Source organism: Miscanthus floridulus, chromosome 10, assembly GCF_019320115.1.
Source record: "Miscanthus floridulus cultivar M001 chromosome 10, ASM1932011v1, whole genome shotgun sequence".
Classification (NCBI taxonomy): domain Eukaryota; kingdom Viridiplantae; phylum Streptophyta; class Magnoliopsida; order Poales; family Poaceae; genus Miscanthus; species Miscanthus floridulus.
In genome coordinates this window covers 14971206-15109672 of record NC_089589.1, presented here as the reverse complement: position 1 = coordinate 15109672, position 138467 = coordinate 14971206, and the positions used below count along the sequence as shown (strand labels likewise).

At 43.9% G+C, this 138467-nt stretch overlaps 6 protein-coding genes, 2 long non-coding RNA genes and 1 pseudogene across 11 annotated transcripts; 6 read left to right on the top strand and 3 right to left on the bottom strand.

Annotated features, from left to right (window-relative positions):
• Positions 1-2737: 2737 nt before the first annotated feature.
• On the bottom strand, positions 2738-4301 carry LOC136488899 (uncharacterized; annotated as a pseudogene).
• A 30223-nt stretch (positions 4302-34524) lies between these two features.
• LOC136487723 (uncharacterized) lies at positions 34525-36869 on the top strand. Of its 2 annotated transcripts, none has more exons than XR_010767334.1 (4): positions 34525-35199; positions 35312-35434; positions 35578-35665; positions 36314-36869. It is a non-coding gene; the product is annotated as an uncharacterized lncRNA (long non-coding RNA). The 2 variants fall into 2 exon arrangements; XR_010767333.1 differs by having other exon boundaries at positions 34527-35199; positions 35581-35665; positions 36314-36866.
• Positions 36870-40308: 3439 nt separating this feature from the next.
• Positions 40309-42356, bottom strand: LOC136487724 (uncharacterized). Its single transcript, XR_010767335.1, has 3 exons — positions 41945-42356; positions 41722-41772; positions 40309-40524 (listed from the first exon to the last, which is right to left on the bottom strand). It is a non-coding gene; the product is annotated as an uncharacterized lncRNA (long non-coding RNA).
• A 20463-nt stretch (positions 42357-62819) lies between these two features.
• LOC136484869 (uncharacterized) lies at positions 62820-64726 on the top strand. 2 transcript variants are annotated; one of them, XM_066481835.1, is made up of 5 exons: positions 62820-63020; positions 63166-63277; positions 63381-63493; positions 64239-64361; positions 64467-64726. In XM_066481835.1, exons 1-5 carry the CDS (start codon positions 62820-62822, stop codon positions 64644-64646), a joined length of 729 nt encoding a protein of 242 aa, XP_066337932.1. In that variant the 3' UTR covers positions 64647-64726. The 2 variants fall into 2 exon arrangements, with proteins under 2 accessions (XP_066337932.1, XP_066337933.1); XM_066481836.1 differs by lacking the exon at positions 64467-64726 and having other exon boundaries at positions 62834-63020; positions 64243-64367.
• A 15967-nt stretch (positions 64727-80693) lies between these two features.
• LOC136487722 (uncharacterized) lies at positions 80694-85140 on the top strand. 2 transcript variants are annotated; one of them, XM_066484824.1, is made up of 14 exons: positions 80694-80948; positions 81094-81205; positions 81309-81421; positions 82208-82330; positions 82436-82611; positions 83164-83239; positions 83321-83407; positions 83522-83602; positions 83707-83739; positions 83903-83956; positions 84135-84176; positions 84361-84439; positions 84547-84656; positions 84732-85140. In XM_066484824.1, exons 1-14 carry the CDS (start codon positions 80748-80750, stop codon positions 84861-84863), a joined length of 1419 nt encoding a protein of 472 aa, XP_066340921.1. In that variant the 5' UTR covers positions 80694-80747; the 3' UTR covers positions 84864-85140. The 2 variants fall into 2 exon arrangements, with proteins under 2 accessions (XP_066340921.1, XP_066340922.1); XM_066484825.1 differs by having other exon boundaries at positions 84547-84617; positions 84732-85138.
• A 16501-nt stretch (positions 85141-101641) lies between these two features.
• On the top strand, positions 101642-112637 carry LOC136488055 (vesicle-associated protein 3-1-like). The gene is made up of 4 exons (XM_066485105.1): positions 101642-101766; positions 101880-102003; positions 112264-112507; positions 112555-112637. Exons 1-4 carry the CDS (start codon positions 101642-101644, stop codon positions 112635-112637), a joined length of 576 nt encoding a protein of 191 aa, XP_066341202.1.
• Positions 112638-118367: 5730 nt separating this feature from the next.
• Positions 118368-121469, top strand: LOC136487721 (G-type lectin S-receptor-like serine/threonine-protein kinase SD2-5). Its single transcript, XM_066484822.1, has 2 exons — positions 118368-118487; positions 118758-121469. Exon 2 carries the CDS (start codon positions 118917-118919, stop codon positions 121305-121307), a length of 2391 nt encoding a protein of 796 aa, XP_066340919.1. The 5' UTR covers positions 118368-118487; positions 118758-118916; the 3' UTR covers positions 121308-121469.
• A 1513-nt stretch (positions 121470-122982) lies between these two features.
• On the bottom strand, positions 122983-124926 carry LOC136487720 (BAHD acyltransferase DCR-like). The gene is made up of 3 exons (XM_066484821.1): positions 124341-124926; positions 123977-124219; positions 122983-123882 (listed from the first exon to the last, which is right to left on the bottom strand). Exons 1-3 carry the CDS (start codon positions 124806-124808, stop codon positions 123190-123192), a joined length of 1404 nt encoding a protein of 467 aa, XP_066340918.1. The 5' UTR covers positions 124809-124926; the 3' UTR covers positions 122983-123189.
• Positions 124927-127950: 3024 nt separating this feature from the next.
• Positions 127951-129688, top strand: LOC136487719 (UDP-glycosyltransferase 73C5-like). Its single transcript, XM_066484820.1, has one exon. The coding sequence runs from the start codon at positions 128028-128030 to the stop codon at positions 129531-129533; it is 1506 nt and encodes a 501-aa protein (XP_066340917.1). The 5' UTR covers positions 127951-128027; the 3' UTR covers positions 129534-129688.
• Positions 129689-138467: the final 8779 nt, after the last annotated feature.

Below are 138467 nucleotides of genomic sequence, written 5' to 3'. Positions count from 1 at the left end.
TTTCTAATTTCTAATTCCTAATTTCTAATTGCTAATTTCAAATTTCTAATTGCTTTTCAAATTTCTAATTTCTAATTTCGTTTCTAATTAATTAGAACAACAAAATTTTAGAATTACCTAGGACGGCGCGAGCGTGGCGCACCGGGGGACGGCCGGGCCGTGGGCGTGGCGCGCCGGGGCCGAGAAGGCGCCGCCGGTGGGGGGCGCCGCCGGGTGGAGCCGCGAATGGGCCGTGGCGCGCCGGGGCCGGGAGGGCGACACCGGGGGCGGGGGCTGCGCCGCTGGGTGGAGCCGACCGCGGGGCCGGGCGGGTTCACTCCACCGGGGCCGGGGAGGGCGCCCCGGGGGATAGAGCGGGGGCGGGGATGTCGGCGGGGCGCCGGTGGGACGGGGGTTGGGTGGGTCACCGGTCGTGTGTGTGTGGCGTGTGTGCATTGTGTGCGTGTGTGTGTGGCGTGCGGGGGGTCGCGACAGGTTAACTGTTAGGGGGTATGCTGAGTTGCACGCGATCTGGCACTCAGCATACCCCCTTTTTTATTTATTTTTATTTTTCAAAGGTCGACTCACCTGGCAGTGGGCTAGCACCCAGACTTTGCCGAGTGTTTTGTAGAAGACACTCGGCAAAGAGCTACTTAGCGAGTGTTATATAGAAACACTCGGCAAATTACGCTAATATTTCATGTATACCTTTAATAGTTGGTTTTAGTAACTTTTTTCCTGTATATTTTGAAAGAAACTTGTCAATTCACTCAAAAATGCATATTTGTTTTTTTCTACTAATATTATTTCATTATTTCATGCAGTTATAGCTCAAAATTAATTTATATCAACTAAAATTATATAATTGCAATTAATAAATAAAAAATGTCAAACGGATCCGAAAAATTGTCAAAATTGACAAGAACCAATCTATGTTGTGTATTGCCTTACAAAAATTTTTGAACTCAAACCCCAATTCACATGTCACTTGGACTCTAAATCTTACCGGATCCTTCTACGAATCTTCTGCGGAGATGCTTCCGTTTGTAAGCATCATACATCACATATTGTGCGAAACATTCTCAATTTTTTTACACAACCTCCACATATGATATCATGACATCTTGATAATCTCGCTGATTTTAAGACTTCGTTGGTTTTTGTAGAATTTAAAAATCATTCGAACACTCGTCCGTGGTCATGTTTCCTGATCAAAATATTCAAATTTCTTTTATTTCCTGCATGAGACATCAATCTGGACTCAATGACATGAATATGATTTTCCACTCATTTTATTCTATTATTTCAATCACTTGCAGTTCAAATTTCACTTAAATCAATAAATTACTCAAAATGAAATTAATTCACTAAATATAGCAAATAGACCAAGAAATAGACCAACTTTTAACATGCAGTACCAAATGTCGTATGTGGGGAGTAGAAAAATTGTGGGAGGGCCGAGGAGGAAAAAATAGTTTTGGATTTGCCGAGTGTCTCCATAAACACTCGGCAAACCCATATACTTCGCCGAGTGCTGGCAGAAAACACTCGGCAAACACGTACTTCGCCGAGTGTCTTTAACGGACACTCGGTGAAGTAGTAATGGCCGGCACGCCGTCCGTTAGGATGGCGCACGCGCGGGTCACGTGTTGGTTATTGCCGAGTGTCCCATAGCGGCCGAGTATTGACACTCAGCAAATATTAAATATGTCGGGTATCTGATGGTTGCCGAGTGTTGACACTCGGCAAATCGTAATATGCCGAGTGTAATAGTATGCCGAGTGTCTCGGAGGAAACACTCGGCAAAGCTGCCATTTGCCGAGTGCCCAATATAATGCACTCGGCAAACATAAAGTACTCGGCATTTTCACTGTTTCCCGTAGTTCTTGCCGTTCGCAGTAGCTTTACATGCATGCGTAGCATTGCATTTTGTGTGTTGACCGGAAGTTCCCAAGCCGTCTTTACCGCGTCAAAAAAACCTGGAATGTTAACCCAATGTGCCTCAAACGGAACCCCCAGCAGAAGTCGAAAGAAATATCACCTTGCAGGAACAAGGGGCAGTGATCCGATCCTAAGGATGCCATGGCCTGAAGGTCTGTTCTTGGGAATATCTCTAACCATTCCGCGGAAGCCAGGAAGTGATCGATCTTTGTCATCGTCGGGTCCTGTTGTTCATTACACCATGTAAAGCGTCGCCCATGTAGAGCCAGCGGCGCCAGTTGCAAGTTGTCAATTGTGTTCTTGAACCTATTAAGCATCCGAAAATTTACAAGCTGATTATTTTTATCCTCAACCCTGTAGATCATATTAAAGTCCCCAAGGACTAACCACCGAGCCTCCATTTGTTGTTTGATACCAGTAATTTCTTGCAGGAAGGCAATCTTATCTGAGTCCATAAACTCGTGTTTATGCACCACGACAGGTTCTCTTCAAGCATGGTTATTTTGGCAAAGGTGGGCAAATTAAATATATATTCATGGGTTTCTTTATATTGTTTTAAACAATTGCAAAGGTGAACAATTATTTAGAAAATAGAACAGATCCAATTGCCCCTATTAACAATCATGATTAGAATTTGCCAAGTTTATGGCCAAATGTTTATAATTTTTGTGAGAATTTTTTGGATTTAACTATTTTTTTCTAGTGGGTTTTGTGACTTGTGAGTATGAACGGGGAGGCTCCATTAGCATCTTATAATTTGGAATGAAGGTGGTATCATATCATATCCTATTGACAATGCATCTCGTTAAAGCAAAAGTTCAACCAAACATATAAAAAATTTGACAAATTTAGCACTAAAAAATCTGTTGACAAATAAATACAAACATCTTTAAATTTTGACATCAATGGAGAGAGATCGCACGGGCATGCTACTGAGGAGCTACCGAGGCAAGAAGCGCCGCGCGATCCATCTCATAACCATACAGTCTTCTGCAGCACGTATGATTGCTAACGCCATCGGCCAGCTTCTCCAGTGATCTCGTCGCAACGTTCAACGCGAAGACGGCACTTGTGCTGCTCGTCTCCTCCACAGTGAAGATGAGCGTGCCACTCTTCTCACCGAACCACCACGGCTTCATGGGGGTTGTCCTCGTCGCTTTGATCTGGGGTAAGTCGATGGAGATGTCCTCGTCACTTCGATCAACGGAGGTGGTGGTGCTCTTGTAGCCGACGGCGTCCTCAAGCAGTGAGGTTGAGAAGCGAATTATGGGCACCCCTCGGCCTCCGATAATCCCTATGTCCACAAAATTCAATCTCCCATCCGTCGACACGCCCAGCACGTACTCGTCCGGCTTCCAGTTCGTTAACCTGTATCTGTATGGCACCGAGCACACGTCCATGATCGCCGCCGCCGCTGCCGCCGTGCTGCCGAGCCGCACGCCGAACGCGGCACGATTCATGGGCCAGTAGGCCACGCCGTGGAGCACGACGGCCGGGCCTAGCTGACGGAGCACGTGGCCGCTGATCTTGGCACCGGGCTTCTTGCATTCGGGACCCCAGCTGCCGGTGTCCGAGGAGAAGGACCGTAGCGCTGTGAAGCCTCGGCGACCGTAGACAAGGAGTAGGCGGAAGAAACTCGGCGAGCAGAGCGGCACGTCGAGGTCATCGCCGGTGAGTATCGCGCATGCGTAGTCGTCCCCGGGGAATTCCTTGCCGGAGAGGGTTGGGGACCATGGCCACGTCCCCTGTCATGGGGTTCCACACGCAAAGGGTGAGGCCGTCGGCGCGCGCCTCGCGCCGGAGCTGGAGGACGACGCGGCCGTTGCGGGACGCGACAGGGCGGGCGTCGTCGAACGAGGCGCCTCCTTCGCCCAGGAGGTGCGCGCCTCTGCCGGCGAACGGGCCCAGGAGCCGCGAGGCGAATGCCGTCGGGACGAAGCGCAGCTGCGCCGCTGTTCCCCCACTAGCGCAGCGGCGGCGGACGTCGTCGTTCTCCTGGTGCTGGAGGAAGACGCCAATCGCGAGGTGGGGAAGGAATTGACCGGGCGGTGGCAGGGCACGGGAGATGGGGGCGGCGCGCGTGGCCACTACGCGGCCCCAGCGGCGGCACGTCGCGGCACAGCGCGCGGCGTCGGTGAAGCCCGAGACGCGGGAGAAGATCCCAAAGAGCACGTCGTCGGGCAGAGTGGTTGGAGATGGAGGCGCGCCGCCAATGACGTCGTCGGATTCTTCGCGTACGTTTCCTCCGACGAGGCGGGGGCGGGGGCGGCGGCGGTACGACAGCCAACCGTCGTGGTACGGACTTCCGGTGGGATCTGCGTGGCGGGCTCGGCGCACGGGCGGCATCACGCCGGGCACCGGAGAGATGGACAGATCAACGAATACTGTGCCGGCCGGCTAGAAAACGTATGCTCGACTCTTCGATTTATACACCATCGCAGGATTTTCGGATCGGATCTGACTCCTAGCCATAACGGATAGGGATTTGCATGCAAACTCGCTGGGTTGTTGTAAAAAACCGTCTCGGACACGAGTCACACGACACGGTCAAGCAAGTGCTATTATACAAAAAAAAATCTAAAAAATTTCCTAGTATTTGGTAGAGACAGACTCTAACTATCACCATTAATAATAATCATTGGGTCTATTTTGTTTCATAAAAAATTATTCACTTCTATCATTATTATGAACAATACATAAAACAACCCCCTAGTTTTGGATCTAAATTACCACTACCTACCATTATACAATATAATTCAAAATAAACCCATCAATTTGACGCCGACATCATTGACACCGCCACAACCAGCTCCAAATATCTAGAGTTAGGTTTTCACGGGAAGAACAGGGACAATACTAAAGTTATAGGGTGGGGAGGCTACATTGATGTTGACGGTCACTAACACCCATTTTAACCATCAATATTTCATCCAAAAGTTAAGTAAAGTGAGGTAGATCATCATCACATGTGTTGATTTTGCTTTATAATTCACCTAGTTCCACTTGTACTTGGAGATTTATTTGTATGCAGGAAATTTGGCAAAAATGGTGCAAAATATACACATGGGAGGCAAGTGGACGTGGTAGGGGGCCAAGGGCCCACATGGCCACGTCGACCGATGCCATGTGGCATCGCCCGGCCCCCCATGTGGCCCTACCACGTCACTGATCCGTGGGAGAGCCTCAACAAGGCCTCTCCAGCGTTATCCAATGTCGGTTTGCTTCAAGGGCCAAGATGGAGCTGCCTTGGATCCATGGATCCACCGTCATACACTTGAGGAGCTCCACCGACTTAACCACTGATTTCCTGAGCAAATCTTCGCATGTGTTGTCCAAGTAACCGTCTTTGGCAGCTAATCAAGGCCCTACGATGCAAAGGCAGTGGAATCCAACGTCGCCCGACACCCCCCGACGTCGTCCGACACTCAAGTCACCTCCACCGACTTACTTGATGTCCTATAAATACCCCCACTACCTCTAGACACTATAAAGGGGCAGTGGTGCTCAGTGGAGAAGTGCCCTATCCAATTCCAAGCATTCCAAGCTTCTCCAAGCTCTCTAGTTTAGAGTAGCTATAGAGTAGTAGCTTAGGAGTGAAAGTAGAACTAGAGCGGAGCTTCTTCGGAGTCCAAAAGAGTCTTTTGGGTCTAGTATAGCTCCTTTATAATTCTTTTATTTAGCATTTACTTTATTCAGTACTTTATTTTCAGTACTTTATTTAGTATTATTGCTTTTCTTTGTTCAAGTACTTGTTCATTATTGTTCATCATTAGTGAGCTTATGTGCTTGCTCTTATCATAGTATCATAGGTTACCATTTGTTTAGTAGTCATTCATTAGTATCGGTTCCACTGTCTGGTTAGGGTGCTTTGATTCCATTTCATCGGAGTTCAGATCAAAGTAGTAAATTTATAGATTAAGCGAGGTGCTTAGGCTATAAATTACCTGTGGATATGGCTAGGCCTCCGGATAGTTGGCAAGTGGTGACAGCCTTGTCCATCCTCTGTATTCCACCATGTTAGGTCTAGTTATTAAATCGTAGGGCTTGTGGCAGACCTTGTCTATTTAACCCTCCTATTTGTAGGCGGATTGTGCCCTGAAGTACTAAGAAATTCCTCCTATTCAATTAGTTTACCTTTGTTACTTAAGATATTGCTCGCTCTCCCATCTAGCTATCCTACCTCTAGTTTAGCTTGTTTATTAGTTCACCCATCCATTTACAACATTACCATCCACCTATTTAGGCTAAGGACACACCTTTCCTTTAGCATTCCTTACGATCATCTATAAATTAGCCTCCCACCTTCCTTTGGGAAAAAAAATAAATTTGACACTCGGTACTCACAGAGTGAAGTGCTACACGATAGTTCTATGTGCTTGCGGAATTCCTCCACTTGACGTTAAGAAGTATCAACAATTGACGCATCCAAGGAGGTAAACAATGTCGTAGGGTGTCATCGATGATCGCATAACCAGGTCGTGCATGGCGCGGCTTTCGCCTAAGCTGCCCCAACCCTTGAAATAAGGATGTTGCCTCATGGTTCTAACATTTCCTCAATGTGGCTCTCAAATCGATAAATAGTGTGAATAGGTACCGATGTAACGACATCTCGTCTACACCACGTCACCTCTCACACTAAATCTGCCCGATGAGCGAGTCACCGCCCCCATATGCGTTCGAAATCCTGAAATCCTTTGGGACGGAATCTTCGGTTGTTCTTACTTCTAAACTCAGTGTAGCGTTAATGATGAAACTTGATGATGAGATGAATTATGATGACGATCACTTAACCATACTCTCAATGTTACTTGAAACTTATTATATATTGTTATAAAATAAATTATGCATCATGAGCATATCATTTCTTAATAAACGCCATGCTTTTATGCAAATGTACAAATGCCTATTAATCCTTTTTCATCCACCATATATATATGTTGGAATTTAGTTCTGCGAGTACACAATGTACTCACGGTTGAAAGGGACCGTGAAGCCTTTGGGGGGTGAATTAGGCAACTTAAAACTCCAACTCTAAACTATGGCCTCTTTTTCTATCCTTAGCAAATCCGTTGTAAAAAGATAAACTATCTAAATAAGCAACTACGGTTTTGCTAGTGTGTTGCTATCTCTACAGCAAAAGGAGTTATGTAAATAATGTAAATGCGGAAGCTAAGGAGTAAGGTAGAGATATGCAAACTTCCATCGACGACTCCGGTATTTTTACCAAGGTATCGAGAAGCGCGCAAGCTTTCTCCTAGTCCTCGTTGTAGCCCCTCGCAAGAAATCCCTCGCAAGGGCCAAGCCTCCGGTCGGGTAAGTCCATGGATAGCCCCGGGCCTTCCCCACGCGTAAGTGGATCTTTGGTGTGCCTTTCGGCAAGCCTCTCCTGGATTGCTCCCCGCTGTCTTCACTATCAAGCTTCTGGCTGAACTGCCGTGGGCCTTATTCCCTTCGGTATACGGTGGCGGCCACACCACAAACGCGATTGGTGTGATCTCATAAGACTACAAGCCCCTCCGATGTACAATAATGGTGCGTGCAAGCACCGAGTGGTAAGAGGTGTGCAAACCTCACTAGACACTAGGCCTAAACCTAGAGGAAGCGCATAAGCGGTGGTCTAATCAACCTAAGCACTTCACAAAGCACATACGCTAATCACCTAATGAATCACTAAGCACTATGCGAGTGGAGATCACTAAAATAGTATATCAACACCCTTGGTATGTTTTCTCAACTCTTCACATCTCAAATGGCCGGTTGGGGGTCTATTTATAAGCCTCACCGAGAAAGTAGCCGTTAGGGGGCGAAACCCAGCTTTTTGCTTCTGATCGGACGTTGCTGTCGTCCTGACCGGACGTGTCCGGTCGTCCTGACCGTTGGAGAGCACGCGTTGATCGGACGCACTGCTGAGTCTGGTCACTGTTGATCGGATGCGTTCGGTCACGCTGTCACCGCTCTGGAACCTCTCTGGACTCGATCGGACGCTGTAGTTCCTGTGTCCGGTCGATTATCCACCAGCTCCGGTCGATGTTGAATGTGTTGCCGAGATGATGAACAGTGCCATCATCGTGTCCGGTCACTTTTAGTCCTCAGTGTCCGGTCACTGCTGCTGACGCCTGCTGTTGCCGAGCATCTTGATCGGACGCGTCCGGTCGCTATAAGGGCCGCGTTCGGTCACCTCTGTGAAGCTCATTTCTTCGCGATCTTGCGTCCAGCTTGGTTCCTATCTTCGTGCTTGGATTATGCTTGATATCTTGGGTCTTCTCTTGAGCTTCTAGGGTCTTGCTTATGGTGTTGATTGTTGGATCATCATGTCACCTTTGTCCAAGTCACGTCTTGCACCCTATTGAACTACAAAACAATTACTTGCAAATTCATTAGTCCAATTTGGTTGTGTTCATCATCAAACACCAAAATCCAAAGTAAATGGGCCTAGAATCCATTTTTCTTACAATCTTCCCCTTTTTGGTGATTGATAACAACACGTCCAAAACAAGCAAATAATAAAAAATTTGGAATTTAAAAACTATTTACTTGCTAGGATGCAATGCAAAGGGCAAGGTTATATGATGCTAAAAGATACCACATGTAAGCTAAATATACCACATGTAAGCTAATGCATACCACATGTAAACATCTTTGAAAACTTATCATGCCCTTGCAAATGTCCCCATATGGCATTATGGATTTAAGCCTCCCCCTAACTCCATAATCCACTATTCTCCCTTTCTCGGACCATTATCACTTGTAAATTAATATGATCGGGATTGCTTTTGATCCTACAAATTCTCCCCCTTTGGAATCAAAGACCGAAAAGGAAGACATTAGTAGCTCAAGGGAGGGTCAAACTTTGTGATCCTTTGTATGTGGAGTGGAATAGGTCACAAAATTTGACTCTCACATTACATAGACTAAGCTCCCCCTAAATATATGCATACATATGATGGAGAATGTAGTTTATGCATAATTGGCAAATTAATGCTTAAGGGAGTTTAATCTATATAATGCATGGAGAAAGCATATAAATACCAAAGTCAAATCAACATGACGATATTGGTTTAGAAATACCACATGTGGAAACCAATTTGATTTATACCACTGGCAATAGGTGGTGAATATTTGAAGTATGATGCTTAACTCCGGGGACTCCATTTTCCTTGCAATGAGACTACTACACACATGACAAACTTGAAAAGGTGTTAGTCTCAAAGCATCCAACTTGTAGAGTAACCTCCCCCTAAATTTGTGCACACAAGTATGGAATACTTGTAGGAGACATGCACATTGATTTTAGAATAAAAAATACCACTTGAAAGATGACATCACATGAATGTGAGAATCATTTTCGAAGGTGATATTCGGGAGAAATTATCTACAATTTGGACTTTGTCACATATTAGATGAACAATTATAAAACAAGCTATGTGCCGTGCTCCTAAACAATTTAAACCATATAGGTTTGCTCCAAGGGTTAAGAGTGAAACCGAGCAAGCCTACCATAAAATATACCTAGTGTATGCAAGACAAAAGATTAAACATGTAAATGCAAACCTAGGCATGAAAAGGAACTAGATGCTAGTTGAAATTGCAAGAAATTAAATCTAGTTACCTAACATGGGAAGGGGAATTTGGGTCCATAGTATTCACTAAACCACTTGGCAATTTCCTTGTCCATAATGATGCACCCCATGAAATGCACCCATACTTTGCCAAGTCTCCAAATTCCCCAAAGTCCATCGGACTTCTCACTTCCCTTTCAGGATCCAAACCTTCTTGGTGCTCTTCTTGTTGGAAATAAACTCCTTTGGCACCCAAATGCGTTTGGCCCCATTGTTGGCTTGCTTGTTCACCTTGATGGCCACCACCTTGTCATTTTCTTCTTCTTCAACAGATAAGGTGTGGAGGCCTTTTTGTCCACCTTGTTGGTGTAGGTGTTGGAGAGCTTGCTTTTTAGACATGTCAATGATTGAACCTTTCTTTTTAGGTGCCTTAGTGGGGGTTGTACCGACAGCTTCAAGACTAGCAACTTTATTAGTTAGCTCATCACAATGTTTGCACATGGTTTCCATTTTAGCGAGCAAACTTTTATAATCATCTTGTGAGCACGGTGGTGCTCCCGGCGTTCCGGTGAGACAGCGGCGAGAGGCGGGTCTCCATCATGCCATCCGCTAGGTCTAGGCTTACTCATCCTAATGCGCGTGAAAGAGACAGAAGGAGATGGGTCAGCTCGGTGATGGCGTGCTCGATTGTCACGGTGGCAATGGCGGCCACAGCGGGAGCGGCGATGCGTTCCCGCACGACCACGCAGTAGCGTCAAGCCAAGCTCCTACCTAAGCATAAGAACCACAAGGCGACTACATATTGTAGAAAAGGAGGGCAGGAGGTGTGATGGAGAGATGCGGCCACGGTGAGCCGAGCGCGTGGTGGCGCTCTGACGAGCTCAAGGCGACGGCGATGCGAAATGTGTCCTTACCAAGGCTCGGCAAGATGGGCTAGCAGGTCGGGGTGGAAGAGGTGACGATGGTGGAGCTGTAGGCTAGCAGGATTAGGCGGTGGTGCAGCAATGATGGCACGCGAGCAGGTGAAGCATGGTGGCGGCAATGGCGGCGCGGTTACCTCGGTGCGGCGTGGAGAAGAGAGCAGAGGGCGAGAGATGAAATGGAAGTAGCAGCAACACATCGCATGGTTCATCTACTTTGGCACGGCATCGCGGGGCCAACGGTGGCGTACGGGCACCACGCGGCAGGCATGCACTACGCGTGGTCGGCCATGACCGGCCAGTTTGAATCCGGTCAGTTGATTCAGTCCTCACCATGGCTCGACTGACAGCGCTAGTTTGAAATCAAATAACTCCAAATCTGTGGCAATTTAGCGAAAACTGTAAGAATCAAAGTTGTAGTGCTACATGAGTACTCCAACTTTGCTTAAATAAGTTTGGTCTAGATTGGCCTAGTTAATGAACTACAGAGCATCAAACACTAGTACATTGAAACTGTAAACCACTTAAAGACAGAAAAATTATCAAGTGCTAGAACAGTATTTTATTGCTACTTGTGAGCTATTTTTGAGCATGCTATGCACCTAATTAGGTCATGACCCAAAAATAAAAGGTGTTACCCTTGTCAAGTACTACAACTTTGCTTAAGGGTGCATTGCAATTGAAACACTCTATGCTATAGTTCAACTTAGGTCAGACATACAATGTGAAAATGAAAACTTACACTATAAGCATGACTTAGAGGCCAAATTGTTCCAAGTCATGAATACCAAAGTTGTTCCATATGACATTCTAAACATGTTTAAGGTACCCCTAAGGTCCCACAAGCATTTTATACATTGGTCACATGTAAACCCTAGCATATGTGAGGCATTTAGTGACAACACATGCAATATAAGCAATCATAGAGACAAAATTGGAGATGCTCATGCTCATGAATGATCAATGTGCTTGTGCTCATGCAATGCCAATGCTAAATGCATGCTTAACACCTAGGGTGTTACAGATTCGAGTTCAGCTATCTGGAATTCTTCCTCTAATGGCTTCTCTTATACTTCTTCAGGGATGTTCTCTAAGATTTTTGTAAGAATGCTTCTCCCCCAATTGGCGGAGACATGCAAGAACAAACCTCCTGAGGATGTATTAAGAAGTGTCGAGGTTTTCCTATTAAGACCCATATAAAAGTGTTGAAGAAAAATGGGGTCTTGAATGGCAAGGTTAGGGCCAGCATTAATAAGAGTATTAAAGCGTTCCCATGCCATGCCTAGAGATTATTTTTTCTTTTGTCTAAAAGATAGAACCTCTAAACAAAGTCTGACTACCCTAGAGAAGAGAAAGAATTGCAAGCAAAAGCTAGAGCATATGGCTTCCCAATCTCCTTGTCTACTTCCTATGGTGAGGTTGTACCAACGTTTAGCTTTTCCCATCAAAGAGAAGGGAAAAAGCTTCCATCGTAAGGTTTCGTCTGACATGCCCGCTATTCGTAGGCATGCACAGGTTTGCTCAAACTCATTTAGGTGGGAATAGGGGTTTTCATCACCTTCGCCTGAAAAAGGGTTGATCCAGAACCATGTTGATTAAACGTGGGCATAGCTCATAGCCAGGGGTTAGGATGGGCTCCAAAGATTCTACTGGATGTAGGCTTGCGCTCGTGGGAGCACCATATTGGTAAATAGGGGTGGATTCTAGATCCATGGTAAAAAGAAAAGAGAAGAAAAGATAAAAGAATAATGATACAAGGATAAGCTAGACTCAAAATTAACTCAGCAACCGTTCCTCGGCAATAGCGCCAGAAATGCTTGTTGGTATATATTAAGCACACGGAATAATCCGCAAGCGCACAGATATTATACCGTTGTAGCACTTCACTGAGAATGACCTAGTTTTATATCAAACCTAAAGGAACAGGAGTGAGAATAACTAAGTCTTAACTTAACCCAACTTCACAATCAAGGTTAGACAATAGGACTATAGAGGAGATTGCTAAGGTCTTCTAGTTCTAACTTTAGTAAGCTTTGTCTTCTATTGTTTAATTCTAGGGATATTACTAGTGAAAACACAGGCAGAGTATATTTCCTATAGTAACAAAGTCCTGCTAGGCCTACTAACGGGAGGTGGACTATAGAGGATTCAACGAGGCTATAAGAGTCACCGTCATGAGCTACCACCGAATCAAAAAATAGGGTACATCCATGAGTAACCGAGTCTAAGCACCACGCTTACACTATGAATACTACTATAATCCAGGAGCTACAAGGATTAAAATACTCAAAAGAGAGTCACAAACCTGAAGAACAATATGAACAAGATACTTACATGAATTAGAAGTCGATTACCAGAGAAATCTTAGAAGCAAGCTCATGAAGAACTTGATTCCGCCAGGGTACAAGCCATAGAGAGAGCACCGACAGGTCAGGACTCCTCCAAACTCTTCCCTCTCACTCTATCTCACTATCTCTAATACAAGACTTGATCCTATAGAGGACTAATCTTCTCTTGATTGCTAGCTCTAGATCCTATGGACATATGAATTAGGGTTTTTGGCTTCTCAGCTCTCAAGATCAAATGAGACATGCCCTGAGGGGGGTGCAGGCTGGTATATATAGGCCAAAGCATCAATCCTGGACCCTTCGATCAAACCAACTTGAATAAACGGTGGAGATACAATCCTTATGGCGGTGGAGAACCGACATAGCAAAGAGGATAATAGGTGGGGCCCACAGGGGTCGGGAGGCCTCTAGGTGGGGCCAGCCAGCCCCACCTGGTAGTGGCTCATGCCCTCCTCGGTGGAGAGCCTCCTGGAGTCTTCTAGAGTCTTTCCACGTCGGTTACGCATCGGAATTCCATGATTTCCTCTGATGAATAGGTCCTCCTTGGCGATTTTCTGATTAAATCCTGCTGGAAACACAGGTTCACCAAAACTCATGGACTTTGTCAGTTTAAACCCCTAAGTCTATGTTGGTGATCCATTTTAGCTATTTCTGCAAGTTATATTGATGGTTTATGATGTATGTTATCTACCGTCAACAGCCATCGACTATAGAGTCGATATCCAGCAATAAAGCAATAAAAGTAAATGTTATCGGCTAAAACAGAAGATATTTGATATAAAGCATTAAAATCGATAAGTTTGATGAATAGAACATAACATGAGAACAATTATCTATTTTAGCATAATCAGATTTGTAAACCGTTTAGATCTAGTTCATTATCGTTATCAAATAGTTCAGAGATGATGCAGTGTTGATAAAGACAATAAAATAAAGCTATCTGACTTACAAATCTAATCATATTGAAACAGACTCTTGCAAACATGTTATGAAGTGAAAGCACAAGCTATCAGCTATTCAGTCGATATGGTAGAAATAGGATAAGACGTTGAAGTGCAAGCTATCGGCTATTTAACCAATGCGTTGTAGATTGCGTATAACATGCATTCAGTCAATCTATTTAATACAAATAGACCTACTAAACTAGCCAGATCCAATCTACTATCACTACCAAACAGTTCAAAGATGATGCAGCGCAGGTAAGAATAGGAAATCAAAACTGACAAGCCAGTAGATTCATCCATAATTCAACAGAATCATGAAAACATGTTATAAGGTAGGCATAGGCAATCGGCTAGATAGCCGATGTGGACATGGTGAACAAACAAAGTCATATTATTTTTATAAACAAACCCATCGATCGATAAGATCTAATTTACGATTACTATCTAACAGGTCAAACGATGCAGCGAAGATAGTGACCGATAAACCAAACGTTACTAACCAATTGATCTATCTATAGCAAGATAAGACCTTGTACTACATTCAACACATTCGATCATGATTAAGATTAATCAGTCGATATAGCAGGATCTAACGTCAAAGATAGGATTCGATCGTGATACAATGAAGAAGATAGATCAATATAATGGAAACCAATGAATCTTTGATCTTGATCGGGTAAATTGGTGATATTGTCAAATCTAGTAAAGTACTAAACTCAATAAGATCGATAAGTAGTGATTATACTAAAAATAGCAAGAGATCAAATGATGCAGCCTTACTAATCTTAATATAATCGATAACTAACTTATACCAAGATGTGCAAGAGATCAAACAATCTAGCCTTACAAATAATGATACAAGTCGTGACAGTACTCACAAGTAATCTGGTGATCGAAAACCGATGCAGCCCTGCTCACCGAAGAACTCGTCGAGATCTACCTTACTCTTACTCCTAAGAGGTGGCTGAAAGCCGAAAAAGTAATTGAACTAGTTGTGTGATTGATTGAGATATCCATTACAATAGCTGGGGCTTCCTATTTATACTTGAGGCCTTAACACGAGTCCTAGTCGAATAAGACTTGTTACAAACTTGGAATAAAAGAAAACATCCTAATTTAAGATAACTTGGACTCCAACCTTTCCTTTCTGTGAAGTCCGACACATCTTTGCCTTGGCCATTACCATCCTTTCCATCGGTAGAGTCTGGATCTCGCTTGGTGATGACATCATAGACAAATAGCTGATTCCAACTTTGATCTGGTTTAGCCGATCCCGTGGACATCACGGCCTTCATAAAATCCCTAAAATCTTGGGTTCCCACGCCTTCATTCCAAAATCTGGTGTAAACAACCACCGTTGATGAGGACCTTGGTAAGTTGAATTCCTGCCATCGTCGGATCGAGAACCAGTGGACAACGCCCAACATTGGAGAATCTTGTCCACTGATCTTCCTTGTAAACTTAATTGGGACCTCGAACCACGACAAGTATCTTATGGTTGTGGGTTCAGCGGCCATGTCCTTACGAAGAGTAAGTTTAGTCATCCTCTTGGATGCTGAGGCGGCTACTCCTCTGAAGATAAGGTTGACAATGTTGATGGATAGCTAGAACTCATTTCCTCCATTGTCTCGTTTGTCCTAGTCTTTATCATCATCCGCCTTGTCTTTATTCTTCGCCTTGTTAAACATCGAGGTAAAGCAGTCACTCTTGAGTTTCTGACACTCTGCGGCTGAATGCTTGTGATTCAGGTGGAATGGGCACTACTCTTGCAGCAAGTCCTCAATGGATCTAGGCTTGCCATGCTTCTTTGACTTGTTCATGGTCGCGACAGTGTTGTCTAGCCCTCTCTTCTTGCCTGATAGGTTGCCCCGGTTGTCTTTCTAGTCGCCAACTTTGTTATCTCGGCGAGTCCGATTGCCGGGCTCCTGTCACGATCTCGTGTAGCGTCTATCAAGTTTTTTACTAAGTCTCAAAACTTGGGTATTGTCTTCAGCTTATGCTTCACGAAGCCCATTTATGTGTACTTGTCCCTGAGACCTTTGCTAGAGTAGTCGATCATGTCTCTAATAGAGATGTTGACCAGAGTAGAGCAAACCTTGTTGAAGCACTTGTAGTAGTCACACATGCTTCTACCATCTTGTTGCTTGAAGTTCTAGAGATCATGGTGATTGCTTGGGCATGAGTCCATACGCTTTCAAAGTTATCCATGAACTTCTTGGAGAGTGTCTGCCAATCATTGATGGAATCCCTCAGAAGATGCTCGAGCCAGGTCAGTGGAGTAATGTCTAGCGCCATCGAGAAGTAGCGCGGTCTAACGTCATTGTTCCCCCTGCCAGGCTGATGGCAGATCACTAGCACCAGAGCCGCTAGGTCAAATCCCTCTTGCCATCATACTTGTTGATGTTGACTGGCTTGAACTTCTGTGGGAACTCAATGGTGCTCGAAAAGCAGGGGAAGCCATCAATTGATTCGATGCTCCTATGGGCAGACTCTACGTGTCTTTCGTATAGTCACTCGCAAAGATCGCGAAAGTTGATGACTTGCCGCAGATCACCATGGTGATGGTCGACCCGAGGGTGTCTTCTATCTTCCCTATTTTGATTTTCTTAAGGTTGGCCTCTGCCTCCCATGTTGTCGTTGTTGCCTCCTCCCGTCGTAGTGCTTGTGCCACGTACAAGATGTTGCCTTGGGGTACGGTGTTGTAGACTCGGTGCCCGCTGACTTCCTGAAAGTTGGACTCGAGGTTGCGCACAATGGAGGTCGTCCTTGCTTCACGACGACGGTGCTCCTATTCCTGCTCCTTCTCAAGTTGTTGTTGTTTGGTGTCATCGCGCTCCCGTGCCTCATGGTGATGCTAGGCATGGAACCATCGTTGAGAGAGTTGCTTGTTCTTCTTTCACCGACGCTCCTTGTCGACCTCCGGTTCTCCAGCGAAGCTAGCCGCATCAGAGAAGATGTCCTCTTGCTCTTTGCCATTAGGATTGACGTCTAGGATGTAGAAGACCTCCCGGCTATGATCATAGCTGACCATGTTGTTGGTGTAGAGCTCGGTGGTCATGGTGCTGGAGCAGAGCTCAATAGTCATTGTTTCCTTAATGGCAGAGATTGTGACCCTAACTTGGTATGGTAGTGATCCGATCATGCTAACTACATGGGGAGTATTAGAAGGATTCTCGAGTAGCCGAATGCCTGGCCAATGCACAATCTTCCCTTTTGACGTGGCGGTGAGGACCAGGCCAAGTTGGGCTCCTATTAGAGGAACTTCGTCTTCCTAGCCAATGCATAATATTCTCTTCTGACATGACCGTGATTGCCCTATGGCTAAGAAGCTGACTTAGAGAACCTGGTCATGTCCTAGTTAGACTTGAACACCTTGTGTTTCCGTGTCCGAGTGGGACTAGAAATTGAAAACCACCAAAATTCTCAACAAGATCATCCAGTGCGTCTTATCAAAGAGCTAGAGAAGCCTAATCTGCGGAAGTCTCCATGAGGCGACCTTGAAGCGTACCAGAGCCATCCGTCATGAAGGTTAAGGAACTGAAGACGAAAGTTGATCATGCCGGGAACATGGTGTTGATCGTGAGGTCCATCGAGCTCTCGAACATGTTTCCACCGAAAACCCCTACCTGCTATGCCAGTTGTCAGTGTCTGGTGATCGGCAACATGTTATGCGGTTACCTGGAAGGAGGATTAGTGGGCTTCGGCGTAAGCTAAAGTCGATGATGAACGCAAAGATAGTGATTTATAATGGTTCAGGCCGCTGAATATGGTAATACCCTACATCCAGTTTGGTGTGTTGGCTTGCATTGGATTGTTGTATATGATGATGTTACAAGGGGTTGCCCCTGCCTGATCTTTATATAGTCTAGAGGATAGGCGCACAAGTCTAGTCCTAGTCTGTTACAACAAAAGAATTCTTATGATCCAACTAGGTGGGTCCTTCTTGTCTTGGGAGGCATGCCACCTTGTATCGTGCCTTCTAGGCAGACCATGGTCTGGCCCATCTCCTTGATGGGTAGTCGGTCTTATGGGGAACCCTTAGGATCTTGGTCCAACACCTGTTGAGGTAGATTAGGCCCCCAGCGGCCAAGATAGGCCGAGAAGAGCAGCATAGGGGGACGTCGAAGCTCGCTTGCATGTGGCTAGAGGAGTTACGCCTGGCAAATGCAACCCTAGAGGAGAACCAGACGCTGGGTAGTACCAATATGTCCGCGTAGTTGACGAAGACACTGATGTGGCCACCGTTCCAACCGTGCATAGCTCATAGGCTGTAAGAGGGTGAGGGTGAGGTGGACACAGCTATTGGCCACGACGGATGCCCACTGGCAGTTATGAAGGGGACGTTGTGAGCCCAACTGCCTGGCCCGCACCTTGCCACAGCCAACGTGCCCCTCTCCAATGGCATGGTGTCCCCAGATGGCACCACGGTGATGGTGAACCTATGGCCAACCCAGACACATTCATGGCTAAGCAGTTCATACCCTCAAACGACATCACTGACATGGATGTCCATGGCGTCAACTTCATCCTAACCCCGTTCGATGCCGAGCGCCATGTTTGGCCTATCAAGAACCTTGGAGTTGCGGGGTTGAAACCGTGGCAAGCATTGTTTTTCGTCGGGTGTCACTGAGTGTGTGTCTCCAGTGGCTCGGGTGGACTCAAGAACACAGAGAGGACGCAACAGTTTATCCTAGTTCGGGCTATCAGGGCCCTACGATCAGCAGATGATCCTTGTATTCAAGAGCACCCAAAATCAGGGGGGGTTATAGCAGAGTGTAAGAGATAGATTTGGCAGGGGATTGCTCGGTGCTGATCCTAAGCTTGTTGGCGGTGAGGTCTCCTCCTCGTTGGAGAGGAGGAAGACGATGGAAGTGGGGAGGAGCCCTCGGTCCTCCTCTCTAGGTGGCCCTGCTCTCAGTGCAGAGCTCGAGCTGTTCGATGAGGACTCGAATGATCTGTCTAGGATCATCTGGATTCGTCCTCCCCCTCTCTAGGATCCGACCTCCCCTTATATATCGAGGTAGGTTGGGTACATGGCAGTTTAGGTGAGTTAGCCTATGGTCTATGTGCATCAGAGTCCAGGAGGGTCTTGCAGCGGCGTGGATGGACCTTGGCTTTGTTGTGGAGCTAAAGAAGCTCTAGGCGTCATCTGGCTGCTCTATTCTAACACGCTGAGTGTCAGGCTCAGTTGGCATGGACCGGCCTCCACCAAGTGCGCCTTCTAGAGGCTTCTTGGTGGTGAAGGCATCTAGATTGAGGGGCTGTCAAGTGGGCTTGGAAGCCCCGAGCCCCTAAAGCCAGCGGAGGGGATTTGTCCCCTAGTGTCACACCCCGTGCGTGACCCTATCGGAGGAGTGGTTGATAGTGTCATGCCTACTGGGCAACATTAGGAAGCCCCCAAGCCTTGGACACTTGGGGCGCTTGTCTCTAGCCCGGTCCTAGGCTCGCGCCGAAGGCCGAGGGGCCAAGGATCGAGTTCAGACTCCTATCGATCAGGAGCTTGAGGCTTAGGCAAGCCCCTGAGCCCCGAGCAGAGGCAGAGGGTGTGCTCAGGCTTGTCCCAATCCTTAGCCTGAAGGTGCGTGTGAGCGCATCTGAGGGGTGTAGCCCTCGAGCGCCTGGGTGATCCTGGAGGGATCGGTCGATGGGTCCCTCAATAGGGAACCTTTGATCCCGAGGCTTAACATACCCCTATATTTGGATCTCGTCAGGAGCCCTCGAGCCCTTCATGGCCTCACTACTTGAGTTGGTGATGGCGACAAAGGGCTAAGCTCGATTAGTCGATGACCGAGCCAGCCATGGCGGGGATGGCTTCCGCTGACGAGAGTCTGGTGCCCTTCGTGGGGCTTACCAAGCATGGTGGGAATGCTTGGCTATTGGGGCTGGCGACGGTGATGACCCACGCTGCGTAACTCTAGGGCCTGAGCGAGGGCCCAGTGAACTCATCTAGGAGTTGCGGGCTTTGGGCCTAGAGGCGCCCTACTTAGACCTAGGCCTACTGCGGGTCGGGTGATCGAGAGCGTCTAGGCTTTGGTTCGGGGCCACCTGATCAACTGGCGTGCCACGCCCTTCTAGGGCCTTGGTAGCAGGCCCTGGTCGCTCGAACCAACTTTAGTAGCATAGGTCAGGGTACGTAGCGTGCACTGAGCATGGCTGGGGACCTTGTTGGGCCCGCTACTCAGTGGATCCTGATCAAACTCTAGGGAGTTGTTTGGTTTTGGGGGTGAGCCATCCAGGCGCCCGTCGGTCAGGAGCCTATTGACGGTAGTTAACAAACAGTATAAACCATCAATATAACTTGTATAAGGGTATGAACATAATCACCAACATAGGTTTAGAGGTTTAAACTAACAAATTTCACAAGTTTTGTTGAATCTGTGTTTTCTGCAAGGTTTATTCAGAAAACCATCAAGGTGGACCTATATGTCAGAATTAATCGTGCTCATTCATGGCGTAAACAACACCAGAAGGATCTAGAAGACACTAGAGGACACCACACCATGGCGGAGGGCGAGAGGCCACCACCTGCAGACTAGCTAGCCTGTGGGGCCACTAGTTAGCCTCCACCTTGTTACGTCGGTTCTCCACCGCCTCTTAGGTTGCATCTATGCCATCCATTCAAGTCAGTTTGATCCGAGGGCTCATGATTGACTCTCTGGCCTATATATACCAGTCCCTACCAACCCCCTAAGGCATAAGTTATTTGAGAAGATAGAAACCCTAATCATCCTCAGAGCTCCACCATATTCTAGGGCATAGCTAGCTAGGCTAGGTCTAGAGGGAGGCAAGCTTCGCGTGGATTCTTGATCTTATCAAGAGCGTGGCTTGTTATAGCCTTTGTACCCCTCTCTTTTGTATCTCTGATTACTTTTATATGTTTGCTATATGTGTTATGACATTGTTCCTCACATTAATCATGTTCCTATTTATCATGATCATCGTCTAATTTGATTATATGCTTAGTATAGTCAGATTAGCATCATGTTTAAGCATAAGTTCATATAGCGCTCGCTCAAAAGTACAAGGGGTGAGTGGTCGACATTGTGTAAGTGTGGTGCTTATACGTTGTTTACCTGCGGATGCACCTTATATTTTGGGCCATGTGATAGATCGTGGATGTGACACTCCCATTGAGTCCTTTGTAGTCCACTCCCCGAATATAGGACAAGTAGGATCTAGTTACGAAGGAAGACAAGCTCTTGACCTACCCCTGTTGTGAGTAGAAGTTGGTTATGGTTTATCTCTCCATCTTCCATATAAGTTATCAATATATTCCAACTACCCATCCTTCCCTATGGTAAAAATATAAATAGCAATACCTAGAATACTCTCAGATGAAGTGCTATAATGGTATATTATCTGTGCACTTGCAGATCCCTTCATTCATACATTTATTCTTTCCAGTCACAAGTAAATACCAATAAGCATTTTTGGCATTGTTGCTAGAGATTAAATTCAAAATCTTGTTCTTAGTAGTGACGTTAAGAAATGCCAACAAGCATTTCTGGTGCCATCGCCGGGGAAGGTAGCTAGGCAAGAAGGAAATATTGATAAACTTATACTTATTGATGTGATCAAGATAACCTTTGACCTCTAGTCAAACAGGCCTACCCTTGTCTTGCCTACTTTTATATCTTATGCAGTGTAATGTATGACCGGTTTTGACCTTTCGACGAACTACATTGAAGATCCAGAAGCTTTAATCAGGAGAACTAGAGCCAAACTCAAGAAAGTCTCAGCTTTAGAATCGGAAGACAACCAGATAAGGAGGAGCTTAACACTAGATTTTGAAGCCATGGCTGACAAGACCCTCCGTGAGTTCTCTACTCCAACTACGGCCAACATCCATACTGGACCGGCAATCGACGTTGGAGACAATGGCTTTGAACTTAAGCCAGCTCTCATCAACATGGTGCAAGCTAGCCAGTTTTGTGGAAAGGCGCATGAAGATGCGAGTGCTCATCTCCAACACTTCTAGGAGATCTACAGCACTTTCACCATCAAAGGAGTGACCAAAGATGCCATACTACTCTGCCTCTTCCCATTCTCACTTTTGGGAAAGGCGAAGCAATGGTTCTACGCCAACAAAGATAGAAACACAACATGGGACAACTGCTCCACTACCTTCCTATCAAAGTTCTTTCCCATGGGCAAGACCAACGCTCTGCGTGGGAGAATTTCAAGTTTTTAGCAGCAACATGATGAATCTGTCCCTAAGGCATGGGAACGCTTCCAAGAGAACATGGATGCTATTGCTGGAGGAGCTGTCTTATCACTCACCATCCCAAGTGCAACAGCTCTCGTAGAGAAGATGGCCTCCAAACAAGGCTGGAATGAAGAATGTCTTCAAACCCGCAAGAGAGGTGGAGGAATGCATCAATTCAAGGAGGTAGACATGATGTCCGCCAAGATGGACTGCTCATGAAGAAGCTCAAAGACCGAGCCACTGAGAAGTAAGAAGTTATGCGCATTCATGATTCCCGCATGACATGTGAAGAGTGTGGAAACACTAGGCATTCAGGGAACAACTGCCCTGAAATTCATGAGGATGTGAACTTCATCAACAACAACTATTTTTGTCCTCAATAGAATCAAGGATGGAATCAACAACAAAGGCCAAACTACCAAGGTAATTACCAATGTAACTATCAAGGTAATAATTTTAATATTTTCAATAATCAACCACCCTTGAGAGAATTAATTTCTAGCCAAGCTAAAATAATGGAGGGCTTATCTAAGAAACTAGCTTCCAATGATAGAGTCTTAGAAAACATATACAATAGAATGGATAGCTTCTCATCTACTATTAAGAACCAACATAACTTTAATAAAATGATAGAATCACAAATAGCTCAGTTGGCGGCTGTTGTTTCTTCGACCGATAAAGGTAAGATTTCAAGGCAATCGGAAGATCTTGAAACTGCAAATCTTGTCGATATTCACAATGAAGCATACTACTACACGGAGCCATCGATGGGAAGGTGGATAGATTATTCCTTGCCTGAAAAGAAGGGTCATACATGAAGACCGGTCATCCCCATCGCCATTGGACCTCACATTTTCTAAGAAGTTGTCTGTGACTTCGGAGCAAGCGTCAACATCAAGCCAAAGGTAATTCATGATAAAATTAATGAAGATACTTTGTTGTACACAAACATGCATTTGCAGCTTGTAGATCAGTCACTCTGCTACCCCAAGGGAATTTTAGAAGATGCCATTGTTCGAGTGGGACAATCATATATTTCCATAGACTTTGTGGTTTTGGAAACAGGTGGAGATGTAAGAGCACCCATTATCTTGGGTCGACCTTTCCTGAGCACCGCAAAAGCCATCATCTATGCAGACAGTGCCAAGATTTGCTTCATGATCAAGGATAGAAAGGAGAAGTTTACTTTCAAGAATCATATCTTGTAATCTTCTGGTCATCCACAGATAGCGTACCTGCCTGAAGAGACAATAGTGAACAAGAAGAAAAACAATCGAAGAAGGAGGAAGAACAAGGCTAGGCAGCCACAAGAAGAGTCAGTCAACATGATCAACACACTTCGATCGGAGTACGATCACCTCCTCGCTTCACCATACCTTACCAAAAAGGATGATCCAGGTGTACCGATGATCGAGTGTACCATTGGACAAAGAATTTTCCACAACACCTTCTGCGATATTGGATCGGGTGTTAATATAATGTCCAAGGTAACGTATGAGTATTTATTTGATGATGAACCTTTGTTCCCTACATACATGCAATTGCAGATGGCGGACCAATCAAACCGATTTCCAGAGGGAATAGTTAAAGATGTCATAGTAAGAATACATGATCACTATGCCCCTGCCGACTTCATGGTTCTAGACATGAGAGAATAAGAAGATGATACACCATCATCCTTGAAAGGTTGTTCCTTAACACCACAAACGTGATCATCCATGTTAGATTTGGACAAGTCCATTTCCAATTCCCTAGAGAAAAGGTACGCTGCTATTTTAATAGTTATACCACTTATGAACAGCCAATGAAGACCCGCTTTAGGAGGAAACGCCAATCATCCCAGCACCGAAAGAATCAATTCCTAAAGAATGAATGGGAGGAAGATGAAGAAGTTGTGAAAGATGAACCTACTCTGCCAAAGTCAAGTCCATAGACCAAGCAGGTGTGCAAAGAAAAGGTGACATCATCAGAGTCACCATCACAAGAGGTGCAACTATCAAAGTCTCCATCTCTGAGACCAACAGATGCACCTAAGAAATGAACAAGACTAGAGAAGTCCTGTCCAGAGGACTTAAAAATCTGAACCCTCGCCAGGAGGTAAAATTGGTAGTTATCCGTATTTACTTTTTCGCATTGCATAAATTATTTCACTTTATCATATTTACTTTTCTGCATTAACATTGCACTTAGAAAAGAAAATAAAAATTGTATCATTGCATTATAAAAATCCTAAGCCCCATGTGAATATTTTTTACGGTGTGTTAAAACCCGCAAGAACATTCACCATGGTGGCATAAAAAAATATCATACATACATCTAGTTATATTGCATTCTGCATAAAAAATATATATACTAGATGAACATCCTACTAAAATTATGCCAAATCAAAAATATTTCTAAACCTCAAGAATGACTAATTTCCGAACGGCTAACCGCTGACCCCTTATCCTAATCCGTTCCACGACCTTTGGTGTTCTTGTTGACATTTTGCTGGATGATACACAAGATCAAGAGCAAGTTTACCCAATTGTATCCATCTCACTTCACTTGATGAATGAGAAGGACATCCGTTGGCAAAATCTACTCTGAGAAAGACCATGACAACATCCAGCTCGGGGGAAGAGCATCCCCCATGTATCTAGTTAAGTATTTCTCTCCTTTTGTTATTCTTAAGTTTGCTTTACATTTGCTAAAAAAAGATACATAACTAAAAGCAAAATAAAAATTTATCTTAGCAAGTTATATATATTAGTAATATGGTGTGATCTTAAAAATAAGAAAACAAAATAAACAATGTGTCTAGATTTCTTTAAATTTGATTTTTAAGAGCTGAATAAATAAAAGGACTCTGAAGATAATCTCTTGGAGTGGAAATGATAAATAGTTGCTTTGTTGTAATTCTTTTCAAGTACCTAGTTTTCAGCCTTGAATTCTCTCGAGTTTTGGATAAGACTGTTTTGATATAAGGATTTACTCTGAACTTGAAACTCATGGGTAGCATATGCTTGATCTAAGTCTAGGTAATTGACGGATATGATATGAGAAGGTCTGAGCTGCTGTTTATCTTGTTCCAAGTGATACTTAAGTTCTGGAGATTTATCTTTTGAAAAACATAAAAATGTTACATGATGAGCTCCTGTATGACAAAGCTTGAACTCCTACCAGAGTCATACATGTTATTTAGATTAGGAAAACTTCTGCTCATATATGTTGCTTGTTTTGCATTGAGTTTAGTCAAGCTTTGTTGACCCTTATGAGAGGTTTGTCATGCTCTTAAAATCAAGATCACGTACACACCACCCATATATGCACTATTCCTACACTGGGGATAGGCGCAAAAACATGTCATTCCATTTAAATTAACCCAAAAATATTTTACTCCTACACTGGGAGTGAACAAAAAAATTATGCTTGATAGGTTTCTACTTCAAATAAATGCTCCAATTTCTTGTTGCTATCTCTCAAAAGGTTTTGTTGCAGAAAAAAAGCACGGGCTATGCAAAAGTTATTCATAAAAAAGAAGAAAAAAAAGAGTTGAGAAAAAATAGACAAGTGTCCGAGATATTGAAAACAATGGGTACTCAGATGCCCGTCTAAAAAAAGAGAAAAAAAAGATGAATAAGATAGCATATGTTCTCTTGCAAAGTTGTTTCTAAATTTCAAAAGAGAGATATGTTTTCAAGGAGCATAGTAAAATTAGGTTAGTCACCATATATATCCACCATACATTCACACACATGCACATCTTGATTTGATTGTATGACTCAACTCTCTTTGGATCCGAGGTTTGACTTTACAATATATGTATTGCAAGTATGTTATTTCATGCTATTTCCACTCCTATAAGCTCCAATAAGCCTTAGTTGTAGGAAGAGAAAGGCATAACATCATTACTACCTTGGTGAGGATCTACAAATACTACATATATCAAGAGACTTGAGAGTGTCATACAATGGAAGCTCTGAGTTTTATTTTGAAAATCTATAAAAACTCTGAAATAATGGTTGAGCAAAGAACTTAAGACATAGTACTTGACTTGATCATTCTGTCGTTCAATTGCTCAAGATCCAAGTGAAAGCTAAGAAGCCCCATGGTTGAAGGTAATACAGGTAAGTTTAAAAGTCAGATCAGTTTGTTCTAATCCAGAGAAAATTCTTGTTTGAACGCATATGTACTTTTCAGGAGTGAAAACATCGCAGCAACTCCTAATCCATTTGCTAAATTTAGAATTGCTCAGGGACGAGCAATGGTTAAGCTTGGAGGAGTATGTTGACGGTAGTTAACAAACATTATAAACCATCAATATAACATGTATAAGGGTATGGAAATAATCACCAACATAGGTTTAGGGGTTTTAAACTAACAAATTCCACAAGTTTTGGTCAATCTGTGTTTTTTACAGGGTTTATTCAGAAAACCGTCTAGGTGGACCTATATGTCAGAATTAATCATGCTTATTCACGGCGTAAACAACACTAGAAGGATCTAGAAGACACCAGAGGACACCACACCGCGACAGAGGGCGAGAGGCAGCCATGTGGGGCTGGTTGACCCCACCTGTAGATCGGTCGGCCTGTGGGGCCACCTGTCAGCCTCTACCTTGCTATGTTGGTTCTCCACCGCCTCTTAGGTTGCATCTACGCTATCCATTTAAGTCGGTTTGATCCGAGGGCTCAGGATTGACTCTCCGGCCTATATATACGAGCCCCTGCCACCCCCCTAAGGCATAAGTCATTTGAGAGGACAAAAACCCTAATCATCCTCAGAGCTCCACCATATTCTAGGGCATAGCTAGCTAGGCTAGGTCTAGAGGGAGGCAAGCTTCCCTTGGATTCCTGACCTTATCAAGAGCGTGGCTTGGTATAGCCTTTGTACCCCCTCTCTTTTGTATCTCTCATTACTTTTATATGTTTGCTACAATTGTTATGACATTATTTCTCACATTAATCATGTTTCTAGTTATCATGATCATCATCTACTTTGATTATATGCTTAGTATAGTTAGATTAGCATCATGTTTAAGCATAAGTTCATATAGAGCTCGCTCCAACGTACAAGGGGTGAGTGGTCAACATTGTGTAAGCGTGGTGCTTATACGTTGTTTACCTGTAGATGCACCCTATATTTCGGGCCATGTGGTAGATCGCAGATGTGACTCCCATTGAGTCCTTTGTAGTCCACTCCCCATATATAGGACAAGTAGGATATAGTTACAAAGGAAGACAAGCTCTGCTCTTGATCTTCCTTAGTAATATCCCTTATGTGTAGATATGAAGTTGACCTTAACTATGATTACTAAGTGTAATTGCACTAATCAACATATGCTTTGACTTGTAATTAAGAATGACTTAGGAATTATTCCTCTAATATTCTACTTAGCCATGCTAATGCCATAGAAAGGAGTACTCTGAGTGATCAACGATTAGTTATTATTTACCATTCATATACATTTTTCTCTTGACTTACCCCTGTTGTGAGTAGAAGTTGGTTATGGTTTATCTCTCCATCTTGCATATAAGTTATCAATATATTCCAACTGACCGTCCTTCCCTATGGTAAAAATATAAATAACGATACATGGAATACTCCCGGATGAAGTGCTACAATGGTATATTATCTGTGCACTTGCAGATCCCTTCATTCATACATTTATTCTTTCAAGTCACAAGTAAATACCAATAAGCATTTATGGCATCGTTGCTAGAGATTAAATTCAAAACCTTGTTCTTAGTAGTGACGTTAAGAAATGCCAACAGAGCCTAGGATCTCCATTTGGGGAGTTTGTGCAGCCCCTGAGGTTGTTGTGGGGCCTTCTTGCTAGTGGGTGAGGCGGTTTCTAGACGCGCCCCTTCCTCTAACGTCCCACGCAAGCGGTTGATGTCACCTGGGCTCCCGCTCTGGTTGGAGGAGTTATGGCATGCACTCCCATGACGTCCCACGTCGTCTAGGAGATGGGACGTTGGGCCACATGGTGTGGATCTGGCAGAGGAGAGGCCATGCCACTTGCATTAGTGTGCACGGATTCGGGCCATTGACGAAGCTCGATGACCCTGAGGGGAATCGGGTCCCCTCGAGTCCTGTGAGAAGGCATGCGTGGAGTGGGCGACAGATCTGCTCCTAACTTGCAATTATTCCTGCGAGCTCGGGTTATACAAAGCACCAAAGGGAGGGGAAAGTGGACACACCTCTCATTCAGGCCTTCCTAACTCGCGCCTTCTTTCTTCACGCGATTGAGCCTCTTCGCTCCTTCTTCGCTTGTTCAGAGCGGCGGAGTGGGATTCTTCGAAGGCCAAGGGCAAGATGCTCGAGGTGGCCCAGGCATGGCTGATCCTCCCTTCCACCACTGGGGATGGATGGGATCTGTTGGATCTAGAGGCGATGGAGCCCACACCAGGTGAGTCACAGGTCATCTCCGTCATCCCCTTCCACCTCGCCGGGCTCAAGTCTCGGTGCATCCCTTCGTGCAGATATTCCTCTGCTACTTTGGGCTATGGCTTCATGACCTAACACCACATGTGGTCGCTCACCTTGCGGTGTTCGTGACCCTCTACGAGTGCTACCTGGGGATCCAGCCCCATTTAGATCTGTGGCGGAGGATCTTCCTGCTGTCCTTGAACAAGGATGGCGGTGGATCTATGCAGTGGATTGGCGCTGCCGCCATCCAGTTGTGCAACAATTTGAAGTCGTGGTACCTAGAGCTCTTGTTCCCCACCTCGAAGAAGGGGTGCCATTGGAAGTGGTTTTACCTTTTCGACCCCATCAGGTCCTTCTGTCCTACTCCCCCGACCGTCTAGGGCCGATGGCGCCATTGTCGTGGATCGGGTCACCACCCTAAAGGACGTCAGCCTAACCGGCCGGATAGTGCTTCGCATGTTCTTGCTGTGCCGCATCCTCCCGCTGAAGGCGAGGCCAGACCCGATTTGGGAGTACATTAGGTCGGGGGACCAGTCCGTGTTGGCCGAGACCACCTCTCGGAGGAGTCTTTGACCGGGCTGGCGTGAATGGTACTCGGGTCCACGTCGGGGGAGCCACTAGTCGACGACGGGCACCCCCCATTTTGGTGTTCGAGCTGTGCCTGGATGATCTCCCGTTCAAGGGGCCATCTCCGCCCCTCCCAGCCCCGGAGGCTGAGATGAGGATGAGGGATGTCACGGCTCTTCCCCACTTCCGGGCGCTACATCCCCATGCCCGTCTCAGGGAGAGACATCTTTTGCCCTGGCTGCTGGGAAGCGGCCCCACCCGAGCTCCTCTGGGATGAGCGCTCCTCTATAGAAGAGGCACTCTGCTTTGAAGCTCATCCCCAACAGTAGGTAAGAATCCTTGCTTGCTTAGTCGTCGTCGTTATGCACCCATGTTCTCACTAGGCCGACATGTTGTTGCCTAGATGCAAGGAACGCCCTCCGACGGGAACCCTCGGGCGAGGGCAGCGGTGTCACCCCAGCCGCTTTGCATTGAAGGCGAGTCACCATCCGCAGCTGATGCCCCACCTAGGCGGGGGTGCCGCCCCTGTCCCCTTCGGGGATGCAGCCACGGGCTGCGACGTTGTTTAGGGCGAATCGGCCGCCGGGGCCTTTGAGCACCCAGAGGGGCGCGACGTTGCCAAGCTGGGTTCCCTTCTAAGGGGGGCCTTCAATCAGCCGGAGCCGCCTTGAGCGGAGGTTGATCTCTCCGGCTACCTCCCACCGGTGCGGCGTGAGGAGGACGACTTCTCATCCACGGCTGCGCCTCCCTTCCCAGCACTGCGAGCCCCCGAGCTCCGAGCAGAGGCAGAGGGTGTGCTCGAGCTTGGCCCAATCCTTAGCTGGAAGGTGCGCGCGAGCGCGCCTGAGAGGTTGTAGCCCCCGAGCCCCCGGTCGATCCTAGAGGGATCGGTCGGGAGGTCTCTCGGTAGAAAACCTTTGATCCCGATGCTTAACATAACCGTATGTTAGGATCTTGTCACTTGGCCTCACCACCGATGGCTTCTGGTCTCCCACCTCGTGCACACCTTCGAGTGGGCCCTACCTGACAGCGCGCCGCCCGGGCGGGGGGGTCGTCAGATCCGGACCCAGAGGACATGGACCCAGCTCGTCGCCGGTCATCTTGCTCGCCGTCGGCCATCCTTCTCAGCCGGAAATCCAGAACTCGACAGGAGGAGGAAGAGGGGAGGCGAGGAGAGGAGAGAGGGGACAAAAGTTGTTGTGGGGGCCCTTGTTGTGCACCGCCGCCACCGCTAGACGGAGAGTCGGCGGCGACGGCTGAAGAGCAGGCGCGGTGGGCGGTTTCTGCGGCGGAGGCTGAGTTGCCCCCCGAGCCGCCTGTACGGATGACGCGGGGGGAGGGATCAATTTCATCAACAGTAGTAGTTTGTGGTCAATATCTGCAAGGAGATGTGTGCTAATGGGCACTCTCATGGAGATATTAACTCCGGGTCGTTGACCTCATCATTGATGACCATGGTGAGGAAACCGGGCGTCCAACTTGATGGGTCAAGGGTTGAAGGTTCCAAATCTGCAGTCTATGCTATACCTGATGATTCAACCACATATGTTCTTTTCTCGATTAAGATGTGTTTCCGTCTAATTACAGAACGTTGGATCTTACGACATGTCTAAAGTGTTGGGGCTGAGCCTTTTTTTCTTGATCACTGCAAAAGGTTTGCGCATCTTTGTATTAAGATAGAGGAAAAGCTTGATACAACACGCCTTAATGGCACCCTAGATGGTCAGAAGAGATGTACAAGGACGCTCCGACCCTCCCTAAGCTATGTTGTTACATTGGATACTGATCAACCCGAATTACGACACCGGCCGGAGGCTTTGCCTAGGCTGCCGAGCAGCGACGGCGCTACTTGCGTGGACCCACATCATCTTCCGATGGGAACAACTCGCATAGCGCCTGCATATTACCATTGGAGCTGATGGCTGGATTCGGTACTAAGTAGTGCACTATTGCCTCATGTTCGACTAAACTCTATTGATTTGTTCATTGGATGTATATATTTTTATTGAGACTGTCTACTACACAACCATGTGTTTTACGTAGTTTCAACACATGAATTTTTTTTCCACCATAGAATTAAGATCCAACAGCCTCCACCCTTCTTCTACCTCCAGCCTCCAGCCTTCACAGATCACTAAATAACAGATCACAGATCATAATTTTTTTCTATGGAAGGACAAATCACATATCCGTCGCCGCCACCTGCCACTGCCATGACCGGCGTGGGCGCGGGGAGGCCGGTGAGAAAGAGAGAGGGAGAGAGATAAAAAAAAATCCATGTTTTTTTTTGACTAAAACACATATGTGTTGTATAGCATTTCTGTTTTTATTTCATATATGTTTTCATGTGTATAAATGGGAGAGACTGCTACTTCTGAGTTCACAGCTTTAATATAATTACCGGTTGCTTTAAAAATATTATTATTGAAAAAATAATTAGATGACGCCCAACCGACTCGGTGAGAGCGGTTACGTTTTGGGCGCCTAATATAAGGTTCACTTTTATGAAGGGACCTCCCCCTGAAATACTTGCAATAGCTGTTTGTCGTCTTCTTCGCCTGAACCCTCTCGTTCTTGCTTTCGGTCGGATCGCATGGACTACCTCGAGGCGCTCACGACGGTGGACTTCGGTGTCCCCTGCACTGCGAGGACATTCTGCTCGATTTGTCGCCGCGCTGTCTGCCAGACTTGCTGCCCCGCCCATGCAGCTTCCCAGCACGGCGCCGTGGGTGGAGCCCCGCAGACTATTGATGTGAGTACGCCATTAACAGTCTTTCTTGAAAAACTATCCTTGTCTGCACTTGCGATTAACAGTCTTTCTTGGAAACCGATCCCTGTCTGTACTTGCGCTGATAGTTTTTTGCGTAGGTGGTGCTTCTTGATGGGCGTTTCCCAGCGCTGACTGCCCTCAGCGTGCGGGTAGGCGGATTGGGCTACAATTGGACTAGGATTCAGCGGGTACAGTATCAGGGCACGAGTTACGTGATGCTTGGTAGAGAGCAACCGCATTGGAATCGCGGTTTGACGAGGGGACGCTGCAATGTGTGCGATGATCGTATTTCGATTACCATGGAGCATTGCAGCCCCACCTGCAAGGTAAGATTGTTCCGCAGTTCTGATTGCTCTGCCATACTGCCGCAGTTCTTGATTGCTCTGTTATACTACCTGTTCTTGATCCTCTGTACTGGAATGCCAAGATCGTGCCGCGTTTTTCTTGATTCTTCAGCAATACCACTTCTGATCCCTCTGCCATACCAGTTCCTTTGGATTCTGTACCGTTCCCCAGTTCCCCAGTTCCTTTTGATTGCCTGCAGGTCGCTGCAGTTCACCAGGGACAGAGTAGGGATATCATTCAGAGTCTTGTCAGCTGCGATTTCAGCCGGACCCATTTCCTCGACAGGTTCTGCACTAGCTGCAGCCGCGCCTTCTCTTCTGATTACTGCCCCGATCATGCCCACCACCACCCAGGAGAGCATTTCCACGTGTTCAACATAGTCAGAGAGGACGGCTGGGTTTTGATTCCCGAGGACCAGCTGCCAGCTGTTCTGGTTTCAGGCGTTAAGGTTGGTAACCTCAATTAATTGCCAGAACAAAATCAATGTGCCTCTTTGCTTTCCTATATTGCCGTCGATCGTCATTGTAATTTGTAAGTTGCGGTGTTCCCTTCAATGCTTATGCTACAGATTCCTTTTTCAAAAAATAGCGGAGGCTGCTGATCATATAGTAGGACTGATAATGCTGTTTACCATGCAATTTTACCCAAATTCAGTCCAAAGAAATTTAAATTTTAATGAAATTTGACCAATTTTTGTGAAAACTCAAAGATATCGCATAACTTGTCAAATTTGACTAAACGAACAGGCCCATTCTTGATTGTTTTCAGGCATTCAGGTTCGCAGTTCAGACAATTGACTGTTTTCACTGTTTTCACTTTTCAGAGAGTGTTATCAGAAGATGGGGTTCTGACTGTGCCAGTTCGCCCCAGGTTATTCCCCAACCCACGAGGAGGCCCTCGTCTGTGTACCCGCTGCGAGGAAGGAGTAGAAGACGACGATCGGTTTTGCAGTTTACGTTGTAAGACGTAGTTCATTGAGTTCAGAGAAAAGATTAGTTTACAGTTTAGTGGTTCAGACTAATGCATAAGATAGTTCAGAGAAACAACTAATTGTAAAGATAGTTTACAGTGTCAAGGTCTCAAGGACATGGAGAAGACATCTTTGGATGGGAAATGGATTAGATTTGCAGGCCTTGCTGATGCCTGGGGGATGTAGTTCTGATGCTTTGATAGTCTTTTCTGTTTTTTCTGCTCTTCGGCTGTATCAAGCTTTGGTGCTCTATCTGTACAGGTGCTGGGTGTTAAACTTGTAAGATGCTTAACTGTTGATCTCTGCACCCGCTGCGAGGATTCTTTGTAAGACATATAGTTCAGAGAAAGGACTAGTTTACAGTTCAGTGGTTCAGACACATGCGTAAGATAGTTCAGAGAAAGAAGTAATTGTAAAGGTAGTTTACAGTTCAGTGGTTCTGACAAATGCAGATTCTGAAAATTTTACAGTTCAGTGGTTTGATTGCTTTCCTGAGAAATTTACCATTTTCAGAATTTGTTTGTACTCTTGCAAGAATTTTCTCAGAATTGGTTCTGAATTTTTTTTTCTGAAAAAAATTGTTATGTCTGAAAAATTTCAGAACTGGTTCTCAGAATTGGTTCTCAGACATAACAAATTTTTTCAGACATAAGCACATTGCAATTAAGGTTAGAAAAGCAAATGCAAGAGTAGTAATTGGTTCTCTGAAATTTCTCCAAAAAAAATCAGACATAACAAATTTTCCAGAAAAGCAATTCTGAGAAGCAATTTTCAGAATTGGTTCTCTGAAATTTGTCAGAATTTGTTTGTACTCTTGCATGTTAATTCTGAATATTGTTTTCAGACCACTGAACTGAGAAATTTCTCAGAATTCGTTTGATTGCTTTCCTATATTCTTGCATGTTCCTTAGTAGTTTATACCCTTGAAATTCGGCTGTTTCAGACAAATGCCTTACTCGCCTCCTCGGTCGGAGCCGACGAAGGCACTAGGAACCTCCCCCGCCCCGTCCTCCGCCATCTTCGGCTCCTCCTAGTCAGCTCTGCCTCCTCCGGAAGCAGAGGCGCGGGAGCGGGAAGCCTCTCCGTCATCTTGGCGAATGGCGACCCTCTCCAAGACGCCGGTGTGCTCCCCACCGTCGCCAGCGGCCAGCGGGAGCATCCGCGCTGGACGTTCCTAGCGGCGGCGGCGGCCCCCAGGTCATCCGCACCGAGCTTCCCATCCTCGTCGCCATGATTGGGACGCGGCGTGGCGAGCGCGACCTCGACCCGCCGCCGCCGCGTTGAGGAGATAGCGACCTGGATCCCGGGGCCCGAGCCCGCGGGGGAGGCGGCTCCGTCCTCCGCCATCTGCGGCTCCTCATCGTCGATCCGAGGCGCTGACCGGGCGACAGCTCCACTGGTGGCGCTGCTGCTTTTTAGAATCTTGGTTCTTCGCTCTTGAACGGTGGCTTTCTTGGCAGGAGAAGTGGGGAGGAGGGGACAGGGGAGTGTGTGTGTGTGTGTGTGTGTGTGTGTGAAGTGAAAGAATAATAATGAGTAATGAGCCAGCGTTCTTGTCACTGAAGTTTCCAGCAGATAAGGTTGCTATGGCGCCGCCGACCAATCGAGCGTTAATGCTTTGTGGTCCGTCCGATTGCGGGTAGGTTCGGGCGTCTACCCGTAAAGCCACGGACCTTTAGAGCCGCGCGGCGCAACCGCGCTCGACCTGGCCGTCCTCCGCCGCCCCCGCACCTCCCTCATCCCGGCGCGGCCCTGTGGGCTAGCAGCCCCAGCGCGGGCGGGGTGCGGGCGCGTCGTTCCCGGTGACCCCGGTACAGGCGCGGCGACCCCGGACTCTCCGGTCTCGGACATCGCGGCGCGGGCGGGGGCCCCAGCGGCCCCTGCGACCCCGGCGCGGCCGGCAGTGCGCGCGTGGCAGCTCCGGCCAGCGCAGGCACGGCGGCTGCGGCCACCCCGGCGCGGGCGTGAACCTCGAGCGCTGTAGCCCCGGCGGCCCCCTCCCACGGCGACCCCGGCGCGGCTTCCCCGTCGGTGGAGCGCTCGGCCCTCGCAATGAAGGTCTCGGCCGTCCAGCGTCGCTAGGCTCCACTCCAGCCGTCGTTCATCGCTCTCCCCAGCCTCGGTCTCCCGGTCCCCCTCGTCCCTCGAAGGATCATACCGAGGTTCAATCCAAGCTGACGAACAGAACGTCTCCCCACACGCAGCAGCCCCTCATGGTGTCTTCTTCTTCAATTTGGTAAGGGCTCGTCCTCACCTTGTGTTTTTCCTCTCTTGCTCATGTGGTGCTCGTCCTCAATGATGCATGCTGAAGCTTGAGTCAACCATTTATAAGACTGATGTTTTGTCAGGTGGGATGGCTACAATCAATGTGCGAAGAGATGGCTTGGACCATGCACAGCATCAAAAACCAATTCTATCTGCACCTGCACCTGCACCTTGACAAAACTGTTTCCCAGCTATAGCATTTCCTGGTTCGATTCGTCTCTTCTATTTTCGCTTAAACCTCTTCAATACAATAAAGGCCAATTGATGTGGATGTTTAAAGCAGATATTAGTTCATCCTTGATACAATAAGTCTTTTAATTGACGTATCTTTTTTTAATATAAATTATAGCAGATCGGATGTGGACGCCAGCCGGTGATGAACTGGACATCGACGACAACTATAGCGCACAGGACATATTCGACAAAATTCCCATGAGGTAAACAGCACATCCTTTTGTCTCCATGTGTATACCATGAATCAATGCTTGTTGGGGCTGTCTTTGTGATCTTGTTTGCAGTACTGGTTCTAGCCAGTCCTCTTTGTACTCACTGTGTGATAGCTACTAATGTGTGTGAAATGTCTTTGATACCTGCTATTTATGATTTAGGAACTAGTAATAGGTTGGTCACTGTCCTGGACTAGCTTGGTCACAATTTCTTAGGTGTGCAAAGAGAATACCATGTTTCCGTTCTTAAGTAGCTATTTGCTTTTCTATTCAGTTCAAGCAGCACTTAAATACTGATTGAATTCAGGCACAAGGTGTTTGATATGTCTGTCATGACTAAGTAACAACAAATGGAGGTGTTCTTGACGCAACCCCTTGAAATCTAAATACCTTCTTGATAAATACATTCTCAGACTGCAATGGTTGTGCTGCTGAAGGCTTCCCCATGTGATGCTGAAGGTTTCCCCATGTGCTAGTGCCACTTTTTATTCAACTGTTTTCCCTCTTAATGATCACATCACCTTGCTGGTGATCCAGGAGCAATATTGCATAGACCAGAGGAAGCAATGCATTCTGAGTAATGATTGTCAATAGGATCTTGATCAGTGAGGATTTTTTTTGTCTTATTTTGCTTGACAGATGGAAGTAACTTGCTGGACTCACCTCTTGCTTGAGGTCCAACTTCACATGATTGTCGATTTTGTACTGCAATAAGTCATGCTCAAAGCACAGAGTTAAGATAAAAAAAAACCCTGAATGCCACAAGCCCACAGCTGTGGCTGCTCGTGATTTTCCGTGGAAGGGCTACTAGCCAACAAAATCCACACGGAGACAGCCCATACTCAGAGCCGGCCGTTGCATGGTCGCCTGTGAAAGCTTTTCTCCCCTGCTCTGATCAGGCAGTGTCGTTGCTGACCGTCAGGGAAGCAGTGTTGAAGCGGCCATCCAAGCCTCTCCGTGCATCAAAGAGGTGAATAGTACAACATAGATAATTCAGTGTGTATGTACTTATTCATACAAGAAATTGTAAAATCCATAGAAAAAATAATGATGCATCCCTAAATTCTGAAACTGATTGTATAGATTTTCTATCTATTGGTATCAGGATTATGCCTAACACATTTGGTATTCTGGCTTATTTCCTAGCAATTACTTACGGTTCTGAGATATATAAATTCCTCTTTACATAGCAGTCCTGCTCACATACTAGCTAACATGTTTCAGATTACACTTAATAAAGAGCTTACCCGTAATTAGATCAGCTCCTATAAATTCAGGGATTGCCAGCATGCTGTAAATGTATCTATAAATTTGTGTTAGAACTGAAATTAGAAATACATAGTTGTATTCATTTATGTAAAAAAAATTTTAAAGCTACAATTTGAACTGTAGTTAGCTGAATTTTGTTGTGATCAATTGAATGCATGATATTCACCATCCTAGGTATTGATTATATAAGTCGAATGCACTTTTTAAAATATCTTATCCTCACATGGATGCCTCACTAATATGTGATTTTCAATTCTAAGCTTTCTTAGAAAATAGTCATTTAGTATTTGACTAATCATCGAATTTTTATAATATTTCTAGGATCGTATTTTGCTACTTGTTGAGCCCAGAGCTTCTTTTAACAACTGAAAACTAAGACATGTAACGCATAAGGATTATTACCTGAAAAATAATGCTTTCTCAAGTAATAATCCTACTTTTACTCGTTGATACCTTTTTTAGTTGAATGGGTTACAACTTACAAGACATCCCTATGGGTTAAAACAACTTTGAAAGGCTATTGGTTTCCATAACATTCCTGATATTCTATGCTTAGCCCGATCAAGTTTTGGAACCTGCTAAGCTATCTGTCCTTATCAAATAGGTTAATGTACCATATGCGTAAAGCCGTCATTACTTGGAAGTAGTACTCGGTGGTTTTCAGTAGAAGTGGATTCTGAAACTTTGAAAGGCTGGCAGCCTGCATTGATTTCTTCAGAAGATTCTCATGATGACCACGAACCAACATCAATGGAACAAACACTGTTTTTCTCCCACAATAAATCAGCATAAGCATCAGCATAAACCAAATTTCAGCGAACAGGGCCGAAACGTGCAATTTCTGGCAGGATTATCAGGGATGACAGATTAAAATTATATCTATGAAAAAGTGATCTATTTTATATATCTATATGTAATATGTTAACAAACATATCTATATCTAACCGTCATATACGTAATACGTTCCAAGTTTCAAACTTTGCATTGACCACTCTTAACACGCATTGAGAACTGCATATCCATCACAAGGTTCAACCTAAATAAGCAGTGCACAATACGCTTGCATGTTCCATCAGAAGGTGGCCAAACACTGGCCCAAATTCTATATAAGGCGTGTTCCATCAGAAGGTGGCCAAACACTGGCCCAAATTCTATATAAGGCGCGGCAAAGCCACGCTGTTTTCTAGTCCATCATGATTCGTGCTCGGTGCGGTTCAGACTCGGGGCCTCAGGGGATTGAGTAGGGTGCACATATAATTAAGCAATTACAAAAAATACTCCGAATTAACTACTCCATTCGTCTTAAATTAAATTAAATCAAAATATTTTAAATTTGATAGAATTTTGTAACCCAATATTCACACTAAACTAGTTTAATATTTGTAGCACCAAATATATTTCCATAATGTACTTATTCAATGTTTTAGATGTTGCTACTTGAGGCTTTCTTTGGATCCTCTTCTCTAAATTTTAGAGCTATAAATACTTAGCTCAGTTTTAAGCTCTACTCCCTCAGTCCCATAATATAAGTAGTTATGGGATCCGTGCAGGTCAAACTTTTTCAACTTTGACTAGGTTTGTAGAAAACACGTGCAATATTTATATCTTCAAATAAATTTATTATGAAAGTATATTCAACGATCTATCTAATGATACCAATTATGTATTATAAGTATTAATATTCTTTTATATATAATTAGTCAAAGTTTAAAAAACAAGTTGACTTCTCTGGAAGCGAGAATGACTTCTATTTTAGGACAGAGAGAGTAAATTTCTAATGTGAGGAGGAATAAAGTTTAGAGCTAACTTTAGGCCACATGTTTGAAACTTTAACTCTAAAATTTAAAGGTCTAAAGTTTATATGGGCAGATCTAAAGAGGCCCTTACTATTCCTATAAAGTTAGTTAAACTTGAGAAAGTTCAGCTTTATGATGATTCTAGGAACTAATTTATTTGAGACGGAGGGGAATAGAGTTTAGTACAGTCAGTTGAAAAACTAGTCTAGCTTAACCAAATTTAGCGAGACAATAAGGTTTTTTAGCCAACTACTCAGAATTTTTTCTATTTTTAATCCTTTTAAAAAGAAATTTTAAAACTACTCCCAGGCGAGCTTGCGTGGCTAGCCTGCCACTATGGTGGTCAATTGCCCGCTGACGTGCCCACGTGGCACCCCTGCCACGCCAACACGTCGGGAGCAGCAGGGGTGGCATACAGGAACGGGTGTGGCCTCCCTTTTCCTCTCCCTGCTCCTTTTTTCTTCCTCAAGCTGCACCACCATTTCCCTTCCTTCACCGAAACGAACAGGTTACTCGCTTTCCCCTACACAAATCAAGGCTCAGTTTAGATTGGAAAAATTTGGCAAAATGAGCACTGTAGCGTTTTCGTTGTTATTTGATAATTAGTGTCCAATCATAGTCTAATTAGGCTTAAAAGATTCGTCTTGTGGATTTCGTCTAAACTGTGTAATTAGTTTTATTTTTTATTTATATTTAATGCTTCATGCATGCGTTTTCGTATTCGATGTGACGAGGAATCTTGAAAAATTTAGCGTTTTGGGAGGGAACTAAACAGGGCCCAAAGGAACACGGAGGGGAGACCTCTCCAGCCTAGTTGTACTTTCACACTTCGAAATCTTTGCATATCTATGTTGGATAGGTTCCTAGGGTTTCATGGTATAAGGCTACACCAATTCCTAAATCTCTAGGTCCCTAATCAACTAAGGTATTTGATGCTGTCACATGTCACAGGCACAAATTAGAAAACATTTTATTCATTTGTGGAAACGTTTATTTTTTCTAAGAAATGTACGATGCAATTTATATGGACAAGACTAGAAATTTTATTCCTTAGTTGCAATGTAGATTAGTGTTGGCAGGCAGCTTAGTAGGTTTGATTTGTTAGTACCCTCTGTTTTGAAAGAGGAATGACATGTGGCGTATAGCAAAGTGGCAAAAGAGGGGCACTACAGCATGGCTGTTTGTACAAGGCATTTAAAAATGCCTTTAAAAGTGGCCAAAATGCCTTCAAAAACCTTTTTAGGCATACATGAAAATGTCAGCTATAAACTAGACTCAAAAGGTCTTTTGAGGTATTTTTTTCAAAACGTCTTTCAATATTAACATATAAAGGCATTTTCTAGGTGCCTATAATATTTTTTAAAGGCATTCTGTACAAGCCTTCAAACATTGATGGAGGCGTTATTAAAAATGACTCCAAAACCAAGGTAAATCAGCACAATCCATTCGAGAATGAACCAATGTGAGCACACATTAACTATCCATCCAAATATTAAAATCGTTCATAGAGACATAAGTTTCTATCTCCAAATATCCATAAAATAGAAAAGTAAACATGATCCTCAGTACTGTTGTTTAAGTTCTCATTCATGAATGATGAATTCTTAGTCCTATTGTTTATTTAGGTTCTCATTTATAAATGACAAGTTTCCTGCTCACTTTTAATTTAAAAGATAAAAAGCATGACATCCTCACATCAAAACTATATACATATGCAAGTATAAATCCAAGTGAATAGATATCCTCATTGCCAGCCTTCTTATTGTCTTCACCTGGCGATTGCTCCTGTTTGCAACCAAATGAACATATCCCAATAAGTATCAGTGCTTGGTACAAGAGAGCTTTAGAAGTATAACTGAGAGAAAAGATCTTCAGGTAAAAAGCACAATTGCATGTATTATGTAATATAAGAATAACAAAAATCTCAGGGAACACTACTAGTTGAATAGCACTTCCATCATAATGAGTTGCAGCATCCAAAAAGGGAATGATCAGATCTTCTCTGAACGAATATGTTGGGAATCAAAATACTTATCTGAAGGAACTGAATACTACATAGGGGAAAAGGAAACCAAAACTGTACTTGTGCATTCAGGAACAACAGAGTACGCAGAAACATTTATTTTGTTTCACACGATTTATTAAACAGAAAACATCTTGGGACCATGTAAACCTTCTGGGACACGAATATCCACTGTTTCCAGCAGGAGAATGCAGTTTCCTAGTAAGTACTAATTAATTAATTCTTGCAGGACTATACATCTAGAAAAAACTGACTATACATCTAGAAAAAGCATTGCAAGCAAGGTCGATGACTGAATGAGCAAGATAGATCTGAAGAGTGCTGACATGAAAATTTTCAAAGGTAGGGGTAACTGAACAAGTGAAAGGATATGAATGAACAAGCTGTATGGATGGAACTACAAGCAGCATATATCAAAGAAATGCCAGGCACAGAGGAGACAGCAACCAAAACAAATCATTCATCAGGTTAAGCTTTATCTTGTCACATTAGCCACTAAAATATACTACAAATTTATATGCCTTCCAGAAAAATATACATTTGGTTATTTGAGATTTAGGGACTGCAGCAAAGGGCCAAAGATATGCCCTCCAGAAAGGCATAGTATCAGGTCTCACTCAAAAAAAATCTTATGAGAACCATAGTTGAATGAAAGTATCTGTGTTACTTGATCACTGCTATACTGCTATATTGCGGATGTCTACATCTTAGGTAGTAACACTAAGAAACAGAGAAAATATTCATAACTGCATGGCTGAGTTGACAACAAATATAGCAGTACTAAACTAATGTCTACAATCTGCTTATAGGATAACTCAGCTGTATGATTACAGAGGCAGGAATGGAGTTTATATTTAGTTAAGACATCTTAAAACAAGGTAGCATAGGATATTGTATAATTGGAAAATAGGCCTGCTGCCAAAATAACAAATAGAAGACCTTTGGATCAAGAGAAAGACCTTTGGATCAAGAGTCATGCCAGTTCTTGTAGTGGAACATGTAGCCACATTCTGTATACAAAATAATATTGTTGGTGAGGCTTTCTATACAAAAATTCAGAACTGGATTGTAACCTATTTACTGTGCAAAATTTGTTTATTAGAGAATAATGCCTAATGCAAAATAAAATAATCTGAGAAGTTTGTGCATCCCAGAACCTAAACTGAGGATCATTCCTCTTACAGAATGTGGAGGACCTCGTCGTCGGCGAGCTCGCGAACCCAACAATCTCTCCGCCCCGCCTCCTCGCAGCCGCGCCGTCCCCACGGCGACGCCGGACGCAGCCGCGTCGCTGAACCCTATCGCAACAGGTGAAGGGGGAGGATAACGGGGCGAAGCTTTTTTTTTGTGACAGATACGGGGAGGATACGGGAAGAATACGGGAGGGATACGGGGAGGGCTGCGTCGTCCTTCAATTCACGAGCTGGGCCTGGGCCGAGAGGGATGCAGGGGTCTCCAGCATTTGTTTCCTCGAAATAATTAAAAAAAAAACTGAATATACGTGGCTGTATGCGCACGTACAGCATTACGTAATGGACTAGTAGGAGTCCTCATTTTCAAACAGAGCTATATGCACGTACAGCAAAGGCGTTCGTACGAAAACGCCTCAAAAGGTTGCCAGTAATTAAGGCATTTTAGATAAAAACGCCTCTAAAGATCGTAGTTATTTAAGGCATTTTTTAGTTTTCTCCATCCTTGTCTAATTGTAACTATAGCAAGCCGGCCCATGTGTTTGAATCGAGGCATTCGGGTACTGTTGCTTGGGCCTTCTACACATGTGATGATTGCCGTGTAAATAATCGTTTGTAAATAGTTCATTGTGTTTTCCTTGATATTCGCTATAAATTTTCTTGCTATGATGGTGGCATATTAACCTTTTTAGGGCTAGGAGAGGTGCTACTTTTTTTGGTGGATTGACGGGCCTGGCAAGTTTTTGGAACACCCTGCAGAAGAAGAGAAGAGCGACACATGCCTTGGAAATATTCCCTAGATGGTCGTCGTTGAAAAAGCTTAGCATTTAGTTAATCATCCCTTTGTCTGTTTTGGCTTTTTGAGGGCTAAAAGAACTGCAAGAGACAGGAACTGTAATAAAAAATACTTGCAGGGATCGAAATAATTTTTTTTTAAAAAGATTGAGAAATGGACTCATAATATATCACCTCATCTAAAATGTTTTGATTCCGCAAAACTTAAACAGCCTGTTCAACTAATCCATGTCGGGCTAAAGACTCGGGTGCTGGGCTTGCGGGGCCTCTTGTGCCTTGGCGCCGGCACTTCAGTGGAGCCTGTTATCGGCCCAGGCACAAGCCATGCTGACAGCACGTCAGTGACAAAGCGAGTGGGGCGGCGTAGATCAGGATTTGTCATTTTTTTCAACTAGGTTCTTACCTATGCGTTGCTACGGGACAGCTAAATTTTTATACTAAAAACACACGGATCGCACTATAGGATGGAGAGGCGTTGTCCGGGGCAGGGGTGTTGTCGGCGCGCTGTCTGGGAGCGGCGACCGAGGGGGCGTTGGTGCAAGGTGGGGGCGGCGGCGGCGGCACGGCCAGCTGCGGGTGGGCACGGGGGACGGCGGCGTGGCCAGCTGCGGGCGGGCGCGGGCGGTGGTGGCGCGCCCACCTGCCATGACCGGTTGTATCTGCAGAGGGAGGAGACGATCGCACGGGGGAGGGCAGGAAGGTGAGGCGAAGTTTTTGTCGTACAAAAACGGTGTCTCTTCTTTAGTCTTTTTAGTTATGAGGGATATTATTTTTTGTGTCGCAAATGGATGAGTAGGCCACACCCTACAACTGTTGGGCCGAAACTGCAAACACTGTTCATTGAGAAGGATGGTACCAGGAGCAACACACATGTGCTCCATGCCTCCATCTCTTACCTAGCGCACGCATGCAATGCACAATGCAGATTTTCAGTAAAGCCAGTTTATTTATGTTATCCATTATAGTAGTATGCCCGTGCTAACGCTACGGCAACATTCGAGTTTGTAAATTAAAACCATAGAAAGATATCATAAACTGGTACTCACTCAAATTACATTCCAATATTTTTCTTTATGAATAATTACATTGCAACTCCATTAATTGCCATACAACTACATAAAAATTTGGAATTTGCTGCAAATCCTAACCTGAGTAGTGGAAATAACCTCCACCGCAACACCAACACATGTATCATTAGCACATTGCATACTTATTAATAAATTAATAATGTAGTAAAGCAAGTTATAAGATCTAGTAGACATGCACGTGCGACACACACGTGTCTTTCAAAATTAATTTCTTAGAACAAAACATTACAATGTCATCTCTTGGATGTGTTATGAATTTTTTCGTTGAGGATAAACCTCGACCTACACCTAACCTTTTGTGTCTTGTCTATTAGGAACACCCAAAACTTGTCTTTAAGGTGGAATTTCAGCATACTTGGATGATCTTGACTCTGGCAGGGTCTCCAATCTCCATCTTAGTCTCTGGTGGGCCGAGTGAGGTCTCCAATCTCCATCTTAGTCTCTGGTGGGTGATCGAGCATCTCGTGTTTCAACATTATTTCAAAGATCACAGAAACAAGCTGCACTCACCCCTACTGAATTCAGTGGTTGCTTCAATCTCTCACTCTTCTGGATAAGTTCCTTCTTCTCCTCTTTTCAAAACTATGAACAATGAAAATGAAAGTACATTGATCAGGTCATAAAGTACAAGACAATGCCAAACAGATTTAAAAATGATCAGTTGTCTCGTTAAACTAAATATCAAGATCACCTTGAAAAAGTTGAAAAAACATTACAAAAAAACATAGCTTACTAGGGTTAGAGCATGTTGCAGCAGATAATTATTATTTGCAGCTCATTATGGTTGAATATATAAAAAAAGGAAAAGTAGTGCCGTGTTGGATTATTAATTAAATAGTAAAATGCAAACAAAAATTATTTTTTTTATAAAATCAACAAGCAGTTAGGATTGAATGGCTTCCTTAGTATATGTTCGTTGAACTAACAACATGTAAATACTTTAGTGCATTTTGCATACTGATAACTGGTTTAAAATATTTGATTACAGGCACTCTATGTTACCATCTATTTGGAGGATTCAGAATGATTTCTCAACTGAAAGTGTGTACACAGACAGCGAGCTACCTTGCCCGTCGTCATGGAAGCATGGGTGCTGCAGAAGTACAGAGTCTGGAACCAAGCATCAGGATGAAGCAGTTGTGCTGGGGCTTGGGCTTGGGGTGTGGGGCTTCTACCTTCCAGGATGCCTCCTCTCTGGCAACATAGGGGTTTCTACTTTTAGTGGCAGAATAGCAATGGCTCTTTTATGAGCATATGGGCAGCGATGGGTGAGTTTTAGCACAAATCTTATGATACACATGCAAGTACAGAGTACGGTTGATATTGATAATAAGGAGTTAAGGAGCTAGCTGCTTTTCATCACATAGTAAAGGCAATAGGATTTTTCATTAGTATTCAATTCTAAAGAATGAACTGTAGGCAAGCAACTGACCCAAAATTCTAAATCACATACCTCCAAGATGTAGATAGGACTGGAGCTCCTCTTTGCAGTGGAATACCATCAAACACCTACGTTGCATCCAAAAGCAAAACATGATTAATTTAAGCATGACCGCCTGCAATTGCTCCCTGCTCATATTTGGTGAAATGCTAGATCCAATGCAGATCCAGAGAGGGAGGTAGAGAGTGGACTCACAGCCATAGAGATTGTGGAGGACAGAGATGTTGGGGAAGGCCATCGTGGAACCAGCCTCTGCCATCGCAGCCATGATCCAGCTTCCACCACCGCAACCATGGATCCGGGGTGGGGCGGCGCACACGATAGAGTGGGGGTGGGGGGCTGAAAGGTCCTAGTATGGTTAGAGGGGGGTGAATAGCCTATTTAAAAATCTACAAATCAACTAGAGCAATTTGATTAGTATGACAAAAGGCGAAATGCAAACTTGCTCTAGCTCTACAAGGGTTGCAAGCCACCTATCCAACAATTCTAGTTGCAATGATTACTAGACACACAACTTGCTATGATACTACTCACTAAGAGCTCTCAATCTTGCTACACTAAAGAGCTCCACTAGATGAACTTAAATAACAAATCAAGCTCTCAATTCTAGTTACACTAAAAGAGCTTGCCACAACTAGTTTGCAAGAATATAAAAGAGTGAGTAAGATGATTATACCGACGTGTAGAGGGATGAACCAATCACAAGATGAAGATTAAGCCAATCACCGGGAGAATGCAAATGACAAGAGACAACCGATTTTTCTCCCGAGGTTCACGTGCTTGCCAACACGCTAGTCCCCGTTGTGTCGACCAACACTTGGTGGTTCGGCGGCTAAGAGGTGTTTCACAAACCTCGTCCACACGATTGGACACCGCAAGAACCTACCCACAAGTGAGGTAACTTAATGACACGAGCAATTTACTAGAGTAACCTTTTGGCACTCCGCCGAGGAAGGTACAACTCCCCTCACAATCACCGGAGGCGACCACGAACAATCACCAACTCGTGCCGATCCTCCACCGCTGCACCGAGCCGTCTAGGTGGTGGCAACCACCAAGAGTAACAAGCGAAATCCATAGCGCAACACGAATACCTAGTGCCTCTAGATGCAATCACTCAAGAAATGCACTTGGATTCTCTTCCAATCTCACAAAGATGATGAATCAATGATGAAGATGAGTGGGAGGGCTTTGGCTAAGCTCACAAGGTTTCTATGTCAATGAAAATGTGCAAGAGAGTGAGCTTGAGCCGGCCATGGGGCTTAAATAGAAGCCCCCACGAAATAGAGTCGTTGGGCTCCTCACTGCACTGAACATGGGCCGACCGGACGCTCCGGTCATATTGACCGGGCGCTGGACCTCAGTGTCTGGTCGTGCGATGTGCGCCATGTGTCATCGGCTTCAAACACCGATCGCCCAATTTCAATGGTCAAGTAATGACCGGACGCGTCAGTTAGAAAGTGACCGGATGCTGGATCTCAGCGTCCGGTCATTTCCAATAAGGTTCCAAACACGACATTTCACGACTGGACGCGTCCGGTCATGCCTGACCGGACTCACACAACGTCCGGTCACACAACGTCTCCTCTGTGCGTCTCACGTCAGTGTACGTCAGCACTGACTGGACGCACCCTGCCAGCGTCCGGTCACTAAGTGACCCAGCGTCCGGTCATAAGACCAAAACGCGCACCCTCTGCTGCCACTGACCGGACGCACCGGTCCAACCGAGGCCAGCGTTCGGTCACTTACAGTGACCTCCAACTTTTCTATCTAGGGCGCCGGTGGCACCGTCGGACTATCCGCACTCTACGGGTGGACACTCCGCCGGTGAAGTATCTTACCCTTGCTCAAATGCGCCAACCACCAAGTGTATCACCTTGTGCACATGTGTTAGCATATTTTCACAAATGTTTTCAAGGGTGTTAGCACTCCACTAGATCCTAAATGCATATGCAATGAGTTAGAGCATCTAGTGGCACTTTGATAACCGTATTTCAATACGAGTTTCACCCCTCTTAATAGTATGGCTATCTAACCTAAATGTGATCACACTCGCTAAGTGTCTTGATCACCAAAACAAAATAGCTCCTACTATTTATACCTTTGCCTTGAGCCTTTTGTTTTTCTCTTTCTTCTTTTCCAAGTTCAAGCATTTGATCATCACCATGCCATCATCATCGTCATGATCTTCTCCATTGCTTCATCACTTGGAGTAGTGCTACCTATCTCATAATCACTTTGATAAACTAGGTTAGCACTCAGGGTTTCATCAATTAACCAAAACCAAACTAGAGCTTTCAATCTCCCCCTTTTGGTAATTGATGACAACCCTTTTACAAAGATATAAATAGAGATTTAATTGAATTCACGTTGCTTGTCCAAGCATATCTACCATGTGTAAAAGAATATGGACAAGTTTCATGAACTCTAAATGGTAGTAATTGCTCCCCCTACATATGCGCTAAGAGTTTGGATTGTAGCTTGCACATATGCTTAGATAGAAAATATAGGAGTCAATTTCTACCAAATGATGCTAAGGTATAAGAGATGGACCTTTGAAGCGTGATACCAATCGGAGTGCACCAATATACCATCCTTAGCACTATTAGTAACTAGATATACACAAAAAAACTAGAATACCCCATGAGATCATCATTAAAAGTAAGGGTCTAGTTTTCATAATGTGAGCATGAGTCTAGTTACTTAGCCTATGCATGCTAGTTTTTCATTTTATCACTCAAACCTATAGCTAGCATACACCACACAAGCATGGATATTGAAATTTAAAACTTGTGCTATGCAAGCAAATATATGAAATGCTCATCAAAATGCAACATACACATTTATAAGCTTGCTTCCCCTACTTGTGTGCTCAAAATTTTAATTGTTCCCTTTCCTTTATCATATCTCTCCCCCTATGTCAAATACTCCCCTATCACTCATATCTTTGTTTCTCTCCCCTTTTGTCAACAATTAGCACAAAAGGTGAGCTCAAATTATAGATAGGTTGGGGTGAAATCATGTGAAATGGGGATCATTTTCCCAATTTGGTTCAATCTAGATCACTTGCAAAAGATATTTAACTCGGTTTGATCCAAGGACAAGCTTCTTCACACCTCAAATAAGGGTTATCTTGTACCATGTTGAGTTAAACACTTATAGCACATTTTATAGACCAAACACTAGGTTTACAAGCCCACAAACATATCATATGCTACCACTAGATCATTTCAAACATACAAGCATCAAATTCATTTGATTTTCATGAATGAGCCTATTCAAATGTGAAATATGTCTAGATGCACTAATCATGTCCTTAGCAAGGATGTATGCCATGCCAATCAACTTTTACCTTGGATTGCTCGAAGGAGAGGCATGTCATATAATGGGGGTACGTCAACACATATTGGAGAAGTCAAGTATGTTCAATTCATTCCTTAGCTTGCAAAACCTCTTCTCATCAAGTGGTATGGTGAAGATATCGGCAAGTTGATCTTCGGTGCCCACACTCTCAATGCAAATGTCCCCTTTTTGTTGGTGATCTCTTATGAAATGATGGCGGACATCAATATGCTTTGTTCTTGAGTGTTGAACCAGGTTGTTGGTAAGCTTTACGGCACTCTCATTGTCACATAGCAATGGCACTTGCTTGAACTTGATTCCAAAGTCACTTAAAGTAGCCTTCATCCAAAGTAATTGAGCACAACAACTATCGGCCGAAATGTACTCCGCTTCGGCAGTTGAAAGTGCTACACTATTTTGCTTCTTTGATGACCAAGACACAAGTGATCTTCCCAATAGTTGACATGTGCCCGATATGCTCTTTCTCTCAACTTTGCATCCCGCATAATCGGAGTCCGAATATCCAATCAACTCAAATCTTGCTCCTTTGGGATACCACAATCCAACATTTTGTGTATGCTTTAAGTACCTCAATATTCTCTTTGTTGCCTTCAAATGACTTTCTCTTGGTGAGGCTTGAAATCTAGCACACATGCATACACTAAACATCACATCCGGCCTTGATGCGGTCACATAGAGTAGACTTCCAATCATAGACCGATATATCTTTTGATCCACCATGTTGCCACTAGCATCACTATCCAAGCTTCCACTTGTCCCCATTGGTGTACTAATAGCTTTACTATCATCCATTTCAAACTTCTTGAGCATGTCCTTGATATACTTGCCTTAACTCACAAATGTGCCATTCTTCATTTGCTTGATTTGAAGACCAAGGAAGTAACTAAGCTCTCCAATCATAGACATCTCAAACTCACTTGCCATCATCTTGCCAAACTCCTCACAAGATTCTTGATTTGTTAATCCAAAGATGATATCATCAACATAGATTTGCATTACAAACAAGTCATTTCCAAGCTTCTTGGTGAAGAGAGTGGTGTCAACCTTTCCCATCTTGAATCCCTTAGAGAGTAGGAAATCCCTCAATCTCTCATACCATGCTCTAGGTGCTTGTTTCAATCCATACAAAGCCATTCTCAACTTGTAAACATGGTTGGGTTTCTTTTCATCTTTAAAACTGGGAGGATGCTCAACATACACAAGCTCATTGATGTACCCATTGAGAAATGCACTTTTCACATCCATTTGGTACAACTTAATGTTGTGGGCACAAGCATAGGCTAACAAGATCCTAATTGCTTCCAATCTTGCAACTGGGGCATATGTTTCTCCAAAATCAAGACCTTCAACTTGAGTATAACCTTGAGCCACTAATCTTGCTTTGTTCCTTATTACTATCCCATCTTGATCTTGCTTATTCCGAAAGACCCACTTGGTTCCAATCACATTATGATCCTTAGGCCTCTCAACTAACTCCCATACTTGGTTTCTTGTGAAGTTGTTTAGCTCTTCATGCATAGCATTGACCCAATCAACATCCTTTAAAGCTTCATCTATCTTCTTAGGTTCAATGGATGACACAAATGAGAAATACTCACAAAATGAAGCCAATCTTGATCTAGTTTGCACACCTCTTGAAATATCACCAATGATAGTGTCTAATGGATGATCTCTTGCAACATTGGTTGGTTGAAGCACTTGCACTTGATTGCTAGCATTTGATTGATCACTTGGTTGAGATGATAAACTAGCTATTTGTTCATCTTCCACATTGCCATCACTAGTGCTTGCTTGGATTTGATCATGAGAACCACTAGCTTGCACATTTGAGTTAGAGAGCACATGATTCTTGTCGTCTTCAATATCAATCACCTCTCTAGGCCTTAACTCACCAATGTCCATGTTCTTTATTGCATTGACCAATTGAGTGCCTCTTACATCATCTAGATTCTCATCTTCCTCTTGGGAACCATTTGTTTCATCAAACTCCACATCATGAACCTCCTCAAGAGTACCACTAGCCAAATTCTAAACTCTATAAGCTTTGCTAGTAGTGGAATAACCAAGCAAGAAACCTTCATCACATTTTTTTCAAACTTGCTTAATCTAGTGCCTTTCTTCAATATGTAGCATTTACAACCAAAGACCCGAAAGTATGCTATGTTGGGCTTTCTTCTATTCAATAGCTCATAAGGTGTCTTTTCCATCATGGGGTGATAATAGAGTCGGTTGCTATAGTAGCAAGCCATGTTGATTGCTTCGGCCCAAAATGAATGACTCACATTGTACTCACTCAACATTGATCTTGCCATATCAATCAAGGTTCTATTCTTTCTTTCAACTAGCCCATTTGATTGAGGAGTATACTTGGCCGAGAATTGATGTCTAATTCCAAATTCATCACACAACTCATCAATTCTAGTGTTTTTGAACTCACTTCCATTGTTACTTCTAACTTTCTTGATTGTTGTTTCAAACTTATTGTGAATACCTTTGACAAATGATTTGAATGTTGCAAACACATCACTCTTGTCAACAAGAAAGAACACCCATGTGTATCTAGTGAAATCATCCATAATCACAAATCCATATTTGTTTCCACCAATGCTAGTATATGTGGTTGGTCCAAACAAGTCCATGTGCATCAACTCAAATGCCTTAGATGTGCTCATCATGCTCTTCTTAGGATGTGTATTACCAACTTGCTTTCCGGCTTGACATGCACTACATAGTTTGTCCTTCTCAAATATGACATCTTTTAAGCCTCTAACTAAGTCATGCTTAATCAATTTGTTCAATTGTTTCATTCCAACATGACCAAGCCTTCTATGCCATAACCAACCCATGCTAGACTTAGTGATCAAACATGTTGACAATTAAGCTTCTCTAGCATTGAAATCAACCAAGTATAGATTCTCATATCTAAATCCTTTGAATATCAAGTTAGAGCCATCTACACTTATGATCTCTACATCATCCACACCAAATATGCACTTAAAACCAAGATCACACAATTGAGCTACCAACAATAGGTTGAAGTTCAAGCTCTCTACTAGTAGCACATTGGAAATGCTCAAATCATTAGATATTGCAATCTTACCAAGCCCTTTGACCTTGCCTTTGCCATTGTCACCAAATGTGATACTATCAATCACATTGCTCTTGTTTTCATTGATTGAATTGAACATTCTTGGATCACCGGTCATGTGTTGTGTGCACCCACTATCAAGCACCCAATGCCTTCCTCCGGTTTTATAGTTGACCTACAAAAGAGGATAAATTCCTTTTAGGTACCCAAACTTGCATGGGTCCTTGAAGGTTAGTTACCAAGGTCTTTGGTACCCAAATGGCCTTCTTCTTTGGGCCCACAATTGGTGTACCAATGAACTTAGCCTTCACACCATTGGCACCCTTAAAAAGCATGTAACAAGAATCAAATTTAATTGAGGATACATTAGGTAGCTTGTTCTTGTTAAGCTTGCAATATTGCTCTATATGCCCAACTTGCTTGCATCTATTGCAAAACCGACCATTGCCCTTCACAAAGCTAGCTTTGGGAGTGACAAAGGCCGCCTTGCCTTTCTTGGAGGTATAGCCTAATCCCTCTTTGTTGAGAGAAAACCTTTGGCTACCCAAGCACTTTAGCAAGCGGGCATCTCCACCATAGGCATTGCCTAAGGCACGAGTGAGCTCACTCACCTCCTTCTTGAGGGTCTCATTTTCCGCTTTTAGTGAGTTTTCACAAATGAGACCATCACTCAAGGGTGAAGTGGAAGTGGTAGTGCTACAAGAAGTGTTAGTGGGAGCAACAAAAATAGATTCATCAATAAGATCACATGTTAGTCCCACATCACATGATATGATCATTTGCTCCTTCTTGGCTTCCACCACTTTGACTTGCTCAATAAGAGAGGAGTGAGCCTTTTCAAGCTTAGAGTGAGCTTTGCCAAGCTTCTCATGGGCTTCCATTAGCCTCTCATGAGTAGCATTGAGCTCATCAAAGGATTGCTCAAGAAATTTTACTTTCTTGCGCAATTCTTTGTACTCCTTTCTCTTCATCTCATTGCAAGCGTGCACTTGCTCACACATGTCCAAGAGCTCCTCCTTGGCGTACTCCTCATCCTCATCATCATCATTCCTATAAGAGTCGCTTTCACTTTCATCATCATCACTCTCATCATATTTTACCTTGATAGGCTTTGCCATGAGACATGTCGATGAAGTGTCGAAGATGGAGAGCTTCTTGTTGATGGCGATGCTTGCTAGTGCTCTCTTGATAGATTTCTTATCATCATCACTAGAGCTATCACCATCTGAGGAACCATCACTATCCCAAGTGACTACATAGCCTCCACCCTTCTTCTTCTTTTGGAAGGTCATTCTCTTCTCCTTCTTCTCCTTTTCATTCTTATCTTTCTTGTACTTGCCCTTGTTCTTAGATGATGATGAGCTAGCCTTGAATGCTATACTCTTCTTCTTCTTATCTTCTTCTTCCTTCTTGTCATCCTTGTCATCCCCCTCCCTTTCCACACGGTATGTCTCTTAGGTCATGACATCACCTAGTACTTGGTTGGGGGTAATCTCCTTCAATCCTCCTCTTATGATGAGCAATCTCAACATCTCAAATCTTGGAGGTAGGCACATCAAGAACTGATGAGAGACATCATCATCCTTGATCTTCTCTCCCAATGCCTTCAAATCATTGACAATCACTTGCAAACGATGGAACATCTCCGGAATGCTCTCATCTTCCTTCATCTTGAAGCTTGTCAATTTATCCTTGAGGATATACAACTTGGCACTCTTCACCGCCAGTGTGCCCTCATATGTTTCATCCAATCTCTTCCACACCTCATTTGCTCTTTCACAATCCTTGATTTGCTCAAACACCTTGGAATCAATGGCATTGTATATGGTGTTGAGAGCCATTGTATTGCATTGCTTGTTGATCTTATCTTGGTTGGTTAGATCATCGGGATCAATGATAGCATAGTCATTCTCGGTCACTTCCCATACTTGATCATTGATTGAACCAAGATACATCCTCATCTTTCTCTTCCAATAATCATAGCATGTGCCATTAAAGAACGGTGGTTTGCCCCCCATATGGTTGAACATAACTTGAGCTATAATTTAACACCAAGGTTGTTAAGCCTTCAATTAAACGGTGACCACGGCTCTGATACCATTTGAAAGGTCCTAGTATGGCTAGAGGGGAGGGTGAATAGCCTATTTAAAAATCTACAAATCAACTAGAGCAATTTGATTAGTATGACAAAAGGCGAAATGCAAACTTGCTCTAGCTCTACAAGGGTTGCAAGCCACCTATCCAACAATTCTAGTTGCAATGATTACTAGACACACAACTTGCTATGATACTACTCACTAAGAGCTCTCAATCTTGCTACACTAAAGAGCTCCACTAGATGAACTTAAATAACAAATCAAGCTCTCAATTCTAGTTACACTAAAACAGCTTGCCACAACTAGTTTGCAAGAATATAAAAGAGTGAGTAAGATGATTATACCGACGTGTAGAGAGATGAACCAATCACAAGATGAAGATTAAGCCAGTCACTGGGAGAATGCAAATGGCAAGAGACAACCGATTTTTCTCCCGAGGTTCACGTGCTTGCCAACACGCTAGTCCCCGTTGTGTCGACCAACACTTGGTGGTTCGGCGGCTAAGAGGTGTTTCATAAACCTCATCCACACGATTGGACACCGCAAGAACCTACCCACAAGTGAGGTAACTCAATGACACGAGTAATTTACTAGAGTTACCTTTCGGCACTCCGCCGGGGAAGGTACAACTCTCACAATCACCGGAGGCGACCACGAACAATCACCAACTCGTGCCGATCCTCCACCGCTGCACCGAGCCATCTAGGTGGTAGCAACCACCAAGAGTAACAAGCAAAATCCGCAGCGCAACACGAATACCAAGTGCCTCTAGATGCAATCACTCAAGCAATGCACTTGGATTCTCTCCCAATCTCACAAAGATGATGAATCAATGATGGAGATGAGTGGGAGGGCTTTGGCTAAGCTCACAAGGTTTCTATGTCAATGAAAATGTGCAAGAGAGTGAGCTTGAGCCGGCCATGGGGCTTAAATAGAAGCCCCCACGAAATAGAGCCGTTGGGCTCCTCACTGCACTGAACACGGGCCGACCGGACGCTCCGGTCGTGCGATGTGCGCCACGTGTCATCGGCTTCAAACGCCGATCGCCCGATTCAACGGTCAAGTAATGACCGGACACGTTAGTTAGAAAGTGACCGGACGCTGGATCTCAGCGTTCGGTTGTTTCCAGTAAGGTTCCAAATGCGACATTTCACCACCGGACGTGTCCGGTCACACAACGTCTCCTCTGTGCGTCTCACGTCAGCGTACGTCAGCACTGACCGGACGCACCCTGCCAGCGTCCAGTCACTAAGTGACCCAGCGTCCGGTCATAAGAGTTAGCACTCCACTAAGTGTATCACCTTGTGCACATATGTTAGCATATTTTCACAAATGTTTTCAAGGGTGTTAGCACTCCACTAGATCCTAAATGCATATGCAATGAGTTAGAGCATCTAGTGGCACTTTGATAACCTCATTTCAATACGAGTTTCACCCCTCTTAATAGTACGGCTATCTAACCTAAATGTGATCACACTCGCTAAGTGTCTTGATCACAAAAACAAAATGGCTCCTACTATTTATACCTTTGCCTTGAGCCTTTTGTTTTTCTCTTTCTTCTTTTCCAAGTTCAAGCATTTGATCATCACCATGCCATCATCATCGTCATGATCTTCTCCATTGCTTCATCACTTGGAGTAGTGCTACATATCTCATAATTACTTTGATAAACTAGGTTAGCACTCAGAGTTTCATCAATTAACCAAAACCAAACTAGAGCTTTCAGGGGCACCTTTGACTCTTTGAGGGAGCTGTGCCGCGGCCTCGTAAGCCATCACTATCGGGGCGGGGGCATCCTCAGATCCGACCGGCGCCGCGTCCTCGGCGGGGGCGGCGAGATCCCTGGAGTGATGGCGGTGACGCCGGAGCTGTGGCCGGCCAGCAAGGATCTGCAGCTGGGCCGCTAGGGCTTTTGGCCTATTGCACGTTCGTCGCGGCACCGGGGTAGGAAGACAGGCGGGGGACCGGCATCCGGGTAGGCAGGCCAACGCAGCGGCTGTGCGGCATAGGCAAGATGAAGACCGGCGTCGGTGGAGACAGCTAGGCGGGGGGAGCTCGCGTCCTGATGGTGCATTCTTTTTTTTTTGTGTCGCATCGGGGATGCACGGAAATGAGCGGCTTTGGTATCTCACCTGTGGACGGAATAATTATGAATATTTTAGTTGTATAGAGATAGAGACAAAGAAGACCATCTGTCATGATTTTGTTGGTGCGCTGTGCAGCTGCTCAGATCGAAGTGGAACATGCGAGTGATCGGGTCGGATGGTCCCATACCAACCAACATCACGGAGACACTACTAGAACAATCTAAATGGTACACCTTATAGATATTGTACGAACATTGCAACATATATCATGTATGGACATAAATATTTGGGAGAAAATCTAGAATACATCATGGAAAATGTCAATAAAAATGCTTTGAATCATATATCAAAAATACAAATAAAAAACAAAAGGTATATAGAAAAATTAATGAAAGATAAGACAAAAAATAAATAAAATGAAAAAGGTAATAAAAAGGAAAAAAAAGACAAAACCACAGGAAACAAAAGAACATAGCACAGATCTAATAGGTAATATAAGAACAAACGAAAATACATCATGGAGTACCCTACGTGAACAAAAAAACAATACATCATGGAGCATCTCATTAGTGTCGTGTGAATAATGAAAATGCATAATTGAACATCACGGGTGTATTAGTGAACAAATCAAAATAAACCATTGGAACGTCTGATAGGTATCGTAGGCAGTGTTTTCCTAAACGCTAAACGGTAAACAGTCGGTCACCTACCGTTTAGCCATTATTCGGGCAAAACGTCCCATTAAACGGGCTAAACCGCCAATTAAACGGGGTAAACGGGTGATTAAACAGAAACGGCGCACCACCGTGTAGCGTTTACACGGTGTTTAAATGGGCTAAACGACCGTTTAGGAGAACAGTGATCGTAGGACCATCTCATGAAATACAAGAAAAAATAAAGAGTAAAACATGAAAATATTGATTAAAAATAATTAGTTCAAGTAAAATAAAAAAGGAAGAGAAATAAAATGAAAATAAAAGATATGAACATCTCATGAAATAAAAAGAAAGAAAAACAGAGAACAAAATGAAAAGAAATCAATAAAAGAAAGAAAAAAATGAAGGAAAGGAAGGAAAAAGAAAATCACCTAACGGCACGTCATGGAAGGCCACTGTGTGACTCCATCATTCTCTCTCTTTTTTCTTTTTTTTTCTTTTTCTTTTTTTGCAAAACGGGACTCCATCGTTCTCGCGAGTCGGGAGACGACGCCAAGTTGTGCCACCGTTTCCATCTGATTTGACAGCCCACCCTTCCACCCCGCAACACGCATACATGCACTTATTTGGTTTGATTTGAGGAATAGCTAGACCGTCTTCTCACTTATTATTATTTTTTATTATGAAATAGAATACGGAATAGAATAGGTTATGGTTATCTTGTTCCTTATAAGTTAATAATTAGCATTAGTGTAAGAATAGAGTCAATTCATCAAATTTGTTATTAGGAAGCTAAAATACCACTAATAATCAAGATATTTATCTAGTTCTTGATAAAAGGGATAATTTTAACCAAAGATAACTTATTAGAAAAAAACTACAAAGGAGACCATAGATGTTGTTTCTGTGACAATAAAAAACCTATCTAGCCTTTTTTTAAGCGAATTTATCCGGCATTTGTTCTTTGATTGTCATGTAGCTAGGTTTGTTTGGAGAGTCTACCAAGTGGGTTTTAATCTCGACCCACCAAAAGATTTAATCAACTTATTTAGGGTATGGGTTGATACAAATAGACCAATACTTGCGTTCTCTGATTTGTGTGTGGGGCAAGTGCAATCTTTTGGTCTGTTTGGCTATTTAGAAACAGTGAGATTTTTGATAAAAACGACTGTACTCTTATTTGCAGGTTATTTTTAGGACAGCTTATGGGACCCGTTTCTAAAATACTCTGCAGAAGAAGAGCAACATGTCTTAGAAATATTCACCAAGATAGATGGTCATCGTTGAAAAGGCTTAGCATTTAGTTAATCATCGCTTTGTTTGTTTTCGCTTTTTGTGGGCTAAAAACAGCAAGAATCTAGAACTATAATAAAAATTAGTTGTATGCAAAACCCTTGCAGAGACCAAAATAAAATTCTCTTTAAAAAAAATTAAAAATAGACTCATGATATATCATCTCATCTAAAATGGTAATGCTTGGTTGAGAGCGTCCGGACGGACGGACGGACTGACCCGCGCGCATTATGCCCAAGAAAAAAAAGAGGGTGGTGCACTTACAGTCAGGCGGGGTCCGCACCCATCCTTTTCTGCCAGGCAGCGTATGGGAGCGCGTGCGACCACTTGTTCAGGGTGCATGTGGCGCGTGGGGACCACGCTGCGGGTGATCACAGAGAGAGGACTGGCTACCTGCTGCGTCCGCTGCTGGCTGGATCGGTCGGCCAGGCCTTTAGCCGCACATGCCCAGGGCAGCAAGCCTCCCTACCACGCTGCCCTCTATTGCCTAGTGCCTTAGGGCTGCTACTGCTTTCCATGTTGATCTTCTCTCTCTGTGTTGTCTATGCCTAGGCCAAGCTTCCCCTTGACGCATGGTGCCTGTCGCGTTGCTGCTTGGGCCGACTAGCTTAGGAGCTTAGCCAGTTGCAAGGCTGGCCAGGCCGCTTGCCTATTTATGAGAGAAGCGCAGGTAGCTGAGTATTGGCCCAATTTTTCCGTCACTTCATGGGATTGAGCTCTGTATGTTTCATGCGCTTTAGATGTATGTTTCATCTAGATATTGCATGTGTTTCATCTGGATGTTGTATATGTTGCAATGGCTATACACGTATGTTGCAAGTGTATGTTTCAAATGTTTCATCTATTTCAGACGTATGTTGCAAATGTTTTATCTGGATGTGTGCATATGTTTCAATGGCTATACACATAGGTTGCAAGTATATGTTTTAAATGTTTCATTTGTTTCAGACGTATGTTGCAAATATTTTATCTGGATGTTGCATATATTTCAATGGCTATACACATAGGTTGCAAGTGTAGTTTTAAATGTTTCATATATTTCAGACGTATGTTGTAAATATTTTTATCTGGATGTTGCATATGTTTCAGTGGCTATACACATAGGTTTTTAACGTCTATTAAAAGTGTTTCATCTATTTTCAGATGTATGTTGCAAGTTTTTTTATGTAGATGCTGTAAATGTTGCAGTTGTTGTATACATATGTTGCAAGCGTATGTTGTAAATGTTTCAACTGTTTCAGACGTATATTGCATAAGTGTTTAATGTTGTAACATTAGCAGGCGTAAGCAGCGGATGCATGAAAAGGGGGTCCCGCGGGCATAGCGGTCCCCATGTCGCGGCAAGCGAAGGTGCACCAACATGTGGGGGCGGGGGTGCAAGCGCAGCAGTTGCGTGCGGCATGCGAGAGCGGGTGTGCAGGCGTAGCAGTTGCACATGGGTCAGTAGTTGTACGCGGGGCAGGCACGGGCGTCCGGCCGTCCGCCATCTAAAATGGTTTTGATTCCGCAAATCAAAACGCCCTGTTCAACTAATCCATGTCGAGCCGAAGACACAAGTGTTGGGCTTGCCAGATCTATTGGGCCTTGGCGTCGGCACTTGTTAAGTGGAGCTTGTTATCGGCCCAGGCACAATAGCTGAAGATACAGCTACGCTGGAAAAGCCACGCTGACAGCATGTCAGTGACAAAGCGAGCGGGGGCGGCGCTGATGAGGATTTGTCATGTTTTTTTTTCATTGAAAGACCATCTGTCATGGTTTTTGTGCCTTGTGCAGCTGCTCAGATCGAAGTCGAACCTGCCGAGTGATCGGGTCAGATGGTCCTGCTTACAAGTAAAGAACATATCTATAATATTACCTCGCTGTCAGGCTCAGGCTAAACTAGACGCAAGATCTAATGAATATATGATGCTTCAGACGCAACGACGGCCAGCCCTACTCATGAAAAAGATAATAATAATCAAATGTAAATAAGTGAAAACGATAAATAAAATATAATATAGAACAAATGCATAGAAAATAATATATAATAAGAAAACATACAACACCATAGGAATATTACTAGAACAACCTAATATATACCATAAACATCTTATAGATACTATATGAACATTGCAACATACATACTACATCATGTATGGACATGAATACTAGGGAGAAACTCTAGAATACATCAAGAAAAATCTCAATAAAAATGCTATGAAATATATAACAAAAATACAGATAAAAAACAAAATATAAATATAAAAAATTAATGAAAGATAAGAAAAAATAAAGAAAATGGAAAAAGGTAGAATAAGGAAAAAAAAAGAAAAAACCACGTAATATTGGGAAATAGAAAAGAAAAGAACATAGCATTGATCCCATAGGTAATACATGGACAAACAAAAATACATCATGGAGTATCCTACGTGAACAAAAACAATACATCATGGTCCATGGAGCATCTTATGGGCGTTGTGTGAATAATAATAATAAAAAAATACATCATTAAATATCACATATGTATTACGTGAACAAATCAAAATAAACGATTAAAACATATGATAGGTACTGTAGCAACATCTCATGAAATAAAAAACAAAAGAGTTAAACATAAAAATAATAGTAAAATAATTATTTCAAGTAAAATTAAAAATAAAGAGAAGTAAAAATGAAAGTAAAAGATATGAACATCTCATGAAATAAAATAAATAAAAAAGAAACAAAAAATAGGGAATAGAATGAAATAGAATCAAATGAACAAAAGAAAGAAAAAATAAATAAATGAAAGGAAGGAAAAAAGAAAGAAAGAAAATCACCTAATGGCACGGAAGGCCACCACGGCAGGTATGGTAGTCGGGAGACGCAAGTTCTGGCACCATTTCCATCTGGCCGTGGCCCATGGGCCCAACATTTGACAGCCCATTCTTCCGGCCCATAATGTTTGGTTTAAGGAATGAGTTTATCTATCATCTTCTCACTTAATATTTTTTATTTGGTTTGTGGAATAGAATAGGTTAATGTATCATCAACTCATTCGTCTTAATGTAATAATTAATACTAGTGTAAAAAATTAAATTAGTTCACCAAATCTGAAGATGCATCACCTTGTCCAGAATTGTTTGATTCCTCCAACCAAACCCAGGGTTCAACTAATCCATGTTGGGCCGAAGACACGGGTGCTGGGCCTGCGGGATCTCTTGGGCCTTGGCGCCGGCACTTCTTCAGCGGAGCTTGTTATCGGCCCAGGCACAATAGCTGAAGATGCAGCTACGCTGAAAAAGCCACGCTGACATCATGTCAGTGCCAAAGCAGCGCAGATCAGGATTTGTCATGTTTTTTTTTTCGAAGACCATATGTCATGATTTTTTTGGTGCCCTGTGCAGCTGCTCAGATCGAAGTCGGACATGCCGAGTGATCGGGTCGGATGGTCCTGCTTACAAGCAAGAACATCCTATAATATTGAATATTTCTGAATCTTGTGGATGCCGGCCGCTGTCAGGCTCAGGCGAAACTAGACGCAAGATCTGATGAATATGATGCTTGAGACGCAACGACGACGACCAGCCTACTCAGATCCAGATTATTCAACAGGCTAATCATCGCAGAGCTTAATTATACGATGAATGCAGCAGCTTGTTGGATAGGATAGCCGATGGCCCTTAACTTTTGACTGGAAATCTCACCTGCTGCGTCGTCCCTGGCGTTTGTCGTGTAGAGCCACTAGGGGAGATCGCCGCCGGCCGGATGCTGACTTGGAGCCCCATAGAGGGGATAATCTATCGTCAGTCCTTTCCTTGCCCATATTGTGTTTTGTTTGCTTGGGATCAATTATTAGGCTTTTTATATATAGTTCGTTCATCCGATCCGGTCATGATCAGGTGATGTTTTATCTATCGTTAATCTAAATTAGAAAAATCATCACTTATTCATGGCAAGATAAATTATATGATTATAATCTTAACAAAAAGATTTGTATCCCCCAAAATAAGGGCATATTACTTATGGATATCTTACGAGTAGAGATTTTATTTGAGAATTGGTTTACGAAAATATATATATTTAATTTGTTACAAGAACAAGGATAGAAGTGGTTAATTTCGAAGCATATATAGAAGTAGTTATAGATTTATCTTTATTGTGACAAGTGTCGAGCCAGAATATATTTTGAAGGACCTTCAGTTTTATGATATTTGCCAAGGTTTTCCAATACAAATCTACATATTTGTCTTGCATGTCTCCAAACTAAAACATTTTTAAAAGTTGTTGATGTTTATTAAGGTTTGACTTTGACCAAATCTTGCCCTGAACAATATGTTGAATGTATCCATAATCCAATATAGCCTAAGAGCATCTCCAGCGGTCCCACTTTCCTAACCCCCCCAATGAGAAAAAAACTATTATTTTAGAGATCTTGTAGCTCCAGCGATTCCCAAACCCAACCCTAATGAGAATTTTTTTTTTTCAGTCTCTCAAATCATAGTCTCCCACCCCTCAAATAAAAGGAAGACATTTTCTCCCATAATCTATTATTTTTCTCATTAGGGATTGAATTTTCTCGTTCTGCTGGAGGGAAGACCTTCCGAATCCTAAAACACGTTTTATTTATCTTCTCCAATAACTAGTTTTTGGGTTGGAGTTTTCTCTTACTGCTGGAGATTAACGAAACAAAAAGATCATCGACAATGGAGTATCGACTAAACGTGACAGGGTGGCATAAAAAGTGCCAGCACGGCAGCACCCTTCCTTTCTATGACATGTCATTGCTCGTAAAAAGAAGTAGCAATCATTTTAGCTGAGCTCACCTTCTCCTGGTGCTGTTTCCTTCTGTCCTTCTCTATCCAAGTGAAATGAAAAAAAGGCGCGCGCGGCTGCTTCATATAAAGCGCCTGCAATTGGTCCATTGCCAAACGCCCTGTAACTAACCAGCACTCAAGAACCGATTGATCGAGCTGAGCCCCCGTTAGGAGTAGAAAATATAATGGGTGTCTTCCAACAAGGCGATGCGACGATGAGCGTCATGATGAGGCCGGTGCTGCACCTCATGGTCGGGCTGGTGCTCTACGGCGTCGCCGAGGAGATGACCGTGCCGGCGCTCGTCGACAAGGTTACCGCCGCGCTCTGCCCCGCCGACGACTGGTCTTGCCCGGAGGCCCTCTACCTCACCGGCCTGCAGTCCTCGGTATGCCTTCAATTCCTTCCTTCCTAGCACCCTGCATTATTCCGGCCGTTTGATGTTCTAGGACAATCATATGTGTTCTTCGTCAGGTTCTTGTTCATTCAGTGGTTGCATGTTGTTTCGTCAGTTAATTGCTTTCTGATTGCAGGTTGGAGGGATTTTCAGGACGATAGGGTTCACTCTGATGGGCCAGCTGGCTGATGAGCATGGCCGGAAGCCTCTCATCCTTCTCACTGCCTCCACTTCCATCATCCCGTTTGGTAATATAATAAGAAAATATGTCAATGTGGGCATTTTTGTACATAGTAGTCCATCTGCACTTGGTACTAATACTTGTTTATTGCTCATGGATGCTGCTTGCAGCTGTGCTTGCTTGGAACAATTCAAGGACTGCTGTGTATGTCTACCTTGTTCTGCGTACCCTCTCATGCATGATTGGCCAAGGAACCATATTCTGCCTCGCTATTGCTTACACGGTGAGAATAGTAATCCTAGTCTCCTCGTACGTCTTTGTAGGTAAACACACACACACACACACACACATATATATATATCATTCATTGAACTGCTCCTCCCCGTACTATTTGGCATTTTTCTAGATGTAAAATTATGTCCGGGAGAGTACTATGGTTTTATCCATCTATCAGTAACAAAGTATTAGCATGACATTTTTTTTAACAAAGTTGCCAATAACTTTTGGATTTTGCAACGAATTTTACTTTTTTTTTTTGCGACTAAACAACGAATTTTACTCTGCCTAGGAGCTAGACCAGAGGCCTTGGGCTCTAACCAATCCCAATGGCAAAGACAAATCGAAGGCAGGGGCTTTACTGGCTCTCAGAGGAGCCGCTTCGAAAAGCCACCCCCCTCCCACACACACACCCCACCCACCCACCACTACCGGAAACAGTCAATTTGCCGAGTGCAAGGGGGTTTGCCGAGTGCAATCCTTCGGGCACTCGGCAAACAAGCTCTTTGTCGAGTGCCGTGCGAAAAAGTAACTATATGCCTGCTTAAATTGTAATGAAAGAAGAAAAGCTCCCTAATTTACCATGTTCGTGCTTGGAAATATTATGTTAGGATTATTCGTGTGCATTGTTTTAAGTAATTTGAAACCAGAGATGTAACAATCAAACAGATGTTTTTAGGCTATATTTGTTTGGTGGTTTGTGAATAACAGATAGTGATTCAAGGGTTATAAAAAACATTATGCTAAATTAGGCAGATGCAGTTGAACCATCAAGGAGGGCAGCTGCATTTGGCATCATGACTGGAATTTTCTCTGCCGCGCACACTCTGGGGAGCGTGTTTTCAAGGTTCCTGCCTGAGAGGTGGATTTTTGAGGTATCGGTAGTTAATGCTACTTATATAGTTGCATCACAATTTCAATTTATGTACTTTCTCTTTGCTAACATTAAATCTTATAAGTGCTTTACTTTGGTTTATTAGGTCTCGATTGTCTTGTTGATCTGTTCTATCCTCTACATGAAAATATATTTGGTTGAGACAGTCCAAAGAGCTTCTTCTACACCTTCTCAGCATTTGTCGATGTCATCTTTGCTTGTCAAGTTACCACAAGAACGTTGGGAATCTATCAAGGAGAACATTAGCATAGTCAAAAACAGGTAACCCTTGCACATTGAGCATGAAAGTTAAATAGTCAAGGAATTCATGATGAATAATGAAATTCATGTAAAAATCTATTTAGTGTTTTACCCCTCCTTGTTCATGAGGGAAAATGTTAATTATACTTATATGTTTTTCCTTGTATCAATCTAAATAATAACATTGTGCTTCATGCCTATGTGCTAGTTTAGTGGTATTCAACAATTAAAAAATGTTGTTTTCTTGAAGAAAAGGAGTAATATGGACAAAAAAATTGGAATGTATAAAGTGCTATATGAGTTCTTGATTATCAAAATTAACAGTTTTCTATCACAATTGTTTTAAAAAAATTATGAAGGGACTAAACAGAACATGATACAACTGGTAGATCGCACACGAAGGGAGTTAAGAAACGTTCTTCAGCTTCCACATCTTGATAGTTGTATACAATGAACATTAACTAGTTTTGAAATTAACAAAAGTTTGCAATTTCCTTTTTTATTAAAGAATGCCTTTATTTCAGCTTCTGCATAATGTCATTCCTTTTGATTTCTTGTCTTCCTATGTTGTAGTGACTTGATACATTTGGGGTTATTCAAATTTGATGAATGGAATCAAGTCACATGCTCAAGATGGCTATGCTCAAGTGAAAAGATCAACATCAACTTGTTAGCACCCTTACTTGATGAAGATTGGAAGGGACGGCATCAATTCAAAAGAAATCAACTCAAGTGGTATAAATTCTTTTTTCCTTTGATCTTGAGTTTAATAGGTATGCCGTACTATTAAGAGGGATGCATCATGTTGATAGATAATGTTTCATAAGTGCTCAAGCCAACCCATGTGAGTTTTGAGAATTTGAGCGATAAAAGAGCTAACTGATTTGTTGCTGGTCTGGCAATACCGGACGTGTCCGGTATTCATACCGGACGTGTCCGGTATTTGTCCAGAAGCTGAAAAACTGTTGTTCTCGGGTTGGTTCGTCGGGAGTTCCGACGTAGGTCGGGAGTTCCGACGGTCGGGAGTCCCGGCATGGATCGGGAGTTCCGACGTGTCGCACTTCAACTGACTTGGAGGGTTCACTGTCCTGGTCATACCGGACGTGTCCGGTATTCATACCGGACGTGTCCGGTATGGATGACCAGAAGCCAACGGCTAGTTTTCAAAAGCCTTGTGGGTCGGGAGTTCCGACGAGAGTCGGGAGTTCCGACGGTCGGGAGTTCCGACATGTGTCGGGAGTTCCGACACCTCACTAACTTTAACTCAGTTACATGTTTTTCAAAATTACTGAGGGTCGGGGGTTCCGACTTGGGTCAGGAGTTCCGATGGTCGGAAGTCCCGGCGTTCTTCGGGAGTTCCGATGCCTCACAACTTCACTGTAACTTAGTTACCGTTGGCGCAGTATGAGTCATACCGGACGTGTCCGGTATGCATACCGGACGTGTCCGGTATTGCAACGGCTATAAAACGGCTAGTTTTTCAAGGGGGCTATAAATACCCCCAAGCCTCCACCTTTGGAGGCTGCTGATTCTGCTGAGATAGACACACGTTTTTGAGCCTTGCCAACTCTCCTAAACCCTCTCTTAGTGAGTGTGTGATCCAAATTGCAAAATCAATTTGTGGGTTAAGAGAGAATTTGAAAAAGAGAGCAAGCCACCACTTGAGCACTTGTGCATATTGTCAATCTCGTGATTCGCATTTATTACTCTTGGACTCCTCGGTCCTAGACGGCTAGGCGTCGCCGGAGAGCAACCGAGAGATTGTGGTTGCTTTGGAAAGTTTGTAACGGTCGATTCCGCCGCCTCGGAATCAAATTAGTGGAAGGAGGAAAAGGAGTTGGAAAAGACTCCGGCTAGAGTGACCTTCGTGGTACCCTCTAGGGCTGACCTTCGCTGGGTCGCCCGCAGCCCCCTCAACGGAGAGTAGGACTTGAACGAGTCCGAACTTCGGTAAAACAAATATCGTGTCTAAATTCACATTTCATTTGATATTTGTGTTGCTCTAGCTGTTCTGCAGGTTCTCTGTGTATATTGTCATCTCCACTAGGTGCCTGCAGTTTGGTTTGAAGATAGAAATCGAAAGGAGCAAGTTCGGGGCTGATTTGCAGAAATCGTGTATACCGGACACGTCCGGTATTCATACCGGACACGTCCGGTATTTCCTGTCTGCACTGAAAATATTTATTCTCTGTTCTAACTTGGTGTTGTAGGGTTGTAGCTTCTAGATATATTCTTTATACCTTGTCTACTTTGTGGCTAACTTGTGAGGGGTGGTAGTACTCTTAATTTGGAGTTTCCATTTTGGAAACTTCCCTTTCTAATTGTTTCCGCATATAAAGGTGTTAATTTTCAGAAACGCCTATTCACCCCCCTCTAGGCGGCATCCTAGGTCCTTTCAATTGGTATCAGAGCGAGGTTCTCACCTAAAGCTTCACCGCCGTGAGAAAAGGATGTCGACGCCTATCGAGTTGGAGCCGGTGCTTCTCCAAAATGATGGTTCAAACTTTCTACCTTGGTCAATACATGTACTCAATGCTTTTAGAGATATTAGTCCTCTTGTTGAGCATATTGTGGATGCAAGCATACCTCTTTCTATAGTTGATTGGAGCAACTACAAAAATTTGTCAAAAGAGGAAGAGATATGCGTGCAACTCAATGCTCAAGCTATTAATATTATTTTGAGTACATTGAGTGTAGAGGTTCAAGATGAGGCAATCTTCAATGGACAACCACCTCCGGAGAGTGCTCATCTCATTTGGACTAGACTTTTTGATTTGTATGGAAAATCCAAATGTGATGATGCACTTGAGATTAAGTCATTGGAAAGTATGTCCATTGTGTCATCATACAGCGAAGAAGCCTCACAAGACCTCAAGAGCACCGAGCCGGAGCAAGAAGTGCAAGCAGCACATGACGTGCTGTCTGCCTGCACATACCGGACGTGTCCAGTATGCCTACCGGACGTGTCCGGTATGGCCAAGGCAGCAGACCAGCAAGCAGCTATTTGCAACGATGCTCAAGCCCGATGGCGACCAAGTGATGAGTCAACCTCAGTATCCCATGATACTCATCAGTTGTGCCTCATGGCCAAGAAAAGCAAGAAGAAGAATAACAAGAAAGATCAAGAAAAGGAGAAAGCACAAGTAGATGATCAAGATAAGAGTGATGTTGAAGTTGAAGACAACTACAACCTTGATCATCTCAACCATAAAGACAAGTTCATCATCATGAAGATAGTTGAAAAGAATGATGAGCTTGAAGAAGAGATTGAGAAGCAAGAGCAATCGCTTCAAAATCAAGAAAAGTTTCTCATCTCCAAATTGCAAGAGCTAAAGGCAATAAATGAGAGGTATGAAAAATTGTCAATTGAGCATGCTTTAGCTACTAACTCCTCTTCTAGTGTTTCACAACTAGAGAAGGAAAACTTCGAGCTCAAAGCAAGGCTAGATGAACTATCAAGCAAGTATAATGAGCTACAAGCAAATTATGTTCATCTAAAGTGCTCTCATGAGGAAGTAGTAGAATCAAGCATCATGCTTGAGGTGGCTCATGAGGTTGTGATTACATCGGTAAAATTCTCTCAACCTCTAACACATCCGCTCACTAGTACACTATCTCAATTAAATATTTCTTGTACTAATGAATGTGCTCCTCAAGCAAGCCAATCTTCGATTGAGCTAAATCTTATAGAAAACATAGAGCTCAAAGAAGAAGTGCAAAGATTAAAGAAAAATGTGATTCGGTTGAAGGGTAAGGAGAAAGCACAACCTTCTCAAGATAACCATGATAACATGGTGAAGAAGCTTGAGAAGGGTTCAAACCTTGCTTCCTCCAAAGCCCAACAAAAGAATCACATCTCAAGCAAGGCCAACACAACCAAGAGCAAGAAACATGGAAAAAGGATGTACTATGGTTGTGGATTGTATGGACATGAGTGGGCTATGTGTCCACACAAGAGTTGGGCCGACAAAGTTGAAGCCGCCAATCAAAAGGCTTCTACCAAGAAATGCCCAATGTACAAAGAAGCAAGAAAGAAAGCCCAAGTTGCAACAAGAAGATGCTATGGATGCAATGAGATGGGCCATAAGGTTGATAGATGTCCATACAAGCAAAACAAGCATAGAGCAAACAAAGGCCGCATATGCTATGCTTGTAAGAGAAAGGGGCATCTAAGCTATGAATGCCCAAATGGTAACTCACCTAAGCTAAACACATTTGTTTATCATGATATGCTTAGGAAGACCACAAATGGAGTTAGCATTAGTAAGGTGATGTGTTCACCACAAACTAGTGCTAAAGCCATTTGGGTACCTAAGCACTTGTTGACTAACTCAAAAGGACCCAACAAGAGTTGGGTACCAAAGTGTGCTTAGGTTAATGATGTAGGTACTTGGTGATGAGATGAAGCCTTCGGGGTGGTTGAGCAAGCAAATTGACAATATTCACTCAATCTATCAACCAATTCTCATCATAATCTCTTATATGGTTGACCCGAAGATAATTCAATGAACATATCATAGATTTCATCCTCAACATTGGTAACAAGTACCTAAACCTTGTAGGATAGCCACTTTGTTTGTTTCGTGTTCTATAGTTCACAAATAGGTACATTTGTGAAATAATGAAAGTGGCTAATTAATTTCACTTGAGATTTATCATGTTTGCCATATGATGCTTTTATTAGCTCTCTAGTAGAGTAATTTATTTGTTGAGATGCAAGTATACAATAAATAAATATTACAGTTAAAACGAAGAATCACAAGCAGCAACTTAATTGGTTCTGTCTTTCACCTATCGGACGTGTCCGGTATTACTATCGGACGTGTCCGGTATGTCTAGGGACAATCAGTGTTTCTGTTCTGTGTATACCGGACGTGTCCGGTATACTACCGGACGTGTCCGGTATTGCATGGACCAGAACACTAATTGTGTTTTAACTGAGTATTCGATCCATACATTTTTTATATATCCCTAACTTACTCAGAAGCTTGTGTTTTATCAAATCTAAGTGGATTGTGAGCATCTCTTAAACTCACTTTTAACTATGGCAATCTTATTTGGTTTATGGTCAAAATGAAAATTGACTCCCAAATTCTTAAAAGAATAAAGTGCTTGTTGAAAGTCATTCAAAATACTTTTGGTACTTATTTAGGGGGAGCTCAGTTTCTATTTTGCACCATTGTGGACTAATAAATTTATCTAGCATTATTTGTAGTCCTTTAGATGAAAATTGATTTCATATATGGTATGATTATTTGACAAGTGAGGTCAACATGATGTTGTAATGCCATGTATTATCTCAGTGGTGATATTGTGGACTAACAAATTTATCTAGCATTATTTGTAGTCCTTTGGATGAAAATTGATTTCATATATGGTATGATTATTTGACAAGTGAGGTCAACATGATGTTGTCATGCCATGTATTATTTCAATGGTGATATTATGGGCTCAAGGCAAAGGTATGTATTTACATACGTGCATTGTAAGTGCATCTAAGGCCCTTTATATGCTAGTGTGTGCATTTGTGTGATATAGGATAGATGTTTTACAAAATCCCTAACTAGCATGTGTAGGTGGTGTGGTTTTTTGAAAATCATGTGGTTTTTGGGTCTTTGTGACCTAGTCATGTCATATTGTGATTGTTGCTACCCTTGGTTGATTATTTGCCTAATCACATGTGACATGGTTCTCTCAAGTCTATAAATATCCCTATGTCCCACTAAAATCTCTCTCAAGTTTTAAAAATCATAAATTTGCCAAATATTCGAAAAAGAGAAAATCAATTCTTGGCTAATCTATGTCCCCTAAGTGAGAATCCTAAGCCTATTTCAATTGATGCAAATATTATGCCTAGGAAGGTTTGTTATGGTACCCTATTGGTTAGTATTGCAAAAATATTCCGCTATTCATACTAAGGCTATGCCTAAGTATGTTGCGTCTAACATGGGAGGACCCAAACTAGTTTGGGTACCATCGAAAAGTGGATGATCGTTTGTAGGTACCATGGCATTGGAGACTTGATTCAATGGAATTATTATTGTTCATCTTATGTTGAGTCAAGTATTAAAACCCAGTGCAATTTTATCCCAATGCTAAGTCAAAATTGAGTGAAGTCCATATGCTATCAACATACAAGTGTCATATTCAAGTTGTGGAAATTTATTGATGTATTTGAAGGCCTGCAAATAAGTGGAGTTGAAGCTTGCAAAGATGATCATAAGCTATCAAGGTATATCTCTTGTTGATCAAAGTTTATTTGGGTGCATATGAGTTAATTGAATTGGATATATATATATATATATGCATATGTTGCTTGCTATGAGATGTTTGAATGGATTAAATGCTTAAGTAATCAAGTTTGAAGTTGGTTTGATTGGATATGTTCATAAGATTTCTTCTAGTAAATGGTTTGAATGGACATATGTCTTGTGAGAGTATTCAAACAAGTTGATTTCAAGTTTGGTTCAATTTGGAGAAAAATAGCTCAATTATTGAAATCTGTCCAATATTGAAAATCTGAGCTAGCAGTGATCATTGACATGTTTGAGCAACCAAATCTATTTGTATTGGCTTGAAACTTGGTCTGCATGCTCTACACTTATGGTATTAGTTGCTGTGCAAATTTCATGAGATTTGGATAAGTGATACTTCGGATTTGGAGTAGATCTTGTCAGCTATAGTGCAGCAGTTTTCAGCATGTAGCAGTGTGGAAAGATATGAAATCTGGTAGCAATATAGAAGTCAAAAGAAGCTAAAATTTTTACAGCTACTAGAAGGCTTAGTGTGTCACATCTTCACCAAATTTTGTGGTTTTTGGATATGTACTTTGGGAGATATGATTTATTCTTTGAAGAGTACAGAATCTGCCAGGAAAGTGACAATTATTGGATTGATCAAAAGTCACTTAGATTCAAAGGTCCTCAAATTAGAATCATATCTATAAGTGAGTGAGGTACCTATGTTTTGGTTTTGGTTTGAGATAGAAGCATGACAAATGATGAGTACAAGACAATTTATTTGAAGAGTGTATCTGGTACACATTTGGTACTCAAGCTAGAGATCAAGACCAAGACCAAGATCAAGATGAAGATGAAGTTTAAGTTCTAGTGATAATTGGAGATCTTTTGATAGAACAAAAGGACTTAAACAAGTAGAAAGAAAAGGACTTAAAGAAGGATTCAAAGTTATTCATCAAATTAAGTCCAACAATATGGATCAATCAAACAAAATCTTTCAAGTGGATCAAGTGGTTTCCTTTCAAGTTATTTCAAGTGAGTATCAAGGATGGTTCTTTGGACAGAGGTCACTTCGCTCTAGGCTTGGATGGCTAAAATTGAAGTGGTAATCTAAAGGGACATTTGAGGTACTTGGTTGAAGAAAATCAAGAGATTGATCTAAAAAGCAAGCAACACCCAAAAGAGAACAAGTCATGAAATTTTAAGTGGTATCATGAAATTTCAAGTGGTATTACAAGTGGTGCATCTTTTAGTTCTCTCAAGCAAGCAATGATCAAAGAAGAAGCAAGCTAACCACAACAAGAAGAGTGCACTTGATCATTAGTGATTCTCAATTCATATGGGTAAAGAATAGGAATTCAAAGAATTGGCATCTATTGGTCTTCACTAAGCTTATAATTGGACTTCATGGTGCTATTAGAGAAATGAATTGAAATCTATATGACTATCTTCCTCTCCAATATAGCAAAGGTATCATTGTATTGTGCATGATCATTTTTCATTCCTTACTAGTATGCGGTTAGTGCATATAGTACATGCTTATAGGATCATGCATTACAAATGAAAATTTTTAGATTCATAGACTACCACTATTGCTTAAATGATTATATAATCTAGTGGTTAGTGTATGAGTTTGTTCATGAGCTAGTAAACCCATGTATTTGATCTATTTTGAATTGCAAACAAGTGTCAAGTACAACCTCTTTAAGATGACAAAGGGGGAGAGTTTAATACAAAGGGAGAGATTAGTACAAAGTTTGAACCTTAAGCATTCTTTGTGCTTTGTATGACAGCTTGTAGCCCCTTTGTCCTTAGTATGTCATTGTTGGACCTTTGTGGTGATAGATGACAAAGGGGGAGAGAGACTGATTAAAGCTTCAGGATAGTCTCATTTGCTTATCTTTGTACCTGAAGATATGTACTGCAGGCTGTAGTTTGTTTTTGAGCTTCATTGATGTATCTTGGATTTGAGATAGATTGTATCATGTGAGAGATGAGACTTACTTATGCTTTATCTATGTATCTCTTGAGACATGATCTTTATCTATATATATCAGTGGTTTCTGGACTTGAGAAAATTTGTAATGAGTGCTATGTGTGACATACATGTGTTATATTTATTTTCATAAGGACTCTACATGCTAGAATGAAAATACTTGATGTAATGCCTTTATATTTATTCTTGTGTGATATATCTTGTCATATGCATCACGGTTTTACTTTGTCACACACACATGCACCCCACGGATGCAATGATTTAGGGGGAGTCTTCTATATGTTTTAGTATGTGCAATTGACATTTGAGGTCATTTTGTGAATTCTAATCATAAGCACATATTAAGGGGGAGCCTCTCATAAATCATTGAACCCAAAAGTTTAAATGCTTATATCATTTTGTAAGCTTTAATCAAGTTGTCATCAATCACCAAAAAGGGGGAGATTGAAAGTGCATCTAGCCCTTTAGTGGGTTTTGGATGATTGAATGACAACGTGATTAAAGGACTAACCCGTTTGCTAAGTGTGAACAGGTAATAGGTTATCTCACAGGTACTTAATGAAAGCCAAAATGATGTGTTGTTGTATAAACAATCTAATTCAAGCACAAGACAACAATGCAAATGGAATTCATGTGAAGGCTTATTTCTTGTGGGATTTCCATGTACTATGTGAAAGCAAGCTCATGATTATTAGTTAATGAGACATGAGGGATTGCATATGGAATGGTCTCATATTTGAAGCTTGCTAAATTAAAATGAAAAAGATAACAATACATATGAATGGATGATTCAACACAAGATGTGACTTGATGGCTTGAGATGGTGAAGATAGCAAGGAAAGGCTTCGAGGTACTAAGCAAGGGTGAAGGGCAAGCGACGGCTTGGCGGCCGAAGAACCTAGCTAGGGTGAAGAAGAAAGTACTTGCATTTAGTTGAGGTACTAATCAAGCTAAGATGGTCATATTAATGTGAAGAATCAAATCTATAATGAAGTATTTGATGGAAGTGACTTGATACATTTGGGGTTATTCAAATTTGATGAATGGAATCAAGTCACATGCTCAAGATGGCTATGCTCAAGTGAAAAGATCAACATCAACTTGTTAGCACCCTTACTTGATGAAGATTGGAAGGGACGGCATCAATTCAAAAGAAATCAACTCAAGTGGTATAAATTCTTTTTTCCTTTGATCTTGAGTTTAATAGGTATGCCGTACTATTAAGAGGGATGCATCATGTTGATAGATAATGTTTCATAAGTGCTCAAGCCAACCCATGTGAGTTTTGAGAATTTGAGCGACAAAAGAGCTAACTGATTTGTTGCTGGTCTGGCAATACCGGACGTGTCCGGTATTCATACCGGACATGTCCGGTATTTGTCCAGAAGCTGAAAAACTGTTGTTCTCGGGTTGGTTCGTCGGGAGTTCCGACGTAGGTCGGGAGTTCCGACGGTCGGGAGTCCCGGCATGGATCGGGAGTTCCGACGTGTCGCACTTCAACTGACTTGGAGGGTTCACTGTCCTGGTCATACCGGACGTGTCCGGTATTCATACCGGACGTGTCCGGTATGGATGACCAGAAGCCAACGGCTAGTTTTCAAAAGCCTTGTGGGTCGGGAGTTCCGACGAGAGTCGGGAGTTCCGACGGTCGGGAGTTCCGACATGTGTCGGGAGTTCCGACACCTCACTAACTTTAACTCAGTTACATGTTTTTCAAAATTACTGAGGGTCGGGGGTTCCGACTTGGGTCAGGAGTTCCGATGGTCGGAAGTCCCGGCGTTCTTCGGGAGTTCCGACGCCTCACAACTTCACTGTAACTTAGTTACCGTTGGCGCAGTATGAGTCATACCGGACGTGTTCGGTATGCATACCGGACGTGTCCGGTATTGCAACGGCTATAAAACGGCTAGTTTTTCAAGGGGGCTATAAATACCCCCAAGCCTCCACCTTTGGAGGCTGCTGATTCTGCTGAGATAGACACACGTTTTTGAGCCTTGCCAACTCTCCTAAACCCTCTCTTAGTGAGTGTGTGATCCAAATTGCAAAATCAATTTGTGGGTTAAGAGAGAATTTGAAAAAGAGAGCAAGCCACCACTTGAGCACTTGTGCATATTGTCAATCTCGTGATTCGCATTTATTACTCTTGGACTCCTCGGTCCTAGACGGCTAGGCGTCGCCGGAGAGCAACCGAGAGATTGTGGTTGCTTCGGAAAGTTTGTAACGATCGATTCCGCCGCCTCGGAATCAAATTAGTGGAAGGAGGAAAAGGAGTTGGAAAAGACTCTGGCTAGAGTGACCTTCGTGGTACCCTCTAGGGCTGACCTTCGCTGGGTCGCCCGCAGCCCCCTCAACGGAGAGTAGGACTCGAACGAGTCCGAACTTCGGTAAAACAAATATCGTGTCTAAATTCGCATTTCATTTGATATTTGTGTTGCTCTAGCTGTTCTGCAGGTTCTCTGTGTATATTGTCATCTCCACTAGGTGCCTGCAGTTTGGTTTGAAGATAGAAATCGAAAGGAGCAAGTTCGGGGCTGATTTGCAGAAATCGTGTATACCGGACACGTTCGGTATTCATACCGGACACGTCCGGTATTTCCTGTCTGCACTGAAAATATTTATTCTCTGTTCTAACTTGGTGTTGCAGGGTTGTAGATTCTAGATATATTCTTTATACCTTGTCTACTTTGTGGCTAACTTGTGAGGGGTGGTAGTACTCTTAATTTGGAGTTTCCATTTTGGAAACTTCCCTTTCTAATTGTTTTCGCATATAAAGGTGTTAATTTTCAGAAACGCCTATTCACCCCCCTCTAGGCGGCATCCTAGGTCCTTTCAACCCGACAGACCTGTTGAGTTGTTGGGAACTCGTGTACGCTATCCGAGGTCTGTCAAGACAACGATAGGTGCATGTGGGCCCGATTCCTTAGGAGGTTCTGCCACATATGCCTAGGCCAAGCTTCCCCTTAACGCATGGTGCCTGTCGTGTTGCTGCTTGGGCCGACTAGCTTAGGAGCTTAGCCAGTTGCAAGGCTGGCCAGGCCGCTTGTCTATTTGTGAGAGAAGTGCAGGCAGCTAAGTATTGGCCTAATTTTTTCCGTCACTTCATGGGATTGAGCTCTGTATGTTTCATGCGCTTTAGATGTATGTTTCATCTAGATATTGCATGTGTTTTATCTAGATGTTGTATATGTTGCAATGGCTATACACGTATGTTGCAAGTGTATGTTTCATCTGTTTCAGACGTATGTTGCAAATGTTTTATCTGGATGTGTGCATATGTTTCAATGGCTATACACATAGCATGCAAGTGTATGCTTTAAATATTTTATCTGTTTTAGATGTATGTTGCAAATATTTTATCTGGATGTTGTATATATTTCAGTAGCTATACACATAGGTTGCAAGTGTATTTTCAAATGTTTCATTTATTTCAGACGTATGTTGCAAATGTTTTATCTGGATGTTGCATATATTTCAATGGCTATACACATAGGTTGCAAGTGTAGTTTCAAATGTTTCATATATTTCAAACGTATGTTGCAAATATTTTATCTGGATGTTGCATATGTTTCAGTGGCTATACACATAGGTTTTAAACGTCTATTAAAAGTGTTTCATCTATTTCAGATGTATATTGCAAGTTTGTATGTTGCAAGTTTTTTATCTAGATGTTGTAAATGTTGTAGTTGCTGTACACATATGTTGCAAGCGTATGTTGTAAATGTTTCAACTGTTTCAGACGTATATTGCATAAGTGTTTAATGTTGTAACATTGGCAGGCGTATGCAGCGGACGCATGAAAAGGGGGTCCCCGCGGGCATAGCGGTCCCCATGTCGCGGCAAGCGAAGCTGGCGTGGGTAGTCTCCCCTTGCATGCGCATCAGTGGGCATGGGGGCGCGCAGCTGCATGTGTACGTGCACCAACATGTGGGGGCAGAGGTGCAGGCGCAGCAGTTGCGTGCGGCATGCGAGAACGGGTGTGCAGGCGTAGCAGTTGCACATGGGTCAGTAGTTGTACGCGGGGCAGGCACGGGCGTCCGGCCGTCGCCATCTAAAATGGTTTTGATTCCGCAAATCAAAACGCCCTGTTCAACTAATCCATGTCGAGCCGAAGACACAAGTGTTGGGCTTGCCAGATCTATTGGACCTTGGCGTCGGCACTTGTTAAGTGGAGCTTGTTATCGGCCCAGGCACAATAGGGCCTCGTTTAGATTGCGAAAAAATTTCAACCTGATGAATAGTACTATTTTCGTCTTATTTGACAAATATTATCCAATCGTGGACCAACTAGGCTCAAAAGATTCATCTCGTGATTTCCAACTAAATTGTGTAATTAGTTATTTTTTTACCTACATTTAATACTCTATGCAAGCGGCTAAAAATTGATGTGATGGAGAGAGAGTAAAAAAACTTAAAATTTAGATGGCATCTAAACAAGGCCTAGCTGAAGATACAGCTACGCTGGAAAAGCCACGCTGACAGCATGTCAGTGACAAAGCGAGCGGGGGCGGCGCTGATGAGGATTTGTCATGTTTTTTTTTTCATTGAAAGACCATCTGTCATGAATTTTGTGCCTTGTGCAGCTGCTCAGATCGAAGTCGAACATGCCGAGTGATCGGGTCAGATGGTCCTGCTTACAAGTAAAGAACATATCTATAATATTACCTCGCTGTCAGGCTCAGGCTAAACTAGACGCAAGATCTAATGAATATATGATGCTTCAGACGCAACGACGGCCAGCCCTACTCATGAAAAAGATAATAATAATCAAATGTAAATAAGTGAAAACGATAAATAAAATATAATATAGAACAAATGCATAGAAAATAATATATAATAAGAAAACATACAACACCATAGGAATATTACTAGAACAACCTAATATATACCATAAACATCTTATAGATACTATATGAACATAGCAACATACATACTACATCATGTATGGACATGAATACTAGGGAGAAACTCTAGAATACATCAAGAAAAATCTCAATAAAAATGCTATGAAATATATAACAAAAATACAGATAAAAAACAAAATATAAATATAAAAAATTAATGAAAGATAAGAAAAAATAAAGAAAATGGAAAAAGGTAGAATAAGGAAAAAGAAGAAAAAACCACGTAATATTGGGAAATAGAAAAGAAAAGAACATAGCATTGATCCCATAGGTAATACATGGACAAACAAAAATACATCATGGAGTATCCTACGTGAACAAAAACAATACATCATGGTCCATGGGGCATCTTATGGGCGTTTGTGTGAATAATAATAAAAAATACATCATTAAATATCACATATGTATTACATGAACAAATCAAAATAAACGATTAAAACAGCTGATAGGTACTGTAGCACCATCTCATGAAATAAAAAACAAAAGAGTTAAACATAAAAATAATAGTAAAATAATTATTTCAAGTAAAATTAAAAATAAAGAGAAGTAAAAATGAAAGTAAAAGATATGAACATCTCATGAAATAAAATAAATAAAAAAGAAACAAAAAATAGGGAATAGAATCAAATAGAATCAAATGAACAAAAGAAAGAAAAATAAATGAAAGGAAGGAAAAAAGAAAGAAAAAAATCACCTAATGGCACGGAAGGCCACCACGTGACTCCATCGTACTGAGGTAGTCGGGAGACGCAAGTTGTGGCACCATTTCCATCTGGCCGTGGCCCATGGGCCCAACATTTGACAGCCCATTCTTCCGGCCCATAATGTTTGGTTTAAGGAATGAGTTTATCTATCATCTTCTCACTTAATATTTTTTATTTGGTTTGTGGAATAGAATAGGTTAATGTATCATCAACTCATTCGTCTTAGTGTAAAAAATTAAATTAGTTCACCAAATCTGAAGATGCATCACCTTGTCAAGAATTATTTGATTCCTCCAACCAAACCCAGTGTTCAACTAATCCATGTTGGGCCGAAGACACGGGTGCTGGGCTTGCGGGATCTCTTGGGCCTTGGCGCCGGCACTTCTTCAGTGGAGCTTGTTATCGGCCCAGGCACAATAGCTGAAGATGCAGCTACGCTGAAAAAGCCACGCTGACAGCATGTCAGTGCCAAAGCGGCGCAGATCAGGATTTGTCATGTTTTTTTTTCTTTTTCAAAGACCATATGTCATGATTTTTTGGTGCCCTGTGCAGCTGCTCAGATCGAAGTCGGACATGCCGAGTGATCGGGTCGGATGGTCCTGCTTACAAGCAAGAACATCCTATAATATTGAATATTTTCTGAATCTTGTGGATGCCGGCCGCTGTCAGGCTCAGGCGAAACTAGACGCAAGATCTGATGAATATGATGATGCTTGAGACGCAACGACGACGACCAGCCTACTCAGATCCAGATTATTCAACAGGCTAATCATCGCAGAGCTTATACGATGAATGCAGCAGCTTGTTGGATAGGATAGCCGATGGCCCTTAACTTTTGACTGGAAATCTCACCTGCTGCGTCGTCCCTGGCGTTTGTCGTGTAGAGCCACTAGGGGAAGCCCGCCCGTTCCGTCCGCGGCAGGTATGGCGCGCGCCGGCCACGCGCCGGCTGCGGCGGCGCGCGGGCTGCCCCGCTCCCGGCACACGCGCGCTTTGTCATGGGCGGCGTGGGTGTTTGTTGCTGTTGCTGTGCACGGGAGATCGCCGCCGGCCGGATGCTGACTTGGAGCCCCATAGAGGGGATAATCTATCGTCAGTCCTTTCCTTGCCCATATTGTGTTTTGTTTGCTTGGGATCAATTATTAGGCTTTTATATATAGTTCGTTCATCCGATCCGGTCATGATCAGGTGATGTTTTATCTATCGTTAATCTAAATTAGAAAAATCATCACTTATTCATGGCAAGATAAATTATATGATTATAATCTTAACAAGAAGATTTGTATCCCCCAAAATAAGGGCATGTTACTTATGGATATCTTACGAGTAGAGATTTTATTTGAGAATTGGTTTACGAAAATATATATATTTAATTTGTTACAGGAACAAGGATAGAAGTGGTTAATTTCGAAGCATATATAGAAGTACTTATAGATATATCTTTATTCTGACAAGTGTCGAGCCAGAATATATTTTGAAGGGCCTTCAGTTTTATGATATTTGCCAAGGTTTTCCAATACAAATCTACATATTTGTCTTGCATGTCTCCAAACTAAAACATTTTTAAAAGTTGTTGATGTTTATTAAGGTTTGACTTTGACCAAATCTTGCCCTGAACAATATGTTGAATGTATCCATAATCCAATATAGCCTAAGAGCATCTCCAGCGCTCCCCCTTTCCTAACCCCCAGTGAGAAAAAAACTGTTATTTTAGAGATCTTGTAGCTCCAGCAAATTTCAAACCCAACCCTAATGAGAATTTTTTTCAGTCCCTCAAATCATAGCCTCCCACCCCTCAAATAAAAGGGAGACCTTTCCTCCCCCAATCCACTATTTTTCTCATTAGAGATTGGATTTTCTCGTTCTGTTGGAGGCAAGACCTTCAAAATCCCAAAACACGTTTTATTTATCTTCCCCAATAATTAGTTTTTAGGTTGTAGTTTTCTCTTACTGCTGCAGATTAACGAAACAAAAAGATCATCCACAATGGAGTATCGACTAAACGTGACAGCGTGGCATAAAAAGTGCCAGCACGGCAGCACCTTTCCTTTCTATGACATGTCATTGCTCGTAAAAAGAAGTAGCAATCATTTTAGCTGACCTCACCTTCTCCTGGTGCTGTTTCCTTCTGTCCTTCTCTACCCAAGTGAAATGAAAAAAAAAAAGGCGCGCGCGGCTGCTTCTTATAAAGCGCCTGCAATTGGTCCATTGCCAAACGCCCTGTAACTAACCAGCACTCAAGAACCGATTGATCGAGCTGAGCCCCGTTAGGAGTAGAAAAATATAATGGGTGTCTTCCAACAAGGCGATGCGACGATGAGCGTCATGATGAGGCCGGTGCTGCACCTCATGGTCGGGCTGGTGCTCTACGGCGTCGCCGAGGAGATGACCGTGCCGGCGCTCGTCGACAAGGTTACCGCCGCGCTCTGCCCCGCCGACGACTGGTCTTGCCCGGAGGCCCTCTACCTCACCGGCCTGCAGTCCTCGGTATGCCTTCAATTCCTTCCTTCCTAGCACCCTGCATTATTCCGGCCGTTTGATGTTCTAGGACAATCATATGTGTTCTTCGTCAGGTTCTTGTTCATTCAGTGGTTGCATGTTGTTTCGTCAGTTAATTGCTTTCTGATTGCAGGTTGGAGGGATTTTCAGGACGATAGGGTTCACTCTGATGGGCCAGCTGGCTGATGAGTACGGCCGGAAGCCTCTCATCCTTCTCACTGCCTCCACTTCCATCATCCCGTTTGGTAATATAATAAGAAAATATGTCAATGTGGGCATTTTTGTACATAGTAGTCCATCTGCACTTGGTACTAATACTTGTTTATTGCTCATGGATGCTGCTTGCAGCTGTGCTTGCTTGGAACAATTCAAGGACTGCTGTGTATGTCTACCTTGTTCTGCGTACCCTCTCATGCATGATTGGCCAAGGAACCATATTCTGCCTCGCTATTGCTTACACGGTCAGAATAGTAATCCTAGTCTCCTCGTACGTCTTTGTAGGTAAACACACACACACACACACACACACACACACACACATATATATATATATATATATATATATATATATATATATATATCATTCATTGAACTGCTCCTCCCCGTACTATTTGGCATTTTTCTAGATGTAAAATTATGTCCGGGAGAGTACTATGGTTTTATCCATCTATCAGTAACAAAGTATTAGCATGACATTTTTTTTAACAAAGTTGCCAATAACTTTTGGATTTTGCAACGAATTTTACTTTTTTTTGCGACTAAACAACGAATTTTACTCTGCCTAGGAGCTAGACCAGAGGCCTTGGGCTCTAACCAATCCCAATGGCAAAGACAAATCGAAGGCAGGGGCTTTACTGGCTCTCAGAGGAGCCGCTTCGAAAAGCCACCCCCCCTCCCACACACACACCCCACCCACCCACCACTACCGGAAACAGTCAATTTGCCGAGTGCAAGGGGGTTTGCCGAGTGCAATCCTTCGGGCACTCGGCAAACAAGCTCTTTGTCGAGTGCTGTGCGAAAAAGTAACTATATGCCTGCTTAAATTGTAATGAAAGAAGAAAAGCTCCCTAATTTACCATGTTCGTGCTTGGAAATATTATGTTAGGATTATTCGTGTGCATTGTTTTAAGTAATTTGAAACCAGAGATGTAACAATCAAACAGATGTTTTTTAGGCTATATTTGTTTGGTGGTTTGTGAATAACAGATAGTGATTCAAGGGTTATAAAAAACATTATGCTAAATTAGGCAGATGCAGTTGAACCATCAAGGAGGGCAGCTGCATTTGGCATCATGACTGGAATTTTCTCTGCCGCGCACACTCTGGGGAGCGTGTTTTCAAGGTTCCTGCCTGAGAGGTGGATTTTTGAGGTATCGGTAGTTAATGCTACTTATATAGTTGCATCACAATTTCAATTTATGTACTTTCTCTTTGCTAACATTAAATCTTATAAGTGCTTTACTTTGGTTTATTAGGTCTCGATTGTCTTGTTGATCTGTTCTATCCTCTACATGAAAATATATTTGGTTGAGACAGTCCAAAGAGCTTCTTCTACACCTTCTCAGCATTTGTCGATGTCATCTTTGCTTGTCAAGTTACCACAAGAACGTTGGGAATCTATCAAGGAGAACATTAGCATAGTCAAAAACAGGTAACCCTTGCACATTGAGCATGAAAGTTAAATAGTCAAGGAATTCATGATGAATAATGAAATTCATGTAAAAATCTATTTAGTGTTTTACCCCTCCTTGTTCATGAGGGAAAATGTTAATTATACTTATATGTTTTTCCTTGTATCAATCTAAATAATAACATTGTGCTTCATGCCTATGTGCTAGTTTAGTGGTACTCAACAATTAAAAAATGTTGTTTTCTTGAAGAAAAGGAGTAATATGGACAAAAAATTTGGAATGTATAAAGTGCTATATGAGTTCTTGATTATCAAAATTAACAGTTTTCTATCACAATTGTTTTAAAAAAGTTATGAAGGGACTAAACAGAACATGATACAACTGGTAGATTGCACACGAAGGGAGTTAAGAAACGTTCTTCAGCTTCCACATCTTGATAGTTGTATACAATGAACATTAACTAGTTTTGAAATTAACAAAAGTTTGCAATTTCCTTTTTTATTAAAGAATGCCTTTATTTCAGCTTCTGCATAATGTCATTCCTTTTGATTTCTTGTCTTCCTATGTTGTAGTGAAACACTTAGGAGAATCTCATATGTTGCCTTCTTTTATAAATTGGGCATGATTGGCATTAGCGAAGTTCTAATGGTAAATGGTTGTCTCACTTATGTTTTTTATGATATATTGTTAAAAAAACTATATGGAACTTTAATTATCTTTTCTTTTTAGTATTACCTAAAGTCCGTATTCGGCTTTGACAAGGATCAGTTCTCAGAAATTCTAATGGTGGTCGGCGTTGGTTCAATCTTTTCACAGGTGCTCTTTCAAGATTTTATTCTATACCAACTAAACTAACATATATATGTTGCATGGCCTGCCAATTGTCAAGTTAGTTATCTGTGGATTTATGATACGGTTTTCATACTGTAGATTCTGGTGCTCCCCTTTCTTAGCCACATAATTGGTGAAAAAGGCGTCTTATGTATTTCAATACTCGCATCCATTGCTTATGTAAGTGAGAAGTTATTGCACTGAGATTTTGTACTCTGTTTTACTAGTCTCAGATTCACTAATTTGATATATTGACCTATTAATTTTGGGGAAATTTTTTCCAGGCTTTGCTTTATGGTGTTGCATGGGCTTCGTGGGTATGTATCCAATCAAATTTACTGAAGTCATCAATTGATTTATGTTTTCATTAACGAACCTCAACTAATTGATGCTCTAAGAAAAATTATCACATATTGATGGATTTACCACTTGGTACAGTTACAAAAGCTTTGTCCATTTACCTTCTACTGTATCCTGCAGGTTCCATATTTTAGCTCTTCATTGGGTATCATCTATGTTCTAGCCAAACCAGCAGTAAGTCAATCCTACTTATTTGTCCTGTATGCACTATGACTTCAAGTTTTCACAGTTAAAAATAATAATTTAAGGTGACAGTGTCTGAAAAATATTCAGAAAAAGATGCCTTTTATATTTTAATACATTCCAGTGATATTCGTAAATTTGTTTACATGAAAAATATGCAATTCTGCAGATATATGCGATCATTTCTGGTGAAGTACTCTCAAGTGACCAGGTACATACACAATCCTGACCTCCCCTGGCTTTATTTAGAAATTCAAACTTGAAAACTTCTATCCTAATTCCTATGTTCCTAACCATGTCTCCTCTATCAATATATTTGCCTGGCATATTCCTGCTAGCAGTTTAAAAAAAAAGTTCCTAACCATATGCCTTGTCTCATTGTATTATCTTTACAGGGAAAAGCGCAAGGTTTTATTGCAACCGTGCAATCTGTAGCTATATTGTTGGCACCACTATTTATGAGTCCACTGACTTGTAAGCAATTGACTTTCTGGTATCAAATTGATTTTTTTTCATATATTTCTGTGCAACATGCACAATGTTTTTTGTATTTTTTTCTCTCATCATTTCCTCTGTTTCAGCTTACTTCATTTCAGAGGAAGCACCTTTCGATTGCAAAGGTTTCAGCTTTATCGCTGCTAGTTTGTTCTTGGTCAGTCCTCTTCCTCTCAGGTTCAGGGTGATAGAAAATGTCAGTATACAGGGTGCTATATGTGCAACTGGAATCAGTACTGACTGTTTTTCTCAAATTCTGAATATTTTACAGGCAATCTCCTTTTGTTTTGCTTGGATGCTTAACCCAGGAAGCAAGGACAAAGGCACAAAAGATGTCGTTTCAGACAGCACTGATGAGGAAGCAGCGCAAGCACCACTATTGGCAAAATGGCCTAGATCATGACTCCAGGAAATTGAGCTATAAAATTCAACTAGAAGGGAACCGAGTGTGCATAAAATTGTAGGATATGTGAATTATAGTACCAACAACATAGGGCCTGCTTGTATTATAGTTTCTGTACATACACCAGAATGAAAAAGCTGATCACCTGTGTCATCAATACCGACAAGTGTGAAGTGATAAGTTTTGGGATTATCTATGTGCTAACTTGGTGCTAAAACCCAGTGTTTTGTGCAATTCAGTCTTTTCTGCTTTAGGCAAATGAATGTTTATATTATATACCTCATTTGCTGGAAGCTTGGAAGAGCAGCACAAATTGGTGCTTTAGTAGTCGAATGCAGTCCAGTATTAATGAGAGTGTCACATTAACGTGGCGCTGTCAGAACAGAGACTATTTGAGTTTCCCACTGTGATGGTAATATCTGAGAACAGTCACACAGAGTAGGTGAAAGGAAAGGTGTCCCTTTCACCAATGCAGGAAAAGAAAGCAACAACTAGTGATAGAGATAGCTCCCTGCGAAAACAAAATATGATAATGATTAGACATGGGCGTCCATCCATCTGTCGCACGACCCCCGCCACACACCCCATCTTGCGCCCCTCGCTTCTCGCTCCCACCCGTCACGTGCCCCACCTGCGCCTCTCGCTCCTCACTCCCACCCACGCCGCTCGCTCCCGCGTCGTCGCGCGCGCCGCCCGCCTATGCTCTCCCCCATTCTCGCCCTCCCCAACTCTCGCTCTCTCTCTCTCTCTCTCTCGCGTCCACTAGCAGCAGAGTGCCTCCCCAACCTTTTTCCCATCCCCAGCGCTATCAGGATGCCACGCCGCCATGGGCCGCCACCGCTGCTCCTACCAATGGCCGTTGGGCGCACGTGCCAGGGCGCCTCAGGTCGTTCCAGGCTGAGCCAAGGGCACCCACGAGCGCGGCCGGTGCTGGTGGTCCCGTGCGCCGCCGCTCACCGCCGGCGCCCCACCCCGATGGCCGAAATTGACCGGCCCCGGCCTCCCCTCCCCCTATGTTGTAAATGTATGTCTCAAGTGTTTCAGATGTTTCATATGAATGTTGTAAGTGTTTCATATGAATGTTGCAAAAGTAAATCGGGATGTTGCACATGTTGCAAGTGCTTTAGAGGTATGTTGCAAGCGTTTGTTCAAAATGTATCACCTGCTTGAGACATGTGTTGCAAGCGTTTTGATCTGGATATTACATATGTTTCACACATATGTTGTAAGAGTATGGTCCTAATGTTTTATTTGTTTTAGCCTTATGTTGCAACAAGTGTTTTCATGTTGCAAGTTGCAAGTGTTTTATCTAGATGTTCCATATGTTTCATATATATGTTGCAAGTGTATGTTCCAAATATTTTATCTATTTGGATGTATGTTGCATTAAAGTGCTTCATGTTGTTTGGAGAGTCATGGGGTGCGGTGAGTGATGGGTGTACAGACAGGGCGCCGAGGGGATGGGGCGCGGTGACTCAGGGGCCTACGGACGGGGCGAGCGTGGGGCCAGCGGTCAGGGCGCGCGGCGTTGGGGCCTGCTGATGGGCGTGCTTGTCCTCAGCCATTCATCTCCGCTCCTAGGTCCCACCCGTGCGGAGAGAATAGGGGGTTAGGGGCAAGGAGTGGCGGGCGTAGCGATAGGGGCAGGGTGCGCGTGGGGAAGGGGCGAATCTAAGCGGATGGGGGCGGGCTGCACAGGCGTTCAGACGTCCGGGCGCTAGCCATGCCAAACAAAATAACCAGCACTTGTGCTGCTCTGTTCACATATTAACTACTCACTGGAGTTTTCTCTTCAATAACTGCGATCATGACTAATGCAACATGAGAACACAGTAGTAGTGAGAAGAGCAATAAACCCTGATTTGAAATAGATATTTCAGGATCCTAATGTCAAAGCACTGCCCCAAACAAGCAAAAGGGGTATTACCTTTTTTGGGGGGACAATTGTCTGTTGGACATCTAGAGTGATGGTTCTTCACTGGCGGACACCCACTTTGGAGCATTTTACCAGAAGACACACTGGTGCGGTGAAATTAGGCCACAAAACATCGCAGACCGGTTGCAGCCGGTTGAGGAGAGAGAACAGCGGTGAAATGACATTCTTGCCCCTACCGCTTTCTTCTTCCTCTCTCCCTTTCTCTTTTTTTTATGTTTCGTGGTGAACCGAATGAGGTGGAGGGGGAGCTTCTGACCCACAGAGCAAGCAAAGACAACAAGCGCAGCCTAGCCCAGCGTCCCTGCGCACACACGTGCTGAGGCTGAGGGCGAGGTGGCAGTGGCCCCGCTGGACCCATGGGGGCTGCTACTCCGCCTTTGCTTGCTCGCGGAAGCTGCGCGGCCACATCTCCTCCGTCCTCCCCGTCACCGAGCGCAACTGCGATGACCGCTCCAGCGACGGTGGCGTAGCTCCGCCGCGTCTGCCACACCGTCCCCATCCCCGTCCCCGCGCAAGAACGCTGCTGCCACCGCGTTGGCGCCACTGGGCTCGTTGTGTGCGCCGCCCGTCTTCTTCTGTCCGCCGCCGCCGCTAGCACTGCCTGTGCCCCCTGGGCCACCGACGCAGGCTGGGTCCATGGTCCGTAGACTGGCGGTGGGCTGTGAGAGCGATCCACCATGGACCAGGCGCATGGTGTGGGTATTTTTAATGTATTCTGGGATTTATTTTCCTATAAGAAAATGGCTGTATATTGGGTGTGACGCAGGGATGATGTCAACAAGCTAGAAAGAGCAAAGGCACACACAACCGACTGCTAGCTTGCTCTGCTTGCTTGCACGAGCATGGTGTCGCATCGTGCTCATGGTGCATCTACGCGTGTGTGCGAGGAGGAGGTGCTGGGGTGTCCGCGCTTGGCGTGGCGATGCCAGGGACCTTGCGGTCATGGAAGTTGCTGGCAATGGCGCTCGGGCAGCAGTGCGCGCGGCAGCGCAACATGCGCAGGGAGGGGCTAGGGTGGTGGAGGGATGTGGGTGCTCACCTTATGCTGAACTATGCCGAAGAAGAGATGGAGGTGGTGCGGTGGTGGCCACCGGCTATGGCTTTGGTGGCGAACAGAGCACGCCGGTGTGCTGCTCGCGGCGTGAAAGCTCTAGTTTGATTTTAGTGAATTGATTTAATCCTAAGTGCTAACCTAGTTTATCAAGTGATCATGAGATAGGTAGCACATTCCAAGATGTGAAGCAAATGAAGATCATGACATGATGATGGTGATGCCATGGTGATGATCAAGTGCTTGGACTTGAAAATAAGAAAGAGAAAAATAAAAGGCTCAAGGCAAAGGTATAAGTAGGGGGAGCAAGCTCATGAACTTGTATGGTGCATTTGAATGTGCATTTCATATGTATGCTTGCATGGCATATGTTTTAAATTTCAAATATCAATGCTTGTGTGGTGTATGCTAGTTGTAGGGTTGAATGATGAAATAAAAAACTAGCATGCATAGGTTATCTAGTAATTTTATTTCCAAGTGGTATCGAGCTAACCATGGTGCTAAGGATGGTATATTGGTGCACTCCGATTGGTATCACGCTTCAAAGGTCCATCTTTTATACCTTAGCATCATTTGGTAGACATTGTCTCCTATAATTCCTATCTAAACATATGTGCAAGCTATAATCCAAACTCTTAGCGCATATGTAGGGGGAGCAATTGCTACCATTTGGGGTTCATGAAACTTGTCCATATCCCTTTACACATAGTAAATATGCTTGGACAAGCAACATGGATTCAATTGAATTTCAATTCATATCTTTGTGAAAGGGTTGTCATCAATTACCAAAAAGGGGGAGATTGAAATCTCTAGTTTGGTTTTGGTGAATTGATGAAACCCTAAGTGCTAACCTAGTTTATCAAGTGATCATGAGATAGATAGCGCATTCCAAGTGGTGAAGCAAATGAAGATCATGACATGATGATGGTGATGTCATGGTGATGATCAAGTGCTTGAACTTGAAAAGAAGAAAGAGAAAAACAAAAGGCTCAAGGCAAAGGTATAAGTGGTAGGAGCCATTTTGTTTCGGTGATCAAGACACTTAGCGAGTGTGATCACATTTAGGTTTGATAGCCGTACTATTAAGAGGGGTGAAACTTGTATCGAAATACGGTTATCAAAGTGCCACTAGATGCTCTAACTCATTGCATATGCATTTAGGATCTAGTGGAGTGCTAACACCCTTAAAAACATTTGTGAAAATATGCTAACACATGTGCATAAGGTGATACACTTGGTGGTTGGCACATTTGAGCAAGGGTTAGAAACTTCACTAGTGGAGTGTCCACCCGTAGAGTGCGGACAGTCCGACGGTGCCACCGACGCCCTGTACAGAAAAGACAAGGTTTCACAGAGTGGACTGGACGCTGGCCTTAACTGGACCGGCACGTCCGGTCAGTAAAAGTAGTGAAGATGTTGGGGTCGGTCTTCGACCGGACGATGGGTCACTTCGTGACCGGACGCTAAGTGGGTGCGTCCGGTCCCACTGATGTGGCAGCGCACAGAGAAGATGTTGAGTGACCGGACGCTGGGGTCCTACATCTGGTCATGTTCAAACTGACGCGTTCGGTCTTCACTTGACTGTTGAGATCGGGCGATCAACATTTGAAGCCGATGACACATGGCAAGCATCGGGCGACTGAACGTTGGGGTCCTGCGTCCGGTTGATCTGACCAAAGCGTCCGGTCACCCCGAGTTGTGCCTAGTGAAGGGGTACAACGGCTCTATTTTGCGGGGCCTTTTATTTAAGCCCCATGGCCGGCTCTAGTTCACTCTCTTGGCCATTGGCATTGACATAGCAACCTTGTGAGATTAGCCAAAGCCCTCCCACTCATCTCCATCATTGATTCATCATCTTTGTGAGATTGGGAGAGAATCCAAGTACATTGCTTGAGTGTTTGCATCTAGAGGCACTTGGTGTTCGTGTTTTCGCTGCAGGATTCGCTTGTTACTCTTGGTGGTTGCTGCCACCTAGACGGCTTAGAGCAACGAGGATCGTCGAGCGGAGGTTGGTGATTGTCTCCGGCTCCGATCGTGATGATTGTGAGGGGTTCTTGATCTTTTCCCGACGGAGAGCCAAAAGGTACTCTAGTGAATTGATCGTGGCTTGTGTGATCCTCATCTTGTATTGGTTGTGTGGCACTCTATTGATGGTTTGGCGTGTGATGCCAATTAGCGCGTGAACCTCCAAGTGAGTGAATCGCCACAACGAGGACTAGCCTACCGGCAAGCAAGTGAACCTCGGTAAAAAAAATCATCGTGTCATCATTTGATTCCGAGGTGATTGGTCTTCATTGGTATTCATTCTTGTGATTGATTGGTTCACTCCTTGACTCAGCGGTGTACATACAAAAGTAAACACCGAACACTCTAGACCACCACCACCGAGAACCATCACACCACATTAGCAATGACACATTTGACCACCACAATCAAAGCGACCCATTAAACCAAAATCCACTCCACCCAATGCAACAACCACCAGGATTCACAAAGCAATATCTCCATGGAGGAAATGGCATCTGCAGACACCGTCAATGCCAACTGAAATAGCATCACTGGTTTTACAACCATGAAAAAAACTCTAGCTAGGTAGAGGCGGGAATAGGAAAGAGGGCACATGAGACAATGTCTCCAGCGAGGTATACGACACCCACAAGCATCACCATTATCAGCATCATCGGAGTAGAGCAAGGACCTCTGACCCCATTCCAAACCACAAGTCCATAGCAAGGTTCTAGCAGAAGTGAGCCGCCACGAGCGAGTTATCAGCCACACCAATCAGGTCACTAGCATGTGTGATTCGTGCTACGGTGCTAGCCTAAAAGTCGGTGCCAGCACATAAGATAGTGAAAACACCACGCTCAATCCATGTCTGCCAAGAGTTACCTTCTGCATGTTGTCACTGTCGCGAAAATGTGCCACTAGAATGCATGACCAGCCGTCGCGACGCCGGTCAAAATTAATCACAACCATCCTGAAGTCGCCAACCCTAGCAAATTGCTTCGTGAAGGTGATTGACAACTTGATGTCATGTGCGCATCATGAACCACCGCCCTAACTTCCACCAAATTCTAAGATTGGTCGTCGCCATCAATGCTGATCACCACGTAGATGTCACACTATAGTCTTGTAGATTGCAGACACGTCGCCATTGGTGCTAGCGTCGTTAAACCGACCTTGTCCGGCGCCGCACTAACCGATGCCATGCAGAGCTAGGCACCACAATCTGCTGCTAGCAACCAAGCCACCATGCCTGCAGCAAGCCAAGAACCACCAAACCACCCCCTATAGTTGGCCATTTGGCTCGGGCACTATGGGCCAACCCAAGCAAGGCACTAAATAGCACGGCCCGGGAATGGCCCCGCCCGACGGCCTTCGTGCCTGTGCCTGGCATGGCCCGGCCTTAGTGCCGTGCCTGGGCCACCATTCTGGCCCGTAGTATCGGCCCGGGCACGGCACGCTATATGGGTCGGCCTGGTAACGGCACGGCTCGTCACCGTTGGATCTCCGGCCTCGCTCCCATCGGCCCATCGGATCCGGCCGTTGGAATAGGGGGTATAAAACCGCCCCTCCTGACCGGCCGACCGGGTCTCGCTTCGTCGCCCTAATTCATTTGCTCTCACTATCTCGCCTCGCTCTTGGCTCTCCTCTCACGGCTCTCCTCCGCGGCGCCGTCTTGTCTGCTCCTCTCTCGCCTTGTTCTCCTCTCTTGGTGAGTCGGTGTAGCCACGTCGCCGCGTCGGCGACTCGCTCTCCTCTCTCGCCTCCGACTTTCTCTCTTCTTCTCGCTCTCCGATGGCCTCTGGAGCCACCGCTGGCCGGCACTGGCACAATCCCTAACCCTAGCCCTAGCTCAATCCCTAACCCTAACCCTTGATCTCGCTTCGTCCTCGTCGGATCCGTCGTCGATCTCACCGGATCTATCGGTTTCCTCACCGGATCCATCAGTTTCCTCGCCGGATCCGTCGGATCTCTGGCCTCGCTCCCATCGGACCGTTGGATCCGACCATTGGAATAGGGGGTATTAAACCCATCCTGGCTGGTTGGCCGCATCTCGCTCCATCTCCCTAATTCATTTGCTCTCCTCTCTCGGCACGTCGGCGACTCGCTCTCCTCTCTCGCCTCCGACTTCCTCTCTTCTTCTCGCTCTTTGGTGGCCTCTGGAGCCACCGCTGACTAGCACTGGCACAATCCCTAACCCTAACCCTTGCTCAATCCCTAACCCTAACCCTTGATCTCGTTTCGTCCTCGTCGGATCCGTCGTCGACCTCGCCGGATCTGTCGGTTTCCTCACAAGATCCATCGGTTTCCTCACTGGATCCATCCCTTGTCGTCGACCTCGCCGGATCCGTGCCTCGTCGACCTCGCCGGCGACTCTGGTGCTCCGGCTTTGAAGGTAAGTCGTCGTCGACCTAACCCTTGCTCAATCCCTAACCCTAACCCTCGATCTCTACTAACCATTGCTATGTTTTGTCTGAAGCCGTTGAGGGACCGGGGCGCCAACAAGTGATCAAGTTAATATCAATTCTCTGTGAACATGTAACTTTAAGTCTTTGATAAGTTCTCTGATATTCCGATGATGAAGTTAAGATTGAGATGATGAAGTTATTGTGATATTCTGATACTTTAAGAACATGTAACTTAAGATTGAGATGATAAAGTTATTATCCCTGATATTTTGATCAGTTTGGGGTGTTGGGCACTTATAGTGCCAGTGCCGGTACAGGCACTGGGCCGCCGTGCCCAGTGGCACAGCACGGCACGGCTAAGACCTGATAGTATCGTGTTTGGGCTGATACCTTAGCACGGCATGGCTAGTATACCGTGTGCCGCATAGTGCCATGTCTGACCATGTCCGTGCTAGTGCCGTGCCGGGCCAACTATACCACCCCCGACCAAGGTAGCAGACTAGCAGTGAACCATGGGGCCACCGCGAGATGTCTGGCTGCCGCTGCATCAAGTGACCCGTGTGCCGCAGCCTGTGGCGCTGCCGCCAGCCTCCCACCAAAGCCGTAGCCGTCGTACAGCCCACGTGTGCTGGTGCCACAAGCAGGCCGTGTCCGAGCAGCCTAGGACCGTGGAGGACCGAGCTCGCTAGCACTGACAATATAGGATGCCTATTTTTTCTCACATATTATTTATATATAGTGCTCACGTCACCTTTTTCCAATATCTTTTTGCTCCATATGCTTATTTTCCAGCAACAAAGATTATTTTCCTTGATGTGTAATGGGCTCCCTGAATAGTGAAGACACATTTGCTTGCAGTGCCTTTTTTGCCCAGACAGTCCGGAACGAAGTTCTGACCTAGGAGCATTTCAGCTTGAGGCTGCCTGTGATTCGCTCCTGGTGAAAGAAAATATCCCGCAAGATCCAAAAGGAGAGACGCAGTTTCAATGGTATGGTCGTCTATACCATGCGCAACATTTGGAAAGAACGTAGTGGCACATCTTTGATAGCATATCCCAAACGGCGCAACATGTTGCTCTAAAAGTGAAGGAAGACATTTCTCAACGCAAAAGGGATTTTAAGTTTTTAACTAAATTTTTTGTTTCCTTGGTTCAGTTTCTCCTTATGTGCAAGGGAGAGGTTTAGCCTCTGGGGCTTTTCCTGTTTTAGTGCTGTAAAGTTAGCCACTTTCTCTCCCTTATTTTTGGATTGTTTGTATCTCTTTTTCATACATTAATCCATAGGTAAAGCTCCAAACATTTGTGTTAAAGAAAAATATTTTTTTCTTGTGTTAAAATGAAAAGGAATATTTTCCTTTATACAATACAGTTGGTGCTCTGGGAGTTTCGGGCTTAATACCGATATTTTAGCAACTGCTTACTATATATGCTAGCAAGTTGCAACCAAGAGCCAAGAAGAGGCCAGCTGGAGACACAGAGTGGAGGGAGATCTGAGCCATGTATCTTTTTTATTAAGGAGGGAGAAAAAACTGTCCCTTCCAACACAAACTTCAGAATCTTATTAGAGAAATAAGATGGGTTTGCAATTGCCTATACCCAACACATCAATCTTTTTAGCTGCAGACAGGCACCACAATTTCATCTCCGCCTTGAAAAAACCGATGGTCCTCCAAGAGAGATGAGAACCCCTGAAAAACATATTTGTTGTTTCTAAGGAGTTACGTTCCCGTCGATAGCGAGGTGCCTATAGTGAATTCGTCAATATCGAAGATTTGCCGGCCTAGTTTACGAAGAAGCTCATAGAGACAGGATTTGCGTACGTGCTTTCATAGGGATAAGTGTGCATGCGTTATGAGCGTCCGCGATTGTACTTTGTAATTCTCAAAATAAGGAGTCATAAAGTCCAAACGTCAAAGTTACAGCATTATTAAAGCCTTTCCTGGTAAATTTATCAATCCTTGGAATAGCTTTTCTCCACTCGGCAAAAGTATAATTATTGCACCTTAGAGTAACACGCCCCAGACCTCATGTCTCGAACTGGAAGGCTAAAAATTCTCAAGTGTTTGAAGGCCCTAAAATACACACGTGTTGTCTAAACAGTCCCTCATTTTGTTATTTCTGTATTGATAAAGTAGTTATCAGGGTTTCAACTTTCTCAATGAAACAAATTATTTCAGCTAACAACTCACAAGTGAATAGAAGGCGGCTAACATGGAGGGAGATGGCTCCTCCGGTCCTCGCCCCTCTCAGTCCTTTTCTTCCACCTCCACGTGCCCACCACGACAATGCCTCGGCGGTGCGCGCATTGCACCGACCGGAGACCGGTGCCAAACTTTTGGATGCGAAATTCAAATCTTGCTATATTCACCCTGTTCGCTTGTTGGTTTCAGCCATGCTTATTCAACCAGCCAACAGTGTTTTCCTCTCACAACAAACCAGCACCAGCCAGCCCAAACCAGCCCAGAAACCAACCAACGAACACGCCGATTGCTTGAACAGACACTAGGCTGAGATTATGTATCGGTCAGCCTAATATCAATGTAATTCTTATTTTCTAAGGAGTTGTCCATAGTCAAGCTCTGCCCAACAAGTTGGAGGGCCTTATCCTTTACTACTCTTTTTACATAATGGAACAACGTTCCAGCCCTTACACTAGCTCTTGGCCTACGTACTTCGCCTCGCCGAGGTCGCTCCACTGTCCTGACCCATAGGGCGAACAACTGAGCGTGGCCTCGGAAGGAAACAAAACAAGGGCTCTGCTCTGCTAGTTTGAAAGACTATGCTAGCTCAAGGAGTCTTCATTCACACTTGTTGAAGTCAGGTTTCATGCCAAACTATATTTGCTGGACGAAGCACGGAGAAACCGGGGTTGTAATGAAAGAAGGTGAAGAAGAACAATGGGACGATGATGACATTATTGCTGAATATGGTGCCTTCAATGATACTGCAATGGGGGAAGATGAAGAAGAGGTAGGGACAGAAGATGAGCCCACTGATGATCTTTGTCAAGCCATTCGTGACGCACAAAGAGAATGCGAAAGTGAAAAGGAGAAGATCAAGTTCGAGCACATGCTAGAGGATCACAAGAAATTGCTATACCCAACTTGTGATGCAGGGCAGAAAAAGTTGGGTACCACACTAGAATTGCTGCAATGGAAGGCAAAGAATGGTGTATCTGACAAGGGATTTGGGGAGCTATTGAAAATCCAAAAGAAGATGCTTCCGAAGGATAACGAATTGCCTGCCACTACGTACGAAGCAAAACAGATAGTCTGTCCTTTGGGATTAGAAATCTAGAAGATACATGCATGTCCTAATGACTGCATCCTCTACCGTGGCGAGTACAAGAAGTTAGATGCATGCCCGGTATGTCATGCATCGCGGTATAAGATCAGGCGAGATGACCCTGGTGATGTTGAGGGCGAACGTCCCACGAAGAAAATCTGTACCAAGATTATGTGGTATGCTCCTGCAATACCACGCTTGAAATATCTGTTTAGAAACAAAGACCATACAAAGTTGTTGCGATAGCACAAAGAAGACCGTAAGGTAGACAATATGTTGAGACACCCTACTGATGGGTCCCAGTAGAGAGCAATCGATAGAGAATTCCCGGAGTTTGCAAATGACGCAAGAAACTTAAGGTTTGCTTTAAGTACAGATGGTATGAATCCTTTCGGGGAGCAGAGCAGTAGTCATAGCACTTGCCCTGTTACTCTATGTATCTACAACCTTCCTCCCTGGTTATGCATGAAGTGTAAGTTTATTATGATGTCAGTGCTCATCCAAGGCCCAAGGCAACCTAGCAATGACTTCGATGTGTACCTGAGGCCACTAGTTGAAGAACTTCTACTTTTGTGGAATAGACCAGGTGTACGTGTGTGGGATGAGCACAAACAGGAGCACTTTGACCTACGAGCATTGTTGTTTATAACAATCAATGATTGGCCTACTCTAAGTAATCTTTTAGGACAATCAAACAAGGGATATAATGCATGCATGCACTGTTTCGATGACATTAAAGGTATATTCTTGAAAAAATATCAAAAGGTCATGTACCTTGGCCATCGTCGATTTCTTCCTACGAATCACCCTCTAAGAAAGAAAGGCAAGCATTTTAAAGGTAAGGTAGACCACCAGACCAAGCCGGGCAACCGAACTGGTGAGAATGTACTCAATATGGTCAAGGATGTGAAAGTAGTATTTGGAAAGGCACATGGCAGCGAACCTGTTCCGAACAACGCCGATGGTCACGCACCCATGTGGAAGAAGAAGTCCATATTTTGGGAGCTACCCTATTGACAAGTCCTAGAGGTCCGTAGCACGATCGACGTGATGCACCTGACGAATAATCTTTATGTGAACCTGCTAGGCTTCATGGGTGTGTATGGGAAGCCTAAGGACACACTTGAAGCACGACAAGACCTGCGGTGTTTGAAAGAATGAGACAACCTGCATCCAGAGAAGACAGATGATGGACGCCATTACTTAAGTCCTGCCAGCTACACTCTTAACAAAGAAGAGAAGGAAAGCATATTAGAATGCCTAGCAAGCATCAAGGTACCATCTGGATTCTCCTTGAATATAAAGGGTATAATAAATGTGCCAGAGAAGAAATTCCTAAACTTAAAGTCCCATAATTGTCACGTGCTCATGACGCAATTGCTTCTAGTTGCACTAAGAGGAATTCTACCTCCAAATGTACGTCTAGCCACCGTAAAGCTATGTGCATTCCTCAATGCAATTTTTCAGAATGCAATCGATCCAATGGATCTAGCGAAACTACAGAATGATGTGGTTCAATGTCTTGTCAGCTTTGAGTTGGTGTTCCCTCCTTCCTTCTTTAATATCATGACACACCTCCTAGTTCACCTAGTCAAGGAGATTAGCATTCTCGGTCCTATATTCCTGCACAACATATTCCCCTTTGAGAGGTTCATGGGAGTGCTAAAGAAATATGTTTACAACCGTGCTCGACCAGAAGGAAGCATCGCCAAAGGCTATGGAACAGAGGAGGTCATTGAGTTTTGTGTTGACTTTATTCCCGACCTTGACCTGATTGGTGTTCCTGAATTGCGACATGAGGGGAGACTAAGTGGAAATGGGACACTAAGGAAGAAACCATATATTGGTACGTATGACAATTATTTTAATAAAGCACACTACACAGTTCTGTAAAACTCCTCCTTGATGGATCCGTATATCGAGACACATAAAGAGTTGCTCCGATCTGAGTTTCCAAGGAAGTCTGAAGCTTGGATTACGCGGCAGCACATGGAAACTTTCAGCGACTGGTTGCGAAAAGAATGTCAGGGTGATGAGAGTATTGATGAGCAACTGTATTTGTTGGCTAGGCAGCCATCGTGGCATATCCTCACATACAAAGGGTACGAGATAAATGGGAATACATTTTACACAGTAGCCCAAGATAAAAGGAGCACCAACCAAAACAGTAGTGTCCGCATAGATGCCACCGACCCTAATGGAAATAAGCAAACATATTATGGTCACATAGAGGAGATATGGGAACTAAACTATGCACCTACTTTTAAGGTACCTTTGTTCAAGTGCCAATGGGTAAAGGCGACTGGAGGCGGGGTAGCAGTCGACAACCAGTATGGAATGACAACCATGGACCTCAATAATATTGGGTACAAAGACGAACCGTTTGTCCTTGCCAAGGATGTGAATCAGGTGTTCTATGTCAAGGACATGTCTACAAAACCGAAGAGAGGGAAAAACAACAACGACCCAATCAATGAGCCAAAGCGCCACATAGTTCTTTTAGGTAAAAGTCTCATTAGCTGCTATTGTCTGTAAGTGTGATTATTTTATACTATTAAAGTGTATATATATAAAGCTACATGTATATATATAATTTATATATCCTCACACTATATTTTTATATATGCAGATATGAGATGACAGAACTTAGAAAGAGAAAGGATAATGATGTTGGTTTCGTTGATCCAAATGTCATATTCAAACACCCTAATCCCCCGCCTCAATGGAAAGCGGAACTCGAGAAAAATCTCATGAGGTTCTTAGTGAACCAACAAAACAAGGACATAGTCTTCCCCTACAACTTCAAGTGAGTATTAAATAATTAATGTCGATCATATGGACATTTGTTCAATTATTTGCTTACTAGCTAAGCTATCTCCCATATATATATGTTGACTCTAGTTAATGTTGATTATATTTGTGTATAAAAACATATGCAGCAATCACTGGATATTGATGGTCATAGATATGGCCAATAGTCGGTTGAGCATCTTAGACTCGTTAAGAAAAGAGCAAACAGAGTACCAAGACATGATAGATATTATCCAAGGGTAATTTGGTCTTTCTAGCAACTATATATACCCCAATCTCTTAACTGCAACAATTATTAAATGCCAAATTAATTTTTTATTTTATTGGGCGTAGTGTTTGGAAAAGTTTCATTGAGGAACACCACATGAAACATTGCAAAGCGCCACTGGATGTAATCGCACACAAAGTAAGTACTAGCTACATTTATATATATATAATTCAATTAACACCATGCATGCTTTCAATTCACCGGATCTTTTTTCTCGTAAAAGTAGGTTCTGAGGCAAGAACAGGGGACCAACTACTGCGGATACTATGTTTGCGAGTTCATCATGGCGTACGCAAAAAGAACTCCTGAAGAGATCCTCAAAATACGTTATATAAATATATTCATATATTCATAATTTCTTTTATTGCTCATATATATAAGTAATCACGTGACCAACACATATATATATTAATACTTTTCCTTTAACTTTTATTGAAGACTCTATGGTTGAAGGAAAAAGTCATACGACGTGACCAACTGAAAGCAATTCAAGAGACCATAGCAGAATTTCTTAATGACCAGGTCTTAAACCCCGTCGACGAGTTCTACAATGACGTGAACGAAACATGGAAGCCAAACCAGATGGAGTGAATTTGTTATCCCAAGGATATGCTAGAATATACAATGCAAGCTTTATTTGTAATATATATATATATATATACATATTATATGTACATAAAATAACGTACAATATATGTATATGCATGTAATATATACGTTAGTTTCATACTTTAGTTTGTACAAAATGTTCGAACATTATAAGCGTGTAGAATACGTATATTATTAGCAGCGTAGAATGCGTATTCAAAAACCTATTCGAAAACCAAAACGAATCATCAATTGAAAATAGAAATAAAAAAAGAAAAAAAAACATTTAGTCCCGGTTGGTAATACCAACCGGACCAACCGGGACTAAAGGGCCGGCCCACGTGGCCAGGCCGGGAGGCTTCTTTAGCCCCGGTTGGTATTACCAACCGGGACTACCTTTAGTACTGGACGAGAAACCAAGACTAAAGGAGGGGTCCTTTAGTCCCGCATTCGTGCTTCTGATTGGAAAACCGGGACTGAAGAGGTTTCCCAACCGGGAGTACAGCTCGTTTCTGTACTAGTGCAAACATTCATTCAAAATGTAAAATCCCAGTCCGTTGGAAGCTTATAGTAGTTGTCAAGTTGATCCATGTGACACATGAGGAGTCGTAGTTGGTGGGTTTACTACCACCTTCGAGGTTTAGGAGGGTGATGGTCAGCTTATAATTCTTGTTGTTCCAAACATAGCACCTTTGGGTTAACCCTTTTACACGAAAAGATGACGAAAGTGTAAGCTAAGTGCTACGCATATGCAGGCCAGCTCCACGTGCGGAGGTGGACCATATAAGTAGTTTTTGGACATGAGGTGTTACCCCAGCCTGTTGAAAGCTTGTAGTAGTTGTGAAGTTGGTCCATGTGGCACATGAGGAGATGTAGTTGGTGGGGAGGGCCCAGCTTATAATTCTTGTCGTTACAAACGTAGCACCTCTCAGTTAACCTTTTACATGAAGCGACGATAAAAGTGTAAGCGATGTGCTGTGCTTATGCAGGCCTGTTCCACATGCGGAGCTGCTGGGCCAAATAAGCCTTTTTTTACGTAGGGTGTTACACAAAATGAAAAGATACGATAACAAGGATCTATTTATAACAGTCTGTATATGCTTTGAAACAATATATGAGGAACCCATATCTTGCTCCTATTTTATGATTACAAATAAAATAATCAATTGTTATGCCAATGTTCTTGAAGTAAAAATATAAGATGGAAAACAAAAACCTGCAAATACATCAAAATTATGTGCATCCTCTGTTACTTGGTGGCAGGATCAGCCTTGAAGTGAAGACAGCTAATGTTAACAATGATCTGATTTTGAAAATGCATTGTACAAATAGGATAGCCACGACTGGGTGAATAGCCTGGATGATTTATTACATGACGTGACTGCGAAGCCGATAAATGTACAATTAGCAGTTCTACAGGACATCACGAAGAATTTTTCGGATGAGAGGAAAATTGGTCAAGGAGGATTTGGAATCGTGTACAAGGTAAAATTAAGTCTAGGAATCTGCAATCCTATATTTCTTTCTCTAGCTAGAAAAATGGAAATTAATATTTTTTTCTTAAATACCATGGTTGTACTGACAATTCAATCTAAACAGGGAGTTCTTCAAACTGGGTGCGTTGCTGTAAAGAAGCTTTTGAATAGCCAGACAATCGAAGATGAGCCATTTTATCGTGAGGCTACTTCTCTGATGGGTGTTAGACACAAGAATATCGTACGGTTTCTTGGATACTGTGCTAACACAGACCATAAATTCATCAAAATGGAAGGGTTAGGAAGTCGTCAAAAACCTATTTATTGTGAGATAAGAGAGAGATTTCTCTGTTTTGACTATATGAGTAATGGTGGCCTCGACAGCCATTTAACTGGTACGACAGTTTGGCATATATACTCTACTTCATTATCCTCTTTCCATTTATGTTTCCATGTTTTCGCCCTGTTTGGATCCCTCCAGTTTTTGCCAGTTTTTAAGAATCTAGTAGGTGGCATCCAAATATGCCAGTTTTTGCTGTCAGTTTTTGCTATATTCTTAAAATTGGGAAGCTGTTGATACTCAGCTTTTGCCAGTTTCTTATGACCCATAGAACAATAAATGAAGTGAGAATCTTAAAAGCTGAGGGATCCAAGCACCCTATTAGTTTTTCTCATAATCTAGATTTTAGAAAATAGAGACAAAAACTGGTTTTAAGAATCTAAAACTGATCTAAACAGGGCTTTAAGTGTCAATGATCCATTAATCACAAGGCCCAGAATGGTAAGTGAAAATGGCGCATCCAGTGTAGCGCACACAAATACTGATTGAAGATTCCATGCTCTTCTTTCTTTCTACAGATGAATTGAGGGGACTTGAATGGCATACCCGTTACCAGATAATTAAGGGAATATGTGAGGGTTTGCAATGTCTTCACAAGGAAAATATTGTTCATATGGATCTTAAACCTGCTAATATACTTCTAGATGATTATATGGAGCCAAAGATTACGGATTTTGGTATATCACGAAACCTTGATGGAGTTTCAAGATATGTTACTAAACAACGTCTTATATCGCTGTAAGTATGGCTAGACATTGTTTTTGCCTGCAATGTATTTAGAGCACGTCTTTTTTTCATTTACTATAACCTCTTTGTTTAATGTAATGCATTGAACTCACAATTCGATGCAGAGGATATTCTGCACCTGAATATGCCAACAGAGGTGAGGTGTCTTTCAAAGCCGACATTTTTAGTTTGGGCGCTATAATTACAGAGATTGTGACTGGGCGTAAACAAGACACTGACAGCAAAAATGTATGAATCATTTTACCTCCTACTTCCTTCTCCTTTTAACTTCAATGGTCCAAGCTAGCTGATGTAATATTACGATAGGAGATCATGAAAAACAACAGAAGCTTTAAATAGGAACAGTAGGATCATGGAATATCTAGGATATTCAATACGGTTTTCTTTTTCACTAAGACGTTCCCTTCTAATTTTTTGCTCCTTTGATAAGTACTTTCAACATAATATATTTCACATCTAGTTAATCTGTGAGTAAATTTCAGAAAGCTGCAAAGTTTGTGACAACATGACAATAATGCAGCCTTATGAAACCATGTTACATGCTAGTATGAGGCTAACATGTAGGAGCATAGTTGTAGTTTTTTACATCTCCTACAACTAAAAAGACTAAAAGTAAGACTATTTTTTTGTGCGACTTTTTTTGGGGTCGCTCCTCCCTTCCGGCCATGCGATACCCCGCGCGATAAAAACAAAACTGTCATCCCTGCGGTCCCCGCCTGCTTTGAAGAAAACAAATCGATCACATGAGACCACATGTATGGAAGGAAACAATAATCATGCATGGAAGGAAACAATTGGCAAAGATCAAGCAAGACTCCTCCCTTCAGGCCATGCGATACCCCGCGCGATAGAAAAAGAAACTGTCATCCCTGCGATCCCCGCCTGCTTTGAAGGAAACTAATCGATCACTTGAGGCCACATGTATGGAAGGAAACAATAATCATGCATGGAAGGAAACAATGGACAAAGATCAAGCAAGACGACTCAATGAGGTTGACCCTTAATTTTAGTGTTTCCAGCATGCAGACCTGAAATTAAAAAGTGGCTGCTCCTTGAGAACATCAGTGGTGCCAAATAAAAGATGTGCAGGTTATACATGGTGAGACTGATGAACCTTCTGCAATTTTCTAAACGAATATTCCCACCATTCGTATATAGGTCCATCCTGAGGCCACATGCATGTAAAAAATACATGTATTATAATTGGTCGAAGTTAAAAAAAAGTTGACTTATCGGGAAGCGAGAATGAATTCTATTTTGAGATAGAGAGAGTATATGAAAGCAGTGTTGAAAATATTTTAACAATCAAGTTCGTCTCTGTCTGATTGGTAAGCTTAGACATCATAATGGCATCAAAAAATTCAACTCTCATGGACACCCTCATGGATCATTGCAAAGCATCTTAATCCTACAACATACACAAATGGCAACCTTAAAGACCATCTTAGACGTTCTGGCAGGCATGGTGGTGCAAGTGAGCAGCCAGCAGGAGTCAAGAGTTAGGGGGTGTTTGGATCCCAGGACTAAACTTTAGTCCCTGTCACATTGAATTTTTAGATATCAATTAGGAGGACTAAATATGAGCTAATTATAAAACTAATTACATAAGTTGTGGCTAATTCGCTTGTTAGCGCCGTGTACAGGATGATATGGAGATGTGGTGGAATTTATTCGTGGATTTGTTAGCGCACGAAAGAAATGGATATCGGAAATCTCTTCCTACTGGTATAAAAAATGATCTTAGCCGCATCACCGAAAGATCTACACAGTAGAATTTGTGAGCCTGTGACGCCATGCTCTCTGTGACTGTGTAAATTTCACGAACTTAGCTTTTTGGATTAAATATCACTTTAACGTCGGTCATATACTTTTACAGTATTGTTATCTTATCGTGCGATCCGTGTGTTTTTAGTATAAAAGTTTAGTTGTCCCATAGCAACGCACGGGCACGAACCTATTTACATATATACTAGAACATATGTGTACATGATTATATGGAGATGCAGTGGAACTTATTCATGGATTTATTGGCGCATAAAAGAAATGGATATCGTAGAATTCTTTCTGCCGATATAAAATATTATCTTAGCCGTATCACGAAAAAGTCTATACAGTAGAGTTTGTGAGCCTGCGACGTCGCGCTCTCCGTGACTGTATTAATTTCATGAACTTTGCTTTTTGAATTAAATGTCACTTTGACGTCGTTATTTAATTTAATAGTATTGTTATCTTATCGTGCGATCCGTATATTTTTAGTACAAAAGATTTAGTTGTCCCGTAGCAACGCACGGACACGCTCCCTAGTATATCAAAATACTAGATTCTCATCCTTACTGGCTTTTAAGCAGGTAGACAGATAGTGTTGAAATGTCATGGACACTCAACCGCATCTCCATGCCAGCTATGCAGTCAAGCCAGCACAAAAAAAGAATTTTCTAGGCCTAGAGGCTGTACACTTGGGCTGCCCACAGGCCATGGTTTTTTCACGCGAAATACACATTTACGCAGTTTCCAAGCTTTGAATCCACAACCTCCAACTTACTTGATCCCGAGTTCCCCACAATGGCACAAATATAATTCAACGGTGAATTGCTCTTACTTGTTAGTTTATTAGCCAAGTACAACTAGTTAGCTAATAAAGGCTAATAGTTCATTATTAGAGATATATATGTGTACCTTTTAGCCTAGAATCCAAATATGTATGGGCTAATAGTTTGATGGTTATTTTTTTAGTTTTTTAGATATTAGATTTATTAATCTGGCCTCTATATGTATGAAGGATATACATAGCCAAAAGGATACAAGAGCACTTAGACTCACACCTCAACAAAGAGGAGAACACACGACAAAAAAGGAAAAAAAAACTACGACCTTAGCACATCACTGCTTCCTGACATCCTCTCCTGAAACGACCAGATTCGGCGAGTGGAAATGGTCAAGTCACCGTCGCCCCTAGTGCGCTATTGCTGCGAACCTCCGCTGGTGCCATCTTCACCCGCTTCGAGTGAGGTGACGCCACCTGTCGTCGATTAGCCCATCTTCATCCACCATTGTCCAGTCAAAACTAGCCGATCAGATGTGAGCCGACAGGATCCGCTTCCGCTTCGCTGGATTCCAAGTCCTCCGCCACCCATAGGGCAGCCATCGTTATTGGCACTACAAGAAAAACCCATATACATGATGGTTTACTTTGGTCATAGACAAGCGAGAATACGTCACAGTTAACTCACGATGACGATCCAGAAAAACGTCATGTATCCCGCATCATATATTTGTTGGACTGAAATGGACCGTCACAGGTTGGTTTTTTGGATCGTCATGGATGAACTGGTCAGCAACAGTAGGAAGAGGCTATAGTGATGAAATGAACCGTCATGATTCTGTTGCCATGTCATTTGGTGATTTGGATTTGACGTGGCGGCTACCTTGCCACATCATCAGTAGGGTGTCTGTGGCCCATTTTCACCAATTAGGCCCATGTTTTGTGTAGTTTTTTAGTTTTAGTTAGGCCCATATTGTAGCAGGTACTATTGGGCTAGCCCAGTTGCACAGTAGAATTGGCCCATTATGGACCATAACATATCAGCATTCAAATTTAAATTGCACCAAATTCAAATTCAAATCGACACCAAATTCAAATTTAAATTGACAGCACATTCAAATTTAAATTCACACCATTTAGGTCATCACAGACCACCACAGATCATCACAGATACATATAAATATGCCATCATATATAAATAGGTAGAGGTCCCATCATCACAAATACATCTAAATATCCAACATAGCTATCAGTTACATATGAAGTTTGGCACACCACATGCATGCATCAGACCTTACATCAGTTCACATAACTACACAGGTCGAAGACCATGCATCAGTTCAAATAAAAGACCATGCATCCACCTGTTCACGTACCAACATTGCAGGAAGACAACTTGCCAAAATGCATCCATAACCAAAAGAAGCATCCAACAGCATCGGTGCGCTAGCCGATAACCCAAGACAACCTTACTATGTTGCTTGACATCCTAGAATCATGAACATCAAAGTCCTAATCAGTGCATCTGTGTCAGCTTGCCTTTTCTTACTGTGTTGCTTGACAACCTTACTATGTATTTCTAACACAGATAAAAGGCAGTAAACAAACTAAATTTACAGCATGTTCTAGTGAAAGTGGCATAGCTAATTTTACAGCCCCAAGTTTACTATGTTGTGACATAATTTTCAAAACCAAGTAACCAGCAGCGGATTTTGTCAACTATTACTAATCTATGTGGCATAGCTACATACAAAACTCTCCTAAATATGCAGAGAAGAAAAGACCTGACAAACAAATGACAAGACTTGGTATTCAACTCAAAGTTAGTTTATATACAGTATCTTGCAATTGAAACTCAAACAGCATGTTCTAGTGAAAAGTGCCAGTGACTTGTACTCACCAAATTTACAATCTGCATTTCATAGCTGCGAGACCCAGTGGTCTGATGGAACACTTTGCTTCTGTTCTCTCTGTTCTTCTCACAAGTCACCTACAGCAACACAGTTCTGTTGTTAAGCACATATGACATCAACATGATGAGATGTGGAACAGTTGGATGAACTTACCATTTTTTGCTCATTTTTCCAGTGTTCCACAAGTTTATCCCATTGCTCATCAGTCATTGAGGTCACAATGCAAGATAGAACTAGTAATAGTACTTTGGAATGCTGTTTCTAGAATTTGAGTTCAATTTGTTACAGGAAATGTAGTTAGTTAACCTTCCTCTGTAGCCTGATTGCATATTTCAGCTTGATTAATCACTGCATTAACATCAGCTGGACAATTCTTCTTGGACCTTGTGAGAACATCAGATTGCATCCCAGGTTGCGCCTTTTGAGCACCTCTCTTGGTAACCTTTTTTGTTGTTTTCTTCTACAAACAACCAATCAAACAACGCCTCATCTTTTGAAGTTCGTAGTTAGTAAGCGGAGCTTCTGCATTCACAAGGAACAAAGAGAAAATTAGTCTGGGCGAATATAACAATAGAGAACAATTTCACATAAGCCTGGGTGAATATAAGCCAAATTGACAGCTCTGTTAGAAGGAGATATTAAGAATTAACATGTGCACTACTTTGTCAGAAAAGAATTACTCAGGAAGTGCACCCTATAATTACAAAACATATAGAAGGAATAGCCAATGTGTAAACAGGTGTGAAGTCATTTCATATGATCAGTCAGGGTTATTGATTATATAACTAAGCTAATTTTCTATTATTACAGAACAACAAATTGACAAGGACAGCCATGGACAAGTGCAAAACATCAGATGCCAGCTTTTCTTTTAATAGGGCAGCCATGTGTAACTATTCAGCTAATTAGGGCCATGCCACAATAATATCAACAGATCTGGCAATACAAATTATAAAAATTAAATTAAATTATTGAGCACAAATATATTATACATGCGAATATGAAACTAAAATAACCATTCAGTAGGAACACTCATTTTAACAAACACAGTACCACCCCACCAAGCCTGAACCCACCATGGCCTTGCCGAGATTATATTAGACAAAGAAAAAATGAAGAGACAAAGTCACTACTCCAAGCAACTTCAGCACGAACAGGTTGAAAGCGCTAGGCAACTAACAGGTTGAAAGCACTAAGCACTCACTTTCTGAACCCAGAAACAGAGAAATCTTAAACCTTGAACTAATGAACCACCGCTCAGATAGGGTGCGTAGGAGCTAATCTAGGCGACCAGATATTGTCTAAGCAAGAGACAGAGATCACTCAAAATACAAGATGCAGGAAAGACACTTCACCTTGAAACTGGTTTCCCGGCCGTGGCCTCTTCGCTGGTTTTCTGCCCCTCTTCTTTGGCGACATAGGACCCTCTGCAGGTAATCCCCTTGAAGAGGCCACGGTGGCTGCGGGATGGCAGAGCGGCGGTGGAGGATTTGGGGTGGTGGCTGCGGGACGGCGGAGCGGCGACGTAGGCTGGGAGATGTCGGAGGATTTGGGGGATTTGGAGCGGACGGCATAGGCTGCGGGACGGCGGAGTGGGCGGCGTAGGCTGCGGCGGAGCGGGCGGCGTAGGGTTTTGGGCGGCGTTGGCCAGGAGATTTGGGGGATTTGGGGGGCGGCGTTGCCTGCAAGACAGCAGAGCCCGATTATATATGGCACTTCATATTACCAAAATATCCTCATTGTTTTATTTGCCGGATGTAGTGTTGTCCAGGTGGGCGGGGCAGGATGGTAAATTCTTCTACCAAATCGTGCCAAAACATTCAGGGTGCTTTATTTTTCTTGAAATGGTCCTTATATATTTTTTTGTAGCTATCAAGATATTAAAATAGTGCCTGATAATAACCAAATTTTGATTACTATATACTTGCTTGGTGTTAATTGTCTCAATTTGGTCAATTAAATTGTTTAGGCTCGGTAATCTATATAAATCATTAATGGCACATATTAAGCCCAATAATCTATATAACTTTGAGACTTTCACGTGTATTTGTACAAAGGCCACATTTTACTTTGTGGTATCAAATAACCTATATTAATCCTTGATGATTTGAGAAGTGATTGACTCGTTCATAAATTGCTTAGGGTGTTATTTGGTGGTGATTATATATATAGTAAGTACCAAATAACTTCTACTAATCCCTAGAGGTTCTCTACCTACCCAGATCAATCAACTCCATCATGTTGTGCTATATAAATGTTCGACTCGAGCTTATCTTGCTTAGTGTGATTTGGTGGTACGTGGCACTATAATTTCTTTGAGACAGGACTAAAGGAAAAAAAGAGATCAGCACCATATGAAAACAACCCAGTATCCCAGTGGTTAGGTCCATGCTCTTGCAACAGGGGCAAGATGGGAAATTCCATTTTTGCTCTTAAGGAAGATGCTAGAATTACCAATGTACCCATAACCGAAAAAATAAAAAACAAACTTAGCTCCAAGTATTTTGGTACTTGTCCCACATAAATTGGTACTATCCCCACCTATTTGGTACCTCCTAGTACTTTTACGTTAGTACCTCCTATTTTTACACTGTCGGATCTAGCCCAATGAATGGCTCCTATTTTTTTCAACCATTGTAAAATTTCTCTTGTAGTCACAGCCATCTCATATTGTGAGCGAGAATGGATACCTTTTCCATGCCAGTTGTAAATTGTAATAGAGCCGGCGTGAGTGTCTTAGGGTCTGTGTGTTTGGTTGAACGGCTCATTAGGGATAAAATGGGGCGATCCTCTTTCTCTTGGTGTTTGGTTTGAGGCCGAGTGAGATGGATCTACTACCCTCTGAGGAGAATATGACCACTAGATGTGGGACGGATCCATTCTCACAAAAATGAAGGGACGGGCACAACATCCCTCGTCTTATAGGCCACTCCTTGTCGTCTCCTTCAAGAGCTACGGGCGAGGATGCCTTCTTCTACGTACACATTGCGGCAAGCGAGCAGGCCAAGGTGAAGGAGGGGAGGCCGCACCGACTAGCTACGCAGGCAAGGCGATGCAAGCTATAGTGGTGTCAGCGCAATGGGATGGATCCAGAGGACCATGCGAGCTATGTGGGGAGGAGCCAGGGCCGTGCGCACAGGAGGCGGCTGTAGTGCCTGTGTGACAAAGATGATTGGGAGCATGTCAAATGGGTTCCACAGATGACCGATGGGTCCGGCAGCTAACAATGTGAAAAATTTGGTATCCATCCTCACTCCTATCACCTAAACCAAACAGAAAATAGGGATGGACTTGTCCCTCTCAACAAACACAGAATAGAGCCATTCTATCCCTAAAATCAGTTATGAAACCATTTTATCCCCGAATGTCATGAAACCAAACACACGCTTATCCTTTGTCAGTTCTGATTGTGTGCAAGGATGAATGTTTTTATAGCCGTTAACATTGATATAATAATATAAATGTGTGGCTCGAACGTTTTGGTCATTAGTTCTTATTATTTGAGTTCAGATATAACTTTGGTTATCTGGTAAAAGATGTTTGTCACATTTTACTTTGTATGCATGGCCTTAAAATTGCATACACAACCGGAGATCGGCTCTTTGCCGAGTGTTGTTTTTCGGGCACTCGGCAAAGACGCCTTTGTCGAGTGTTTTTTTTTTTGACACTCGGCAAAGAAGCTCTTTGCCGAGTGTTTTTTTTTTTACACTCGGGAAAGAGCTTCTTTGCCGAGTGTTTTTTTTTGACACTCGGCAAAGGGCTTCTTTGCCGAGTGTTTTTTTTATACTCGGCAAAGAAAATTTCAAAGCATATTTTGAAGCAGTAAATTAATTCAAATGAAAAAGTTTTCAACTACAAAGTTGTACAACTCATCAAGATGTACAATGTTTGTTTTGGTCTTTTCTTCATATGACAAAGTGAAAGTAAATTTGTTTACAAATCTAACATATCTCTCTCGTAGTTTATGAAACTATAAGAGAGATATATAAGATTTGTGAACAATGTTAGAACGACCATGTCGGATGAACAGATGACCAAACAACAAAAATAAACTTTGTAGATCTCAAAAAGTTATGAAATATTATAGTTGGCAACTTTTTGATTTGAAAACATCTTGTCATGCAAAACTGCGTTTGAATTTCAAAATTTTAAAATTCAAATTTTGTAAACGACCTCAGATGGAAAAACTTCCTAAACTAAAAGTGTAGATCTCGAAAAGTTATGAAACTTTGTAATTGGCAACTTTTTGATTTGAAATCATCTTGTCATGCAAAACTGTAACTTTTTGATTTGAAATCATCTTGTCATGCAAAACTGTTTTGAATTTCAAAATTTTAAAATTTTAACTTTTCAAACGACCTCGGATGGAAAAACAACCAAAATAAACTCTGTAGATCTCGAAAAGTTATGAAACATTGTAGTTGGCAACTTTTTGATTTGAAAACACCTTGTCATGCAAAACTGCGTTTGAATTTCCAAATTTTAAAATTCAAATTTTGTAAACGATCTCGGATGGAAAAACTTCCTAAACTAAAAGTGTAGATCTCGAAAAGTTATGAAACTTTGTAGTTTACAACTTTTTTATTTAAATTCGTTTAGGACCTCAAACAAGCAATATACACTCGGTTTAGTATAGTATATTGGGAACTAAAATGGAATCTAGACATAAGTGACAGTGTGGTGTAGTGGTAGAGGAGGTTCGTGCGCAGCGGGAGGTCTCGGGTTCGAATCCCATCGGCCACGTAGCCTTGAAATTTATGCGAAAAATGCCAGAGATGGGTGGGGGCCTCCACCAATTAAAAAATTCCATTTTTTTTAGGTAAAAATTCCCATTTTTCGGGTTTTTTTCGGTTCCAACTTTGCCGAGTGTCGGGCACTCGGCAAAGGCTTTGCCGAGTGCCCGACAAAAGACACTCGGTAAAGACGCCTTTGCTGACGTATTTTTTGTCGAGTGTTGTTTGCCGAGTGCAGCACTCGGCAAAGCCTTTGCCGAGTGCAAATTGGGCTTTGCCGAGTGCCCCTCACACTCGGCAAAGTCAGTGAGTCCGGTAGTGATATATGTAACAACTGATTTCTTTTAGGGGCCGTTTGGATCTTTCATTTGGAGGAATTGAAATCTACTTAATAAATTAGGCTATTTGGCTTGGAATGTGACATTTCACCACTTTTCAAAGTTTTCATATAAGCCTATCTCAAATTCATAGAGTGAGAGAGGGAAATTGATTTTATACATCACCATTCTATGTTTCTACTTTATAACTTATAACACACTCTTCAACTCACTACCTTACGGTAAAAACACAACACATAAGTATCTCTCTCGTATAGCCAACAATAATATACAAATATAATCCATATACAACGATATTAGCTTAATTAACCAATGCTGTTGAATCTATGGTTGGCCAGGTATATATGCTTGTACATCCATTATGTTATTAGACATCTATCCTTTTTAAAATAAGGTGATACAGCTTTCTCGGCCTCTATACCAGTAAGGATGGCAACGGATCGGGTTTGGGGCGGATATCCGCGGGTTTTGGGTTCTGCGGGTTCGGGTTTGGGGATGGTTTTTCACCCACGGTTTTCGGGTTCGGGGGCCCGAAACCAATCGGGTTCGGTTTCGGGTTTGGTTTTCCACCCGTGGATATCCAATGGATATCTGAAATAAATCATTTGGAATTAAAACTCATGTTTTATAATATACTAATAATAATTTGTTTACTTAGATTATTAAATTTATTTAAAGTTGACTCATGAAAATATTTATTATTTGTTGCCTCTTGTTTATACATGTGAATATGTGTATATATATCCGCGGGTTTCGGGTATCCATTCGAGTTTCGGGTATCCGTTCGGGTTTCGGGTATCCGCGGGTTTGGTTTTGGTGATGGATTTTCACCCGAATCGGTTTTCGGGGCGGATTCAGGTTTCGATTTCGGGTTTCGGTTTTGGATGCACGGAGACTCCACCTGATCCGAACCCGACCCGTTGCTAATACCAGCTGAACTAACGCTCAATCTTTCTTTGCAGATAAGCCCTTACCCCTGGGAGCTGCTTGAGATTGACCCACTCGAGCTGAATTTTCCGTTCAAGCCGAACAAGCAGATACAATGCTCAGTTGAGCTAAACAACGAGAGGGATGACTACATCGCCTTCAAGATCCAAAAGCCAAGCATACTTAACTACTTCGTGGAGCCGAACAAAGGCATTATTCCACCACACTCCAGGAGCAGTGTCACCGTAACATTTGAAGCATCTAACAGGGCGCCAGATGGTATGCTTTGCAAGGAAAATTTGCTGTTGTGGATGTTGGACTCACAGCAGCTAATGTCAATGAAGATGTGTTCGACACTCAGTTGGGTAAAGTGGTCGACGAGGTGATGTTGACGGTTGCTTTTACCTAGCTAGCTGACTCGTTGCAAAGTGCGCAAGGGTGGCCACAGGCTATTATTCCGGGTCCACTGTATGGTTTTGCTTTCTCTTAAACCGTCATGCCAAATAATTAGCATATGTATGAATGGTACTCCTTTTCCAGTGCACAAAATCATTTCGTTGTCTTTTGAGGTATCGGTGCAATTGATTATTGTGCGTGTTGTATGTACAAGTATGACAATGCATCCAAAACTAGTGTCAAATGAAACAACTCTATCGGACGGGATCTTGTTATGCCATATTGAAGGATTATTACCACTGCCATGATACACCTTTTCTATGTCTATATTAATTGACTGCTAACTTAGGGCACTCACAATGCAGAAATCACCTTAGTTTCTTTGTGTATTTGTTATACTTCCAGCTATACAATTTGCTGATGTGGCAAGCGAGTTACTAAGCAGAGAAAGGGGAAACAAAGAAACCGTTTCTTATCGGAGTCTTCACTTGCATCGAGGCCGCTGGAAACCAGCCATAACGCTAGGGAAAGACTAGGGCAGAGCCAGGATTTAAACATGGGAGGGGCCGTTCAAGACGACAACAATCATACATGATAAAATATGTAAACGCAAAGAGCCAAAGAGCGTAGTTAACAACCAAACAAATAAACGTTTATTTTATAATACAAAAGAAAGATAAAAACCTAAAAAAAATACTAAATATTACAAAGAAAATTGAACAAAATTATATTAGCCTTAGGTCTCTAACCTCCACTCGGTGACTAATTCTTAGACCAAAAGGAGATGCGATGAGAAGATCAAACAAAAACTAATTCTAAATAAAACTGATGTCGTTGGAGATAAATGTGGAGGGAGAATAAACGAGCAAAACACTAACTATATTTATTAACTAGCTAATTAGAGGTGTACTATTGGGACAACTAGTAGATAATAAAACTCGCAACAAGAACAAGAATAAAAAAGATGAAGAAAATAATAGAAGGACTAATTCTATATTATATAGATACTCCTAAAGACTAATACGCAAAAAATATGATACTAAAAAGTATAGTTAATAACTAGTAATAAATTATTAGAGATTAACTAGCTAATAGAGGGAACCGTTGGGGGTGCCAGCCCCCTCAGCAACTCCCTCCCTCCGCCACTAGGAAGAACCACATTGTTTCTATCAACCTCCTACATCCCATGCTCCTTCCTCCTGCCGAGCGCGTCGTCGCCAACTCTTTTATCTGCGCATGCTCACTCCATCCTCCCTCCTCGCAACCAATACGTCCACTCGCCCCCTTCCCTGGCCGGCCGACCCAACCGGACAACAACAGCGCCCCCCCCCCCCCCCCCCTCCCTGTCGCCTGATGTGGACGAGAACCTGGAGGCCCTGTCACCCGCATCGAGGACCAGTCTCATACGAACGAGTCTTGGTCAGGTGGATTCACGCACGAATCCTAAATTACTATGTTTTGTCTTGGCATCGCTACCTAAATTTATATAGAGTTGCTACTGATTCATGGAAAAATATTCTTTTTTATTTGAAGACTTTGAATTGCTTGTACTGCACTTGGCCGCAAATATTATTGATCAAATATTGGTAGACAGACTTGTAAAACATTCATAATTGACAAACAATACTTGACGCGTGCTTAATTTGTTTTCATCGGTCAAACTAAACTTGAGATCGTTAGTGTGACGACGAAAATATCCTTCTCTGAAACGATTATGAAGTGTGCTCTTCTTAACACCTAAGGCATTAGCAAGATCCCGAAAGGTTGTGCACTGCCTAAGATGGATGTCTTTTATCGCCTCTAAATCTACTTCTATTCGTTTCCGACCACAATCTTTGGAATACTTATTCACAATTTCACTTATTCCACCACTTTGACCATTTTTCCAAATGGTCTGCACAACTCGTAGAGGGACATCAAACTTCTCTGAAACTGCTTTTGAAACTCCATGGCGAAGAATAGGAGGATCTGTTCTTGCTAACAATTTTTGGTAAATGGCGATCTTTAGTTCATCAGGAAAGAACTTCTTTTTTTTGTCGTAAGAACCTGCAAACAGATGATTTAGCTGAATATGCAAACAGATGACTGCACTGACCTGAGAACTCCACTGCTGGTTGTCCGACAATTGATTGAACTGTAAAATCAACTTGTTCATAACCATACCTGAAGCCGCACCTCCATTTGTTGATGCACCATGCAGACCAACGGCTTCAGATAATTGCACTCCTTCTGTTCCAGCATCACCTTCTTCTCCTTGCTCGCCAAATGCTGCAGCATCATCTTCTACATGTTCTTGACAGAAGTAAATGAACACAGACAAAAAAAGAATAAGTTCACAGATAGTAGAAAAAGAAGGCAAAACAAAGATCTTGGTAGATTTGCGCCTTGACTTCCATCGTCCCAAACCATGTCATAATCAAGTTCGTGTGCCGGCCCATCGTACTCAACAATGTCATCCCAATCTATGGGATAGAAGTCACCAGATTCAGGTGGCTCTTCATTCAAATCAATTTCTCACCCGGGCATCTAATCCAGCATGAACCAGAGTTGGAGAAAAAAGAGGGAGTGAGATGGAGAGGTCACTGGACTTTCCAGGGCGTTTTCATCGTCCTTAGGCCATGGTAAACTAAAAACGAAATTGGGGAGTGGCACCAATGGAATTTTGATGCATTGGTGGCTGAGTTTTGAACTTTGGCCGCCAAAGTTTCTTCTGGCTGACATCTAATGGCGTTTTCATGCACTGGTGCAGGCGCGGGAAAGATTTTGGGAAGATTAAGGGAGTGCGGAGCGGCCCCTTGAGGTTTTTGCGTGGGTGCGTGCGATCACGGTGCGGGAGGTTTGTGCGTGAGCGCGCGATCATAGTGCGGGAAACAGAGATTTCAGCAGCGTTAAACAGAGATTTAGCTGAGGAAACCAAGCTCGCATGCGCATTAATCGGTTCAGGCATTGTTGGCGGACACCCATTCGCCACCTCGCATGGTTCAGCTCAGCTTTGTGGATGCTGAGGCGCCGGGGGTGGATGGTGTTGATCGGCCACCTACCTCTATGCCGACTTCTCCTTCGGCCCTCGCTAGGGAGTTTGCTAGGCGTGTCTCCGCCAAGCTGAAGACTCCCATCCTCAAGGCGCCACCTCGACGTCAAACCCGTCGCTCTTCGTCGTCGGTCACCATCCGCCATAGAACGTGTTTGGCGGCAAAGTGTGCCTCTCGGGCCCCTGACACCACCCTTCAAGCGCAGAAAATGCTTGTGTCCAAGTGGGAACCCACCGCCTTACAGCCGTCGGATAAACATGTAGTGGCAGACTTCCAGCGGTCTTTCCAGGGCCCGCTCGACTCCGCAAAAAGGACCGCACTTCGTGCGCTTATGAAGTTCAACGTGGCGGGGTTCGAGTGTATGTTCGAGGAGGCTTGCTAGTCTCGTTGGCACCTGCCCAATTGGTTTGGGTCGACCTAATGCTCGATGAGCTCGCTGCCTCAGTTGTCGTCAGTCGATTAGTGGGTGCTTCAGCGCTTGGGCACCCATCTACTCCGACTGCGGCCTCTCGGGAGGTTCAGGCATTGTTCGCGGACACCCATTCGCCACCTCGGATGGTTCAGCTCAGCTTTGCGGATGCTGAGGCGCCGGGGGTGGATGGTATTGATCGGCCACCTACCTCTATGCCGACTTCTCCTTCGACCCTCGCTAGGGAGTTTGCTAGGCGCGTCTCCGCCAAGCTGAAGACTCCCATCCTCAAGGCGCCACCTCGACGTCGAACCCGTCGCTCTTCATAGTCGTGTCACCATCCGCCATAGCACGTGTTTGTCGGCAAAGTGTGCCTCTCGGGACCCTAACGCCACCCTTCAAGCGCAGAAGGTGCTTGTGTCCAAGTGGGAACCCACCGCCTCACAGCCGTCGGATAACCAAGTAGTGGCAGACTTCCAGCGGTCTTTCCAGGGCCCGCTCGACTCCGCAAAAAGGACCGCACTTCGTGCGCTTATGAAGTTCAACGTGGCGGGGTTCGAGTGTATGTTCGAGGAGGCTTGCTAGTCTCGTTGGCACCTGCCCAATTGGTTGCATAACTTTCATGTAATTAATGTAATTTAAGTTAGGTTTATTTGGATCGTGTTGGCTTCCATCCTTCTATGGTAATCTATGGATTATTTGGGGATGTTGTAACCAGTCAAACTTTGCTTCTGCTTAATGAAATACGTGTCACAAGGACACGCTCACGAAAAAAAAACTATGGTTGTGTTTGGTAGGGATTCATATTCTTGTGAAACATTTCAAATCAAGATTCTCACGAGTAATGTTTCAGGAGCAGAATCACTCCCCTGAGACCATCTGGCTAGTAGGTTGCATTCTGATTCATATGAATTTTTTTTAAATAATTGCATACATAAAATACTTAAATACAACCCATTTTAACTTGTTGCGATAAAAAGAATTACAACTAGAAAAAAAAAATTACACCACATCCGAGAGGCAAGAGAAACGGAATGGAATCGGCGTGAAACCACACTTCGCCGCCTAGGCAAAACACATGAAACATTTCTCAGCTAAAACGTTCCGCTCGTAACCTGTTTAGTGTTGTTCCACGCGATCGTAGGGAGAATCAGAACCAATTCAATCAACTAAACGGCTCTTAAAGTCTACACGGAAACTAAGGTATAAAGAGATGTGATAGGTACGTGATGGAGAAAGAAGATATATGATTGGATAAAAAAATTATTTTAGAAAAAATATCTATGAAAAATATAGTTTTTATTATATATAGTATCTTCGTGTACAGAAATTATCACATAAATTACTAAGGATAGGACTACCCTTAGCGCGCTAAATTGGCGGAGGAGACCACCGGCTAAGCAGTGCAGTATGCAGACAGGCTGAAATTAACATGGGCTTCTCACGATTTCATCACACGGGGACCCAAAACGGCCATATAGGAGGGACTGGAGGATAGCATTGACGAAGCCTAACATTCTCCACGTCGGCTCCTCTACTTCTCCCCTGAAAACAGAGTTGTCGGCGGCAGCTGTTTTGTCTAAGGAAGCCCCGGCGATGTGGCCGGACGGAGGGCATCGACCGGCTCACGGACGGCGCGCAGCGCAGCTGCTTGGAGTGGCGGCAACCGCCGGTGAGCTGAGCAGTGGAGGCCGCTCGGCCGGGGGGCCGTCGCCCGCTTCGGTGAATCGGTGTTAACATGGCACTGGTTCCCTGATGCGGGCCGGCGGCGACGGCTAGCTGCTGCTGGGCGTGGATGGCGGCGGGTACCGCTACCTGATGCGTGGTGTTGCCGGCATCGGGGACACCATGTCCGAGCAGGAGTGACAACCAGTCAAGTTTTATGTGTATAAACTGAATGGATGAAACCGTGACAAGATAGACAGACAGAAATTGGAACTTACAATTCGTGAAATTTTGTCGATTCAGCTGTTGGCCTGTCCCCCTTCTCTTCTTCTTCTTCTTCCATGTGCACGGGCCATCGATCTGATTTGCTGGTTTGCAAGGAATAGATGGATCAATCACACAGGCTACTCTGCTGGTCCCTCTGGACTCTGGTTCTTCTTCCCTTCAGCTGTTGACCTGTTGCCTGTTGGCGCTTCCAAGCCCACTAGTGGAGCGGGAGACCGGGAGTGTCAGTATGCTGTCGCTGTCAGCCGTGCTGAAGCATTCAACAAACTCCTGATTGTGGAAGCTGTGGTTCCATTTTGTCTCAAAATTATCAAGGTAACGAGGAAGTCTCAACCGTCCAGAGGAAAGAGATGCCCCTCTGATTTCATCCTAAACAAGAGTACCTCTTGCCTTCAAACCTGGGCTGCTTACAGGTGTTTCGTCGATGGGAGTTCATCGCTGCCGTCACGCCATGACAAGCTTCGGTACTCAGGTAACTAAGATCTCATCTTTCTAACAAGCATGATGGGTAAACAATGGATGGCACAGATCGATGGGCAGGCAACTGCTCTACAGTTCTGAAGAAGCATCAATCTGTTTCGACATTTGACGATTCTTGTAGGACAGGACAATCATTTTCTTTTCATATTGTATATATCCTTTGACAGGCATAGTTTAATGGCTTTTGCCTAACTTTTACTCACCATGTTTTTTGTTTTTGCAAAATTTGCACTCCTCATTGTGATTTTTTTCTGCCTTTCAGCTGTTAAACATGATAGAGATTATGGCAAAGTCTGGCCTTTGACACTCCAAATAATTCATACAAACTAAGCAGGAATTTGTTGGTCTTTCATTACATCCCAGAATCATCAAGTTGTGCATCCAACTGCAAGGGGTTTTCTTGATCATAAAGTACGAAATCATGGCCATGCAATACTTCAACATGTTGGCGGCCTTCCTTTTATTGCTTGGCTTCCCTTTTCACCCAACTGTTGATGGCCAGCTCTCTACTATAGCTCCCCCACACTCTTGGGAAATTATCAGTATGCTAGCCATATCTAATGGAGAAGTCACTAGTATGACACCTGTCCTTGTAAATAGTACAGAATTATATAGAACCATGTTTGGCTTCTACACCACAGATGGAGGACATTCGTTTATCCTGTCTGTACAGTTTTTTGGAGCCCCAGCTCCAGTCATCTGGTCTGCCAACCCCGATAATCCAGTAACCCGCAACGCCATCTTGAATTTCACCAGTGAAGGAGACTTGCTCCTACATGAAGCTGATGGCGCAATAATATGGACCACAGATACAAACAGCTTGTCAGTTGCAGGCATGAGACTGGATGATTTAGGAAACCTTGTGCTCTTCGATCAGAATAACACCACTGTGTGGCAGTCCTTCGACCACCCAACTGACACTTTGGTTTTGGGGCAATCACTTTGTAGGGGAAATAACCTCAGTGCAAAACCCTCAAACACAAAATGGCCTGGTGCAAGGGTTTATTTTTCTGCAGAGTTGAATGGGCTGCAGTACTCTTTCAAACCAGCAGCCTACACACAGTTATTCCAAGCTACTACTACTACAACATCAACCAATGCAACACCAACTTGTTATGCATTTGTCAATGGCAGCTTTGGGTTCCCAGATAAAATCTTCTCACTACCGTTAGCAGGATCAATGCAGTTGATGAGGTTAGAGTCTGATGGCCATTTGAGGCTTTATGAGATGGGGATAGATTACGAACTGCGTATGGTGCTTGATGTGTTAAGCACTGTCATGAACTTTTGTGACTACCCATTGGCCTGTGGTGATTATGGTGTTTGCAGTAATGGACAATGTTCTTGTCCTAGTTCCAACTATTTTAGGCTCCAAAGTGAACGGCATCCAGATGCTGGGTGCGTACCCTTAGCAAGCATCTCCTGCGACGATATGCATGACCACAAGCTGATACCACTCAACAATGTCTCTTACTTCAGTTACACCACGTTCCAGTCATTAGCCACTCGAGTCGTCTCTGAAGGTGTCTGCCTGCATTCTTGCTTATTGGATTGCTCCTGCAGAGTAGTTCTTTTTCAGAGTTTGATTCTCGGTGATGATGCTGGTAACTGCTTGCTGTTATCAGAGCAGAACCTAATTTTGTTTACAGATAGTTCATCAAATGATCTTTTGGCACTGTTCAAGACACAAGACAAGCACTCAGTAAAAAGGAGGAACATTATTATTGGCTCCACAGTTGCAGGTTTTTCCATTACATCAATTTTTGTTTATGCTGTCATTTGGAAAAAATGCAAGAAAGACGAGGAACCCCTGTTTGATGGCATACCAGGGATACCAAAGCGTTTCTCCTTTCATGAGTTGAAGGTCGCTACCAGCAACTTCTCTATGAAGCTTGGAGCTGGTGGTTTTGGGTCGGTTTTCAAAGGCACAATAGGCAAGGAAACCATTGCTGTCAAGCGCTTAGAGGGTGTCAATCAAGGAATGGAAGAGTTCTTAGCAGAGGTCAAGACAATTGGCAGAATCCATCAGCTGAACCTAGTCAGGTTGGTAGGATTCTGTGCTGAGAAATCACATAGGCTCCTTGTCTATGAGTACTTGTCCAATGGCTCATTGGATAATTGGATCTTTCACACGAGTTTAGTTTTCACTCTTTCTTGGAAAACCAGACGTAATATCATGTTGGCCATTGCTAGGGGTTTGTCTTACCTCCATGAAGAATGTGAAGAAAAGATTGCTCATTTGGATATCAAGCCACAGAATATTCTCCTGGATAACAAATTCAATGCAAAGCTCTCAGATTTCAGACTCTCAAAAATGATCAACAGGGACCAGAGCAAAGTTATGGCTCGCATGCGAGGAACGCGTGGATATCTAGCACCTGAGTGGCTGGGATCAACAATCACTGAAAAAGCAGACATCTACAGCTTTGGGATAGTGATGATCGAAATAATCTGCGGCCGGCAAAACCTGGATGAATCCCAGCCAGAGCAGAGCATCCACTTGATAAGTCTGCTGCAGGAAAAGGCAAAGTCTGGCCAGCTATTTGATTTGGTGGACAGTAGCAGCGATGACATGAAATCCAATGTCGAGGATACCATGCAAACGATGAAGCTTGCAATGTGGTGCTTGCAGGTTGATAGCAGCAGAAGGCCCTTGATGTCAACAGTTGCCAAGGTGCTGGAAGGAGCGGTGAGCATGGAGGCCACACCTGACTGCATTTTTGTTCCAAGTTTTGAATCAGTTAATACCGATGCGTCAGGATCAACTTCCTCCTATGTACCATCTGAGTCACACTTATCAGGGCCTAGGTGATAAAATAACTGTTTGCAATTGCTTCGGTTTCCCATTTTGATTTCAATGCAGCATCTGGAACCAGTTATATTTGGATGCGGTAGAACCTGTTCTCTTGCACAAACCGATAGTAACAGTCGAGCTTGACACATTATTTTTCATGCTTTGCAAAGAGAACAGCAGTTTCACCATTGTTGTAATCAAGGTTGGACACTCCTTTTTATGGAACTGGAGGGGATAATGACGAGCTCTATCTCAATTCTGGCCCCCTCTTTGGAACAGAGAGTGGCCGTTTGGTATGGCTTCGATGGGCTCCGGCTCCTTCCAAAAACCACTATCAAAAACAGCTTCACCCGTGGAGCAGTCGGGGGTGTTGGGGCCCTTTTCCACGAGGAGAGAGGAGCCACGGATCGCGGTTTCTCAAGGCTCCGCCTGACGGTCGCGGAAGCAAACACGGTGTTGCCCTCCTCTGCATTCTCCTTGCTCGGGTACGAGGCAACGCCGGCGTGATGCTCCACCATTGGAGCGAAGAGTGCGAGCGGCGGCGCGGGGTGCCTGCGCTGTGCAGGCGACGGACGGTTCCGTGGGCAAGCGTGGCGGCGTGGGGGAGGGCGAGGGCGAGGGCGAGCGGTGGCGCGAGCGCCCGGGTGCGAACGAACCGCGGGCGGCGGCGGCCTGTGCGAGAGAAGGCTTACAAGGGGAGCAGAGGGACGGTTGCAGGCCGTATGGGCCTTGGCCCAAAACGTGTGCTGGTCTAGGCCTATTTTTAGATTAATTAAAGATTTTAATTCAAACACGGCTTACTTTAACCATGATGATCAATTTATGAGTAATTGATGCAATATTGTCAATTAGCTGCATTTTAATTTTTCATGTGTACAACCAAATCAAATATTGTAAGACGTTTTTGTTTTTTTAGACACATAGTTTTTACATACATAGTAAAATCAATTTATATAGGGAGTAATAAGCAAGGGCACTACCTACGCTGGAGAGCAGCGGTCGCGCCACCAAGCACGAGCACGGCGCCTGGGCCGGCGGCAGCGGTCGCGCCACCAAGGCAACACCGGTCGGGTGCGATGCAACGTAACCTTCGTGTGCCCCTCCGGTGAATGCTGATGCGCACATCTCTGACAATGACGGATGACGCCATGGACAGCTCCGTGAGACAGTGGACTGCTGGCCGGCCGGCCGACGAGGACGACTCGTCGCCGGCGTGCTGAGCTAGCTCCCCATCGCAGTCCTGCTCTTCCTCGGCGGTGGCATCCGGGTACCGCTACTAATCGATAACGAGATCTTTTACGGGTTCATGTTGCTCTCTGCCGAGGAGAACTCCATCTCGTCCATGCCGTCGCTGGTGTACCAGCGCCGGAACATGGCCGTGAAACTTGAAGTGCTCGCTTCCGAGTTCAGCTGGCCCAGGATTAGGAACGGGGAACCGCAGCCAGCACGTCACGCCTCTCACCAAAAGTTACTAATATACCCTCAATAATAAAAATTAAATTTTGTAAATTATCTTTCTCAATTAGATGGTCAGAAAACTAAAAAAAAATGAAAGTAGCTGGGAGTACCAATGGTACTTTCCCAACTATTATGATTATAATGTATATTGTTGGTGGGAATATCAATGGACAATGGTCATATGGTGGAAATAATATCCATGCCCATTACAATATCTATATATAGATTCTAAAATCCAAGAGGTGTCCATTATTTATTTATAAAAACGTACATATGCTTCTGCACATTCATTTTCTAAATTTTATACCATGTCTCGCATTCTACTTTGTTGCCAAGCGCCAATGACCCATGAAAGGTCTTGATGAAAGTGACGGCCCAAAAATATTTACTACTACTACATTTCAGGCATTTTCAGCATTGCATATTTTAGTTCATTCCACGCTCAAAGTCTCGCCTTATTACTGCCAGACTTAACCGCGAACGTCCTGTGGAACACAGGCATCTTCCCCGCTGTGACGGCCACAGACGCCTGCACCGAGCCAGCCTCCCTCCCAGCAAAGATAGCCATGGCGCCGTCCTCGTCCAGGGACGCCCTCTCCACCCTGGCCGGCCTCCCGAACCCGAAATCCACCGCGTACGCCGGGAACCTAGGCGACCCCGCCAGGACGACCTTGCGGCCAGGCGGCGCGGCTCTGAACCTAGTGATCCAGCTGCCGCTGCCGGCAAGCGGGTCCCGTTTCACCTCCACCGCGGCGTCCCTGATGGCCAGGAACGCAAGCGCCGGTCCGTCCGCACCCGTGAGCTCCGCGCCGCCCAGCGCCACCACGCACGAGATGACACAGTTGCCCGCGTAGGCATCCGGCACCCGCGGCGACATGTGGGCGCGGCAGTCGGCGAGGAAGACGGCGAACACCGGGGCCGCGTCGGTGAAGCCGCTGGCGAGCGCGAAGCTGACCCAGCCGTGCGCTGCCAGCGTGGCAAATGTGGATGGCGCCGCTGCTCCGACGACTCCCGGTCCAACGGCGGCAGTGAGCCGCTGCTTCAGGCGCCGCAGAGCGTGTGCGGAGAACGTGAATGTTCGCCGGCTGAGTAGGAGCGGGCGGTGCGGCGTCGCACCTTGTTGCTTCGGCACAATCTGCAGGGCATACATCAAATATGTTCAAAATATTTTGCTCTGTTTCACAGGAGGTCAATCTAAAAGTTGTTGCCACTGAAAGGTAGTAACTGACCCTGGGCAAGTCCGGCGCCGCCTGCCGCAACAACCTACGGGCCAACTCCTGGTCGCCGTCGAAGCGTACGAACCTCCGGTCATGTAGCGGCTCCGTCCAAGTCCATGTGCAATCAGAGCTGGTGGCACCGGCAGCCACGGCCGACGCGGGCCACATCTGCATGAACCGAAAGAAGCCGATCCCGTCCGTGGCGACGTGGTTCAAGGCCACCCCTAGCGCGATTCCTCGGGCGAACTCCGTCACCTGCACAGCACACGGGGGCCATGCATGGCGGGGACACTCTACTTAAGCTTAGCAAGCCACGGTCGGAGCTCGGCTACACAGGTCATACGTCACGTGTACATATATACATACATACACGTACCTGCGCCGCGAACATCGGTGCCGGGAGCACCTCCCGGCGGATATCCGGCACAAGCTGCGGAAGCGCGTCCAAGTCCAGATCCGCCGTGCCATCGTCGTCCTCGACGACAAGGCTGGCGAGGTCGAGGTCTGTCTCCGCCTCGACGAACGCTACGCCAGCATCCTCACCGCAGACGATGGTGACCGTGCCCAGCTCCGGCGAGTAGGCGAGCTCGCCGGCTAGCGTGTGGAACGCCGGGAGGACCGCTGCGAGGGAGGACTTGAGACCGCGGACGACGTCCGAGAAGGGGACTTGCTGTTGATGAGCAGCAGCGGGGAAGAGGAAGACGTGGCACACGGGTGGCAGCGCCGCCCAGCGCGTGTCCAAGGGGGAGAGCGGCACGACGACGTCGACGCTCGGCGAGCCCGTGCCGCCGGCGGAGGGAAGCGGGACGACGGTGCTGCGCCTCGTGCGCACGGCGGGCGGCATGTTCAGGTTCAGGTTCAGGTTCAGCTCAAGGATCTGATCGAGCAGCTTTTCATGCCTTAATTGGAGGCTGCGTGCAATTCCAAATGAAAGATCGATCGTGCTTGTTGTTTGCGGGATGTTATCAGTCTGCGTATTAGATTCTTTCAGAATAAAGCATGACTCGAGTGAGACCGGCTACCTAATAAATTAAATTCTAACCACACACGCTGACACACACACCCCTGATGATGACCACACCGGGCCAAATATGTGATCACGTTTTTTTCATGCGTTAGAGACTCTTGTAATTATTATTGAACCTAACGGGGCAACGGCTCTGGCCAAATACCTAGTCATAACTATCTCATGATGACAGCCCAACCATCGCGAAAGAGGAACCGGATGCTCTGACGTCAGCCGGTGAAGGCTCCATTCCTTGGCAGCTGCATTGTTTTATCTCGAAATAAGTTAATTATGAAAGAGAAAATTAGTTTTTTTTGCCCTTTTTCTTCTAAACATGCCTATTTAGCTCCAAAACGAATTTTGTTTAGGGGCCATTTGGATCCCTTTATTTTGTGAGAATTAAAATCTACTTAATGAATTAGGTTATTTGGTTTAGAATTTGACATTCCATAATTTTTCCAAACTCACAAATAAGCCTATCTCGAATTCATAGGGTGGGAGATGAAAATGGATTCTATAGATCATTATGATATAATTATATTTTCTCCAACTTATAGCACACTCTTCAACTCACTTCCCTACAATAAAAATACAACATATAAGTATGTCCCTTGTATGCCTAACAATAAATATACAAATATATTCCATATACAATTATATTATCTTAATTAATCTATATCTAAATTATAATTATTAGAATGAATTCAATTTAAGTATCCAAACGGCCCCTTAGTTTATTGGCTCTTCCATCCAGTCTGCCTGCCTGTACTGTGAAACAACCCTTTGGACGGAGCAACGCATGAAGACCGATATGTCGTTACCTTACCTGTTCCCTTTCTCTGCAATTTCGAATGAGATTTTTATTTATAATTCAAGATGAAAAATGCATTTTATTTATAATTCAAGATGAAAAATGCATTTGCAGGGAAGTGGAATAAAACCATTATGAAGCTCGAATCAGATTTTGATTCACAATTCAAGATGGAAAATGCATTTGCAGGGAACTGGAGTAAAACATTGGAGTAATGATGTTCATATGTAATTATATAGTGCTCCACTATTCCTGCTATAACTTGTACTTGGGCTGCCAATAAAAGAAGCTGTATGCATCTAAATTGTTTAGGCTAGTCGATTAGGAATCATATTTCAGGTTGAGACTATTTTGATGGTGGAAGAAATGAGAAGATAAGGTCGGCTCTCTTCTCAGCTATAACTGGGTGGGCAACGAGTTTTAGATTGGCATTGCTCTCTCTACTGATGTTGAGCTTTTGGGCTTGGGTTGGGTGGGAAGGAGGTGGGATCGGGGAGATGGGGTCAGGTGGGGAGGTAGTGGCGTTGGGCGTGGAGGAGACAGTGTCGGGCAGAGCGACGACGCTTGGCATGGATGAGACGGGATCAGACGTAGAGAAAGTGCTAGGCGCGAGGCGGCAACACCGGGTGTGGATGAGACGGGATCGTGGAGTCGCCAAGAAGGGATCTGGTAAGGAGGAGTTAGGGTCGGAGTCAGGGAGTCACCAAGAAGTGATCTGGTGAGGACGAGTCGAGGTCGGGCCAGGAGGCAGTGGCACGTGTGGATGAGGCGTTGGACGTGATAGGGAAAAAAACTGGCGGAATAGAAAAGTCGAGGTCCGCTAGTTCAACCGTGGCGATGGATAATGGGAAGGAGATTTGGGTAGCTAACAAATCTCCAACAGCAGCCTGTTGGAGTATGATTTTTTTTCTTTGCTTCGCTACTCAAATATAGAGTGGGCTCAGTTAGCCTGCCGGAGATGCTCTAATACACCGGCGGAGCCATGTATTGGCCATAGTGGGCTCCGGCCCCCCCTTGCCCGGTAAAAAAATGAGGATGTATGCTGTGGGATGGGATCAAAGCATGGACAAGCCCTTAAAGGGTAGTCAGACGTAGGATTCTAATAAACATAGACTAATAAACTTCCTAGTCATGTCTCGCGACTCGATGGTTTGTCTGACCTGGACACAACTGAGTCCTTGCCATCGAGTTACTCTAGGAGACTCGTGGCGCATGGAGTCCTCGCCCCAAGGCTTAGTGTCCGCCCATTTAGTGCGCCTTGTTTCTTGTGACCTTTCGGGGATTTGAAATATGTGTCGTTATACCTCTGGCTGAGGTACGTACGTACCCTTACTCAGGTATTGGTCACTCCTCTTCCGTACAAAAAAAATAGTTTAGCTTTTTATGGTGTTTGCTACAGCTTCTCGTCACTTCTGCTACTGGAGCCGTGTCAAATAGCCCGTTAGCCCGCGGTTAGAAGCACGGACGGAGCTATGTGGAGTCAAACTGGGTCCTAGCCTCTCTTGTTCTGGCTGTATCACCTGAAGGTTTGCATGTCACTGCATGCACGTAATTAATTCATGTGTCTCTCGTACCATGCCTGATGTTGCTGATGAATGGATCACAGCTTACAAATATGTAAATCCACACATTGTTCATTCTTCTTTGACAGAATTTCAATTGTTCATTGCAGTCTATATAGATAGAACTTGAAAAAACAAAGATTTTTCACAGAATTCCAATTGTCTATACTACTATTGGTAATTACTGTAGCAGCATAGCTTTGAATTGGCCCCCCTACACATTCATGCAAGCTCCGCCACTGCTCTAATAGCAAGAAAAATAAGATGCAACACTTGTTTGAACTGTGATTTTGTTAATATTGAGCAAGGTTTTAAATCTCCTACTGTAGCTATTTGAAGCAGATCAAACTAATTGTGTCTATATATAATTTAGCGGTTATATACAGCACTCTATCATTTAGTTCCACTTCGCTAAATGCCGTAGCCAGATATTTAGAAGATTAATCTCACGTGAATGAACATATCAGTTAGGCGTCTACGCCGTATATTTGATTAATTACTGGCCAGGAGAGCCGCGCTTCCGCAGGCTGGCTTGAAATATTTGTGTCACACAACCAAAAGCTTGATTTTTATCTAGATCGAGACTAGTTGTCCGAAGCATAATCAAAGCAAGACCGCTCTTGCCGTCTTGTTGCTCCTCCAAAGGCTCAAACCAACACAACCTCTAACAACAGCCAACAAGCCATGGCCTCAGCTAAGCAGAGCAAGAAGATGCGCATACTTCTGATTCCATTCTTCGCCACCAGCCACATCGGCCCCCACACCGACCTCGCCGTCCGTCTCGCAGCGGCCAGGCCTGGCTCCGTCGAGCCCTCCATCGCCGTGACCCCGGCTAACGTCGCCGTGGTTCGGTCGGCACTCGAGCGGCACGGCCCCGCGGCGAGCGGCATGGTCAAGATCGTCACCTACCCGTTCCCGTGCGTGCACGGCCTCGCTCCGGGCGTGGAGAACCTCTCCACTGCCGGAGACGACGCGTGGCGCATCGACGCCACTGCCTTTGACGAGGCCCTCTCGCGGCCGGCACAGGAGGCGCTGCTCAGGGAGCGGTCCCTCGACGCCGTCGTCACGGACTTCCAGTTCTTCTGGAACAGTGGCATCGCCGCCGAGCTAGGCTTGCCGTGCGTCGTTTTCAGTGTCATCGGCCCCTTCTCGGTGCTCGTGATGCGCCTACTCAGCGGCGGCGCCGTTGTCGTTGACGGCGGCGGCTCTGACTCCTCCCATGCCGTCGCTGTTCCCGGGTTGCCGGGGCCAGAGATACGGATCCCCGTCAGCGAGTTGCCAGAGTTTTTGAGACGCCCAACGAAGGCTAAAGGCGCGGCGTACGACCGGTGCAACGCGGCGCAGGCCACGTGCTTGGGCGTCGCCGTCAACACGTTCGCAGACCTGGAGCAAGAGTACCGCGAGACATACATGCGCGTCGGATCTTTGAAGCGCTGCTACTTCGTCGGCCCCGTCTCACTGCCGTTGCCAGCGGCTGCAGCAGGCATCAGTGAGTCTCCATGCATCAGGTGGCTCGACTCCAAGCCGAGCTGCTCAGTGGTGTACGTGTGCTTCGGCACCTACGCTGCCATCTCGGGTGATCAGCTCCGGGAGCTGGCGCTCGGCCTGGAGGCCTCCGGGAAGCCGTTCCTGTGGGTGGTGAGGGCCGACGGGTGGGCGCCGCCGGAGGGCTGGGAGGAGCGCGTCGGGGAGAGGGGAATGCTGGTCAGAGGGTGGGCGCCGCAGACGGCGATACTCGCCCACCCTGCGGTGGGCGCGTTCCTGACGCACTGCGGGTCGAGCTCGCTGCTGGAGGCGGCGGCGGCCGGCGTGCCGATGCTGACGTGGCCGCTGGTGTTCGACCAGTTCATCGAGGAGCGGCTGGTGACGGACGTGCTCAGGGTCGGGGAGCGGGTTTGGAGCGGGGCGCGGAGCACGAGGTACGAGGAGAGGGAGCTCGTGCCGGCGGTGGCCGTGGCTCGGGCGGTGGGAAGGTTCTTGGAGCCAGGCGGGCCGGGGGAGGCGGCGAGGGGCAGGGCGCGGGATCTCGCCGTGAAGGCCCACGCGGCCGTCGCGGAAGGCGGCTCGTCGTCACGTGATCTGCACCGCCTCATCGACGACCTGATCGAAGCCAGAGCAGCTGCCGGCGTGGCAGCCTCACCGTCGTCCGTTGCATCCATGGAAACGAGCAGCAACGCTGACAGCAAGTAGAGATGGAATTGCCGGAAATGTCTCTGGCGAGGCGAGCAATTCGAACAGCCTTCATGGAGACGTGTGTCATCTGTCCGCTGTTGTTACTATAATAATGTTATACTGCACCACGTCGAACCTCGATTCGTGTCACTCGTGCTTGCTTCCGAACTGCAAGATCAGCAGAAGTAGAAATAAAAATTTTGTCATACTTTTAAAAACGGAATTGCTATCTGTTGCCCGTGTGTTTCTTTTGTTGGCAGCACACGATTTTTTTTTGCTGCGTTCATCTGGCGATGGAGGGCTGGGAGCGCTGGTTTTGGTGGAGAGTGAGGTGCCCTTTCGTTGTCTGATGCGTGGGTCCCACTGCTATTGTTTGTATTTTGGAAGTTGTGCCGGGTATCCGATGGGTCGCGTGGCTCCCCCATTTCTCTCGCTCACATCGCCTTCCTCCGCGGCAGTAGCCAAGGGGTCGCGTCCCATTTCTCTCGCTCACATCGCGGCGACGGCAACCCTCTCCCTCCCGGCGCGGTGACCAGGCGGTGTATCGGCGGCAGCGGCGCCTCCTCCTGTTGATCTGCTCGGTGACCTGTCGACTAGCTGCTTCTCGGTGCGCTGGAGGCGATTTGATCGGCGGAAGCGGCAGTTGCTCCGGCTCGTTCTTCTTCGTCTCGGACTCGTTGTTGAGGTTCGTATTCGATCCCGTTTCTGTGTTGGTAAGATTGCTGGGTCTCAAATCTGTTGGATTCCGTTCCGATTTGGTTTGGGTTTAGGGTTTTTTTGGGTTGTGTTTGTCAATTTGGTTGCGGCAGCGGATGTGGTTGAGGATTAGGTTGCAGCCGAATCCTCTCCGCATCGCACGGTGGCGCTGGCAGTTTCCTCGCCGGTGCTGAGCTTTTACACCGCGCGTAGGCGGTGGGTGGGGCGGAGGTTGTATGGCAGGCGGCGGGTGGGTTGGAGGTTGTCCGTGGCAGGGAACGGGTGGGGCGGAGTTGTGGGTGGGGGCGCTTTCCTTGCGCTTCGCTTCCCACTGTGATGTTGTGCCTCGCTCAGGCGGTGGGTGGGGCGAAGCTTCTTCGGCCTGCATTCCGGCGAGATGTGGGTGAGGTTGTCCTCCTTGTCATGTTGGTCAGGTGCTTGTGTCTGTACCTGTCGATTTGAAGCAGATGTGGTTTGTTTGTAGATCTCGTTTTGATGCATTGCTTATTCTTCTGCTAGTTCTAGATTAGGATGTTGTTTTGGTTGTTCTTAGGGATCGCTTATTGAGGAGCACAATTGCTGTCAGTGTCACCATGGCTTCGTTCCATGTTTATGTGAATTGTTTGCCTGTAAATCCCACTGTTCCAATTGCTTCCCTGTTAACCAATGTCCCAATTGCTTGCCTGTTAAGTCTGATTGTCTTTCTGAACTGCTGTGAAATATCTGAAAAGGGAATTAGAACTCCTAATTGATTAGTTAGGCCATTTGCTCAAAAGGGAATTAGGATTAGTCAGGCCACTCCTAATTGATTATAGTGGAGATTAGAGTGATGGAGTAGGTTTAGTATAGTGTCAACACTATCTGCATTTTTTGTGTTGCTTGAAAACTACTACAGATTGGAGTGATTTTGGTTTTCTGTCTTGGTGCAATCTCTTTTCAAGCTATAGTTTGGGTGGACTACTTTAATCGTTCCGTTTGATAGTTTGATTGCTATCTGGATAGTAGGAGCTAACATGTTTTAACTGTGTGTTGCATATACTATACAATAAAGCTATGTTTAGTATCTATTTCTTCATTGCACATTTACTAGAAGTAAGTTGCACAGTTTGATTTATGCAATTTTGTTGTTTAACATGTGCAATATGTGGTATTTACATTTAGATTTCACTCTAATCTGCTTCAGTGCTTGTTTGCTCCTGTCCTGCCCAAGGTGATTTCATTGGCGATGGCTCGATTGGTCTGGAAAACTCGCGCTGCCCCGTCGCGCGCTGCTGAAGGTGTGTACTTGATCCCTTTTCGATGTGTCCGTGGACTGTTTAGTTGTTTTTGTGTACTGCTCTGAAATGCCTGAAACATTATTCGGAAACTAAAATTGTGAATATGAGCACATGGCGTCTGCTTGCTCTCTCTAATCTCCCAGCAGCATTGTTCTTCACTGAACATTCATTTCTCTGTTCCTGTTGGTTTGAGTTGTCCTTTTGTGTTTAGTAAACTGTGAACTGGTATGAACTTAATTGTGAATATGATGTTTAGTAAACCATGCGTCGCCCTGCCTTCACCAATCGGTTGCTCGCTCATCGTTTGCCATTGCTAGAGCTCTGAGGTACCTGCGTTCACCGCTTTTCTCCCTTTATATGAAGTTTGCCTCATCTTTTTCCTAATGGATGGAGATTTGGGTGGGGGATTTTGGGATGTAGCCTGGGGATTCGAGCATTTCTCTTTGGCATTGATGTGTAGGTTGGATTTGCATTGGATTTGGGGGATTTTGTCTAAGTTCATGGAGGGATGGAGTGCGTTTGCTTTCTCCTCAGCTAGACTGGCCTCGTCTCACCGGGGATTTGCCTTGTGTGTCGTCGATTCCGCTGCAGATGGGGTGGGGATGATGTCAAGCGTGGGTTGAAATGCTTGGAGGGATGGTGCTCGGCTAGAGGAGTTGTAGTCCGTGAGTTGCTGTGGAAGCTGCTCAACGTGCTTCCTGAAGATCATCACATCATTTGCTTTGTTTCCTTTGTTTAGTGCGTGGTTTTCTCTAAATGTCAGTGCGGTTTGACATATTAAGTTGCAACAATCATTCTATGTTTATGCTTCATTGGCATGATTGAATTAGGATATTGTTTGTGAGCCGCACCTTGTGCTCCGGGTTGTTGTCGTTCCATCTACATATTGTTTTGCCTGCAGATTGTACAGAGTTCATTTCATAATGAAACCGTCAGACTTCAGGTTCAGTCTTGCGTGTAGCTTAGCTACTGATGGAGCATTGGCGTTGTAGGAAGTAGTAGTGCTAAGTAGTATGTTGTGTTAATGTGTCAACGGTGGTGTTTGCTTAGTAGACTAGGATTAGTACTTGTTAGCAAGAGCTGAGCTGAGCAAGCAGTGATCTGGAATGGCTGCTACTTTTAGTTTCAGTATTGGTTGTCTTGTGTGTTTGTGTGCATGTGTGTGGAGGAGGCACAAGTGTGTCAGTGTCACCATGGTATGTGTGTGGAGCAGTTGTTATGGCCTTGGCTTGACTTGAACGACTACCCCTGGAGCACGGTCGCCATAGTAGTCGTCTGTGCCTGCTGCATCAGCTGCTTCTGGACAGGTACAGCCCCTGTAGCTTCTGTACCTTCAGTAGGAAAGAAGAGAGTGGTGAGAAATTTTGCTGACCTCGTCAAGTTGAGATGCAGAGAGAATTCAGTATATTATGTAGACTTGAAGCAAATCAAATGCTCTATTTTTTTACCTGTTGTCCGACGATCTGTTATTGGTTCAGGATGGCAATTTTGATCTGCTCCCTCTCCATGTCTTGTTTTAGGTTCATGCTGATCTGCCTTTTTCAATTGTGTCATCTGTTCCATGAGAATTTGAGAATGAGTTACCCAGTTGTTGCTGCAAATTTGGACTGCATCTACCGTTGCGGTTTCAGACTTTTCAGAGAATTGTTCCAATGGAATAAATTTTGTCATTCTCTAGCTAGTCAGGTATAACATTTTGAGTTTTTGACTGAGTAGAACCTGAAAATAACCTGTGCTTGCTAGAACATCCAAAGGAACCAGGTTGGACTTTGAGATGCACCAATCCTATACCCATCTTTTTGTGTTGTTGTTTCTGCTGTAGTGCTTAAAGTTGGGCTCTCATGTGTGATCTGTTCTTGTGCTGTGCAGCATGCGTGTGCTCTTGGGTGGGTTCCCATGTGCTTGCTGATGATATATAGACTGTAGTTTCATGTGCCATGGCATCCTGCTCCCTGGAAATGAATATATATTTTAGTCCAGTAAATTTAGTATGACACTTGTACCAAGCTTCTTAAGGATAATTTATTTGATATGAAATTTCTATGCACAATATGATAGGTAGTGTTTTTAGCATACATAAGCACTGCTTTTGAGTCTTGTCGCTCCATTGCTAGGCGATGCTTGTCACTCCATTTATAGGCAAATTGTGTCCTCAACTTCTGATTGGGGTTTAGTAGAACATCCTTTAGGCTACAGCAACAATGTACTGCTTTTTCTTTTGATCTTTACAATTTTAGTTCGGTGTGCACTGTTGGTCTGCAACATTTTGGTTGGATGAACCGTGTTCTCTTTGCTACTCTCAAGTTTGTGTTTCAGCGTCTGTCTTTTTCATCAATATGACATAGCACTATGTACAGTATGTGTGCACGTAGGAACATGATTATATTAGTATGTGTGGACATGCATATTTTTTTAGAAAACACTAGTTGATGAAACTTTATTATTTTTTGTTATGTAGCCATGGATGATGATGAGTTTCATTCTAATGCTGAGTCTGTAAATGGTGAGAGTGAGGATGAGTTTGCTATGAACTCTGAAGACAACAACAACTCTGATTCATTGAATGATGGCGAGGTAATAAGTTTACTTGATTTTGTTTGTTTGTGCACCTGTGTATTATAATATGATATATCTTGCTGCCTTTTTAGGTTCCAAATTCCCCAGATGATGATATTGATAGTGCTGAAATGGTGAAGACTTTCAAGCATCTGAAAGAAGCCTTTTCTAGAGTATATTCTAAAACTTGTTTGACTTAACTGTGCATATTTCTTTATTACTTTGGACTATTAGCCATAGTTATAGTAGTAGGACATCAGTATGTCTCTCTTTTGTGCATATGAACTGTATATGTTATTATTCTTGTCTAGGAGTTTTTACTTTTGGATCAATCTTAGTTTTTCACATTTAAATAATTTTCGGAGATGAAAGTAGGCCATGTATCAGCTAGTTGATTCAGTTCTCTCACTTTCTCTGTGACGTGTGCATCTGCTTAACTTAAACATTTATCGAGGTGTTAAGTTACTAGAATCAGTCCATGCCACTATGTTTTTTATGAACTAACTAACTAATCAGCAGCAGCAGTAACATGCATGTGCTATTCTCTGTTACTTTGTGCATAGCGGTGTGTATGAAATTTTCATTTCTATTTTGTATTCTTTTTTTCAGTTTGCGAAGTAAATGTATCTGAAGTTGTATGTATCTGAAGATAGAACTTCTATGGAAACATTTTTTTACTGTGAACTCTGAATGAAATGATAATTACATGATAATTTTGCCGATGCTTTAATGTAGGTTGTTGTTAAGAAAATGAAGAAAAGGTATTGTTCTTTTGAGGAATGTATGAGTCTGCGTGAAGTAAAGGTATTTTAGACCAGTGATGTTGTTTTTATCATTACCTGTTATGTTCATATTTTTTTAAAAGCCATTTTGAATTGGTTACTGTTTTGTCTTGTCTCTACAGGGTTTTGTCTGGAAACTTGCTTTATGTAGTCATCCCCTTCTCCATCTCCAAGCTCAAGCATCCTGAGGACCTGTAAGCTCTAGCTCTCTCTATTCCTGTTTTCTGACTGCCTTTTTATCAAGAGCTATGTCTTTAAAGATATGGTCACTTTTTGCACCCAGGCCATCTTTATCTCAGTGCGTATCTAGAGTATTGTAGGTCATATGTTGATATAGATAGCATAAGAGTGTTATATCTGCGAGTTTTACTCATTTACTGCATACCATATACATTGGATGGTCTGAATCCGAGATTTTGCATTGAACCTGAATTGTTTGAGAAGGCACATTTATTTATTTTGGAGCCTAATGGTCGAGGCAACAATTGTCATTCGTGCTACTGCATTTTTTGTTTGATGTTCTTCTCCATAGTAGTTGTAGTGCTATGTTTCTATTAATCTTTTGTGTTAAAACAAAACAAATAAATCATTCGGTTAATTAATTGCAATCACTAATGATGCAAATTGCAAGTACTGAGCACCACAATTTTAGTTCGGAGGATATGCAAAATGTCCCTTTTTGCTTGCAGAGGTTGCCTATTAGTAAGGAAATCATTCTTCCACAACAATCCTTCCAACTCTATTGACTTGGGTGCTATTGCACTGGGTTGTATGTGGTTTCATTGTAGTTTCAAAGCAGCCACTGCACTGTCACTCAATATTGGTCACTTTCTGGACTTTGGTGATGTATTCATTAGGGATCAGCCTAAGGATTGTTTCCCAAGTGCACTGAAAAAGTTAGAAATCTATGACTGATAAGCCAATCCATCGCTGCCCAAGGTGAATGAACTTCCAAGTTCAATTTGTGAAACTGGTTTTCTCTGATTTAGAAATGTTATACCTATTAGTTTAGTTGCATGTTTGGGGATCCGAATTCCTGCATGATGCTTTGATGCCTGCTTACTTTTGGTAGCCTCATCTTGTCTTGAGTAACTCATGTGTTGTTCTTGTTTCGGGCTTAAATGCAGATCATCAGTTACATGGTAGAACGTCTCATGGGCATGTAATCTGTTTATTGTTGTTTGTCGCAACACATTTCATCAATCTTGAGATGAGGGTCAGTGGCCTTTGTTAACTTGTGATTTGTGCTGACACACACCTCATTTTTGTCCTTGTCATTACATAGAAAAAATTGTTTTTTGTCATTTGTGCTAACACATCTTGAACTTTGTTTATTGTGATTTGTGGCAAGACACACCTCTTTTCTGTCCTTATCCTTTCATAGAAAAAAATTGTTTCTTGTGATTTATGTTAACACCCCTTGTCCTCTTTTTATTGTGATTTGTGCCTTCCCCAAGCCAAGTTTTTGCCCTTGTCTATTCATAGAAAAAATTGTCTCTTGTGATTTGTGCAAACACTTCATGAACTTTTGTTAATTCTGATTTGTGCCAACACACATCTCATTTTTGTCATTTGTGTTTCTGTATGTGCAGGATCTAGTTGTTCCTATTAAGTTTAGTAGCAGCTGTAAGCAATTAACTTATAGCCTTCCCTGGTTTTTAGATAGCAGCAGCAGGAACTCATGAAGCCTTCACTGTTGGGCTGGGCAATTGTGTTTACTTTGTGGAATGCATGCAGCAACAAGGTAAGCAACCTAGTCATCCTTAAGGTATATCATCACTGAGAATTGAAGATGGATGGTTAATGGCCTGGTCATCAATTTTGTCTTTGTCCTTTCATAGAAAAAAATTGTTCATTGTGATTTGTGCTAGCTGTCGGTGTTTCGGACCGGGGGGTCCTCAACCAACCAGTAAATGTGAACTGCGTGCCCCTAATCCCGGACAGTGATGCAAAGAGATACAAGGTTTATACTGGTTCAGGCAATCGATGCCCTATGCCTAGTCTGATAGATCGATCTTGTATTCCTTGCACCGAAGTGCTTGTAGTAGGGGGTTACAAGCTATGTGAGAGAGGGAGCTAGTCCCAGGTCTCGGCGAGGTGTCGTGTGGGCTGCTTGAGACATTGCTCTTAGGCGGCTAGGAAGTGTGTGTGTTACAGGGTGTTATTCTTCGTCCCCCTGTCCTAAATGGCCCAAGTCCTCTCCTTTTATAGTTGAAGGGAAGACAAGGACAGTACATATGCTAACTATACGACGCCGTGCAAACAGAGGTGGCGCGTCCGAGCCCTGTGGCGGCGTGGTCGTAGAAGTGGTCCGTCCTTGGAGCACTGGGGTGGCGTGCTGGTCACATCCGATCCCGTGCGTCATGGGAGCTCCAGGACTGCCTCGGAGTGGGTGCGGCGGTGAACGTGCGGGGCGCTATGGACTAACTGTGCGTGAGGCCGAGGCTTAGTCGGTGCCGAGGCTGCACCACGGTGGGAGGTCTCAGTGGACACGAATCCCGAGATAGCCGAGACCTTGGTGCATAGTGCCGAGGCCCTAAGAGAGCGGTTGATCTGGTGCGCTGGCTCGGAGGCGGTGATGACCTGGGCCAGGCTGTCCGTGTAGTGTTGTTTTCGAGGCGGGGATCGTGGGGCACAGTATAGTGCGGGCGCTGATCGTGGGCACAGCATCAGAATACAGTGACCGGTAATCCCCGCCGTGCCCTGTCTCAGCCGGTATAGCGCCGATGTGACCTCATGTCCCGTCGGCCATTCCACGGTGTCGAGCCATTGTCCGGCTGAGATTGCGGGAGTGGTTGACGTATTAATGGGACATGACGTGCTGTCGGGAAGACCGGCCGAGGCGGGGGCGACGGGCTATGGATAAGCTGGCCTCGCGCGAGACGGAGAATAACGCCTCGCGCGAGGCGGAGATTGCGTCTCCTTGCCGAGGCCTTCCGCAAGAGGTCTCGCGTGAGGCGGAGCTCCTTGCCGAGGCCTTCCACAAGAGGCCTCGTGCGAGGCGGAGATCTGGGTGGGCTCGGATGGGGCTGGTTATGAGCCTATGGCTTTCCCTCTAACAATCCCGTCGATAGGATTTTAGTGCCTCTTTTGGTGTACGCTCGGGGTACCCCGTTTTATGGTACCCGACAGTAGCCCCCGAGCCTCAGGGAGGGTGAGTGCATTCTCCCTGAGGATTTATCGGGGCTTGGTTTGCAGTCGCTCCCGTAGGGATTGTGTTTTGTCTCTTGCGGTTTCGGTGGGTGCACGCGAGCACACCCGTCGGGTGTAGCCCCCGAGGCCCTGGAGGAGTGGAGTTACTCCTCCAGGGGCTTTTTTTCATTTTCGTGTTTGAGTGAGGAGTTTTCATCATATTTGCTGAGCCCACAAGTGCGAGTTCGGGTCGTGGGGGTCTCAGCAAGGTTGCAGTAAGAGCCCTCTAGCCTCCGTGTGGAGCGAGAGGTCCGTCAGGGGTTCCCCTAGCTCTTGGTATGACCCTCACGCTTCCTTTTTGCTCAGAAGGAGGGGTGGAATGTGCTAGGCTACCCTCGATGGGCACGAGCATTGGCACTTCTGGTGAGCTATTATCGGGTGAGTCTGAGTGAAGGCTCGTGCCCCATTCGCTAGGGGACGGCTAGCGGTCCAGAGACGCACTCCAAGAG

Bases quoted from the DNA above. Each gene is read 5' to 3' on its own strand.
- LOC136487721 (XM_066484822.1), top strand. From the start codon at position 118,917: ATGGCCATGCAATACTTCAACATGTTGGCGGCCTTCCTTTTATTGCTT.
- LOC136484869 (XM_066481835.1), top strand. From the start codon at position 62,820: ATGGGTGTCTTCCAACAAGGCGATGCGACGATGAGCGTCATGATGAGG. The intron at 63,021-63,165 runs GTATGCCTTCAA...TTCTGATTGCAG, and splicing joins TCACCGGCCTGCAGTCCTCG to GTTGGAGGGATTTTCAGGAC. The intron at 63,494-64,238 runs GTGAGAATAGTA...ATGCTAAATTAG, and splicing joins GCCTCGCTATTGCTTACACG to GCAGATGCAGTTGAACCATC.
- LOC136488055 (XM_066485105.1), top strand. From the start codon at position 101,642: ATGGATCTTAAACCTGCTAATATACTTCTAGATGATTATATGGAGCCA. The intron at 101,767-101,879 runs GTAAGTATGGCT...AATTCGATGCAG, and splicing joins AAACAACGTCTTATATCGCT to AGGATATTCTGCACCTGAAT. The intron at 102,004-112,263 runs GTATGAATCATT...CTTTCTTTGCAG, and splicing joins AAGACACTGACAGCAAAAAT to ATAAGCCCTTACCCCTGGGA.
- LOC136487722 (XM_066484824.1), top strand. From the start codon at position 80,748: ATGGGTGTCTTCCAACAAGGCGATGCGACGATGAGCGTCATGATGAGG. The intron at 83,603-83,706 runs GTAAGTGAGAAG...AATTTTTTCCAG, and splicing joins TACTCGCATCCATTGCTTAT to GCTTTGCTTTATGGTGTTGC. The intron at 84,440-84,546 runs GTAAGCAATTGA...CCTCTGTTTCAG, and splicing joins ATTTATGAGTCCACTGACTT to CTTACTTCATTTCAGAGGAA.
- LOC136487720 (XM_066484821.1), bottom strand. From the start codon at position 124,808: ATGCCGCCCGCCGTGCGCACGAGGCGCAGCACCGTCGTCCCGCTTCCC. The intron at 124,220-124,340 runs GTACGTGTATGT...TGTGCTGTGCAG, and splicing joins CACCGATGTTCGCGGCGCAG to GTGACGGAGTTCGCCCGAGG. The intron at 123,883-123,976 runs GTCAGTTACTAC...TATGCCCTGCAG, and splicing joins CGGCGCCGGACTTGCCCAGG to ATTGTGCCGAAGCAACAAGG.
- LOC136487719 (XM_066484820.1), top strand. From the start codon at position 128,028: ATGGCCTCAGCTAAGCAGAGCAAGAAGATGCGCATACTTCTGATTCCA.